The sequence below is a fragment of the Diadema antillarum genome, unplaced genomic scaffold, assembly GCF_040938485.1.
Source record: "Diadema antillarum isolate AM-2024a unplaced genomic scaffold, OU_Dant_1.0 scf00000104, whole genome shotgun sequence".
In the NCBI taxonomy this organism is placed as follows: domain Eukaryota; kingdom Metazoa; phylum Echinodermata; class Echinoidea; order Diadematoida; family Diadematidae; genus Diadema; species Diadema antillarum.
Window position 1 is genome coordinate 45,185 of NW_027270993.1, and position 110,408 is coordinate 155,592.

General features: G+C 38.5%; 4 protein-coding genes across 4 annotated transcripts; 3 read left to right on the forward strand and 1 right to left on the reverse strand.

Moving 5' to 3' along the window:
* The first annotated feature begins 27,965 nt into the window (after positions 1-27,965).
* LOC139719084 (phosphatidylinositol-3,5-bisphosphate 3-phosphatase MTMR14-like) lies at positions 27,966-65,475 on the forward strand. The gene is made up of 20 exons (XM_071630521.1): positions 27,966-28,315; positions 37,125-37,181; positions 38,110-38,219; positions 39,036-39,144; positions 41,229-41,304; positions 42,170-42,236; positions 43,508-43,627; positions 44,474-44,618; positions 44,942-45,016; positions 46,798-46,861; positions 47,997-48,082; positions 48,699-48,775; positions 49,592-49,628; positions 50,462-50,529; positions 51,402-51,463; positions 53,574-53,766; positions 54,088-54,211; positions 57,289-57,317; positions 57,989-58,111; positions 64,330-65,475. Exons 1-20 carry the CDS (start codon positions 28,199-28,201, stop codon positions 64,517-64,519), a joined length of 1,929 nt encoding a protein of 642 aa, XP_071486622.1. The 5' UTR covers positions 27,966-28,198; the 3' UTR covers positions 64,520-65,475.
* A 6,287-nt stretch (positions 65,476-71,762) lies between these two features.
* LOC139719085 (protein transport protein Sec61 subunit alpha-like 1) lies at positions 71,763-91,343 on the reverse strand. Its single transcript, XM_071630522.1, has 12 exons — positions 91,217-91,343; positions 89,509-89,576; positions 88,301-88,366; positions 87,550-87,760; positions 86,688-86,797; positions 85,936-86,089; positions 78,773-78,933; positions 78,287-78,427; positions 76,617-76,673; positions 75,329-75,520; positions 74,008-74,084; positions 71,763-72,111 (listed from the first exon to the last, which is right to left on the reverse strand). The coding sequence occupies exons 1-12, from the start codon at positions 91,218-91,220 to the stop codon at positions 71,925-71,927; spliced, it is 1,428 nt and encodes a 475-aa protein (XP_071486623.1). The 5' UTR covers positions 91,221-91,343; the 3' UTR covers positions 71,763-71,924.
* A 2,505-nt stretch (positions 91,344-93,848) lies between these two features.
* Positions 93,849-99,431, forward strand: LOC139719086 (synaptotagmin-1-like). Its single transcript, XM_071630523.1, has 7 exons — positions 93,849-94,091; positions 95,003-95,200; positions 95,657-95,911; positions 96,484-96,734; positions 97,454-97,583; positions 98,553-98,681; positions 99,360-99,431. Exons 1-7 carry the CDS (start codon positions 93,891-93,893, stop codon positions 99,429-99,431), a joined length of 1,236 nt encoding a protein of 411 aa, XP_071486624.1. The 5' UTR covers positions 93,849-93,890.
* An 8,572-nt stretch (positions 99,432-108,003) lies between these two features.
* LOC139719087 (EKC/KEOPS complex subunit LAGE3-like) lies at positions 108,004-109,861 on the forward strand. The gene is made up of 3 exons (XM_071630524.1): positions 108,004-108,104; positions 108,747-108,875; positions 109,589-109,861. Exons 1-3 carry the CDS (start codon positions 108,076-108,078, stop codon positions 109,716-109,718), a joined length of 288 nt encoding a protein of 95 aa, XP_071486625.1. The 5' UTR covers positions 108,004-108,075; the 3' UTR covers positions 109,719-109,861.
* Positions 109,862-110,408: the final 547 nt, after the last annotated feature.

Genomic DNA, 110,408 nt, shown 5'->3' on the forward strand with positions numbered 1-110,408 from the left:
ACACTAAGAAAGCCCTGCAGTTCGGCAAATTCTAAGCAAGTATAAATTGCTATTGAAAATTTTCCCCAAAATATAATATTTTTTTGAAATCAGGTAAATTAACCTGCTGTCTTTGTATTCATGATTTCAAGGGCACAATTTAAGCTGGTGGTGAGCCTAATTAATATGCAACTAATATAACTTGTTTTTGACAAATGCCTGCATGGTTACTGAGTAGTCCTACATATTTATGTAAATGTCATGTGAGGGACAGTTGGGACAACGTGTCCCATTTGTCCCTCATATCTATCTAAATTGTCAAAATACCATTACATGTATATGGAATTCATACAAAACAAACAGACATATTAAGATGAAAGTTGAATCAAACAATATTTATTACCCAAGTTCACAGTTGATGTACTCTGAAAAGAAAATGCAAAGACCAATAAAGATAATGGAGATACAGCAGGCCTAAGTTTATATTTATTAACTACTGGGCATAATTTGTTCAGGAAACAATTTAAGCAGTTCAGATTTTCAAACATGTTGTTCAAACTTGTTTTGTTGAAATAAAGATAATTTTAAAGCATGTTTGACTGTTTTCATTACCAATGACTGGCAATGTTTCATTACGCCTTCCAACTTTGACATTACTATAGGGGCAATTCCGCAGTTAGGTGGACATGACATGGATAAAAGAAATGTGCCTCTTTATCTTACTCTTTAATTTAGGTAACAACTAATGCCATGGATGTTCACCAATCATAAAGGGCTTTCAAATTCAGTAGATTGTATTTTTCGTATTTATTGGTTTTGCGAGATCTGAAACCATCATTTAAAATGTACATGTGGGACTGGGGATGCTGAAATTCGTTTAAATGTAAATTACAGTGGGTTCCTTTGAAAATTTTTCCTCAAAGTTCTGCTAAAGGGTAACAGATGAATACATTTGAATACTCCAGAAGTTATGTGACATTTCGTCAATTACAAAAGGGTGAAATGACGTGCGGAATTACTTCGGACAAATGTAACGTTACTAACCGTAACGTTACTAACCATGCTTTTGGGGGTCTAGCTAATAAATTATCGGTCAACTGCTAAAAAAATTTGCGTGAACATTTGTCATGATGCAATAATTGAAATTAATGCAACACTTTCTTTGAAGTACCTTGAATTTTAGCACACTTTTTGTTACAAGACATTGATTTTTTTGTCATGTCCTTTTTTCGTAACGTTACTAACCTGCCCTTTTAGTTGCCATAGCAATTCTAATATTTATTGGATTGTATTCATTCTTTTGTATATCATGAATATGGGAAGAATAAACATATTTTTAGTATGATTTTGACTTGAAATGAATAAATGGGGATTTAGTAGTAAAAATAAATATCTAAATTTGTTTAAATGTAACGTTACTGTGGCTGCCTCAGCTCACGAAGACCTCGTTTGCTGAGGAGTTTCGTTCTCTGTTATACGCCCTGTATTATTATTCGCCATAAGATTCAACAGACGACACTGGAAACACAGATATACGACTAAATCCTGTTTAATCCTTGATTCCAACTTGTCATCGACCTTGAGTGGAGATAATAATCTGAAATAGATGTGATACAGACTCGCATATTCATACTTGTTTACCCTCTTGTAACAAGGTAATAAAACTGTAATACTAAAATCTGCACATATCAGTCTATATTAAATGTTAACTTCATCATGTGTGAACGTACACTGATAATTCAAATTTAACTTTATATTTCCATAAAATAATAACCAAAATAAACTATCAAATAATTTCTCTTATTTATGTCACAGCTTTCTGGCTTTGTTATCATAAACAGCATTATTACCATGAATTTAACTTCACTGTACTTATTGAACATTATAACAACATGTGGATATATGCTATCAAATAACCATCTGAATGCACCCTAATCAAAATAACTCTGACTCTCCCAACTAATTTACTGAGATATAATATAATCATCCAAACTGTTTTGATTTCCCATTGGGATTTGAATACCCACTAATGCTGATGTATTATACATATGTATATATTCCTCTCATTTCTTGAACTAACTTCCTTCATCTGTTTGTGAGATAATGTGTTTATTTGTATATCAAATAATATCATTATATCACCTGTAAATACAGAATGTTACACCTTTCATCACATTATGTTTGTCACTCTCAATAACTAATAACCTGACTACACAGAGTGCATGTAACTATAATTACTCTCTCACATGCCACAAAGAATGAGTAACCTCTATGCACTTTTATATGTTACTAATATATTGTGGCATGTGAGAGAGTAATTATAGTTACATGCACTCTGTGTAGTCAGGTTATTAGTTATTGAGAGTGACAAACATAATGTGATGAAAGGTGTAACATTCTGTATTTACAGGTGATATAATGATATTATTTGATATACAAATAAACACATTATCTCACAAACAGATGAAGGAAGTTAGTTCAAGAAATGAGAGGAATATATACATATGTATAATACATCAGCATTAGTGGGTATTCAAATCCCAATGGGAAATCAAAACAGTTTGGATGATTATATTATATCTCAGTAAATTAGTTGGGAGAGTCAGAGTTATTTTGATTAGGGTGCATTCAGATGGTTATTTGATAGCATATATCCACATGTTGTTATAATGTTCAATAAGTACAGTGAAGTTAAATTCATGGTAATAATGCTGTTTATGATAACAAAGCCAGAAAGCTGTGACATAAATAAGAGAAATTATTTGATAGTTTATTTTGGTTATTATTTTATGGAAATATAAAGTTAAATTTGAATTATCAGTGTACGTTCACACATGATGAAGTTAACATTTAATATAGACTGATATGTGCAGATTTTAGTATTACAGTTTTATTACCTTGTTACAAGAGGGTAAACAAGTATGAATATGCGAGTCTGTATCACATCTATTTCAGATTATTATCTCCACTCAAGGTCGATGACAAGTTGGAATCAAGGATTAAACAGGATTTAGTCGTATATCTGTGTTTCCAGTGTCGTCTGTTGAATCTTATGGCGAATAATAATACAGGGCGTATAACAGAGAACGAAACTCCTCAGCAAACGAGGTCTTCGTGAGCTGAGGCAGCCACAATAATAATCGAATTCGGGCTTTGAAACACAGAGATCATCAAGTGAATGCTGTATAGAACTTTCTTATACGGTTTCCTCTGCTGCAATGCCTTTCTCTATAGAGAAAGTGATAGATACAGAAGTGCGCAGAAAAGGGGCTCCTCCCCAGTATACCAACCACCTTCACTGAGTTAAAACAAGGGGGTTATTATGGAATGTTTACATTAGCCGGGGAACGGAGGGCTTTATCTCCTCCTTGGGTTTGCCTAGACTGACCATTTCAGACCTGTTTACGATAGTTAGTCTTGGCCTGTAACTTCACACCAAAACAATGAAATTGCTAAGACCTCACTACACATAGCTGTAGTGACAGTTACTAACCGCGGAATTGCCCATAGGATGTCACACTCTACCCCCACCGTCCCATTTCCTCCTTGCCGTTGTCCACTTTACCCACGAGTGGGTCAACTTCTCCCCCAAAATAAGGGTTTTTTCTTTTCATTAACTGCAGAAAATTGAGAACAGTGCCACCCCCAGCTTATGGCTCTTTTATGTAACCTACCATATGAACCTTCATGCAAACCCAAAAGGAAATGTAATCATCTCTTCTATAAAAAGATATTTAAGAAGAAAATCTGCGAACTTGAAATTATGTCCCACTTCTCCCCGTTCTCCCCTATGCAAATAAAATGAGCAACATCTTTTTTATATACAAAAAAAAAGTGAACAAAAAGGCAAGTTTGAATTTGAATTTGACTGAGATCATTCAAGAAACACACCCTTTTAAAGTATACTTAAAGATATAGTCTTTAACACTAAAGAATTGATTGAAATCTGAATGTAAGGAGAGGGGCACTTCTTGCAATAAAATGTGGTTTGCTATGCGACAATAAAGAAATATTTGAGATTTTGACAGTGAACCCCCCCCCCCCCAAAAAAAAAAAAAAAAAATGGGGGGCGTGCGCCCCCTTAAATTTTGCAAATCAACAAAATGTGCCTCCCTTTTACAAAATTCCTTGATCTGCCCATGCAAGTGCAATTTGAAGAGTAAATTTAATGAAAATAAAAGTACAGACATAATTTGAACTTGAAAAATTAAAGGGGGTACGTGTGCACATGCCCATGGCATTGTCAGGAACGACCTTCTTCTTATAGATTCTAACATATAAATAGGTAAATAGCTTGTCTCATCCCATAGACCCTACGTAATTTACGTGCAGATAGATTAAAAACTTTCCAGCATTTAATTTTTGCCCCCAACATAACATAAATCAGCAAGTGTGGGACTGGTCCACTACACCAGTGCCAGTAAGCTGTAAATTACGTCTGCACACATTACAGGCTTAGCTCATCACATAATCTAGTTCCTACACATTTTCTTCCTTTTGGGGTGTGAGAGTTAAATGTCCCTACCTTTGATGTACTGTCCGCTCATGAATTGTGAGAAGACTTGCCTTGTTGACTCATTTCATGTCATGATCCCAGTACCCTGATCTCTTCCTTGGCCTTTCACATCACGGCATTTATGCATGCAGTTTCCTAGCTCGCTCCTCCTGCTATGTTGCGTAATGATCACTACAATTAAAAGTCTAAATATTCAGACCTCTTAATATGCCATTATTATGCTGGTATACTACAGTAGATTTTTCATGGTTAACACGGTGTCACAGACTGTCTGATCAAAGAAGACACGAGTGGAATTTTGATTTAGATAATTCAGGTTGTTGTATGAATTATAGGATATCTAAGGATGATATGTGCTAAGATCATATTTGAACATTTGTCTGCAAACCTTAGAATTACTTTCACTAGATTTAGATGCAGAAATTTTTGGCAGTAGGACATACCCCTTGAACTGAGAACTTGCGAAAAATGCAAGAAAAGTGTTGCATGAGATGAATTTGATTATACAGGATATGTTACCTATGAGAAAAGAAGAAATTACTAATTAAAAAGTATTATTCTTAAGATCCATCAACCGTCAGATTCAAGAGACTTTTTCAAGCAAGAGGTAAAGAATTGATGAATTCAAAGTTGTGTAGATTTATACTTTATGTATCTATTAATTCATAGATTCATCTTCCCATGACAAACAGGACATATGTTTCCCCTTTTTCATTTATTAATTTATTTTTGTTGTTGTTATAGTTATTGTTATTATTGTTATATATAAATGGAACCTCATTATCAGGAATTCCATGGGACCATGGAAATCACCTAGTGTCAGTTCTTCTGTGGTGCCTATTTATTGAAAGGCAAGTGAAAAGAAAGTCACAAATCAGCAGGGTCATCTCGGTGTCAACAGGCCTGAACACTTAATAACATGGTTTGATAATATTGTAGTAGTTTGATGCTGTTTATAAACTTCGAGATTGTTTCCATGTTCTTATGCCTTTGTATATAGCAAGGTTTTGAACAATAAAGAAACTTGAAACTTGCAGCGTTTCCGTGACCGCTGCTGTGACATGCCACGTGGATGTGGAACCCCTGTTAGACGACCAATCATTTAAATTTAAATTTGAAACTGCTTTTTCACTTCTTGTTCAATTCATTTTCCAAAAGCAGATCAAAAGAAATTTATTGTACGCCCCTTCATGCAAATAGGCCCTAGTACTGATTGTCCCACCTCTTAGCTCCCCCCCCCCAAAAAAAAATAATAATGGGCCGTAATATCGGCATATACAACAATCTCTGTTCTTTTACCAACTATAAACTCTCTTTTAATCCAAACATAGGCCGATGCAGTTTAATTACAGAACTTAATTTAAGAAATTTGAAAAAGCAAAAGAAATACTTGGAACATGGTTTGATTGCAATCGGGGCCTTTACGAGGAGCCCATGTTAGGCTGTCTCTTTTACCCCCCCCCTTTTTTTTTTTTTTTTTTGTTCGAATGTAAAAATGAGGCAATGTCAAGTTAGTTGTTGCATTCACGGTGATGAATTAAAAAAAAAAAACATTAATACATGTATTTGATGGCTGTGACATCTGAAAGGAGTATATATGCTCGAGTTTTGTTTGGGGAAAGCAAGGAGGTATAGTAATAGCTACACCAAGGTGAAAACTTGTCCCTATTGTAGGTTCTTTTGATCAGGCAATTGAAGTAAAATATGCATTTATAGAAAGATAAAGCATAACCTGGAGTCATTCACAAAAAAAAAGTGTCTCATGTTATATCTGCCGTTGCAAAGTAATACGAATCTAACCGACATCTACAAAACTGCAAATTTACACAGATATTGCGAATTATCCTCACAAAATATCCTGGTGAATGCAAATAAAAGAACAATAAATGCAGGGGCCACGGGACGTTTTTCAGTGTGTGTGTGTGTGTGTGTGTGTGTATGGGGGGGGGGGGGGAATGGTGTCAAGCCCCCCCCTTCCCCCCCCCCCCCCCTTAGACGCACCGGCGTAGCCAGGATACGATCTTGGGAGGCGGTTACTATGCGAAGCGACCGAGAGGGGAGGGTGCGGGAGAATGCGTGGGAGAGTGTATCGCCACCCTTCCCGGGAGCTTTTGCCTTTCTAAAGTTGAAATTGAGATATCTCGTATACGCATATTTGATAGAATATTTGGGAAATTATCCAAAAAAAAAAAAAAAATGATCGGGGGGACTGAGAGAGAAAAGGGTTGATTAAAAGGGGACATTCCCCTTGTACATGAGGGAACTATCGATCGGTGCTTAGACGGGAACTTTATGTAAGGGCGGAATCTTTGGAAATTCAAATTCATGGGTACATTGTATTATGATTTTTTCCCCCGATTTTTTCCCTTTTTTTCTATTTTTTTCATGAACCAAAGTGTGGGGGCTGCAGCCCCCCCCCCCCCTCCGGTTCCGCGGCCCCTGTAATGACCGGCAGTGCCGGGCACTGAGTTTTCATGTTATGCAAATGTTTGTGTGAGTTTGGGTGAGTTTTATCGATTTCCAGTAGGGCCTATTTTATATTGTAGGCCTACATTGGGAAAAGGAAAAGAAAACACAAATGATATGGCTTGGCAGCACCTACTGCGCCATGTAAATGAAACAAACAAACAAGCGAACAGGGTTCTACAACCTTGTACAGTAAACCCTACGTGTAAGTTTCTCGTCATTTTTTCTTTGGGTTGCAATGATTTTGATAAACAAAAATAATATTGGGGCAATCAAGTTCATGCAATGTCAGCGCTAAGACTATATCTATGAATATTCATATTATACTATAAGTAGTGCTTCTCTTATTGGCTAACACCAACCTAGAAAGTGCGTCGATGGCGCAGCGCGCCCCATACAAATTACTTCCCACATCATCACAGCCAGTCCTCTCGCGTGGCGATGATACGTCCGTACAGAAACCGGAAGAAGACGGCGCGCGGCGACATCGACGAGTCGACATCCGGATCCAGCCAGTGTATTGATGATGCATGCAGTTCGTGCACTGATCGATGTCGACTGACACCTGTACCTACCTGCACTCCTGCAGCTCCGTCGTCGATGCGTCACGTTTGGCACTTCTCAACAGCATCGTTACCTTGGCTTCCGGCTACCCCGTTTGATCTGTTGGGACTTCTGGCTGGCAGTGGTAATTTAGGGAAAGACAAGTTTGTGGTACCGTACTTGTATTGTATGTTGTGCCTAACTAGTAACTACACAGCCCAGTCGCTGTAAGTAACGACACAGCGTCTGGTCGGGCTTAACCGCAGCAGCGACCCCATACGGACAAATACGTACCGTAAAGGGGTCGCACAGCAAGGCCTATCCTGTCACGGAAGCACCTGATATGGCTTAGCATTTACGTGACCAGAGACCAAAATACAGGGTTTTATACTGAAATTAGTAGCCTTACTCTTAGATAAGATACTTACAATCACAGCAGGCGAAGTCGATTTACAATATGATCTGTTTTGAGAGCCCTGTGAAAGAGTTTATCCGAGGGTTTTAAAGTCCTACCGCATTTCGTATTGTGGTACGACTTACACAGCGCATGCGCGAATATGGATAAAACGTAGCACATACTATAATACGCAATGTATGCGTGTGGAAAATAACCCGGACGGCTCGCTGAGATCTGAAATGAATATTCATGAGATGTAACAAAAAAGAACGCATGCTGGGCGCTGATTTACTATCGGGCCTACCGGCACTTATTAATTTCGTTTTTAAAGCACATTTTGAATGTGTGGTTCATTATTTATTTGCAATAAAGGAAGTGCACACATAATGAACATCTGGAGATATGACGGATTAAGAAAATAACAGGTGATTTTCATGATAGAGGGTATGTTTGTTTCTTTGTTTGTTTCTTTATTTGTTTGTTTTTTAACAGTCTGCAGGGGCAATGTCCCAGATGTCTCATCTATAAATCAAGTTTCCTTTCACACTGTAAAATGTTGTACATTCACAATGGGCTCCACTCACAAGCTCTGCTTCTTGGGGACTCATATTCATTTTTGCTTCATGTTTATTATCTGCTGTGATTTGATTTGAATACACTTCTGTTACATACATGTCTTGTCTATTTTCAATGTTTCAGGATTGTTTGATTATTTATTAAAGAGACCTTTCTTTTTTCAAAGAATTCCACCGTATGGGAATCCTTTCCTGTCTTTTTCTTTCGGGCATGTCACTTGCTGTTTGATTGTGTGTGTGTGTCTGCACGCATGTGTGTTTAATGATTATTTGTGTGTAACAAGTTGGATGAACTGGAAGCTAAATTTCTATGTACTGTGATATACAGATCAATAAAGTTGACTCTGAGTAGTCCTTCATTTTCTTCATTCATTCATTCATTCATTCATAGCAATGGGACAAGAAGTGTCTTCCGAAATTTTTATATCAGAATGTCATTATTTCCTTTTTTTTAAAATCTGATTTTATCATTTTTGCAGTGTTCTCCTGGATTTTTTTTTTCATTCTCATGAAATATAGATAAAGTTTTAGACTGGCTTTCATCTTAAAGGTATGATGGATTGGTTAATGAAAAACTAGAAAGTAACCCTTTCAGATCCATCCATATGGTCATGGGGATTGTATTCCACTGCTCCCTATGTCATTTTCAAAACATTTAGTGTCTTTTTTTTTGCACTATTATCGACACTATATCTAATAACACTATACACTCAATTATAGCTTCATATTGATATTGTTATTTATACATACGAGTGTGTGATACACCTTTTATGTATTGGTGATGGTAATGTACAAGCATATTCATACACTTATTCTCTTCCTTCTCATTCGCATTAGGAATAAAATAAGCACTAAATTATTATGTCATGTCCCTAGTACTCATTCTCATGATCGTGATACTATATACCTGGGGAGGGAAGGTGACAATAATGCAAGCCTTTCTATTCGTGTTCAATCAATAATCATTTTTCCTTATCTCATAACCATGCTTGCTTTAATTGATCGATATTTTAATATTATTAATATGTCATCAGAACCTGCCTTGCTTGATAAATTATATAAGATTATGATAGTGATATAATGATTATCATTATCATGATTTGAAATATCTAATCATAACTAGTACCCTGTATGGCTTCAGTTTGCTACTTTCACTGTAGGCCTACTTATTGATGCCATTGCATACTCACTTTATCCAAGATTTGGTGATGGAAACCAAAACAAACGCTCTTGCCAAACCCAGTTGGCAATATCATTAAGGTGTCCTTCTGTTTCACTGTGCTTTCCATTATTTCTACCTGCTCCTCTTTAAACTTAATTCCAGCCTCCTCCTCTAATTCCTTGATAGCATCTTTGAACTCCATGATGATGATACTGATAGCTATGAATGGTCCGAGAACTACGAGCAACATTGTACATATGTACATATATGGCAGATGACGTAAACATGAATATTCATTTGCGCATGCCCAGATCAATTTACTTACGTGATATTTTCAAAATGGCGAGCGGCAGTGTCGATAGTGTCGAGTGGGGTTCCAGCAAAGATGATGGCGATTTCTCTTGTTTTCGGAGGTAATGGTGAGTAATACATAGTCGGCTAAAATATTCAACATTATGGTATTACAACATGTGGCTTTTTGTTGCGAATCCATGTGTCGTTTTGAACGGTGAGTTTGTGACAGAATTGTACGCGTCGCAGTACTTCCTAAAAATCGCATGGGATGCTTCGGGGCGCTGTTACTGTGTTACAGCGCCCCGCGACGGGGTTAGGTCGGGCTATGTTGTGCCTAAATTGTAATGTAGTCAACCACTAAAACTTGATAAGTTTATCCACATTTCTGATCCCGACAAGGCCAGCACAGAAGCAGGAATGGTTTATTGATGTTGATTAATATTATTAATGGTTTATTAATGTTCATGGTTTATTAATGTCAACGTGAGTTAAACAGGTAAAATTAGACCCCTGGCTGGGGCTGGGCCCTGTTGTTGGTGTTAGTGAATAGTGTTAATAAATTCTGCAGCGATCAACCAATAATGACGTTATTTATGAGGGGGAAAAACTTAGGGTCTAACACGTTACACATGCAAATGGGTTTATAGTCTAACCCCGGGTGGGGCACTCCTTCACACAGTTAGCGAACGCGAAACATTCTGGCTGGTCGCAGTTAGGGTTCAATAGTCTAATCTCACGGTATTAACTAGTATTAGCATTACATTAATTATATCGTGGATCAAGATGGTATAGGAGAGTGGATCGTATCATTGGACGTTGTTTTTTTTTTTTTTTTTGGTGTGTGTGTGTGTGTGTGTGTGTGGCTCTGTCCCCTCTGAATTCCGTACTCAGAGGATGAAATTTCAGTCAAAAATAACACCAGTTATCCACAAAGTCCTGAAAATTACAAATTTAGCACAGTGTTCCCCTCTAGTGTACCCCTCTACAAAAAGTTACCTTTTAGTGCGGTGTAGAATCGCATTATAAATCTGGACACGAATTTCATAATGGAATAATCGACGTCTTTCACATCGAATTGTCCTAGCACCAGAATCATAATTCATACCCACTATTCACCGGACGACAAGGAGAAAATCGGCAAATGAGGCTCAAATTTCGTATGTAGGGCCTACGTTAAAATGTCTAACATAACATTTCGAACAATTCACACTATAAAATCTGATGACAAATCGACATCTTCTAAATCTGAGATGAAATGTGCATTTCTAAGTGTGATTTCTACTTTTTTGTGTCACATTTTTTTTTGCGATTTCGGCCCATACAACGCTCTGTGAGACTAGTCTACGAAGTCCTGGGCACATTAAATGTCAGTAGTATGCTTGGGTGACCAGCACCTCACCATAGTTAATGTTTACGTATAGGTCCTATTTGAATCACATTTCGTCACTGAAATTCTATGAAATCCCATTTACATACTGGAAAAATTCTGAAGATTCCAATGGAACCACAAATTTACTGTTCGATACCGGAAATTTGCAGCTATCATCCTCAAACGCGAACGATGCGAAAAAGTTGTGCGCTCAGGAAGGGGCCCGCGACTCGCCACCCGCGCTCCCATAGACAAAGCACGTAAAAGACGTGTGCAGATGACCGTGATGCTCCCATAGACATACACGTAAAAGATGCGTGCGGGTGACTGTGATGATACTTATAACACGTATTCCTCATATAAATTTCAGATTTTCGCGAAAAACAGTTCGTTTTTCACCACACTTTGCTTGTTTGTGGCAACCCTGCCAAGTTTCAAGTTTTTAAGGGATACTGAACACAGTCCCGGGCATAATTTTGTGTTCAGTGCGCTTATAACAATTTTAAGCCGGGTGGCGGTATTCAGGCCCCTGGCGAGGTGCAGGCACCTCACTATACGCAGGTACGGTTGTATATACATGCGCATCCGTAGTTACCATGCTGTCCAGTAATACCATACCTGTATCATTAACAAGACTTCACTACGGTAACATGAGATAGATCGGTGTAGCCTACCTGATAAATTTACTATACAATGAGTACCTGGTACAACCACTTTCCATGACTACTTTACATCATCAGTACGTTTACAGTAAAGTAACACGCTGCAATGGAGATGCATGTCACATGTCTATCACTTTGTGTAACCTAACATGAATAGCCCATATTCAGCTGCAATAGCTGGTCTTTCATGAGGTCCAGTTAGAGGCGGGGCCACTTCACCAAGTTAAATACCCTGTTCTTTGCGATGAATAAACGAAGCAGGATCTTTTATGTGCATGAGTTGTGACTCTCTCACACAGGGGACCTCCATTTTTTGTCCAATCACCAAGGGGGGAAAAGAGTATTTTGCCTTGGAAGGGATGGTATGATTACACACTACATACCGCAGTGGGATTCAACTCGGGAATTGAACTGTGTGACTTTAGTCAGAGAGAACTTACAATGTAAGTAAGATCCTCTTCTCCTCCATTCACTTTAAGTGTGGTGTAGATTCTAGAGTGTCTAGTTTACACAGGAGAATGAACAATAACTTTCCTTTGATTGGTCAATGTTTTACTCATGGTTATTCCTCTTCTGTCATGAATAATGTTTGAGTCGTGTAACTTTGATGAGAATCAAACTTAAATTAGACCCAATAAAGTGAGTATTACTCATGACACAGTATCAGTGATAATGGAAGGAGGTGAATATTATTTTTGAATTCTTTGATCAGCAAGCTCACAAGCAATACGTATGCCTATGTCCTTTTCAAGCTGTCGAGCTAAAATTCAGTGCTAGATTTTCCTATATTTTTCATTCAGTCTATTCACATCATTCAGGTTGTCATGGCAACAGGAGACATCAAAGGCAATCTGCATCGCCTGCAGAGTGAGTTGAAGCATGCACGATATCCCAAGGACATTGATTACTCCAGGTCAGTATACTGTAAAACAAGGAAATTTCGCATGCACTTTAATTTTGCGAATTTTGCGAGCCCCAAGATTTGCGAAATTAAAATGCACGCAAAAGTCCATGTTTACATTATATGCATTGAACGCCAGTGGCACTTCGCGAAAATTTCATGCCACGAAAAAGGCTGTCGGCTCCAATTCGCGAAAAATTCATGCCGCGAATATATCATGTTTTACAGTACTTGGGTAAGCTATGCCCTTGGCCTCTCTGACAAGCAGGCTATGAATTTTTAATTTGAAACAACAGGTTTCCAAACTACCGTATATAAGCCAATGTTTTACTTTTACTGGTGTTACAAAGTCAGCTACTACCAACACTAGCTATCTATGCACTCAGCACATTAGGAGAGTTGACTTTTACTTGTATTCACCAAATGCATGTAGATGCAGACTCTTCAGGATTTTTGGTGTCATAAAAGATGTTTGTTTTTTGTAGAAGCACTTTTCAGAGCTTTTAAAAAAAAAAATCAAAATACACGTGTATGGTACACCTTCATAGAAAGCATTCAAAGAAAGCTATATGTCTGAAGGTAAAAGGCTGAGGTATAACAACTCAAATGGACCTGTACAACAAGGACTTGACTGCACGTATGTAGATTCATTGACTTTCTTCTTCTTTACATCGCCAGAATACAAAAGAAACCAATAATTTGGAAAAAGTATATAATTCTCCTTTTGAGCCAGTGGTCAAGTTTTCTGTGCTGTAGTATTGCAACCCTCCGCGTGGAGCTAATTTGTGCTTGTTCTTTTTTTCACTTTATTAATGCCTGGAGGGAAAGTAATGTTTGTTGATAGCATTTCTGTTATTACAAATACTGCATTACTGTGCAAAATAGGAAGTCCCTGTCTAATGTTGCTTAAAATTATTACCCATGATATAAATCTCAGTACTGTGTGCCTTCACCATTGTTTGAAAATATAATATGGGAGGTTGCAGAGAGCTGTACCTATTGGTCACCTCACTGATAATAACCGCCAGTATTGTAGAATTTGTGATATCCGTGCATGAGTTAGTTAAATATGCATAGCAGATTTATCTCACCCTGCTTGATTTGAGGTCATGTTGGTATGTTCTGTTGAGTAGGTCTGGAATGAGCCATACACATATACCAGAATAATCACATACGGGTATCAGTTTTGTATATTAAACTTGCGGTGACATTTGATTAAATTGCAAATGTATTGAGTGTTCCTAATATGGTGAGGGGAATTTTCTTGTTACTTCAGCCTTGCCCGGGGCTCTCCAGCCGATTTCCTCCCCATCCTGCACTATGTGATGTGCGACTTCTCAAGACCACTTTCAGAGCTCATTCTGGACAACAATATTGACATGGTTGGCAAGAGCGACCGGAAATTCCTGGAGGCAACATATAAGGTAACCCAATGCCAGTTGATAGAGTCATGTCACTGGTTACACTACAATGTATCCCTCAAACTGAAATGTTGTTGTTGTTGTGTGTGTGTGTGTGTGTTTTTTGTTTGTTTGTTTGGGGTTTTTTTTGGACAGTAAACCCTATAACTTCTGAGGTGTTTGCCATATTAGGCCTTCTTTTTGACAATACTTTACACAACATGGAGCCGTGGACTTGATGAAATAAAAAAAAAAACAGTGTAAAAGCAAACTGTGTAGAGCACGAGACTTCTGTTGATTTGTTTTTGTTGGAGCACAAATGAATGGATATTCTGTGGTCACGCACAGTGATGCTCAATATACAAATAATGAATGTTTATGAGTGCAATGGACAGAATATTTCATGAGGTGAACGATGAAATGATCCATTCAACTCAGCTGCGCCTCATTGAATGGATCAAAGATTTCATCTTTCACCGAATGAAATATTCTGTCCTTTGCACGAATGAAAAACATTTATTATTTGTTTAATGTCTAATATAAATCCTTGTCATTTGATGTTTTATTAATTTAGAAACACAAGAGAATCTGAGATTGAGAGAGTGCTCACTGAGTGCGTTAAGCTAGCGCGCTGTCGCATACACACACTGCAAACGCAAGCGTTTTACACGTGTGGTGTGCCGGGCTCTCGGGGTGTGTGCAATGGAGCAAATCGTATGGATCCAAAATTGCACTGTAAGTGGAGCACAATTGCATGGATGATGACGTCATAGTGAAATGGGACGAATGATCAATGTCAAACAACCAATCAAATGACAAGGATCTACAAATTGTATTTAGTCGTTATATAATATGTGACAGTCGTTGAGGTATCAGGTGATCATTTCGTTTGAGTCTTGGTACAGCTGTGCATAACAGAAAAATGAACAATACAGGCATGCAGTGGTTTTTATTTTTGAAGGGAAGACTTTGTCAACTCCTATATCACATACTGGGAGGACATAAGTCTTACCACATTGTCCTCTATATTTTTTGACAGTATGTAAAAAAAATTAGGATCTGCTCATAATTGAAGGAAACTTGGCAGTCTTGATGTCTTTGCTTTAAGCGGATTCCCCCATATTCTCCACTTGTCAGGCACTGAGAGATCTTTTCAGCTACAAGCCATGCATCACAGCTCAACAGTTCTTCAGCAAAGGCTTTGCCGAGAGGAAAATCCTGCTCATGATCGATGTGGTTGCCATGGTGAGGAAGAAGCACAAATCGCTGAGCGCCAAGAAGGGTCCCTCTGCCAGCCAATCACGTCTCGGTCAAGGCAAGAATGTTATTAGCCTACTCTCAAAGCCAAACTCCAATCAGAGTTGAAGTTGACTTGGAATAAGAGAGTGAAGTCAGACAAAGAAGGGTAAAAGGACTTGTGAAGCTGTAACATCATCACCTTATAAAGTCTAAATATTTGTGTCTATACCCCTGAAAGTAGTGTCATGGGAAAACATGAGTCATCTGAAAAAAAAAAACCAATTATTTCTTATTTATGTCCATTTGTGAACAAAAAACTTTTGCTGTTTTGCATTCTATTTTCTTCAGAGATGCCAACTTACTCATTTGCAGTGGTTTGAACTGCTCGACAGATGCATACCAAGGCTGCACACTGGCACCGGTCCGATGGTCCCTGACCAGTAAAAATCACTGTCGAACCAGTAACTTTTTCAGGAATGGACCATTATAAAAACAAATGAAACAAACGGAAAAACTAGGTACCTACTGGTCCATAAGACATGTTGGACCAGTAGAAAGAAATGGGTTAGTGTGCAGCCCTGTATATGCAAGGTAGGATTAAACTCTGTAATGAGAAGTCTGATTTACTTTTCAGGATACCACAGTGTTTCCACAAAGCCAATTTGTCCACTGAATGATGCATAAAGTGCGAGCTCATCCTTTGAAGTCTTTGCTCTGCCATCTAAATCCTGGTTTTTAGGTGATGCAGCCAAGTCAGGGAGGAAGTCACCATCTCCTGGTGCTGCATCTCTTCCTCAGCTCTCGGAGATTTCCGCCCCAGAAGAGTTCAGACCATCGTTGAACAGTACAACGAGCGAGTATCTGCCATCCACTCCAACCACCCAGACACCCACTGAAAATGGTCCGTCTGTCGAGATCGTTGTTGTGGGTGGGTATTTGTCTTCCTTTCTTTCTTTGCAACAGACTATTTATAGTTTTCATTCCGCTCCAGAAAATCCCAAAAGCAGAATATACAGTTTACAAACCTTAATATTAAAACAAAAAATACACCAAAACGCCAAGGAATTGTGCAAGTTTAGAATGGATGGACAGCTGCCAAGTCTCCCCAATTCCTCAGGAGGCATCCTGACATCTGAAATTGCTCTTTATATGTCGACAGCAAGATAGAAAAGCCTTCCTGATTCAGAAATGATATTTACCCGTCAAGATGTGTGTAATACACACATATCTCTCTGATTGCTCTTTGGCATGATTGGCTCCTTGGCAGCCCTTACTTCCGGAAAGTTGCCTGTTATTATTTGCATTATCTGCATGCAATGCAAAGATAAAGTGGAGTTACAAAATTGCGTGATCGAGGAGAGGGGGGGGGGGGGGGTAATTTTAACTATGCTGTTTGTAATGTGTCGTTTCTGGCAGGAATACTTACTGTAAAACAAGGAATGTTACGCGTGCATTTTGATATCCCAAATTTCGCAAGAGCCAAGATTTATGAAATTACAATGCATGTGAAAGTTCTCGTCTACACTTTACGCATTGAATTTTAGAGGCAACTCTCAAAAATTTCACGCCGCGAAAAAAGCCATCGGCTCCAATTCGCAAAAATTTCATGCCACAAAAATATTGTGTTTTACAGTATGACACAAAAGACTTGGAGACAGTCTTGGATTATATAGACAAAGAAGATGGATTATGTTCACCATAGGGATGGTGTCAATTGTAACAACAATGCTGGTTGTGATGGGTAGAGTGAAAGTACTCCTTGAAGTTGATACCATGCAGTAACACCAGTAATACCAAGCATACCAGTCATACCACTCATGCCATACAGGGTGGCAAAGTGGCTCATTCAGTAAGGCATTTGGCCTGCAATCAGTGGACGAGGGTTCAAGTCCCAGTGAGCACTAACTGGGCAATTTTTTGTACTATCATGCTGTCCCTTTAGTAGGTTGCAAAGCCAATGACAGACTCTTGCCCAACAGACATACGAGAAGGCGGGCAAATGATGCTGGCCCCTCACTGTTCACCCCCTGGTGACTATAGCAATAGTCTGCAAACAGTATCAACCCGTTGTGCTGTGCCATACAAATAGACGAATGAATCAATGTCAGTATTGTAGAACTAATATATAAGCAGGGCTCGACACTAACGGTGGCCCGGGGGCCCGGGGCCACCAAAAATGAAAGTCGGGCCACCAAATTTCAAAAAAGGGCAAATTTGGTGGCCCGCCTCGGGCCACCAAATTTTTTGAAAAGTATGTCAATAAATTCGTAACTTTTTGCGCCGGAAATTAGCAGTTAAATTTGTTTAAAGGATGGATGAAAAGGACTGAATGAGTGCCTGAGAGTGAGTGTTGCAAGTTTGTTGAAGTTTATTTATGAGTAGATATGTCCAACTTCCAATTCTTACCATCATAAAACTTAAATATTTGACTCATAAAAAAAAGCACTTTTAATGTTTTTTATTGTTTTTTTCGGGACACCAAATTTTTCTCTCGGGCCACCAAAAATTTGAAATTTAGGATTTTGGTGGCCCCATCGGGCCACCAAACAAAAAAGTTAGTGTCGAGCCATGATATAAGTATTCAATGCTTGATCCTTGTTTTCATCCATGCTGTTAGGCCACACACCTGCCCTTCCAGATGTGAAAGTTGTGAAGCAGAAGTCGCCTGATCAGGCACCAGAGGCTACTGCAAGATACAGAGCTGTGATCCATGATGTAGGTTACCTCATCATCCGCTCAAAAGTCTGACATTTTGCACTTTATTTGCTAGTGGAATGCTCATCCTCAGCACATTGTAAATGCTGTGACTGCCCAATTTATATCAGAATATTTGTTTTTCACAACTAAACATTCTGATTTGCCACAGAATCTTAATTTGAGTGAACGATATAGAATCATTTTCCAGTGACAAGAAAATACGCTGTGATGATGATAATAACTAGAAAAGCACTCTGAGAGCGCAGACCTCCGCCAAGCATGCAAATCATTTTCACTACTGATCTTGTTCTTCCATAGAGATATCAGTGATTTCCACCCATACGTACTAGTATAGCATTGTGTGCTGAAAGTTGCCTGATTTCCCAATATAGAAGCCTTTGTTACGTCATAAACCCTCAGCTGCACGCCGCGCCTCGCCCCAGCAGAAACTTGAGCACGCACTTTAGTGCGCGCAGGCAAACCTCAAATACGCGCAGCCTGAACTCCCAAGTTCATTGACCCTACCTGCCAAAATATCAAAAATCCGTCATAAATTCCCCAAAAATTCTCGGATCACTACCAAAAGTTAATCGTTTGTTACCTGTGTCATTCTAAACCTTTCCTGCAAGTTTCATCTCAATCCATTAACTACTTTTTGAGTTATTTTGCACACGGACAAACGAACAAACGAACGAACGAACGAATGAACCAACTAACTAACAAACAAACCAATGGTAACGAAAACATAACCTCCCCCCTTGGCGGAGGTAATAATTGTCAGTTCTTAATAGTGCATAACACAAAGAGATAATGTCCCTATGCACTCAAAAAAAGAAAAGATTATACAAAAACATACAATTCCAATTACAGTGATGGTACCGAGCTTCATGTTTGCTTACGCTGTGAACAAATGCATTTTCAAAGCAGACTTGAATCTATTTACATCAGTGATTTGTGTAGTCAGTTTGATCAGTGATTAATTTCTGAGGTAGATTATTCCATAAGGTAGGGACATTGAAAGCAAATGTTCGTTCTCCGTAAAATTTGGTTCGTCTGTTCGGAATAACAAGTAAATCTTTACTTTTTGAACGAAGGTTCCTCTCTGGTGTGTAGATTTGAAGTAGCTCCCTTAAATTATGTGGAGCAAACATATGGAAACATTCAAATGCTAATCGTCTCACATACTATGCACTATGACAAGTAGGCTATTATTGATAATACAGTCAATCTGGCCTAAGTCAACCCTGCACAAGTCAAAAAGTTAACTAAGTTGAAGAAAAATTAATACAGATGGGTATTACCAAGTGCATTATGTCATGTAGGTCAACATTCAAATAAATCAAAGAATTTTGTCTGTTCAATTGGATTTGACTTAGATGAGGTTGACTCGCTATATAATGGTATTTTATTCTAATTAGAAGTGAAGCTAGATACAGTGCTTACATTCAGCCTTGGCTGGAAATAAGACAACAGTAGCTAGAGGGTAATGACCAAGAAATACAAAGTTAGCATGAGATGGCAGTCAAACTGAAAGGAAGACTGCAAATTTGTCATCTTTCTAATTCCTGTATTCACCAGTAATATCCCAGTTAATACATGTCACCAGCACCAAATTATTGCACTTTGAGTGCCTTTTGAAATGGACATAATGAAAATGCTGTTCGTTTTTGTTTTTCCCCGCATAGCCTCACAATGGAATTGATGAATAAAAAAAGAAGAGGAAATAGCATACTTCAAATGACATTACTAACATGAAGATTCAAAATGATTTATTGTCATATAAGAATATACATTTGGACATCTAACGAGTGCAAGGTGTATAAATGAACATATTGACAAACTTTGTCATGATGTACCTTCAGTGAGTGAGTAGAATTTAACAAAATTATGTGTTCAAGTACTAGTATTATTCTGGGCAATTCTCCACCTCCATGGTCTCAGGATGAGCTGAAGACACACCCTGTCATCAGGGACCTAGCGGTGGTTGTCGGGGACCTCATGAACCGGGTCCAGGCTCTGGAGGAGCAGGTGACCAGACTGACCGTCTCCACCAAGAAGGAGGAGCAGAGGGGCAACGCCCGCTGGGTCCTCCTGGAAAACAACTTCAACATCTTGGAGGGTCAGGTGAGGGAGATTGAGAGCGTGTTACTCTTTGAGAGAGTGTTTGGGAGATTGAGAGAGTGTTACTCTTAGTGTTAGCATTACGGGTACTTTTTACTGAAGCACCTCAAGAATGACTGCTGTATAAGCTAGGCCAGCAAAACATCTCACACGTTTAAATGATCTTGCAAAAACAAGGAGAGAAAAAAACTGATCAAATTTATGAGGTTTAAATCAATGATCAAGAATAAAGGTCTTGCTCTGGAAATGATGAATTGTATAGAATATGCACCATATTTGTTCCCAGATTGATAATAAGAGGGCTTTCAAATGAATTATGCTCTCTACTGTGAACCAAAGAAATTGTTGGATACAGATCCTGTATACGCCTTATATTTAGTGAGTCTAAATTTTCGCGAATCAGGACTTTCCATTGATTTCACAAGTGGTTAAATTCGTGATCGTGGAATTCAGCACTGAACAAAGAAATGAATACGTGCATGTCACATTCATATCGTAATCAGAGTCAATATTTTCATGTATCTTTAAATTTGCGAATACCTGACTCGCGAAATTCTCGAAAAAATAAAAACGTCACGAAATATTTGGCTTATACAGTACGTGAAAATCTCTGTTTTATTTCCTCTTTTATACAGCTAGCAAACAAGGGTTTGCTCAACACCAAGCCACCAGAGAGCCAGCAAACTTTCCTGAAAGGTCAGAGATTCTGAGATTTTCTAGCATGTTTCATCAGATACAGTAGCATTTTGTCTGTAATCAGTAAGATTTGTTTCTCATTACCCAGCATGCAATATAGATGTCTTAGCTATGTTGTCATTTCATATGCTCTTTGAAACAGTGAGAATTATAATTGGTGTGAAGGCTAGGAGCCAAAATTTTGCAATCTCAGATTTCAACAGGGCAAGTGGACAAAATGATTCTTGTAGCACCCTTCATGTTATCAGCACAGATGCCAGCTCTTTCTTTTTTGTAGTATTTTGCGCTCTTTTTGTGCTCAAAATATTGCAGGTTTCATGACAAATACTGTTTTTCCCAAATGCATTACTACCCATGCCTGTTGGTGATGGAAAGGTCAATGTACTGTTTTCTGCCAAAAATATGCCTTTTTAGCCTTCAGAACACTGCAGTGCTGTTTACAACATTGGCATCCCTGTATCAGTGATTCCTAGCAATACCTTCACATTAAAGGACAAGTTCACCTTCATAAACACAAGGATTGAGAGAATGTAGCAATATTAGTAGAACACATCATTGAAAGTTTGAGGAAAATCAGACAATCCGTTCAAAAGTTATGAATTTTTGAAGTTTTTGTGCAGTACCCGCTGGATGAGAAGACTACTTCAGTGTATGAATAACTTAGATGTCACATGCGTACAACAATATAAGGAAAATATAAAGAGAATTTCACAAAATTCCATCTTTTGAAAAAAGTACACATTCCCCTGACTCGTTACCGACAAATGTTATGGGTAATATTATTCTCCCTGCCTTTAGAAAGAGGCAAGTCAAGTGCTCTTTTATTATGCGAAAAAACTGAAAATATGTTGAATTTTCTTTTACATTTTCTTTATACTGTTGTACGCATATGACTCACAAGCTGTAGTAGTCTCCTCATCCAGCGGTTCCAACACAAAAATTTAAAAAAATCATAACTTTTGCATCGATTGTCCAATTTTTCTCAAACTTTCACTGATGTGTTCTACTAATATTGTTGCATTTTCTCAATCCATATGTTTATGAAGGTGAACTTGTCCTTTAAACAATGAAGAGTAAAATCCAACACAAGCACACAGACATGCATAATCTTTGTATGAGGATCAAAGATGATTTTGATTTCAGTTGTTAATATGTTCATGTTCTAGACTGTCACAACCAAGTGGTCACCCACAATGGCAGCGATGAACGTCCATCATTGTCATCATCTTCCTCTGGGGAGGAAGGGATGGGGCACTCCCTGGAGACACTGGAGGAAGAGGAGGAGGAGGAGAGGGATGCCTCAGGTGCCTTGGTCATTGATGAGAAGGCTGGAGGACTCTCAAGTGGAGAGGAGAATGGTATGCCGCAGGACAGAGTGGAAGAAGACGAAAGTGATTTGGTTGCCAAGGACAACAGCGATCTTCAGGCACAGGCTGATCGCATCCAGGAAATGTGAGTTTAAGTCAGGAAGACCACCCTCCTGAAAAATATTAACTTTATGACTGGCAACTTTGATTACAGTGTTATGTGGTGATCAGCAGGGTACTTTTAAGAAGGCAATCATATGCTACAAATTATTTCTGACTCTGGCTGATTTCATAGAGAGCACTCTGTACTCTTCACTTTTCACAACATCTGTGCCCCTTGAGCCAGACTTTATGGAACTTCAGACTGAAATACATCCAAAAGGTTTCATAATTTACAACATTAAAAAAACACACCAAGAAAACAGGCTGCAATTCTAGATATTGTGCTAGAGCTACAAGGCCACTATGACCCTTCTCAAAGGGAGCGCATCATCAACCATATAAATCAGTATTGGTTAGTAGATGGTACTGAATGGCATTAAGATCTTTTCAATAACGAACTGGTATTTCTTTTTAACACACACAAATCAACTTTGTTGATTGCAATATACAGTAGAAGAACAAGACATATCCCTTAAATGATACCAAAGATTGTATTTGCAGTGAAAACAAAAACATTTCCAATTTCACTATATCCTCTTTAATTTATTGCCTATCTTGTTATCTCATGATAGACATATATGAACTCTATTGTAGGTGTGTTGTATTCATAATTTATCAGTCTTGTACTGTCTAGTTCCACTGCAATCATGGGCTTTTGTTGTTGTTTGTTTGTTTGTTTGTTCTTTCTTACCTTCAGAGAAATGATGCAAATAATAGGTGTGGCACGTAACACCTCGTGTGGTCCAGGGTGTTGCTGTTTTTGTTTCTATCTTTTCACAAGCACCTATCTCTCACATCTTTGTCGATCCACAGGATGGCTGATGCTCAGATGCGGCTCCAGATCAATTCCAGCCTTAGTGCGGATGCTTGATGCCAGAAATTAACTTTGTCGCCGATCATCACCCAATACTAGCAGTTCAGTCAGACGTTGTCTTGGCCGAGGAGATGGATGCAAGCAAAAACTGCATCGGTGCCCTTGCCATTTGGTTGGGCCAAACTCTGACATTTGCGCATTTACTGTGCTGATTTATAGTTGCATATGGTTTGTTATTCATATTTATCTTTGTTGTTTATGTGTCAATAATGTAGTTGCCCTTGCCATGTGGTTGCACCAAAATCTTACATTGGAGCATTTACTGTGTTGATTTGAAGTTGCATGGTTTGTTTCTTTATATTCATTTGTGTTGTTTATGTGTCAGTAATGGTCCTACAGATGAGTATGGAAGTTCAAAACATGTTTTATGAAAGGCCTGTTCAGTGTGGCTTTTTTGTTGTCTAAGTTATATTGGAGCTATATAAATATTGTGAATGGCCATGAAATAGATTTAAAAGAAAAAATCATCATGATCTCACCAAGTTCCTAAGTATGTCAAGCATTTCTTGCAGAAATAACTTGAATTTTAATCGTCAAGTCTATTTTCCGCAATGACCGTTGGTTTAAAGTACATACCCACTTGCTGTTTATTGCTCAAAGTGAACTACTGAATAATTCAGTAGGGATGGTGTGCAAGCTCATGAATAATAATCACATCAGTAGCTCTCATAAGGTTCTTGTGCTGACCAGCTCTACTTCAGATGTCTTTGCTCATGACTGTCAGTGCTGAAAACAGCATAGGGCCCTTTAAAAGGCATAATTTACCATTTGCAGATGAAACAAAAACCCAGGTTTAGTGCTTTAAAATACCATAGTTCTAAAATGTTAGTACAGTGTAGTAAGGGATAGAAACAACCACTGTGAAGATTTTAACCATTAAATCGATTTTAAGTATTGTTAAATTAAAAAAAAATGTGAACAATAGTTATGATAAAAATGGTTCTAGACTAAACCGTCTACAGTTATGGTTTATTCATCTCCTTATATATTTTAGGCTTTATCCCCAAACTTTTATATGATAGGACGTTTTGTGGTACAACAGACCTACACATTTGCATTAAATGTCACATCTTGACAAATTTTTTAAATCACCGTTCCCAAACGTAAACATGACCTTATAAAAGGTTATATTATGTTGTTGATGCCATCATAGAGTCAACTTATGTACATCATTTAACCAATTAAGATGGTGCTCTTGCCCAGAGTGAGCAGCTCGATTACTTGCTTCTCTCAGAGTTTAGTCAGCATCTGTCTGGTGACTCACTCCCAGCATGTACTGAATCACAGTACCATGTACTGAATCACATGCAGCTAACAAGCTGCCTCGGCGCAATATATTGTGATCAATGTAATCGAAAAGAAAATATCACATAGCAACCACAATCAGGTGTGCTCTGAGAATGTGTTACTTCGGTCAAAACTTTGGGTAATATTTCACACTTTCGTCATTACCCAGCTGTCACACATTTCTTATGCATTTACCTCTGTTTTAGAGCAAAAACTGACAGTTTCTGCAGGCATATGAAACTGCGTTTTACCTTTAAAGCTCTAAATATTGAATATGTTTGCTGTCAATCAATCAAGATAAGTAAGATCGCCATTGAAAAATAAAAGCAATGATGTCTACCTGTTGAGTAAAAATTAGATCAGGAAGATCCCACGTCATTTGAAACTGTGCAGATGATTGCTACTGTATGCTCATTGGATGTCTTATACTCTTATACTTCTTATACTTCACTAAAAAAAAAAAACTTCACACAAAGTTCAGCCCTTTCTTTGTAATGCCTTCAGCAGAATAAGTTGCAGGCACAATTCAATTGGGTACTCACATATCAATTTGTGCTCGGCTGCATAAAAGTTAGAATGGCTCATTCTGTACTGGGTTGACATATTGGTGCTCACTTCAGTTGAATACTGCAGAAGTGAAAACCTTTAATTTAGCCCCAGTGTGTGAATCAAGTCAGGTGTGCTGTACATTAAGTCTGACTTTAAAAAAGAAATCCTCTCCTGAATTTTAAAAAATTCCTAACAAAGAAAAAATTTCTCCACAGAACAGTGCAAAAATGACCAAAATCAGATAGGAAATGAGGAAGTTATGTCATTCTGAAATTTCACAGTTTTTCTGAAAATACTTCTTGACCAGTCATAAATAGTCAAATCAGCAAGTTGATGATGTCATGCCATCACATTCTTATTCATTTCATATACAGAAATCACAAAAATCTCATATTTCAGCTTTATAGATAAAGAACTTGCCTCAAAACCACCCAAAATAGATAAGAACAAATGTTAACTATGATCTATTTTAGTATGGGTTTTTCCTTTAACCTGTTTTAGCTATAAAAAAACCAACAATTTTTCCAAATTTCATCTATAATGTACATGAAACATTGTGAGAGCATGAAGTCATCAACTCGCTCATTTGAATATTTATAAGGACTGGTCAAGAAATGTTTTCCGGAAAAAAAAATGGGAATTTCAGATGTCATATCTTCTTTTTATTTCTTTTCTGATTTTTGTCATTTTTACAATGTTCTGTAGGGATTTTTTTTTTGTTCTTAAAGTTTATTCCTTTTTGGGGGCTGGATTTCATAATCTTCTTTAAATCTGAAGGGTAAACTTGACGGAGAGATCAGTCTGTGTTTTCTCTGTATCTTGAGTAGCAATGTGACAGAAACTGGTTGTTTGCGATGGCATAAGTTAACGTCAGGCCATAAAATGCAATTATTCTGTGCATGTACTGGTGTTGCTTGTAAGTGTGATTCCCAAGACTGGGTTTGTGTATTGTTTATTTATTGTACATTTGTTCAGAGTCTAATATATATTTCCTTTGTATAGAAAAAGCTCCAAAATATATCCCAAAGTGGACACGATTGGAAAAAACAACAAAAACAACACCTTATGTGTTTATCAAAGCTTTCGTTATATGCTTACTAAATATATTTTGATTTAGGAAAGAATAAATGAGAAATTTTGAAAATATATCTTTATCTCGTTTGATATTCCATATTTCCATATGTACCATTTGCTCCCTTTGGATTTTTACAGTACAATATGACCCATATTCATGTAATACTTTTGAAACCTTGGACTAACTCAGCAATGAGCATGCCATGTATTTTTCTGTTTTTTTTTTCATGACTATACATGTATTTAAAAAGCATATCCACAACACAGAACTATTGTAATATCTAGGGTATCTACACTTAAATAATCACTCCTGATGGGTAAATAAAGTAGTACAGTAAAACCTTGTTATAACGAAGTCAGATAGAGGGAGATACCTGATATAACAAAGTGATTTTGCTACTCCCATTCCTTTTATATTTTTTTTTTAATATTCCTGAATTTGACAAATTCTTCTTCTTCTTCTTTAATCTTCAAAGGGCTATATAATGCAGCCTATCACGAAGATGAATATGACTTGTGTGCACGATAAGAGGAGGGGTGTGGGCTTGATCACAAGGTGTGATTTTATGGTGGGTCATTAAAAGTTCCTTGTGGGAAGAATTTACACAGCTATCACTGAGTTACATCAAGTCTGTATACTAAAGTTTCTATTAAAAACACAAAAATCTTTAACATTGCCTTACATATGAAAGATATATGATATAAATACGTTAATGTGTCAAATTTTGATCAGTGCATTTACATAAAATATACCAGTAAGTCATGTAGGCCCTATATGTGTGTGTTGTGTTTGTGTGTGTGTGTTTACATCATCGCATATGAATGCACCAACATGGTAAACACAGCTGTGTCATATACATGTTCATGCATTTATTTGCGATACTTGTTTGGGTTTTTTTTTATGGTGTTGGTAGTGGCAGTTATAAGAAGAGTTCTTCGAACTGCAGTACATTTATCAACATTTGTTATAAGAAACCTTTTTGTCTTTTTTAATGTTTGTTCTTAATGCTCCAGACATATATCATGGGTGCAGGTATAGCGCGACCAGTGAGACGCCATGTGAAGATGGCTGTTTATTATAGTTAGGGTGTAGGTTCCCGTTGCATAAAAGTTACCATTATGGTATAATAACTTTGCCATCCAATGGTAATTTCCATGGAATTCTTGATTTTGATTGGCTGTTGAGTATTGTTGCCATGGTAGTTACCTTTGGATGGCAAAGTTACCAAAATGGTAACTTTTATGCAACAGGCCCCAGGTCTTCTTTTGCGGCATTGCTGTGCTTGCAGAAAACAATAATCAAATGTGGCTTGGCCTTTGACTAGTTATGGGATAGTATTGTGAATTCTTACTTTGCTGCTTTATCTTTTATCCTTTTTTCCTCTTTTTTCCCCGACAAGGCCCACGTGAGGAATGTGTGTGTGTGTGTGGGGGGGGGGGGGGGGAGGGAGGGGGAGAATTACAATTTAGCAGACGTTGCTGTCAAATACGTGCGGCTTGAAGAAGGCCATCAGTTACTGTTGTTGTTGTTGTTGTTATTATCGTATACTAATAGAAATTGACGCTGTTCTATCACTGTACGTCGATTCGCGTCGTGTTCTGTGTATCGCGGCTGCAAAAGCTGCGGTGTGTACAACATCAAGCAGCGAGCTATGCTTGGCTCTGTATAACGTATAGCGAGTAGACGATCTACGATTAAAGGAAGCAAGCTTATAGCGATTTTCATTGATGGCTTACTCAAGTTCACAGTTCAGACTCAACAACTCGATATGCTGTGCGCGTCAACAAAGCCAATGTCTGTCAACGTGTAAACGATCAACGGTTTGGATTGCAAGACGTAAGTGACACCCATCCCATTCGGGAAGATCCAAGACTTTCTCTTCCCTCAAGCCACGGCCCTGTAAGAAGGTGTCTCATCGGGCACTGCCATGGGAGAGAGCCATGCACATGATCCTATGAGCGTGAGTGATTCCAGTCTGCGGCAGCTGCTTGATCACTTTTCAAAGACTCCCTACAGAGCTCGGGATAATTCTAACAGCAGTAAGGTGAGTTAGCCAGACTGTCCACACGGACAGGGAAATAACATTTGATAAAATAGAAACCATAAAACTGACGAAATGAAAGAAGGGGGAATGAGGGTGTAAATAAACTACATGTGTAGGATTCTACTTGCTCGTAAATTTGCAGTAGCCTAGTAGTACAGTTCGGGAAACCCACTCACAAGGGGGGCCCCTCCTTATAAGTAACCCGTCCCCCTTATAAGTAACCCCCGGGGCACCCCTTATAAGGAGTCTCCACGCTTTTTTGCAATGCAACGCGAAAATGAAAGGACTGCGACAATTCGCTTGATTATGTCCATAAAGCTTCACAAGTTTCCTAGTTACTCACGAAATTTGAGCAAAATCGGTTCGAGGCTTCATATCTAAAATCATGGATTTAAATGCGATGTCAAACGACCCATGCGAATGCTGAAATGCGAGCGATTACTGGCGTGAGTGTCGCCAGGCGCGGCGGCGCGGCAATGCTTGAGTGCAGATGTGGCGACTGAGTACGAAAGTCTCCGTACTCAGTCGCCACGTCTGCACTCAAGCATTGCCGCGCCTGGCGACACTCACGCCAGTAATCGCTCGCATTTCAGCATTCGCATGGGTCGTTTGACATCGCATTTAAATCCATGATTTTAGATATGATGCCTCGAACCGATTTTGCTCAAATTATGTGAGTAACTAGGAAACTTGTGAAGCTTTATGGACATAATCAAGCGAATTGCCGCAGTCCTTTCATTTTCGCGTTGCATTGCAAAAAAGCGTGGAGACTCCTTATAAGGGGTGCCCCGGGGGTTACTTATAAGGGGGACGGGGTTACTTATAAGGGGGACGGGTTACTTATAAGGAGGGGCCCCCCTTGTGAGTGGGTTTCCCGAACTGAGTATAAGTAGTAATGTAGTAATAGGTCTACTGTATGTCGTATGTGATTCTGTGGAGTGTCCGTACAAATGTCATGAATTCAATTGACTGAAATGTCTTAACGATAGGTTTCTGTTCTTTCAGTTCAGGTGGAATCACTGCTGACTGCTTGATAGTCAATTGAATTGGTGTGTTTCAGCACTCTTATTATATTGTTAACGTACATTACATAGTTACAAAGTTAACATTTGATGTAACATTTAGTATCTAAAGTTTACCGTATTTATGGGTAAATTTGGCCTAACAGGTTAGCTGGATAACGCCCTCGTTACAAGTGGCAGAGTTTACCCGCTAGGCCGAATTCACCCATTTATGTTCTGTACCATAGGGTAACATCCCCAGTATTCGGTCACTTAAGCTTTTTTGCAATATTTTTCAAACTAAAAATACATACATAGATCTAGTAACTATCTACAGCAATGTATGTGAAATATATCAAATTTCTTTAATCTCAATTTTCATTTTGTTAAATATCACACAGAATTTCACAAAATTGCAAAATATATATCACCTTGAAAATTCCCCAGTATACGGTCACCGCCACCAGTATTCGGTCGCACGATATGCGTGTTCAAAGTCAATGCGTGTTCAAGGCAGCTGAAAAACGCGCGCACACGCTACCTTGTTGGCACAAAATTGCATCGGGGACGTTGCGGCGCCTGTTGGTGACCGAATACTGGGGACTCGGCACTTGCATTCAACCCTTGTACATTGAGACACTGTATCGGCACGTACAGTGTACAGAAATTTTGTTTTTCTTTTGCGTTTTTGAGGATACCATCACACTCCAAGCATGCGATAAGCAAAAAAAATCCCGCTAGAGAACAGCCCATTTCTCGATTTTTAGCGCTTTGTCAGCGACCCGTACTCTTGAAACTGGGCCTTATCCGCGCGCTTTTGGAAAGTAGCGCCGATTCTGCACTTTTGACGCTAAAATTGGGGATTTTGGATGGATTTTTGGAGGGGGCTAAGGGAGTTTCCTGTTGTGAATGAGTGTGAAAGTATGTGAATTGATGTGATTTGCGTGTGTTGTGACCAGTTGAACTTACTGGCTGGTGACTAGTGATAAGTGACCGAATACCGGTAGCTGACAGAATACTGGTGCTCTTACTGTGTCAGAGAGGACTCTGAGGAGTGCTCAAGTGCTCCCAAAGAGCTCTGTGTGATACAGAACTGTGCCAAAAGTGGACCGCCTCCTGATGTACCCCATAAGAATTTCATATCCTATACTGTAAAGTGCCAGAGAGCGCTCAAATTATGAAAGTGCATGCAAACAAAAACATTGTAGCGCTGTCGAAAGATATGTTGTGACTGTTAGTTTTATCCTTTGTATCAATCATACTCAACAGATCATCAGACAAACTAGATTGCATACTACTAGTACTACATACACTGAAGTACTGGTACATGACTTGAAAAACAATTATAATGTTTAGCTTAAAACAGCACATGCAGGTGTTCCCGGAATGAAGTACAGTCTCGTGTGTGTTTTTTCAGTGCACGTTTGTTTGTAATTGTTACCTCCGCCAAGGGAGGAGGTTATGTTTTCAGCATACATACGTATGGGTGGAAATCACTGATCTCTATGGAAGAGCAAGATCATCGGTGGAAAGTACAGTAACTGCTTGGGGGAGGTCTGCGCTCTGAGAGTGCTTTTCTTGTTGGACTTGCTATGCTGATAATTCATGCTAGGTTTTATTTTGCCCATCTACAGTGTAAGTTATATCCATTCTGCAGAAAAGAAAAAGATATTAGATAGTACTGCGAAGACAAGTACAGTCATGATCATTTCTTCTCCAATGACGTTGCGACAAAAGTGTCTTTACACTGTATATGTTATATCCAACATGTAGCTGCCATGCTACAGTGGCTGTTTACAATATGTTTTCTGCTCTCATTTTTGTAAAATGAAGGTCATTAGTATTTTCTTCATTAAAAAGACAATTAGGAAAATTTAGAAAATTACGTTGTAGGTTCTTCTTCCCCTCTTTGTAGGGGAAAATTCAAGAAAACAAAAATAATTTTCTAGACCAAACAAATGAGGAGTTTAAAAACAGCCAAAATGACACTGATTTAAATGATGCTGTCTTTGAAATAGGACTTTTTAAATGTCTGGTTTTGCTCATATTTTCTCCAGATCAACTGATTGAACTCTTTTACTCATGATAACTGTCTTGTATGCACGAAGGTGTTATTATTTTCTACTGTGAGCTGGATCAGTGCCAATCCCAGTGGTGTATTTCTAGATTATTATCAGTGGTATGACTGTTGTCATCATTTATATTAGATTTTAGCAAATTTAGTAGATGTTGAAGAAAATTGTTCAACTTGTAGGTATGCTTGTAAATACCACCAACTCACTGTAAGGATATGACATTACAATGTATGTCTTCTTAGCATTCTTTCCAACCTTATTTGTAGGCTGGACAAAGGAAATCCAGCTTTGGAATTGTTTTCATCATAATTTGTACCTGCAGTGGATAGCTTTTTCAATCCCTCTTCATCCCCAAACATTTTATTTTAATGGTTAGATATCATGTGTTTATAGTTGCTGCTACTTTTACGTCATGAGTAGATAGGGAGACTTACAGACCTTACCATGAATATGTAACAATTTTATGAATAGTATGGAATTCCTCAACAAAAATCATTACATACATTACATGTACTGGCAGTAAAGTGTGACTTAATAAACAACTGCTTAAACTTCTGTATTTTGAAATAAAACAAAGTTGATTGCATTAGTGCCTCTACTTTTCTTGAAATATCGAATTTGCAGCATCCGGGTGATAAATTATTTCAAGAGAGTGATTTCTGAGATGCTACTGGCTGTAAGACATCATATTAGGTGCAATATTGACCTTCATACGACAGTCTTGATAAGATTCTCTCTGCTTCAGTGAGCACCAGAGGGGAGATAGAGCTCTCCAGCTCTGAAAGTGACATTCATGTACAAGTAGGTCATGTGTTTCCTGTGGTGCTCGTCATGAATTAGACATCATGACCAGTCTCTTCAATATTAGACATTATATTCTACAGGATAAACAACTGAGAATGTCCTTCCTGAATTTAATACTATCTGCTGAATATCTGCTGAAATTCTAATATCATACATTCGTATGCCATAATGATTTGCATCTGGGTGATTTGATGTAAACATACATGATATTTCTCAACCCATCGTGACATTTCACTAATTTAATAGAGTGATTTCCCCCATTAACTGATACTTGCCATTGTAATGTGTGATGTAATAAAGTGCATTGAATGCAGGAAGTATAGGAAATGATTAGATGTTTTTAGTGGAGAGTGAATGCGGGCTGGAATATTTGTACAAGGTTTAATGGCATTATTCAACATTTGCAGATGAAACAAAACCCAGCTTAAGTGTTTTAAAATAGTTGATAAAATTTGAGTTAGGGATAGAATTAGCCAGTATAAAAATCTTGATCTGATCAGTATTTAAACAATTGTGAACAATTTACTTCGTCTACAGTTACAAATGGTTAAATTAATAAATCATCTACAGTTATGGTTTATTGAGAAAACAGTGATATCTGCATATGTTTTAGGCTTTATTGCAAAATTCTTATATGAGAGGATGTTTTGTGATACAACTGACCTTCACCATGCATCAAATGTGACTTTAAAGGTATCATTTACCATTGGGAGCAGTAAATGATTTAAAAAATGTTTGAGTTACCATATTGATGCATATGTGTAGGTCAGTTGTATAACAAAACATCCTACCATACACATTGTATAAAACTTTCACAATAAAGCTTAAAATAAGGAGATATCACTATTTTTTCTCAATAAACCTTAACTGTAGACAGTTTGTTCTAGAAATAACTTTATTTTTTATGCCTCCGCAACGAAGTGGCCGGAGGCATTATGTTTTCGGGTCGTCCGTCCGTCCGTCCGTCCGTCCGTCCGTCCGTCCGTACGTCCGTACGTCCGTCCGTACGTCCGTCCGTCCCATTTTGTTTTTGTCGATATCTCAAGAACCGTGTGGTGGTTTTACATCAAACTTGGTATGAGGGTATATCCTTGGGGGATAATACTTTGTGTGGATTTTAGGGTCACAGGGTCATAGGTCAAAGGTCACAGGTTATTTTGTGAAAAAAAAAATTGAAATTTCATGTTTTTCTCCATATCTCGCAAATGGTTCAAGGTATCTTCATGGAACTTAGTGTATATGCTTGTACCGATGGGCAGTGATTATCTAGGGAAGTTGGGGGTCATGGGTCAAAGGTCAGGGGGTCAAAGGTCAAGGTCAACTCCTCAAAATATCACTTCTTTCCTTAAAATGCAATATGTCTGAAGGTTTTTTTTTTTTTAACTTGATGTATGGCATGTATTACCCATTATATATTTTTGGGGAAGTTTCTTGCCAAAAGGTCAAAGGTCAAAAGGTCAAAGGTCAAGTGAAAGTGCTAAATTGCACTTTTTCCTCCATATCTCGAAAGTAACTCAAGGTATCATCATGAAACTTACATATTTATGCATGTTCAACCTAATAGTGATTCTGTTTGGAACTGAGGTCAAAGGTCAAAGGCGAGGTTTAGATAATGCTATTTTCCCATTTGATACTGAAATTATACATTTTCCCAATACCTTGAAAATTACTCAATGCATAAACTTATAAAAGGGTCAAAAGTCAAGTAAAAATCATCAGTTCGCCAAATACCTGCACTCTGACATTTTAATCATTCATCCAATTGAACCTAGTTCTAGGAAAGTGAACATTCATCACATTTGTGTCAAACCTGTCATTTTAATATTTTGCCAATTGTGTGAAACTGTCATCACACATTGTCAAGACATTGTACTATAGACCTATTAGGAGAACCTTGCATTATGGCGGAGGCATATCAGTAGCCATAGCGATATATCTAGTTATTATTTATTGTCCAAAGGGGATGGCTAGTAACTGATCAGTGGGAATGCTGGGGGATGATTGTTCCAATTCTTGTGGGATTCATTTAAGAGTACATTATATATCTATTGCTGGGTGAAAATTATTTGCTTCAGAATGGTCTCATATTCAAGTAATGTGCAGTTTAATGTTTCCAGGTTATCATGCCTGTACAGTGACGGGGCATTAAACTGCACATTACCTGAATATGAGACTGTTCTGAAGCAAATAATTTTCACACAATAATAGATACCGGTATACAATGTACTCTTAAATGAATCCCACAAGAATTGGAACAATCGTCCCTGATCATTTCCACTGATTCCCACTGATCAGTTACTAGCCATCCCCTTTAACACTGATTATATCAATGAACATTTTTACAATGGTTGCTTCTGTCCCTGACTCACATTTTAGAACTATTTTGAAGCACTAAAACTTGGTTTTTGTTTCATCTGCAAATGGCTGTATTTGCAATTTAGGACATTATACCCACATGAAGTAGAAACCAGACCAGAACTGCACACACAACCTATTAGTCAAGCTGTACTTATCTTCATACTTTACTTCAATGATTTCACACAAAGGGTATTTCTTACAAAGTACCTGTACTTTGTGTATTGATGATAGTACATTGTACACAGCTGTACATGCAACATATTACATACACGTAGCATGTATAGTTGTAGTTCATTCCATCCTTAGTCATAACCAATACTTTTGTCTGTGTACCTATTTGTGTGTCTTGCTTTGCTACATATTAAATTGTGTGCCCAATTATATATATATATATATATATATATATATATATATATAATATATATTAATTTCAATATTACATTATTAGTATGAATAATGAAATGATAAAGATTGGGATATTATTTGTATGCCTGTGACACTTGTGTTGACATTTTGAAGAGGGTAATTAAAAGAGTTATTTTGATGTCAACTTCCTAGGTACTAGGAAAGTGTTAATGATCAGGTAGAATGATCAGTTCAAGAGATTGATTGTTTTCTCTGTTGAAATGTGTACATGGTATGATATTGTGTCTTGAAGAAAGAGGAAGTATAAAGTTCCTTTTGTATCCAAATGTGACAACCGTGGGAAGGTTTGATTTATAAGCATTACCAAATCAATTGATTGTTCATACAAATAAAAAAAAAAAAAACCCAACAGATTAAATGGTGGTATATGGTGATAAGCACAATCAGGGTATGCAATCATGACTTTCTCACTTTAAAAAATCGTAACTTCTAAAAGAATGCACCAACTGACTTAAAAATTCACATGCAGCATGCTAAGACATTAGTAATCACATGTGTTTCTCACTTTAAAAAATTGTAACTTCTAAAAGAATGCACCAACTGACTTAAAAATTCACATGCAGCATGCTAAGACATTAGTAATCACATGTGGTAAGACAATAGCTAATTTCTTCTCATTTACTGTTAATTATTAAAGATTAATTACCAAAAAGTCCCCCAAAACCCACGTACTGCGTCAAAAAAAGTGTTTTACAACTTACGTAAAATCAAGATTTGAGGTCCATATTTTAAGTCTACCCCTATGTGTTTGGTATCAAATTAATGGATTTTTTCCTGGCATTGCTTGCATGCAATAAAAAACAGTGGTTCTTTCAGCTGGAGAAAGTTATAAGGTCTGAAGTCCCATCCTGGAAGGAGTGTAATGCTGGCTTATTTTTGTGACATTGTGACCTTTTAACCCATGCTGTACAGCTACTATACATGGAGAAACAGCTTATTTTACTGCTTTTCCTGAAAGTACTGAAGACACACTACAATATGGTGCGCTGTTTGCCAATAAATGTTCAGCCAGTTTTGAGTTTTGAGCCATATTCAAATGCTGAGGAAAATAAGTGCAGCCGTTTTTTCAGTATTTTCAGTGAGGTACATATCCTAATTTGACTACTTTAAAGAATCTTTTCCCCTTATTGAATATCCTTGTTTTTTTAACCATGAATTGTACATATGTAGAAATCTATTGTGTGAAAATTTTAGCAAATTTGAGCAATAGGAACTTATTTTTTTATATTTTTACAAATTGCTGAGCATAAAAAAGTGTGATACTGTACATGCCCATGTTATACTGCATGAAAGTCATATGATAAGTGTTCAGTGTTCATATTTCAATGCTTGTTCAATTTCTGAAGATATCATAAGCAAAAACATAGTATTTTGGCTTGATATGTCATTGTTTGAGTGTCACAGCTTGGATATCAACTCAAGTCATCATAAATCTCACATTCATTCTTCTATCTGTGTTTACAAATATGAGAATTGATCCAAACACTGTGCGCACATTTAAGGTCAAACTGTACAGATAATTTTTTGATGAAAAATATCATATCTTCCAAAGTACCAGCCCTAATTTCTTAAAAATTTGTAATAATGGCCACTATATGTCTGTTACCTATTCCTGAAAGCTTTGCCTCTTCACACTTTGGCAAAAGTGAAATATGATAAAATATGTAAAAGTAGTTTTATTTGAATTCAAAATAATGCCTACAAAATTGATCATCCATTTTGAGAAGTGAAAATATGAAATTTATTCATATTTTGTGATGTATGTCATGGCTATGTGCTGGTGGTGAATGAAAGGGATATCTATCAGGAATATCTAACAGCAATATCAGATGAAAAGAAATTCTCCTTTTTTTTAATGAATTTTTCCAATATATTAGTCATTTCAATGTAATTCGACACCCCTAATTTAAATGCTAATTTATGCGCAGTTTAATGCAAAATTTTGACTCTTTCTTTACATGTAATGAAAATTTGAACACTCAGCTACAACAAACAACAAAAAAAGCATTTTCACCAAGTTTTTTCATTTTTGCCCTGTTCCACAATTGCATACCCTGATTGTGCTATTGACCATTTTTGTTTAATTTATTGCAATACTTTGATATGTAAATTCTCATGTGTATTCATGTTTGCTTTCCATTTCAGATTGAAGGATTTGAGAGAAAATGTCTTGCACTGTTCGGAAAAGACTACAAGTATTCTGTGAGTATCTGAAAAATGTTGTACAGATATGTGATGGTATGAGCTAATGCTCTAAGCACTACAGACAAAATCAAGGATGATCAGTTTAGGGCAAAACTGTCTCTTTAGCATACAGCTTGGCTGTAATTTGAGCTGTGAAATGTTGATGAAAGCAGTGGTTGCATTTTAGATTAGTTCTGCTTTCCTTCATGTGCTTATGGAATTTCCATGAGTTCTGCTTTTACTGGCCATAGAGGTTGATGTCAACTTGGTAGTGATGAAATTTAGCATTTTGGTCATTGTCACAGTGGTGAGGATTGGAGAAAGATTGTCCAGAAAGAGGAATTGCACATGAAAATATTTGGATAATTTTGTTTCATTGCAAGCTAAAACTTGGAACTCAAGGTTCCCCAGTTCTTGAGGAAGTGTAGAACCATAGCAGAGTCAAATATCATCACTGGGGCGACAAGACCTCATATCTACAAAATTTCAAATGTTCAAGAGAGCCAAAACATGGCTGCCAAAGCACTCTACCCAATGGGATAGTCTTTCCTTTGACATGCCGTGGTGGCTTCTTTTTGGGGGTAAGACAGTTAGGATTTGGACAGGACATCACTTAACCAATCATCTGACCATTAATCTTAAAAAGTCATTTTCACCAAAATTTGAGATACAAGGTCTTGTCACCCCAGCGACGACATGTACGTTTGTATAATAGAGCATAAAGAATTTGAAATCAGGCAAGATGGCAGGACCATAAATGAGAGTGGCTGTGAACCACTAAAATACGTTTACCTGCTTTAAGATTTAACATTAACGTTAAGATTTATATGGTACCTTGAGAAAAGTGGGAGTGGGACATACATGCATATGTTTGCAAAACATGCATCATTTTTCACCCTTCATGGTCAACATGGATTATACCTATAGAATATATTATTTGCATCAGGTCATTCTCAACTCGAATGGGGAGCTGTGTGGTCACTACCCAGGGAAGCTGGTAATCATGGAGTACATGCTGGAGAATGACATTCTGATAGAAGAGAGGCAAGTATCAAAGTCTTATTCTTTGCAAAGAGATCAGAAAAATTTCATGTGTCTGTGAATTGATCACATCAGTATTTGGTCCAATGTTTCATCCAACCATGATATATTTCTAGTTATGATTTCATGTACTTTACTTTCGGTAAAGTGATATTGTTAAGATTAAGTATTGATAGTGACAAACTCACTCTACACAGTTTGGTAGTCTTGTAGACCTGTTCATAGAATTACAGTTTGTTTATTTAATCATAAATTTACTTTAGTCTTTAGAGCAATGCATTCAGTGTGTAGGCAAGAGATACGAAGGAACACAAAGCTTGTCTGGCTGTAAGATCTTCATATGGCTAGTCGTTGCATGGCTGTATTACATATACACGTAGGTGGATATCCACTTCTGTAATGACAAAAGAGATGCCAACAACATGTATCAGTGAGTCTCGGAACTGAACGAGACCAAATAAGAAAGGACATTTGTACTGTATGTGTGTGTTTGCCTGTTGGTCGGGATGTATTGGCACGTCAACCCAGCTGCACTTTTACATTCAGCACATTTTATTCTGACTGAAACATTGATGTTACACCTTCACTATCTACAATGTTGAGCAGGTACACATGTACATGTAACATTACTTTTAAAGAAATATCCTTAAACCAAGAGACTGCCATAGAATGTTTTAGCTGTGCTGCAGTTGTTGCTGTTTTATTTCCCCTTTGAAAATGCCTGTCAACATTGAGCGTTGTATTAACATGGTTTTCTCTTCAGGGCATAAAACATTAGTTTGGATGACTGCTGTGATGTTTAGAGTCTGGTGCTTTATATTTCCTCTGCAGAATGGAGAGTTTGTATGACATCAGCAAGCTGCGAGAGCTGATGTTTAGGTCAAGGTTTGCCCGATGTCGGGAACGCTTTGTCATGCCTGTAATCCTGTATGAAGGAAAGGTACATAATTGTTGCAGTCTATCCATCTTCAGTTTGTGCATGATCAGTATTAATAGCAAGCTTCTGTCATAGTATTGTTGATCATAGGATCAGCTGTCCTTACTCTATGCATAATTACCTCCAGTGTCTTATACGTCATCTGTGAATAATCCATGATACATAATTATATACAAGTGTAGCACCTGCTGAATATGTACCACGAGGCTGGATCCATGCTACAAATGTAGCTACTTTGAAAGTGTCGCACTAGAGTACCAGTGAACAGTCACCAACACTATTTTGTCAGAGAATTCTGTCTCCCTCATCACGGCAGCAATTCCATTTTTCAAGCGTGTATGTTTGACATTCTGATCTGTACATTTCAACAACGCTATATACAATTGTACTGTGCTTTGTGGTTTTATTCAGCATCCTTCAAATAAACATTTTGATCCTCCAAACAAATCCCACTGTGTAGATTGCTGCTAATCATCATGCCCAACAACTGATCATATTTCATTAAAGGACAAGTTCACCTTCATAAACATAAGGATTGAGAGAATGTAGCAATATTAGTAGAACATATCATTGAAAGTTTGAGGAAAATCAGACAATCCGTTCAAAAGTTATGAATTTTTGAAGTTTTTTTGCAGTACCCGCTGGATGAGAAGACTACTGCAGTGTATGAATAACTTAGATGTCACATGCGTGCAACAATATAAGGAAAATATAAAGAGAATTTCACAAAATTCCATTTTTTGAAAAAAGTACACATTCCCCTGACTCGTTACCGATAAATGTTATGGGTAATATTATTCCCCCTGCCTTTAGAAAGAGGCAAGTCAATTACTCTTTTATCATGCGAAAAAAGTGAAAATATGTTGAATTTTCTTTTATATTTTCTTTATACTGTTGTACGCATATGACTCACAAGCTGTAGTAGTCTCCTCATCCAGCGGTTCCAACACAAACATTTAAAAAATTCATAACTTTTGCATCGATTGTCCAATTTTCCTCAAACTTTCACTGATGTGTTCTACTAATATTGCTGCATTTTCTCAATCCTTATGTTTATGAAGGTGAACTTGTCCTTTAAATCATGGAATGTGGGTGACTCTATAGAAATGTAATACGTGAGATTCATTCCAACAAATATATTTTGTTGTATTTCATTATGATCTCATGCTGTTGATGACAGCAGAATTTATTTCACTTTCCATCCTACCTACACTGTACACACATTCACAAATGTTGTAGCATGTACAGTACATGTACAAGTTTGTATGTGTTGTGTGATATACATTACAGTTCAGTGAATACCAGACTATTGAAACCCATTATGCACAAAAGGTAATTGCCATAACTAATGTGTGCTTTCAATGTTGCCATGCCCCAGTGTGATGAATCATGCATGCTAATGCCCTAAAATTTTGATGTGCATGTTTTTAAAAAAAAAACACAGGAAGCATCTGAATTGTAAATATACTGTTAATAGATGTGCTAAAGTCCATATGGAATATCCTTTCCCAATGAAATTCTTCTGTAAAGGTTCCCTCCACTCCCCACCCCTGCCCCCCCCCCCCCCCGAAAAACAAAATAGGGATGTGATATGCAAGATCGAAGTGAACAGTCACTAAGTTGGGATTTTTTTTTTTTTTTCACTTTAGTGTTAGATGAACTGTGACTCCTGTACTGTTGGTCTCGTTAGCTGAGAATATCCGTGTGTCAACGAAACACTTCCTACAGACTGTATCATGGCTTGTGCTTTAAAATAGTCAGTATGATTGTCATCACTATCATTATCATTACTATGATGATAATGATGATGATGATGATGATGATGACGATGATGATAATGATTAGCCTGTTAAGTAAACGCTGTGTAGCTTCAGCATGCTTATACTGTGCTGTTTTCTTGAATTCTGAGCATGCTTGGCTGACGCGTAGTGGTTGGAAAGGTTCCATTCCAGTGTTTACATTAAGCCTTCAGTAAACACTTCGATGGAGACCAATATGTTAGCCATGACAATTCCACATACACATTTTATGCATATTGCGGTGTGAGATACATATTTCTACTTGCTTTGTCTTCTGCTCCTCTCTAGCACATCTGTCGATCAGCTACGTTATCAGGAGGTCCCGAAATCTATGGAAGATCCGGTCTCAACTACTTCTTTTCAGGTACCTATTATTCTTGTAGGGAACAATCAACTTTTATACTGAAAGGGGTTACAGTCAATTTCAAATTCTCTCAAGTCAGGACTATCAAAGTTTCCTGAAAGGATACTTGTTTTAGGATAGAGGTAAATACTTGATCATGTTCTTCATGTCATTACAAAATTAAGTGTGATATGGATAACGGTTTGTTTAGACTATAAACCAATTGCTCGATGAAGAGAGAGAGAGAGCAGATATGCAGAAATGTATCATAAAGATGAGTTTATATGTATGTATGTTTTCCCTCTTCACATCTCTTATTCCAAATGTCTTGAACCATGTTCAGAAGTTCAAACAAGTAGTACAGTACTTTACTGTGTGGTTATTGATAGATGATGACATGCATAATAGAGTGAAGTTGAGGCATCAACACTTAGCTCCTCTGGCAATACTTGAAATGTGTATCACTGTCTTAAAGAGTCCTGTTTACCTTTGGGAGCAGTGATTTAAAAAATGTTCAAGATATCACTTTTGATGCAATGTGTACAGCTGGAGGTCTGTTGTATCACAAAACATCCTACCATATAATATTTTTGCAATAAAGCCTAAAGTAGGAGATATCAGTATTTTTCTCAATAAACCATAAATGTAGACGGTTTAGTCTGGAAAAATTTTTATTATAACTATTGTTCACATTTTGTTTAACATCAATTATACGGATTCAAAATTTTACAGTGGTTGTGTCTATCCTTACCTCACATTTCAGAACTATTTTAAAGCACTAATGCTGGGTGTTTGTTTGGTTTTTTTTTGTTTATCTGCAAATGGTAAATTATGCCTTTAACTGACTATGTTAATTTACTTCCATTCCAATAAATGATACAACCAGGGGGTGAGAGTGCAGAGCCAGATGATGATGAGGCGATGACACACATGAGCAGGAGTACAGCAGCAAGGTACTAGAAACCTATTTTGTCTTAACCCGTTCCATACTGAATTCTGAAATCCCTGTAGACTTAATACACTGGCCACCAGGTTCACGTAGGGAACAGGTTGATAGTTCAAAAAAGGATTCCAGCAGTCTCTTAGTCTTCCAATGAGATAAACATCTTAATCTTGATGAAGAAGATTAGTTATAGGATTCATTTTCCAGAGACAGTAGGCCCATTCTCATAGCCACCAGTAGTTGCGATTATTTGCATCACAATGTGAATTGCAACACACACAAAAAAACTTATATTTTTTTAATGCGTGTGGACATGATAATTGCAAATATTGGTGGGATTCAAAAAGCATGTGCACCACTAAAAGTGTGGCATCTCCGCAATACTTTAGGCTTTTTTATAGATAGGTGCGATTCATTTGTTATGCCAAGTTTGTATGAACAGTGCATGAAATTGTACTGAGATTGTGTACATCCTATGATGTAAGGCATGTGCACCAGACAGTCAGATCAAAGTCAGGCCAAGCTCTCAGACTCACACATGCGCAGTTTGGTCTCTCTCAAACCCATGGGATTTGGGTTGCGATTTTTCTTCGTGAACTGGTGCAGTTTAGAACTTTTTCTTTTTTTCTTCTTTTTTTGCCTGTATATGTATGAACTAGGGGGCAAATGAGTTATTTGAATTGTTACTTGAATCACGCTTTTTCAGTGTGTGTGAATGGGCCCAATAAATACCTCTTTATGATCTCTTCAGGTACTCCAGAAAGTTTTACAGCTTAACTTTGTCTTGTGACATGGTAAATCCTCTCCATAGAGAATGAATTTCCCCACGTGATATTTACATTGTCCTATAGTTTGACATCCCTGAAGATGTCTTGGTACATGATGAATGCTCCCAAGAGGCAATAAATACATCCTTGATGACCATATCAATTGCCAATTAGAGTTTAACATCCAGATATTGCCTGGTAATGTAAGGAACCATTTAAAATATCAAGCATGACACCTTACAAGTTTGCCATGGACTTGCATGCATATCTTCACTGTATCTGTAAATCACATGAAATCATTCATGTTTAATATCCTGATGATATTCAAGTGTTCCTTATTTTGTGTATCTCATATCACTTGTGCAGTATTAACATTTTATAGTAGGTTCACTCTCCCACAACTTGTAAATGTCAGAGATATACTGCTTGCATGTCAACGATAAGACCACAGAATGGTGGAAAATCATTCTTTGAATCCATAATATAGATGAGATGTTTTCTTTCTCTTTTCCAGCAATGACTGGCCACTGTTTGACCGGGTCAGAGGTCAAGATATCAAGCTCATGAAGATGCTTTCTGTGAACTCTGTCTGTGACCTCATGCTTGAAAACAAAAAGGTCAAATTCGGGGTCAAGTAAGTGTAGAGCACCCAAACTAATGGTTCCACATTTGCATGTTATGTTGTCGTAGAAATGCATCAATTGTGCCATCTGTGATCATCTTGTGACATTTTATTGTACATTCTGCTTATTATTACTCCTGCCATATTGGAAGATGGCCACCATTCGGGAATGTGTTTCAGGTTTGCTGTGATGATACAGTGATATTTAGGAATAAGGAGAAGGTATTGTGAATGGAGTTTGCAGTTTCTGAAACCAATATCAGCAAGATAGAGATAGTGCTGTAATTAAGTATGGATATGTAAAATATGTGACCGTTCCGTGAAGTTTATGATTATACTGTATGTGATATTTTGTACCAAAAGTTGTTGCATTTCTTGCCATTTCACTCTTCATATCAAGGTTTGGTGCAAACTTCAGAGAGGATAACCGAGGAAAGATGCCAAAATCATTGCAGTAGAATGAATTAAAGATAGCAACTGGTAACAAGAATATGCATTTACAGTAAACATTTACCTTGAATGTAGCCTATGGCATATGGATGTACAGTTTTCAAGAGCAGATCTTTGAGATATATACGTCAAGGATATCAAAAGATGTTGGAGATTTCTGGATTAAGATGTTGATCAGGTGGTAGTTTTTATGTAACAAAATACTAAATTGTTGTAACATTTTTACCCTTCAGAAAGTAGTGCTGCTTTCTGTGTGCTGTACATGAGAAAAACTTCAAATCATACTGTAATCGGTTAGAATAAAAAAAAAAAATTATTAGCAAGGAGAAACATTATCAATGCATTCTTCAGTGATGATGATGGCAAATTGATGATGGAATGTACTTTTTGCATCTTGTGTCCTCATAGTGTGACATCGTCCGAGAAGGTTGACAAGGAACACAGGTATGCTGACTTCTGTCTGCTGTCACTCCCCTATCCTGGCTGTGAATTCTTCAAGGACTTCAGGGACAACGGCTTCAATGGAATCAATCTCTTTTTCGACTGGTCACAGGTAAGATGAAAAAAAAAAGGTGCTCTTCTTCATTATTTCTTGTTAGTTAGCCTTTGTATTTCCCTTTCCCCACCCCTCTCTTCCCAGAAAGCTGGTTATCACACATAAATTGCACAGAGATCGCATTCCTTTTGCCTAAACTTAAGCCTGTTGCCTAAGTTGTAGAAAACATGGACTCATGACTTCAGTCACAAAAACAAACGGAAAAGATTTGTTCTTCTGTGAATAATTTTATATTTTGACTGAGTTCAGAGGATTCCTGTATGGGATTTTGTTGGTGGGTTTCATGGAAAAAAGTCACAACTTTTGTCATTTATTTTCAGGATTTTGTTGACGCAGATCTCAGCATACCAGACAGAGTGGCCTCATCCACCGCCATAGACTGGCACATGTATCGGGTGAGTCTCACGTATGAAAACACTTCTGAGCTTATCTTCTATGACCCTGTTTGGAAAAAGAAGAAGAAAAAACCAAACAAAACAAACAAAATGGTTAATAGCATTTGATAGTTTGGTTTCAGTGTGCAAGGTTTTTATTTTCAGAAACTGTAGTATTGATTGGCGGACCGAAGGCCAAGACCCTGGTAGATCAGTATGAAAGAGAGGTGGTGTGTGCAGTCAGTTATTTCTATTCAAGGTTACAAAGTGTTTGATCTTTTGTCCATATCACCCTTTCTCTTTTCAGATTTTCATACATTTGTTAAGTCTCCTTCAGTTTTATGAATGTCTTTAAAGGGATGGTATAGAATTGATGGAGATGAGGATTGGGCTTTTAACTTTTTGTGAGATACCACGAAACCACTTACAAAACAATACAAAGCATACCATTCTACGAGGAATTCAAATTTTGTTTGATGAAAATCGGTTTTGGAATGGCTGAGACATCCAAAAACAAAATAAACCAAAGCGATCGTAATAAAAGATGGGTCCTTCCTTTTATTAGGATTGCACTGTTTTGGATATCTCAACCATTTCAAAACTAATTTTCATCAAATAAACATTGAATTCCTCTTGGAATTCCATGCTCTTTCATATTTCATAAGAGGTTTCTCATTATCTCACAAAAAAATGCTAGAAACCTGAAGTTTGGTCTCAACCAAAACTATACAATCCCTTTAAGCTGTCCTGCCATAAATGATGAGAGTCAAAGCTCCATTTAATTTTCATTGCTGCTTTGATAAAGGTTTTTTTTTTTAATGTACATCAAAAAATGTTTCCTTTGGATGCAGCAGATCCAAATGATACAAATTTAGTGTATTATATCTGGAATGAGCAATATGATTTTGTGTCAGTTTTGTTTGGAAGCATTGTAATTGTCATCTGTTGGCAAACTTGCCCAGTTTCATGTTGAAACAACTATATATATATATATATATATATATATATATATATATATATATATATATATATATATAATATATATATATATACTTGGTGTTCATATAGACATGGAGACCATATGTGACCCACTGCAACAAAAGGATCCTAAAGTCGCTGATGGCTGAGCCAAGAAAATCGAGTTTGAAGTCAGATCATGAAAATCGGTTTTCTGTTTTTCACTTCATTTTGTAGTCTAATGTGTCATCTATCATCTGCCGAAATTTCAAAGCTGAATGGTCAAAGGAAAGGCAAGAAAATAGCGTTTTTCTGAGCCATGATTTTCTGACTTTCAACGGAACAGAAATGTGTCCGAAGATTTGGATTTAACGCCGCAGCTAGACTCCGTCCCTAGCAACGAGGGAGTGATCTTATTGGTCAGTGCGTGGCATCCTGGTTACTGATTGGTCGTGCGTAGACCGCTGGTGCTAAGCTTGAATGAACATCGTGGAGGTTGTTAAGAGCAACCTTCTATTGTCAAGCGTTGAAAACTGTCTTGCCTCCCCTTGCTCCTTGCTCATGATAGTGTCGGAAGGAAAACTTTGAAGGCGGTTTTCTCGAATCGCTGATTTCCTGAACCCCTTCAAATGCGCTACTAAAATCATCGATATGTCCGCAACAGAGTACTTTCATGAAACGTGTTATATATCAAATTAAAGTGGGAAGAGCAAGGAAATAATATCATGTCATTTTCAGAAAATTGTCCTCCCGACTTTCGGATCCTTTTGTTGTAGCGGGTCACATATGTGAAGGCTGATTTTGCCCTTTTGATTCATTTGTATATTTGTTTGTTTGTTTTTCAGTCCTGGGACCTGGTGAAAATCACACAAAACTACTTGAAGCTCCTTCTTTACCTCATCAAGGATGGTATGTGGTGCATATGAGTCTCTTTTCAATCACTTTGTTTTATTCATGTCTTTGCTCAAGGCTAACAGTGAGCTATAAAGTTCATAATTATGTGATGCATTCCAGGAAAAAGTCTTTCATGCACACTTTCTTTTCAAACAAATATGCATGTCTCATTACTTATTGTTACACATAAGTATATCATATACTGTAATTAATTTGCCTGACCACTTGTAATTACATGTATAGTTTATTTGTCTGCTCAGTTACAATTCTGTGATATTCCAATAATTTTAATGAGATATTTATTATCTCATATATTATATATTAATGAGATATATTCCAATTCATTTTAATGAGATATTTACTGAGGACAAAGAAGTGCTCACACATATATGCATAGGTGGAACAGCATCAACAAATGTAGCATGTAGCCTTCAAATATAATTTTGTACATCCTTTTTTCTTATGTGCTAAACATTCCCTCTTACAACACTGAACCTGACACTGACATGAAACTTAAGTACAGTATGTACAGTTTGCGCAGTGATACGTTATGAATAGTGATACTGCAGTCAATTCACTTCCTCACTTGTGATCAACACAAGAATCATATTACTTTGTGTACTCAAAGGAATGTAGCTATCCCAACATACTGTACCTACCTGCAGAGCTTTGAATCCACCAAAAAGGATCATTCCATTGTCTTGTTTGATATATCAAAATGCCTTGATATCATGCATCACATGAACTGTTTCAGACTTCATGCCAGAGGTAAGACTATTTCCTTTTGATAGATGAAAAGTATGGACATTTTTTTCCCCTTTCAGATTAATATAACCAGTCACATGAAGTCTGGTGTGAATGTTGAACTGTCCTTCCATGAAACATAGAAGCCAGCAGTGTAGCAAGAGATTTATAAAATGCGGGAAGACATGCAAAATGATGCAGAGAATATGACTATCACTGAACAGAAAGTCAGGAAATGCTGAAAAACTTTCTAAATCAACATATTTATTTGATTTTCTATCCGTGAAGGAGATAGAAATTCAAATCATCTCTTCTTTCTAGACTGCATTACTGACACAAAAATAATGTTTCCTGTGTCATGTTATCAGACCCGTTTCCTGGGATGTTTTCGCCTTTCTTCTTGCAGGAGATTCCGGTCTGTTAGTGCACTGTATATCTGGCTGGGACAGGACTCCCCTCTACATCTCTCTTCTCAGGCTCTCTCTGTGGGCAGTAAGTCCTGAGATGTGTTCATTTACTAGTCAAGTAATATAGCTCCAGCTTAATCTTTTGTTTTGCCAAATTTTTCTCCCTCAATAAGGGGATGTGCAAAGTAAGTGAATGAATAGATGAATCAACCAATCAATTAATTTTCATGATATGAATACTTGCACAGGTTTTTGTCAGACACCTCATTATTAGTATTTCTATCCCATGACTTCTTTCATTTGCCTCGTTACATCTTGTATGTAAGTATTTTCCTTGTGTACTGTAAAAGTGGATATTTTCGCGCGACTAATTTTTTTCGCGCTCCGCTGGGTAAGAAGAGTTTCACTGGTTTTTAATTCTGCAGAATCAAGACATTATGGTAGTGTCCTGCATTTTGAGTGGACTTCTTGTCATCAGATCCACAAAACATCGTTCATTGAGGACAGACTGTTGATTTCAGAGAGGACTTTCATAACCCCTCCCCCCCCCCCCAACACACAACATCCCCTTGTTACCTGATGATATTGTGAATGTTGATATGGAGATTTGCAAAACAGAAAGAGTTATAGAAAGTTTTAAGCATGCTCTGGAGGGGAAGTTAAAAGATAATACAGTAATTCACAAATTGTGTCATCTACAGGATTGTAAAGCTCACGCAAGCCTCACTGCAGCTGAAATACTGTATCTTACCATCGCTTATGACTGGTTACTGTTTGGGTAAGCCTCTCGTCACTGTAATTATTCTCTGTAATCCTCATATACCTGCCCTCTGAAAGGAATTTTCTCTTTCCCCCATTCCAACTTCTCAATAGAAAAGCAAAATGTTTATGTTGACTAGAATCTAATATCTGCTGCAATCCACTTCCTCCTACATCAGCTGCTTTTAAGATTAGACAGGAGGGTTCTACGTCTCAGGTGCTGGCTGCTATTGATTTGCACAGAAACCGAAACTTTGGTCAACAGGCGCAAGTAGATTATATTTGTTGGCCAACACCTTTTAAATCCTGCAACTAAGTTTCACTATAGAATGTTCAGTCTGTCCTGTCATTGGGTGTTATTATGCAGTTGAAACAATGTTTGACAGCTGTTTGATTGCTCAACTTTCAAGTATTTTTGCAAATATGGATTGTGCTCTTATCTTTCTTGTTGGTGTATTATCTAGGCAGTCATAGGTTCCTTGTATACTGCTAGGGCTGAGCAACTTCATGTCTCTGTACTATTTTTTTTTTTTCATCGGAGATGTAGGTTGTGGTATTCGAGGATGATAGAGACTGTTTAGCATGACAGTTTCCTGAATTTGGTAGTCTTTTACAAAATGTGCCATTCAGAACACTTAACATGAAAAGGTTATCTATCTGAAGAGGGCAGAGGTGTTATGGTAACTGAAGATATTTTAATACATTTTTACAGCAGAGTCGTGATCTTTACTAGGAATTATTATCAAGTGTGGCATAGTTAAATAGACAGTTACCACTTGAAAAAAAATCCATAAATTGAGTATGAATTTGACATTTATTCTGTTTTCTCTGACAGGCACAACCTCAGTGACAGATTAAGCAAAGGAGAAGATGTGAGTACAAGTTGAAAATAAGTCTATATATTCAATTGTATTCCCCATATCGTCCCTGGGGTAACAACACCTTGCATATCAAAATTCATATATTTTCAGGAGAGCCAAAAAAAAAAATAATTTGCATGATGTGTGTAAGGATTATACTACGTGGCCACTTTAATGTTCATTAATTAGCAATCTACTAGGGGACTGACAGCTTTTAGCTGCCTGCAGAGGTCTAGGCAATGAGCTAATAAAGGGTCTTGCCTAATGGCACAACCGTTGCTGCCAGCAGCATTGAACCAAGGGCCTCAAGATTGAGTGTTCCTAGTCTCATCCACATAGCCACAGTGACATTACTCATATACATGACTTGAAAAAAAAAAGAAAAAAAAAGTAGTGAGATACCAATATTGCAAGAGTATTGACCGATTCGGGTTCGTTGAGGGCAGCAGACAATTTGTGGCACTTGGCGCAGCCATGAGCTCATTTTGAGGTGTCTTAGCCGACCCCCCCTCCTCTTCCCCACCCCACGGGCAACATGTTTATCGCGCACTTGTAACAAAGGTTCGCGCATTTAGCAAGCATTCGCGCACTCAGTACGAGACGCCTATTGGCTAAAGCAACCATGCATCAGTTTTTCATTCCGTGCACGGAAGGGGGTGGGGAGAGGAGAGGGGGGGTCGGCTAAGACACCGCGTAATGGCGCTGCCCATGCCAAAAATACACATAGCGCGTCACAGAATCGGTCTATAGAGGCAATGTGAGGTAATCTGTAATTTAAAACATTATATTTTCAAGTCAGGTGAATAAATGAAGATTAATGTTCAATGCTGTATCTTCTCTCCTAGGTCTTCTTTTTCTGCTTCAATTTTCTGAAGCACATCACATCAGATGAGTTCTCACTTGTGTCAAGAAGGTATGTTCTTCCTGCTGTGACATATCTAACCAAACCTATCGTATATCCCTCATTTATACACAAAGTTGGGCACAGGAGTGATCCTGAGCGCTCCTGAAGTACTTACAACTTATGCCCCTTTGAGTTTAATCATACGGAGAATCACTGCCTGCTGAGACATACAAAGTGGCTGAGAAGGGCCCTAACTGTCTCTGTAACCTTTGTGATCATGTGGAATTAAACATGTAAACTGTGTGCAGCATGCACTGCATGGCACTTCTGGAGCATTCTAAATGTTGGTAACCATTTATACAGAGTTTTGAGCACTTCAGAAGCGCTCCTGAGCCTAGCCTCAAGAGGTGCATGACTTTAGAGTGCTTGGGGGCCAAATTGTCTGTTTATACAGAGTTAAGGGCTCTTCAGGAACATTCCTAGAATGCTCTAAATGCCCTGTATGTAAATGGGATGCTACCTGCAACTTTTAGAATGATTTTGAAAAATGGACCATTACCGGACTGCAAGTTTCAGTGCTTACTGCTGTGTGTCAAGCTGCTGTAAGTAGGTATAGAGAGCCAAACATTTATCTAGGATTAAATCGCTGAACTTGTGTGACATATGTCGCATAATATTGGTCTTGAGTATATGGGTGTAATCAGGCAATATCAAAGTATCTCCATTCAAGCTGACAATTTAACTTACCGGTAGTTGTTGTCATGCTAGATGGTATACTGTAAAAGGGATGTCATACCTGACTCCTTTTGATGGATACTCTTTGAGACAAAACCGATAATAGTTCAAGCCAATAAAGAGCTCACCAAATGTTCTTTCACCTTTTTCCATTTCCTGTGTCACGAGATTACACCTGCATTTGTTTGATTGTTTGTGTGTTTCAGAAACCAAAGAGGTTCCATCCGGAATGATTCTGAGTCATACCTTGAACAGATGGTCTTATTAGGTGAGAGCCATGCACATTGGGTGTGATGTCAGTCACTCCATTTGAAGTTCCATGTTTGTAAAGAAGAGATATCAATTTCAGTGTATCACTTTTGAGGCAGAAATTGCACTGCGTGTGATACTAGTACTTATAAGCTCGTCACCTGAGCAGAAGGGTTTGTTTTAACAGTCATTTCTTTTCAAGGGAGTTGATTATTTAAGGGACAGATAGATTTAAGTATGATCATAGAAATCATTACCTATTCATAGAGGGGGAAAGGGCCATTACACTCATCACGCACTGTACAAAGGTTTATTTTCAGAAATGACAGTGAGCACAACACAGTGATCATTTGTATGTTTCTTTGGTGATAATGGCCTGGTATAGATAATAAATTACTTTGTTGTTTATAAGAGACCAGACAGATAGCTGAAAAATGCACTCTTGGTAGTAACTCCAAGCTTGCTTTGATGATGATGATAACGATGACAGTGCATGGACTATTAACCCTATTCTAACTGGGGGGGGGGGGGGTCAATTTGACCCCCCCCCCCCTCGACATTTCGCACCGCGATTCCGCAACGCACAAAGATTTTGCCGCGTCGATTCATGATTTTTTTCTTTGAAGTCTCCCGCATATTTTGAGACCAAATTTGCGATGTCCGGGTACACCATTCTGAAGTTACGTAATGTTTTGCGTATGCATGTCAACCCGAAAGTGGCTCAAATTCATGATATCGTGTGCAAATCCAATGCAAATTGTGTTTTTTGGTTGAATTGATGTAAATTAGATTATTTCAACTTTTAACCATTGAAATTAATCAATTTTGATGTAGATAAGCTTGAAAAAGTGCCTGCAACAAATTTGGGCCAAAAAACAATAGAAAACAAAAGGTAAAAAAAATAGTGAAATACATAAGAAATTAACAAAACAATAAAAAACAAAAGAAACTGATTTTGATTGTGCTATTTTTTTACAAGAAAATTGTTCAATGTGTCTTGAGGAACTCTTACACAAAAATTTAGCAATCATTCAGTCTTTTTAATGGAGTTATAGGTGAAAATATGATTTCATGCGTAAATTTGCATGATTACTTTACTAAAAATAGAAAATCACAATTTTTCTGTTGTAAGACCATGTAATCTTGTAGTTGACATCCAGCTCTATGTTCAGGCAAAATTTTGCAGCGATCGGCGGCCAAGATCTGAAGGGGGGGGGGTCATATTGACCCCCCCAGTAAAAACTTGGTCTCAAATAGCCCAGTTAGAATAGGGTTAATCAGCAGTGACCCCACCAGTACTGGCTTCAGTAATGATGATTGAGGTAGCGACCAAGCATTAGATCTGTGGAGAGGGGGCATTTCATCAAGTGTTTTGTCCATGTTTTGTCAGGAAAATTGGCACGCACATTGCCTATAATGTAATCTAAAGTACCATGAAGTTAATTTTTTTTAAAGTATTATTTATGCTAAATTATTCTAATTTATGCATAATAATGCATGAAATCAGACAATTTGGTGTAAATCACTAAATAAAGCTCAAAACAGGCACATTTTTTGTGTAAATATTCTTTTTAGTGTCCTTAGCAAATGTTAGAGAAAAAAATTGTGCAGTTAGAAAGAATTCCTTATGTATTTTATTATTTTCTTAAATTTCTTATGTATTTCTTTGTTTTTTCGACTTTATGTTTTCATTGTTTTTTCAATGAAATTTGTCCGCGACATTGTTCCAAACAAGAAAATATGTTATTAATTAATTTTAATCAATAAAACATCCAAATAATCATGCTTTTATGAAATTTGCCTGTAAACACAGTTTGCATTGAAATTGCACACAAATTCACGTTTTTGAGCAATTATTGGTCTGACATGCACATACATATTTATGGGCAACTTCGGAACTGCGCGCCCAGGCATCGCAAATTTGGTGTCAAAAGATGCAGGAGATTCGAAAGAAAATAGTCATGAAACGTCGCAGCGATAGCTTTTTGCGATAGCGATACATGGCGCGAAACGTCGAAGGGGGGGGGCCTCGGAGGCTTCCCCCGGCCTAGTTAGGGTTAAAACAGTTGTCGTTGACTGACAACTTTCATGATACAGTGCCCAGACACAATTTTTGTTGTTGATTGCAGACCTGGAGGAGAGCAAAAAGTACAAGCTTGGGAGTAACTCCAGCCTGAGCAGCAACATCAGTGTCACCAGCATCAGTAGCACCAGTTCCCCCATCATCTCCTCCATCCATGACTCCGCCTCCTCCAGCGCCAGGGAGGAGGGCAGGAATGGCGACGCCCACCAGGCTTCCAATGGCGCCCTCAAGTGCAATGGGTGAGCAAGACATTCATCTCATTCCCTCTGCCGAGTTCTATTGTTGTGATGATGATGCTGATGATGATGGTGATGATGATGATGGTGATGATGATGATAATGATAATGATGATGATACTGATCATGATCATGATCATGATGACGATGACAACGAGGAATAGTAATAATGGTAGTGTAATTATTGTCTTTTTTCCTTTTGCCATTTATGATCATTATTGTTACTCTTGTACAATCATTATCACAATGATTTCATCTACATGTATATCATTATTATCAACTTTATCATTTCACTAATTGGTTCCATGTGATTTCATTGGGAAGGTCTGACAGGACCAAGTCACCTGGTTATCGGTACGATAGCTCCAAGCAAGGCCTGGTCCAGCCCCAGTCAGCTACCAGTCCCGTTGCAGTACCCAGGCCATGTCGAAGGTCCTCAGCTGACCTGGTGAGCACGGTGACATCATACGATATGTTATAATGTGATATAATGACTAGATATGGTATTATGTGGTGTGATGGTGTGGCATGATCAATACTGTAGTGCATATTGATGTGGTTGGATGTATTGTTGTATGGTATATTACTGAGTATACATTATTTTGTATGGTGTGGTATGGTATGGTAAGGTTTGGAAGATATGGTATATGATGGTGTAGTGTTGTACAGTACGGCAAGTTATAGTTGTGTGTGGTATGGCATGGCATGGTATCATGCGTTGTTGTACAGTGTTGTATGTCAGATGTAACTTGCCTTTAGGGGGATGCAACATTTATTGCCTGAACTAGAATGATTTTGTCCGAGTCAAAGATGAAATACCAGGTAGTATGATTCTAGTGAGGGCAATCAATGTCGTATCCCCCGAAAGTAGCCAGCCCGTATCATTATTATTACCCATTTCAAGCATCTTGAGCAGTAACAGACATTGTAATTGAAACTTTTTACAACTTTTCAATAACAAAATTCCACGCAGTGCCAGCTTGAGCTCTACACCTCTTTGTTGTATGCACAGACAACTTTAGGTAAGCGGTGTGCATTTACAGCCAGTGCATGCAGTCACACACACGCTTTAGCATAATACCAGTAGCGATTGTCCTCTTAGGTGCTAGCTAGCGTAAGGGAATTTGCCCTCTGTCATTAAACTCTCAACAGTAAATTTTCATCACCAGTAGGTCTAGGTCTAGGCGTAAGAAGAGGAGAATATAAGAAATCGATGAAATTATCATGTAATTGATTTTACTCACCAAAGTACAGTGGCTACAACAGGGCTTGATGATTCCAATGGAAATTGTGGTGATTTCCCTTGTCAAGATGAATTTTCAACCACAGCTGAAAATTTCCCACAACTGCTTAATTATCAGTGACACCAGACACTCTCTTGACATCATATTTCTCATAGAAAAGTTGACAAGTGTCAATGAAATCTAAAGTTTCAACAGTCAGTGGAATCCAGAATTAGCTCCCGCTCTCCTAAAAACTGTACAAGTTTGATCACAGTATGAGTTGAAGTAGTTGCTTGTTACTGTACAATTATTGAACACAAATGGTGTTTGCTGCATTTGCATTGTTTGCCTAGTTGTGTTGGAGGTGGATGTGGTGTTTCTAATCACAGATCCAGAAGCACCATGGACATTGTTTTGATTTTCTACAACAGCTACTTTCTCAGAGATTTCTGATTGAGAATGAATCTCCACAACAGGCATCTGAAAATTTTGGAAGTTCTCATTGACAGTTTCACCAACATCATGTGGATCTACTTGTGGAATGAGAGGCTGAGTTTCATCCTGCTTTGGTGGAACACTTATAGTAGCAGCTGGCGCTGACCGAGCCACCTCCTGATGTCTAAACCTACCAAGAGCATGAGAAATTGTGTCAAACATTGCCATTTTGGTTTTATTGCACACTTGTCCTGTGTAGTATGAAAAACTTGATTCGCTGTTGTGACTGGACACCTGGCAGATCTCTGTTTGCAAAACCGGCTTTTATCAAGAATTCTGATGCACGTTGCCCTCACACAGTGGTTGGTATAAATTCTTGAAAGACCTGCATTCTTGGAAATTGTTGATGTCATGTCACCCAGAGTGTTTTTACCAACTGGACAGTTCTTGTACCATGGTCCATATTGTGGCATGGATGATTTGGGTGTTTGGAAGAGATTGTTATTATCTTTGTGCAATTTCTCGCAGTATCTTTTGTACGATGCAACGGGACATTGTGCATGACCCAAAGCATACATGTACGTCCCCCATCTGCTCTAAACGATAAACTATTCTTTCTTGTCTTCTTGGGGAGTTCATCAATAACTTGTGTCAAGTATTCGCGTCCATTGGTGACTTTCCTCACTTCAGAATGGCCTTTTGCTAGATGTCTCAGATTCTCGCGTCCTCTTCTACAAAGGTATGGACTAAGTTCGAACCATACCTTAGCTTGCAGACCAGATGGAGAAGTCGTGATCAGAAACTGAAAACTTGTAATATTTTTCAGTGTGTGCACGATCAGTAGGCTCATGGTGTTCAATGTCACCATTCCCAATTTTCTTCAGTTGTAGTGTTGCTGTCTTGAACATGACCTTTGCATTAGTGAATTCTATGTCCTTGGTGATATCGATAATTTCTGAACGAACCTACTTCAAATGCCTATTGATACCTGCACGTATGCTCTGAAGTGAAGATGTCTTGTAATAAGTCCCATCAACTTTCTGTACTTCTATGTAGAACTTTGCCAAAATCAAAACCAGTGTCCTCATGTCAACATCCATATCTTTTTTTCCACATGATACTCCGTAAATATCATCACTGCTTGTTTTGTTGCCTTCTTTGTGGTCTGCGCGTCTTTGTTTTGCAAAGTTTTATCGTATTCCTCATCGTCATAATTTGCAAATCTTCTTACTCTTGCTGCACCTGGAGGCTGTCATTTTGCTAACCTTTGTTGTGACCTGTGTTTTAGGTTTGTGTTAGTATACAACTTTCTATCTAACGTAGATCCCGCCCCAGCTATGGCTAGCTCTCCCCCTCACCACTACACTACACGTTTCATATGCCATGCATACATACACACATACACAGCTCAGGCAAGCGGCAAGCGTCCACAGAGTACGGTGCATCTAGAGTCGCACAACACACAGAACGCAGCAATCGCCTGCTATTTTTACGTGTTGACGTATGGGGGTTTGCCCTTGGTCGTGAAACCACTCCATGAGAAATTCTCGTCAACCGCATATTTTCATCACGGGAGCTCAAGTGCGTGGATGCTATATTCCCCTCGCTTTTAACGCACAAATCCTATAGGCATTTGCCAAAGAGGGAGACATGAGAGATTTACCCCTCTTCTCCCTGCTGTCACATAAAATCAAGGGGAATACAATTTCATAGAACCACAGCTCAGATGTCTGATATGGGTAATGATACATAATAGTTCATACATTTCATAGCACAGGAAGAGACAGAGTGATGTCTGCATTATTTTAACACTGAGGTATCTTTGAATGTACATCACTTTACACAATATTTGTATTTTTCCTTACAGGCTAAATCAACATCATCTGCCTGTGGAAGGTATGTAATGGATTTTGCCCTTACCTATGAATTGCTACAAGGGGTATTTTGTCATTCTTTCTTCATAAATGTTTGTTTATTGGGGCTGTGTGTTACGGTGTTGTTGTTGTTTTTTTTTCTCTCTCTCTTTCTTTTTTTTTTTCTCCTGACACTGTTTTCTTGTACCTATAGTCTGAAATCTTGATATCTTTACCTTCACCATTCCAATGCAAGTAGGTGTGTAGTACACCATGTCAAAATGTTTAGTTACATTTTTTGGGTACTTATGTATTATATAAAAATATACAAGTAATTCATGATATAGTTAAATTGTTCACATTGATCATCTATGGTATCATTGGTAGTAAAGGATGCCTGGGACCATGGAATTTATTACACAATAACTTCCAGGGTTTCTACATGCTTCTAATATCTGTCAAACAGTTTCTATTGAAAGTAGCTGTCTACACAGACCAATATTTTAAAATTTTGTAGAGTAATTTTCGTCAGTTCTTGTTGATTTGATTCATTGATTCTTCAGTTACTCTGCATTGTGTACATGTCTAGCAGAAAATCTAAGTATGTATTTTAAGCTGTCAATTTTGCATAGAATAAATCCTAAACCCCATCATTTCAATGCAATTTTGGCATTATCTGTTTCTAATGTACCATTGTCCGAATGATTTAATCAGCTGGCAGATTGTCTCGGGGACTGGCAGTGTGAAAGGTTACTTCTCGGCCCGAGACTCCCCCTTGACCATCAACTCCGATGTGTCCAGTGGGTCAGGCAGCTCAGCCACGAGTTCTGCTCCCATGTGAGTAGCCTAGATGTAGGAATTTGGTTCGATATTGATTATAATCATCTGGACAGCTTGTATGGTGTAGGTGTTCATGCCTTCCATTAAGAACAGTGAGCAGCACCACATTGCTGCTTGATATGTTCCAAAGCATACTGATCATTGTAGTGCATGTATACTGTAAAACCAGAAATGTTTGCGTTCATTTTAATTTTGCGAGAGCCAAGATTCGTGAAAGTTCTTGTGTACACTCTATTCACTGAATGCCAGTGGCAATTTGCGAAAATTTCATACCGCAAAAAGAGGCCATCAGCTCCGATTACAAAAATTTCATGCCACAAAAATATCTTGCTTTACAATAGTTTGAAGTGGCATCCAAGCATCCGTGAATCATCACATTAAATTTAAAGCAATTAACCTCAGCACACAATGGCCAACACAGATTTGTAGACTTCAAGTGCTGTTGATAAACTGAACAGTTCCTACTGTATATCAAATTCCTATCTTCCGGTTGATTTTGATCAGCAGCATACCTGATTTAAAATCATGATTTATATTTCACTATTAGCCACATAGTAGACAGGAAGTATACCTCAGTAAGTTCTCTGCAAGGAAGTGTGTGTAATCACTTTGTAAATCTTGCCTTGGATAAAAAAAAGATTGGTAGTAGATGGAGGTTGCCAATGATATGAATTTATTATTGTCATTTCATACTGACCACAACCAACTCCATTCACATGTTACACTGTATTCAAATTTATGAAGTTCTTCCGTCGTGATGTTTTCATTGCAACTGATTGACAAATTGCCCTACATCGACGTAAATAAGCACTGAATTGATCAGTGTTTTAGTAGTAGCCATGATAAAAAAAAAAAAAAAAATCATGGGCGTACATACTCGAGCAGGATTCGAACCCACGACCTCCTGATCACCGGACAGGCGTCATCTCCACTAGACCACCGAGCTTTCGCCCGACAGCAAGTGTTGGTTCTAATCCTTATAGCATGCAGCGGGTACTGCTTTTGTTATTCAAATTTATGAAGTTCTTCCGTCGTGATGTTTTCATTGCAACTGATTGACAAATTGCCCTACATCGACGTAAATAAGCACTGAATTGATCAGTGTTTTAGTAGTAGCCATGATAAAAAAATCATGGGCGTACATACTCGAGCAGGATTCGAACCCACGACCTCCTGATCACCGGACAGGCGTCATCTCCACTAGACCACCGAGCTTTCGCCCGACAGCAAGTGTTGGTTCTAATCCTTATAGCATGCAGCGGGTACTGCTTTTGTTATTCAAATTTATGAAGTTCTTCCGTCGTGATGTTTTCATTGCAACTGATTGACAAATTGCCCTACATCGACGTAAATAAGCACTGAATTGATCAGTGTTTTAGTAGTAGCCATGATAAAAAAATCATGGGCGTACATACTCGAGCAGGATTCGAACCCACGACCTCCTGATCACCGGACAGGCGTCATCTCCACTAGACCACCGAGCTTTCGCCCGACAGCAAGTGTTGGTTCTAATCCTTATAGCATGCAGCGGGTACTGCTTTTGTTATTCAAATTTATGAAGTTCTTCCGTCGTGATGTTTTCATTGCAACTGATTGACAAATTGCCCTACATCGACGTAAATAAGCACTGAATTGATCAGTGTTTTAGTAGTAGCCATGATAAAAAAATCATGGGCGTACATACTCGAGCAGGATTCGAACCCACGACCTCCTGATCACCGGACAGGCGTCATCTCCACTAGACCACCGAGCTTTCGCCCGACAGCAAGTGTTGGTTCTAATCCTTATAGCATGCAGCGGGTACTGCTTCATGGCTACTACTAAAACACTGATCAATTCATGATGAAAACATCACGACGGAAGAACTTCATAAATTTGAATAACAAAAGCAGTACCCGCTGCATGTTATAAGGATTAGAACCAACACTTGCTGTCGGGCGAAAGCTCGGTGGTCTAGTGGAGATGACGCCTGTCCGGTGATCAGGAGGTCGTGGGTTCGAATCCTGCTCGAGTATGTACGCCCATGATTTTTTTATCATGGCTACTACTAAAACACTGATCAATTCAGTGCTTATTTACGTCGATGTAGGGCAATTTGTCAATCAGTTGCAATGAAAACATCACGACGGAAGAACTTCATAAATTTGAATAACAAAAGCAGTACCCGCTGCATGCTATAAGGATTAGAACCAACACTTGCTGTCGGGCGAAAGCTCGGTGGTCTAGTGGAGATGACGCCTGTCCGGTGATCAGGAGGTCGTGGGTTCGAATCCTGCTCGAGTATGTACGCCCATGATTTTTTTATCATGGCTACTACTAAAACACTGATCAATTCAGTGCTTATTTACGTCGATGTAGGGCAATTTGTCAATCAGTTGCAATGAAAACATCACGACGGAAGAACTTCATAAATTTGAATAACAAAAGCAGTACCCGCTGCATGCTATAAGGATTAGAACCAACACTTGCTGTCGGGCGAAAGCTCGGTGGTCTAGTGGAGATGACGCCTGTCCGGTGATCAGGAGGTCGTGGGTTCGAATCCTGCTCGAGTATGTACGCCCATGATTTTTTTATCATGGCTACTACTAAAACACTGATCAATTCAGTGCTTATTTACGTCGATGTAGGGCAATTTGTCAATCAGTTGCAATGAAAACATCACGACGGAAGAACTTCATAAATTTGAATAACAAAAGCAGTACCCGCTGCATGCTATAAGGATTAGAACCAACACTTGCTGTCGGGCGAAAGCTCGGTGGTCTAGTGGAAATGACGCCTGTCCGGTGATCAGGAGGTCGTGGGTTCGAATCCTGCTCGAGTATGTACGCCCATGATTTTTTTATCATGGCTACTACTAAAACACTGATCAATTCAGTGCTTATTTACGTCGATGTAGGGCAATTTGTCAATCAGTTGCAATGAAAACATCACGACGGAAGAACTTCATAAATTTGAATAACAAAAGCAGTACCCGCTGCATGCTATAAGGATTAGAACCAACACTTGCTGTCGGGCGAAAGCTCGGTGGTCTAGTGGAGATGACGCCTGTCCGGTGATCAGGAGGTTGTGGGTTCGAATCCTGCTCGAGTATGTACGCCCATGATTTTTTTATCATGGCTACTACTAAAACACTGATCAATTCAGTGCTTATTTACGTCGATGTAGGGCAATTTGTCAATCAGTTGCAATGAAAACATCACGACGGAAGAACTTCATAAATTTGAATAACAAAAGCAGTACCCGCTGCATGCTATAAGGATTAGAACCAACACTTGCTGTCGGGCGAAAGCTCGGTGGTCTAGTGGAGATGACGCCTGTCCGGTGATCAGGAGGTCGTGGGTTCGAATCCTGCTCGAGTATGTACGCCCATGATTTTTTTATCATGGCTACTACTAAAACACTGATCAATTCAGTGCTTATTTACGTCGATGTAGGGCAATTTGTCAATCAGTTGCAATGAAAACATCACGACGGAAGAACTTCATAAATTTGAATAACAAAAGCAGTACCCGCTGCATGCTATAAGGATTAGAACCAACACTTGCTGTCGGGCGAAAGCTCGGTGGTCTAGTGGAGATGACGCCTGTCCGGTGATCATGAGGTCGTGGGTTCGAATCCTGCTCGAGTATGTACGCCCATGATTTTTTTATCATGGCTACTACTAAAACACTGATCAATTCAGTGCTTATTTACGTCGATGTAGGGCAATTTGTCAATCAGTTGCAATGAAAACATCACGACGGAAGAACTTCATAAATTTGAATAACAAAAGCAGTACCCGCTGCATGCTATAAGGATTAGAACCAACACTTGCTGTCGGGCGAAAGCTCGGTGGTCTAGTGGAGATGACGCCTGTCCGGTGATCAGGAGGTCGTGGGTTCGAATCCTGCTCGAGTATGTACGCCCATGATTTTTTTATCATGGCTACTACTAAAACACTGATCAATTCAGTGCTTATTTACGTCGATGTAGGGCAATTTGTCAATCAGTTGCAATGAAAACATCACGACGGAAGAACTTCATAAATTTGAATAACAAAAGCAGTACCCGCTGCATGCTATAAGGATTAGAACCAACACTTGCTGTCGGGCGAAAGCTCGGTGGTCTAGTGGAGATGACGCCTGTCCGGTGATCAGGAGGTCGTGGGTTCGAATCCTGCTCGAGTATGTACGCCCATGATTTTTTTATCATGGCTACTACTAAAACACCGATCAATTCAGTGCTTATTTACGTCGATGTAGGGCAATTTGTCAATCAGTTGCAATGAAAACATCACGACGGAAGAACTTCATAAATTTGAATAACAAAAGCAGTACCCGCTGCATGCTATAAGGATTAGAACCAACACTTGCTGTCGGGCGAAAGCTCGGTGGTCTAGTGGAGATGACGCCTGTCCGGTGATCAGGAGGTCGTGGGTTCGAATCCTGCTCGAGTATGTACGCCCATGATTTTTTTATCATGGCTACTACTAAAACACTGATCAATTCAGTGCTTATTTACGTCGATGTAGGGCAATTTGTCAATCAGTTGCAATGAAAACATCACGACGGAAGAACTTCATAAATTTGAATAACAAAAGCAGTACCCGCTGCATGTTATAAGGATTAGAACCAACACTTGCTGTCGGGCGAAAGCTCGGTGGTCTAGTGGAGATGACGCCTGTCCGGTGATCAGGAGGTCGTGGGTTCGAATCCTGCTCGAGTATGTACGCCCATGATTTTTTTATCATGGCTACTACTAAAACACTGATCAATTCAGTGCTTATTTACGTCGATGTAGGGCAATTTGTCAATCAGTTGCAATGAAAACATCACGACGGAAGAACTTCATAAATTTGAATAACAAAAGCAGTACCCGCTGCATGCTATAAGGATTAGAACCAACACTTGCTGTCGGGCGAAAGCTCGGTGGTCTAGTGGAGATGACGCCTGTCCGGTGATCAGGAGGTCGTGGGTTCGAATCCTGCTCGAGTATGTACGCCCATGATTTTTTTATCATGGCTACTACTAAAACACTGATCAATTCAGTGCTTATTTACGTCGATGTAGGGCAATTTGTCAATCAGTTGCAATGAAAACATCACGACGGAAGAACTTCATAAATTTGAATAACAAAAGCAGTACCCGCTGCATGCTATAAGGATTAGAACCAACACTTGCTGTCGGGCGAAAGCTCGGTGGTCTAGTGGAGATGACGCCTGTCCGGTGATCAGGAGGTCGTGGGTTCGAATCCTGCTCGAGTATGTACGCCCATGATTTTTTTATCATGGCTACTACTAAAACACTGATCAATTCAGTGCTTATTTACGTCGATGTAGGGCAATTTGTCAATCAGTTGCAATGAAAACATCACGACGGAAGAACTTCATAAATTTGAATAACAAAAGCAGTACCCGCTGCATGCTATAAGGATTAGAACCAACACTTGCTGTCGGGCGAAAGCTCGGTGGTCTAGTGGAGATGACGCCTGTCCGGTGATCAGGAGGTCGTGGGTTCGAATCCTGCTCGAGTATGTACGCCCATGATTTTTTTATCATGGCTACTACTAAAACACTGATCAATTCAGTGCTTATTTACGTCGATGTAGGGCAATTTGTCAATCAGTTACACTGTATTATATGAAACCCTGAAATAAAGTCAGTCCAGTATTTGCAGCCACTGATTAAATGTTTCCTGTCTTTTGCGTGCTCATAACTACAATATATACTGCATGTACTAAGGTTATAATACTAAAAATAATTCTGAGGGGCTCTAGATCCCATCCTTGTGGCGTGTATTGTAACCATAGTATATGAAGTATATTTTGTAGTTACAGTCGCACACACAAAAAAAGACAGGAGACGTTCATTCAGTGGCTGCAAACACTAGACTGACTTTATTCCAGTCTTTCATGTATTCTATGCAGTGTATCGTGGGACAGATTGGTTATGGTAAGTATGGAATGCAGTCTAGTATAATACTCTGGTGGTCTTGCATCATATATTAGAAAGAAAGAAGATAGATACTGTCGCATTGGAGGAACAGAGAGTTGCTGTTGTCAGAGGGGACAGATTATAAGGGCTGAAAGTAGAGAGGGCAAGAGCAAGAGCGGAAGTAATGAAAGTAGTCTCAGACCTCAGACCATACATAATATCAGTTTATCACACTCTGTATGTTTGTTGTTTCTCAAATGTTGATGTAAATGTCCTGATGCTCCCTCTTGCTCCCTCTCACTAGACATGAAAGCATACCCGAGGACAGTTTACGGAAACAGCGGCTGGATGAAGTCAGGATGCTTTTTAACAAGATCTATTCGGCTGTCATCGGACCAAGATACTCAATGGAGCCCCAGAGTGGCATCAGCAGTGTCATTGGTAACCTAGCAACCAAAGTTGGACTGAAAGGTGGGCGGGGGACGTATGTATAGCACACACAGGAGTGACAGTTGTAGCTAGATAGTTTTATCATGTGAAGGCAAGTCTCTACGATCATGATGATACTGACTATAGTAAGCTTTGAAGCCCACCACAGCAGTCTGAACTCTGAGATACCAGAGGAGTGATGTAATCGTCGTCATCAAGGAACTCGGAGAATCTGAGATGCCATCCGACCTTCAGTGATCTGATGCCATCTGATCTTCAGTGAAAGAAATCCTCACTGTAGATGCAAGCTGATGCATTGACAAATTTCCAGGCGCTCTTTGAAAAGACATCACTCTTTCTGTCATGGGACTCGACCAGGACTGAACCAGGACTGGACCAACCATGGCTTGGCAGACGATATCATCACAGACCAAACGGCGTAAAAGCGTGTCAAGCAACGATGGTCTCCTTCCTTCCTCCCTCACCAGCCCCCTCTAACCTCTTCTCATTTTGTTACCAAAATCTACAGCGCTATTTGATCTATGTGGTCATGTAACCCAGTAACTTGTACCATCATAGAGTACCAAAGTCATGATGATGTCACAGTCTTCTGTTATAGCTTGGGTTGGAACCAAGTGCGAGCATGGTTGGCAGCAATAGTCTTCACAGATATATGGGCCAGATGAGATTTGTTTAGATCCAGTTTCCATGGTGATGAATGGCCATGACATTACACTTTGGTACTCTATGTCTCTTTTTGCAATGCAAAAAAGTTGATAGAAATCTGAAAAATAGAGTTGATGCAGCATATGTGTGAGTTTGTAATATATGCAATTGCATTCCACCGCCTTTGATCTTCATAAGATTCCGAAGAAGGAAATTTACTGCAAAGCATTGATATTACTACACTCTAATCCAAACAGCTGTGATGTGTGCATGAGAGACTCCATGTATCTTATCTCTCAAGGCAAATATGTGGGATAGAATCTTGTAAGAGCCAGATGTTTAGGGGTAGGTCGACCTGTGCAGATTTTGAGAGACTTGTTACCTTTTTGTCCATACATGTTGTCATAATAGAGGTATATCATTTGCTCTGTATATAACATGCTGTCAGAGATACATTACTATTTCTTTTTTTATACTGTAAAGTAATATATTGCCATATAAAGTACATAGGGATTATTATACATATATTTCTATGAATGCTTTTAAGAAGGTGCATGCATGTAGTATAACATAAATGTACATTTGTAGATCAAGGGAACCTCATTACAGTGAGGTAAAAAAATAGCCCTTTACAGCAATTTTGTTAGCAAGGACCATTTTCACTACTCTATGCACAGATGACAAGAAAACAATTTAAACATGGGGTTGATAAGAAAATATATTCTGTATTAAGCCTGTTGCTGGCAACAGATGTTTGAGAAAAGAAAAATTCAATTGCCCACAGTGATGTGTAAGATCTGCTGCATTGCTTTTGTTCATCATTTTTTGTGCAAACCTACGCTCAATTTTTGGAGAATACACCAAATACACAATGCTTATGATTTTTCAGCCAGCCTCCCCCCTCCCCCCCCCCTTCAGTTACTGTTAATATGTTCTAAATATTGTACAGTTAGTCTGAGCATACAAAAACTGTGTCCATACAGGGGGTATCAGTTTCACCTCCTTGCACGGATGCATTTGTGTGATCCTAAATATTTTTTGCTTTGATAAAAGTAAAGAACTACAGGTGTCCATGTAATGTGTTTAATGGTTGTTATCGTTACATTGTCGTGTGCAATGTTAGATTGATGTGAAAAGTGGTATGTTTGTTGACAGCAAGCTACCTCTTACACAGAGAAATGGGTGTCCACCTCATTGTAATGCCGTTCCCTTGCTCTATGAAAATCCTGCATACAATGCACAGTATTTCTGCTTGCAGACCAGTTATGACTCTACTTTTTACAAGGCCCTCAAAGCAAGTACCTCAATACTGACTGGATCCCTTGTATAATTGTATGAAAATCACCATATGAAATCATTTAGATCTGTAATTTCAGAATTAGTCATATTGTTTCCTGTCCTTTCTTGCATCACTTCTCTTTGGCATTATTATTGTTTTATTTTGTTCACTTTTCTAAAATGACTATCTGGACCCCACAGTCCAATTTTGAATAAAATAAAATATGAAATCACTTGTGCAATAGATTTTGATTTTAATTGCAGGAACAAGATTCACTGTTGTCATGAATAATGCTGAGCATGTTGAAGATGTGCTCATGGTGATATATGTAGCATTATTCTAGAGACCAAAAGACAATTTATATGGAACTTTTTTATGCTCTTTGATTATCTTATTATTTGTTTATGTTCAACCCTTTGTGACCTGAAATGGTTTTGATTTTGAAAAAATTGTAAGTACACAAGGCAATTGTAGAAAAAAATGAGAGAAGCTATGTGAACCTCATTCTGGAAAAAGATCTGTGGAATGTTCATACCCATATTAACATGTGTTCAGAAGACAGATGCTAAAAATACAAATGTAGTCAGTGTGGTCAGTTACATAATGACCGATACCTCAGTGTTGAATAGACAGTTTATGTGATTGTCCAGACAAAACTTTGTCAGCACACGTGGACATTCCGATTTCATGCTCTTCATTTTTCGTTTCCACTTCCCCCTTTCCTTACTAGTCCCTCCATTTCCCATTTGTTAATTCAAGATGTCTTTACTTTTACTGACATTAATAAGCCTATACAGGGGGAAAAAAGTTAAATGGCCAATTATCATTGTGTGCATGTAAATCATTCCTCAGATCTTAAATCAAATTGTTCTCAATGCAAGCAGTCAAATGATATAAACAGACCGGTGATACTGGAGCCTTCTTATGGTTTGTGTGTTAGGTTATGTGATATGAAGTGGAACAAGCAATCTATCATTTGAAAGCTTAGAGCTTGGAGAATGTTGAACAGCTTGAATTAGGAAATTGATGTTTTACAACTTCATCAGGCTTTTTGGGAGGCTGGTCACAATGCCCCACTAGAAATGGTTATGTCATGATGCAGCTCAGAGTATTGACCAATTCGGGTTCGTTGAGGGCAGCAGACATTTTATGGCACTGGGCAGCCATGAGGTGTCTCAGCCGACCCCCCCCCCCCCCCCCCCTGCTCTCCCCCACCCCCCGGGCAACATGTTTATCGCGCACTTGTAACAAAGGTTCGCGCACTAAGTAAGCATTCGCGCACTCAGTACGAGACGCCCATTGGCTAAAACAACCATGCATCAGTTTTTCATTCTGCGCACGTGCTAATGTAGGGAGAGGGGTGGGGAGAGGGGAGGGGGGGTCAGCTGAAACACCACTTAATGGCGCTGCCCATGCCAAAAATACACATTGCGCGTCACAGAATCGGTCAATAGCATGAGAATGTACATACACAATACATTCCTCCTTGGCAAACATAGTTCACTCTTTGTTTCTTTTTTTTTCTAGCAGTTTTGTCGAGTGTGTATACAACATACACAACGAACTGAGACTGACCAAACCTGAAACTGACCAAGATCACTAGTCCAACTTGCTTGTAAGACACCACATTGGTGATGTTTTCATGGTCACAATTTTATTGTTCAAACTTTCGGGAGTTTCTTCAACACTCCATTTTAACTTCGGCCCATCCGAACAGCTGACCATGACACATTCACACACACACACACACAACACATAATGCATTCAACATGATCAAACATGCATACAGTGTACTCACAAACAACAAGTTGTTCCAGGGGCATCAGTTGTGGCAGCTCAGAACATTAAATCACAGTGCCAATCTTTCTTGTCACATCCATTAATTCATCAAAGTGAACGAATATGTCAGCTTGGACTTACTTCCTCAGCTGCGACTTAAATCATGTTTAAAAACATGATTTGTCGACTTCAGAATGTCAGTTTAATGATGATTCTTGGGAAGAGTGGCATATGCAACGGTGTGTAGTATGTAATAGACTTCATAGCATCAACCTAATGCAAGGTCAACTTATGAGGTCTGTTGTATGAAATCATGTATGTTTTTTCCAATGAAAAAGCATGTAAGCCAGAATTCAGCTCTGATATATATAATCCGTCAGTTTGCACATGTGGGCATTTCAATGATAAAATGGCCATGTTTGATCTCATAAAATGTATGCTTACCTTTCAAAATGCTTTTAGGTTCTGCAGTGACTTTCCAGAATTTTACTTTCTAAAACATTTCATTTCCCAAGAAGAGAATGTGTATCGTATGAAATAAACTGTTACTACTGTGAAATTTATCAACATGTTCCTGCATTTGATGAGGCTGAATATCAGACTACTGTGGAAAGCATGACTGAATCTTGAGAGGAGAGATGTGTTATAGGATGTGATATATGATTGTAGTGAATGTTTTCTGCATGTAATTCCCTCACCAAGAGATCCCCAAGTGTCTTAAAGGCACTGTTTTATTTGAAAACTTTACTAACCTCATGGTATGTTGATTTTCCCATGCATGAAAGACACCCCAGCATACAAGTTTTGAGAATTATGCTGTTCCTATCATGAGATCGATGAACTGATATCAATATGCTAATAAAGTATTCCCTGAACAGTTAATTGTAACACTACAATGGGAAATATCAAGTATGTACCAACTTGAGACATTGTAAAACAGAGTTTCTAACACAAGAAAGAGTGATGTGTAGCCAAGTGCACCCCCCCATCCCCTTCTTTAAATGTGTCTAGTCATAACAAAGTATGTCTGTTCTTTATTATAATAGGTCTGATCACTAATGTGTGTGTGTTCTTTTTTTATGTACGTTTTCCAATTTTTCGATCCCTGCCAACAACATCACAGAAAATGTGTCATTATCCATAAAGAGTATAACTCGTATTAACTTGTGTGTCAAATGTGCTCAATGCATTATTGTTTGTTTTTTTACCATGTTCCTCTAATCCATCAAGTCATTGGGGATATTGCAGCGAAAATTATTATACCGGTAATTAAATGGCAACTCTGAGTTACTATACTGCATATCGTACATTGGCAAGAGAAAAATTGGAACTCGTAAAGTTCATTCAATCTGCATAAAATAAACACAAAAACACAAACACACACACGCATACGCATCTATGGTGGAAACCGAGGACCTGTTTTACCCATAAGAATTTTACTACATAACCCAGGACCTGTGTGTAAATAGGACTCTCGTCAACCGAGGACTCATTCGTATATTACCATCCAACCGAGGACTTGTTACAATAATGCTAATCAAGGACCTACAAACATGTACCCCTACATGCAAAAGCAGACCGTTTGGAATGGTCAGCGTACCGAGGACATCCTCAGTTCTCTGTGTGTCCTCGGTATGTATATGTAAAGTTCGTATGTGTGTCCTTGTTTTACACCATGGGTAAGTGCATGCGTGCACGCACACACACACACACACACACACACACACAACTTTACCAATATGAGACAAAACATCTTTAATCTTGTAAAATGTAATACCAATTTCAAGATCACTTACAAATTTAGTAATTTAGAGGCTTTTGATAGGTCTGTATCTGACATGAATGATGGTATGTGACCAAACAGGGCTGAAATGTAAGGAGTTTTTATTACACTTTTTGACATACCAGCAATGAATCATAAAAATTATTTTAAGAAGATACTTGACCAAAGAGCAGAAATGCACTTTGTGGGACGAGGGCCCCGTTTTATCAAAAGATAAAATCAATTTTAAATTTCCTTGCCACACAGGCTGCCATAGACTTACAGTTGAAAGCAACTACACGTGTATATAATTTATTTTAACTCTTCATAAAACAGGGTCCAGATGGCTTAGAGAATACATCCAGGTAACCATCCTTACAATAGCCCCTATCCCACAGAGACAACAAAACAGTGTAGGCACTCCACAATCACAACTGACAACACATCTTTTTTTAAACTGTCCAAAAACATTTATTTTGTTGCAATAGAACGTGATTCTTCCAGACAGAATTTCTGAAAATTGACAAGATATTTGAACATGGAGATCATGATGAAAGGGGGAAAATAGAAGGGTCAAATGCTTGTACCAACATTCAGTACAAATTATGGATGAATTTAGAGAAAAAATGACTCGCATTTGTGACCGACACGTGCATCATAGGGAAGTCATATTCTCACACGCACACTCTGTTTACGGTAACTAAAGACTTAAATAAATCACTATAGCTCTTTCTTTTGTAATATACCAGAGATCTCAATGCATATTGGCAGGGCTGGAGGATATCACATGCATTAAGAACACTTCGAGAAATAGGCTTCTACCAAAGGAGTGTATGTATTAAGATGCTACCTAACATTACTATAAGACTAAGACTATAAAGCCTATCAAAATTGAGAATGAAATGGCAATAAAGGAAAGAAGGCTTCTTTTGTACAAACGGAACTTCAAGAGAAGACAGAAATATCCAGTGTCCCAATTATGCTGACATGAAATTTGTTTGTGCTTCCCGATGGAGTCATGGCACAGTACGGGAGGAAATCTGTATATATGCTATGTACCAACCATAAGCAATTAATGTCTTATGGAGATCCCACTTCAAAAGTGATCACATTCTTTTCCCTATTTTTGTTTTTGTTTGTTTCATGTGGAAGGCAAAAGAAAGAATCATTCTTGAAACAAGACCTGAACATTATACCACTACCCAATGAATTGATAATTAAAGCTTTCATATTTTTTTTTACAACATCACAAGCAATTTGCTGTTATACAGACATAGACAAAATCTCTTCTTGATTCTGTTTAATATATCAGTGCATATTCCACCTCCCAGTAAGTTTGTGTTACCATTGCATCAATACAAGTTGGTATCACGACTGGAGGTTTTATTCAGGATATTCCTGAGAGACCTTTGAACTAGGACTCGCATTATGTAGCTACAGTGACTTTGCAAGGGGCAAGTGACTGTACAGTGGGCTGTATAAATTGACTGTTTAGATAAGACATGGTACAATTTGTAGTTATCTCGTAGACTGATACCAGACCTCTCTGAAACCCAGCTGACCCATAAAAAAAGAGGATTGTTGTTCCCATCTATAGGCACTGTCTGACAAACTCAAGCATTCATATGATGGCTGACTCAAAAATATTCTGCTGGAATCAGTAGAAGACAGATGACAGATAACAAGCATGCTACATATTCACACCCAAAATGACTACATGGCATCAGAAATGCATTGTAACTCACAAAATACAATATTCATCTTGTATTTCTTTATCTAAGAAGACAACAAGAAAAAAAAAATATGTGTGCTCGATTTTTTTTCCCATAAGTGTACTCATTGAACAATAACTTTACAACTTGACTGGTCAGACCTTGCCTATAGAGGGGGTACATCAGCTGGATAAGCTTTTGCCTAGACTTGGTGAACACACATTTAAATATGCATCCAACAGCTAGCCTGCTGGCACTCTCTCTACCCTGGACTAGAATAATAGCGCCCCCATGCTGCCCATCTCGCTCTGCTCCTTGACAAAGATCTCAAAGTATTGGTAGATGATCGTGACGGCCAGAAGAATACCAGTCCCAGAGCCGATGGCTCCCAGGAGATCAGCAAGGACAGACAGGGCTCCAATGCACAGACCACCGAAGGCAGCTGCTGTCGGGATGTACCTAAGGCAGACCAGACCAAAGATACTTTTTAATAAAGGTGTTTGTTTTATTTAAAAAAAAATACAACAAATACAACAAATCCAGAATACTTGGTTTATTACACAGCTCTTAACTACAAAGGCTACAAAACTCCTGCCCAAAGTTAACTGCATGAATTTGGCAATCTTTCTTGAATTTTTGAAACTTTAACAATAAACTAGAAATGTCGCTATGGCGACTGTTATGCCTCCGCCATAATGCATGATTCTCCTAATAGGTCTAGATAGTACATGTGGACAATGTGTGATTACATTTTCACAAAACTGGCAAAATATTGAAATGACAAGTTTGTCACAAATGTGTTGAATGTTCACCTTCCTTGACCTTGGTTTAATTGGATGAATAGGAGAGCATGTATTTGGGGATTTAAGGACTTTAACTTGACTTTGACCCATTCATACATTTATGCATTGAGTAATTTTCATGGTACCGGTATGGAGAAAAAGTGCAATTTCTGTACTGAATAGTAAATTGTTACCATGTTCATCTGGCCTTTGACCCTAAAATTCATAAGATAATGACTTTCAGGTAGAACATGCATAGATATACAGTAAGTTTCCCGATAAATTGAGCCACTTCTGAGATATGGAGGAAAAAGTTAGTTCAGCACTTTCACTTGATCTTTGACCTTTTGACCTTTGAGGCAATAAAAAAGAAAAAGAAAAAAAAAACTCTCCAGAGAATTTCTATTAGGTTACACATGCATACACCAAGTGTAAAAAAAAAAAATACTAATCCTGCTGGCATTGCATGAACATGAGGGAAATAGTAAAATTTTGAAGTGTTGCACTTGACCTTTGACCCCTGACCTTTGACCCATGAACCCTACATTCTCTAGATAATCACTGCCAGTCAGTACATGTATATATACTATGTTCCATGAAGATACCTTGAACAATTTTCCAATTTACAGAGAAAAAAAAGAAGTTTTAATACTTTTACTCGACCTTTTGACCTTTGACCTTTGACCTCATGACCCAAACTTTCACCAGAGAATCTAAATTGGGTAATACATGCATACACTAAGTTACAAGAAAATATCTTCAGGCATTGCATAGATATGGTGGAAATAGTGAAATTTTATGTATTTGACCTTGACCTTTTGACCTTTGACCTTGAGCACGTGCACCCAAAAGTTGATAGGCACAATTTCACCCCCTAATACACATACATGCCAAGTTTCATTAGGATACCTCAACAGCTTTTGATAGTTACCTTGTCCACAAAATTCATTACGGACGGACGGAAAGACGGACGGACGGAAGGACGGACGGACGGACGGACGGACGGACGGACGGAAGGACGGACGGACGGACGGACGGACAACCCGAAAACATAATGCCTCCGGCACCACTTCGTGGCGGAGGCATAAAAAGCAGAAAATCCAAGGAGCATTTGATGTCAGGAAAGAATGCAGCTAAGATCAGCTAGAACTATCTCCAGGTTCACAGGTAACAAACATTTTCATTTATCCCTTTTTCTCACTTTACTTTACTCGCCTGCTACCAGCAACTTGCATTGGTCCATGAATAAAAGTCTCCCTTACCTCAGATACTAGTAATATGCAGCCATCACAGATTGAATATCGCGAAATGTGTACTCATATTGAATTGTCACTGGTACTGCAGTGAGATTACTCCTATTTGAGATCTCAGACATTTGGCGCAAGGCAGTTTCAGCTTTTGATATGGTTCAGCGATTCCCATCACGAGGGTAAAATCACATGTCGCACACAATGTGAACCCCTGTTAACCCGTTCTGTGCCAGGAACTTTGGACAGTGTGTACACAGCTATGGGGGTTTTCTGTGCCTATAGGCATTCAAAGCAGACAAAAGGGTTAAAGAGCCTATTCCTACCTGTTGAGCTCATGAATCATAGACTTCTCCCGATGGCCACGCATCACCATCTGCTGCTCCTTCAATTGCTTGGCAACCTGGAGATGACAGTCGAGATAAAAATGAGGAGTCAATACATAAATGCCAATATGAATGACCAATAAATATATGTCCAACAGCACGGGTCAAATTATATGTAAAATCCCCTTTCAGAAATTGGGTGAATGAATTCTCAACTACTGCTACAAGAAAGGCCAATAATTACATCTCACCAATTGAAGATTGAATATGATTTACTTTTTGGTTTTTACAACTCAAATCACTGGGAAAATGGAATTAAAGTGAAAAGGGTTGAATATGAGCAGTGAAAGGTGACGTAGATAGAGAGGCCATCTATCCAATTTTGGAAATAGAAATAATCATGGTATCTGATAAATGTTCCATTCCAATCAAATATAAACTCTGAACACACTTGCGCCATTTATGTGAATTGTTTCTAGCCGAAGGTGGTTGGAGAATGTTATGTACTGGAGAAGAGAGCAGAGGTTTTTTGCTACCATAGTGAATGATGGCATACAGTCATTCAGATGTATACTTTATCAGTACACACCCAAGACAAACACCCAACGTTTCAGTATTGCATAACGAGCAGTGTGCTATTATACAACGTCCAAGCAGATCCTTGTAATTTGATTGGAGGATTGTTGGTGACATGATATTCAATAAGTACTCCATTCAACGCTCCGTGTAATTTTGGTTCTATTTTTGCGTGCAACTTGGTTCGATTTTTTCGTTCTATTCCACGGTTCGAGAAATTGTGCGGTACTGCGAGTACTGTGTGTTGCATATTGAGGATCGCATACAGCTAGCGCAGTGTACGTGCGCGGTACATGCATGCGCGTACGTAGGCCTACGTAGTGCTAGTGTACGTGTGTATGAGCGCTAGTGTAGTGTATCTACACTGATTGCACAAGCCAGAAAGAGAATCGCAGTGGATCCACATGTAAGTATGGCTATATTTTTCATACATATATAGACTTCTAGGCCTACTTAGACCAAAAAGATCTACTTGGACGTTGTATAAATCAAATAGTGTATGGTCTTTACTCGTGCAATGGAACGAGATTTCGCACTCGCTGAAAGATGAGGCGCACTACTCAACTCGGCTTCGCCTCGTTGAATAGAGCGCCTCTATCTTTCACCTCGTGCGAAATCTCGTACCATTGCACTCGTGACCATTCACTATTTGTATATTATCCATCATGATGGTAACCAAGTCCATGTGACTACTGGTAACAAAACTACATTGTACAAGGAAAGTCGACGACTCCGCGCTACTTACATCTTTGGCAGAGGATCCCGAGACTTCGATCCAGGTCTTGGAGAAGAAAGCACAGGAGCCAAGCATAAAGACTATGTATGCAACCGCATGGATGGGGTCTGTCAAGATACGGGAGAAGTTTTCTGGGGGCGACATGTAGTAGCATAGACCCCCGACAGGGTAGGACCTAGCAGGGCCTCCATCACCAGCCTCCTGCAGGGAGAAGGGGGGGGGGGGGGTAGGAGCAAGACAGAAAAATGAAGTCAAATGTTGCCACGTAGGGTGAATTAATATGCCACCAACTTTGATGCATTTCTTTCAAACCTTTTTTTTTTTGGACAATTTACATAGAGGGCACAAGAATCAAGCAACAGAGAATTCATTCAACATTGGGCTGTGCATTATCCATCACTTTGTGTCATCCACAATACAGAAACAATATAAATCCACATAATTTATGCAAAACCCATCAGATGGAACAGAATATTGCTCCTACTACACATTATAGTACTGTATACGCCATATATTTAGTAAGTCTAAATTTTCGCAAATCGGGACTTCCTGACGATTTCGCGAGTGGACAAATTCGCGATTGTGGAGTACTGTACTGGACGGAGAAATGTATACGTGTGTGTCACATTCGGGATCAGAGTCATTATTTTCATGTGTCTTTCATTTCGCGAATAGCACCTGACTCGCGAAAATAAAAACCTCGCGAAATATTCGGCGTATACAGTAATCAATACAAGTCATATGATTTAAATATTGAATAGAAAATTGTACCATTTGTACCTTGGCTCAGTCACAATCTATCAACACATATTGAATATGTGCAGATAATGTAATGACCAAAACCAAGCAACATCAATTTTCCTGTGTTTTATTCTGCTTAGAGTGTAGGATTAAAGCACCCAAAGCAGCAGTAACACACAGAAACCATCAATCTTGGGCATCGGTACACGTGCAGAGGGCAGCCACTGACTAAAGTAGGACACTACCAGGATGCATTCCTTCCAAGTCGCCACACAGAAACAAGACAAGCAACCATCAAACATCATGGTTTCTTCAAAGTTTTAAAAGTTATCCTTTGGATACAAATACAAACAGAAATATATCTGGTTTTTCAGTATCATTCTTCATATTTTACTTCTTTTTTTCTCTCCTTCTTTGCACACAGATAACTTCAGCATGCATAAACACACGTAAAATATTGAACATTTTAAAATAAATGAAAGCTGCTGGTCACAACCACATAAAATCTAGTACTATGTTATGGGTAAGCAAACAACAACAAAGAGGTATTACTTACAGCCCAAACACCGAGTAAGTTCACAAAGAAGTTTCCACTGAATTTTACAGCCAGCATCTGAAACGCAAAGATAACACTGACATGAATATTATTCAACCAACATTCTACACTTGATGAAAATAACTCTACGTCCACATCCTTGTGAATCTCAAAGCTACATGACAAATTATTGCATAAGCAAGATCATCTTTTTACAATATTTTCTCTGGCATCTCTTTCCATCAATCTAAATAATGTTACCACCAAAATTTTGATACACACGAAAACAATTATCGATATCACAAATTCCTGTTCAATCATTGCACAATTCTAGAGTATAATACTATATCTATAACACCACTGATCTTTTAAAGATCTATAGGTATTGTTGCATTCTTCAGGAGTACAAGAAAGCTACGTACATGTAACACACTCTGCATACAAACTCTTCATGTCACAAGTTAATTTGACATCAAATTGCAATTTCAGACACTATGCGACTCCTGACGATTTAAAGGGGAAGGCTAGTAACTGATCAGTGGGAATCAGTGGGAATGCTGGAGGATGATTGTTCCAATCATTGTGGGGTTCATTTAAGAGTACATTATATATTGATTGTTGTGTGAAAATTATTTGCTTCAGAATGGTCTCATATTCAAGCAATGTGCACTTTAATGTTTCCAGGTTAGCGTCCCTGGTCAGTGACGGGGCATTAATCTGTACATTACTACTGTAGCAGTAGATATATAATGTACTCTTAACCCTAACTTACCTGGGGGGGGCCATAATGGCCCCCCCCTCGACAAATTCCGCGACCATTCCACCGCGCAAAATTTTTTGACCGCGCCGCTCGCTGACTTTTTACTTTCAAGTCTCGCGCAACTTTTGAGACCAAATTTGTCGCGACCGGGCATACCGTTCCGAAGCCACGCCCCTTCAAAAAATTTTCATTTACCCCAAAATTGCTCAAAAACGTGATTTTGTGTACAAAGTCAATACAAATTGTGTATTTTCAATTAATTCATATAAAGATTCATATTTTTAATTTTAATGGCTGAAATAAATTTATTTTAGTATAATTATGCTTCTAAAGATGTGTATGACAAATTCTGCTGAAAAAAACAACAAAAACAAAAGTTCGAAAAAACAAGGAAATACATAAAAAAATGATAAAACAATAAAAAACATAAGAAATTAATTTTGATACTGAATTTTTTTTAACGTACAAATGTTCGGAATGTCACTAGGAATATTTAAAACAAAAATCAGCATTCCATAAGCTTTTATAAGCCAATCACAGACGAAAATGAGGTTTTTTGCATATATTTGCATAATTAATTAATTTAAAATAAAAAATGCAAATTTTTTGAAAATTTAACTTAACAGTCTTGTAGATTACATCCGGCTTTATGTTCATGCAAAATTTTGCGGCGATCGCTCGATCAACGGCCGAGATCTGAAGGGGGGGCCATAATGCCCCCCCCCCCCCCCCCCCCCCCCCCCAGGAATTCAAGCTTGCTAAATAGCCCAGGTAAGTTAGGGTTAAATGAATCCCACAAGGATTGGAACAATCATCCCTCAGTATTCCCACTGATTCCCACTGATCGGTTACTAGCCATCCCCTTTAATTTCCATGCAAAATTGTCCCGGCTGTATTGTGAGTGACCGTGGGATTGTTAAGCCGTGCTCACCTGTGAAATGACATAGAGATTTGAGACAAGTGCACTCTGGAGAATGATGGGAATGTTGGAGGTGTAGAAGAGCTTGATGGGATAGCTGCTGTACTGGCCGCGGTACCGGGCAGACTTGATTGGCAGGTCGACACGGAAACCCTGGAATGAGAACAAATAGGAGCTTTCATAACAGGATAGATCCACAGCAACCTCTCCCCCACTGTGTAGTCATCATTCAAAGAGATGTATATATTATGTCGATGGAGATGATTCAGGTAAAACCGACATAAAATATCAATGACATAAAGAATCTACTTTGGACACTCTATGGACTTCAAACAATCTTTACTATGCAATCACTGCTGCTTCCTTAGAAAACCAAGTGTCCATATGAAGGTAAACTTTTGTCAAAATGCATGGACACACGTTGATATGACAAAATGCCTTGAATAAGTATAAAAGAGGAATAGATAGTAGCGACAAGGCGGAATATTATGGGCTGACCTGGAAGTAGATGACGATGGCGAAGACAAGAATGGTAGCCATGAGGTTCATGAGGTTGGGCAGGTTCTGGCGGTAGAAGGCCTCTCGCAGCCCACGCACCTTGTCTTGTCGTGTGGCCAGAAGGTGGAAGAGGGCTATAATGGCCCCCTCAAACTCCGTTCCTGAGAAAACACACAGAAGAGCATTCATATAACTTACAGTGCTAGAAATGTGTCTAACTAGGTGCGTGATACTGCTTTGATAAATACAAGTATACGAAGTACCCCACCAAACATGTCAAATGGAAAGATTATCACATGGAAAGATTTTCAAATGGAAAGATAGAAAGATGGAGAGATTATCAAATGGAAAGATTTTTGCTCATTAGCCTTTCAAAGAATTCTGCTCTCTTCTTTAAAAAAATCATCATTATCATAAAAGTTTCAAATTAACAGGAAAAGATAACCAATAATATCTACATGTTGTCTTACTGCCTGTTCTGAATAGCAATCTACAGTAAACTGAGTTACTGTGACACATCTTTTGAAGCAATGTGCACTTGCCTGTACACAAAATCACGTTCATGAAAATATCTATACAATTTTTCTTGTACGATGTATAGGGAGCAGTTGAAGTTCAAATATTTGCTGCCCATTCATAAAGTAAATATCTCTCTTTTTCTCGCTACACCTGTTGTGTTATATGAGCGCACTACATTTATCACAAGTGTACGCATATTCTATGTATTCTATATTTGAGTGATACGGTCAGAGCAGCAGTCATTACATGACGCTAGTTTGTGATAGTGGATTAAAGTTGTTCATTTTATCGTTAAACAACTATGTCCTCTGTTCATCATTGAATCCGGTCCACTATTACAACATGGTGGCAGCGGTGCCGACACGGATTTATGCCAAAACAGCACGGAACTAAAGTTTTCTTAGGGAAATTCATCATGAGTGACTTGTGCTGAAACCGCCCGAGAGGACACTGCGCACAACACGTCTACGTCTACTGCAGATACGTGCATGGACTAGCTGAACGACTCGTCTTGTGAGTAACACTGTGCGTGAATAAACCGATTATTTTATCATCCATGCTGCTCATCAACGAATAACGATACGAATACATATCATCGGATTGATGAACGCTTTGCAGAGCATTCTATATTGGTTTCTACATCGTTAGATATAGCTGTGTAGTTCGTACAAAATGTTGTCAGAATATCTTCGTCGCACGAATCACTGACATTCGCCACATTGGACAGTTGCAGTTCTGTAAACAAGCATTATCGACGCGCACTGTATCCAAGTACGCGCAATACCCGAGCGTTTCAACCAGGGACTTCTATTGTTGACGTAACAATAGACCAAGTTCGCATTACCTGAGCGCACCGTATCCATTGACATCCATTGTTAGACATAACAATAGAAGACGCAGATAGACGCGTATTATCCTGGACTGACCAGAAATGTGTTTATCTTATCGGCATAGCAACGTGTATTGCGACATCATTGCTTCTACCTGGACCATCACTCAGCGGAAGGATATTTCTGACAGAGCATACGCAGTTTCCCGTTATCGCAGTTCATCTACCCTGCAAGCTACATGTACAACGTAGCGAGGACGGACAATCAAGACACGGCACGATCCAGACTGAGAGTGAATCCATATGCAACCAGATAAAAGAGATGAGAATGAGTACAATTCATTAAACTATCTCAGACATTTGAACACTTGCGTGTGGACAATTACATACATTCGTTATTTGTGTACATGAATGTTTTGACATATTCATATGCATCTGTGTATTACTGTGGTAATCTTGACATCTAGACATGTTTCGATGTATTTTGGAGAGTGTACATTATTGATACATGTATATCAGTAGTGACTTTGTGTCATATATTTCTATGTTTGCAAACTATTCTTGATTTGTTTACTTTGTAAACTATATCTGTAACCTTTCAGCCGTAAGTTTGCAAAGTGTGACATTAATATCAAGCATTGTATCATTTGTATCTCCAACTCAATCTAAATCAAAACGCACGATGGCAAGGTATCCAGAAATGAATTGGAATAGTGCTGATGTGCCGGAAGAATTCAAGTTATTCAAACAACGCATGGAGTTATGCTTCCAAGACAACGATGTCCAAGACCCAAAGAAGCAAGCAATCAAAATCAAAATTGCAGTAGGAAATGAAGGTTTGCGTAGAATTAACGCATCCGGTTTATCCAGTGAGGATCAAGAAAAACCTGCAATGTTGTGGTCTACTCTTGAAGGTCAGCTGAAAGTCAAGCTGAATTTTCGCATCCACAGACTGGAGCTGATGCGATATCGTCAACACGCAAATGAAACTATCGACGAATTTGTAAATAGATGCCGGAGTAAAGCCAAAGAATGTGACTTTACCGAAAATGAGCTCTCAGAACGCGTGACAGAGCTAGTCATTGCGTCTACACCTATTGAGGCGTTCCAGAAAGATCTTCTAGACCAACCCAAAGGCTACAAGATAGCAAACCTCCTTGATGAAGGCAGGAAATACGAAGCCATAGCCGTAGGCAAACAGTGTCTTCGTTCGATCGAGTCCTCTGCAAGCAACGTAGATGCTCTATCACATAACCAAGATAGACGCAAGAAGTGTGGTAACTGTGATTTGAATCATCCACCACGAAAGTGTCCAGCCTACAGAGACATTTGCAAAGCATGTGGTTCCAAAGGACACTGGGCTAAATGCTGCAGAAAGACAAAACACAGAAAAGTGCTTCGAGGACGAAGTCCAAGCAGATGACGCCAAGGTGATAACCGCAGTTTTTCACCACGAAGACAGAAGACACCCACCAGGCAGCCAACCAAACAAAATGTAGCCGAATTCTCCAAAGAGCCAAAAGGAGAAACCCAGGAAGATTTTGAGGAATTTAACACTATCGTACTGGGAAACGACCTAGATGCATCTATCGATTCTGTGCATCAGAAAGAAGCATTCGTGAAGATTGGAATTATCTGTCCCAGCAAACGTGGACAACACATCTTACATGCAAAGGTCGATACCGGAGCGAGTGGAAATACACTCCCTCTACGGACAATCAAGGCCATGTATGGAAGCAGGTGGCAAGCAGTTGTACACCCGACTTCAGCACGTCTTACCGCATACAACGGTTCCCCGATACATTGTTTGGGCACCCTTCAGATCACGTGCAAGTACAAAGACTCCGAGTGGAGAGATCAACTTTTCTACGTGGTCGATGTCTCAGGACCAGTGATAATTGGACTACCTATGTGCAGTGAGTTACACGTGGTAACAATCCATGAGATGCACCCTCAGAGTCGTAGTCCAACTAACAGACCGTCTCCGTTGAAATCTGTCAAGGACCTGCAAGTGCTCTATCCGCAACAGTTTGATCGTATTGGTAACTTTCGTGGAGAAGCAACACTACATGTCAAAGAAGGAGCTGTCCCCACCATTGATGCTCCAAGAAAGTGCAGCGTCCACATCAAAGACAAACTCAAGGCTGAGCTTGACTCAATGGAGAAGCAAGGCATCATCAGACAAATTGACCAGCACACCGACTGGTGTAGTTCGATTACTACAGTTCTCAAGAAGGATGGATCCTTGAGAGTATGCCTAGATCCCAGGAGATTAAACCAGAATCTCAAACGATGTCCCCACAAGATTCCAACTCTTGAAGAGGTCAACCCAGCTTTCTCCGGAGCAAAGTATTTCTCTAAGCTCGACGCGAAATCCGGATATTGGTCTGTTCACCTATCCAAAGAATCCCAGGAGCTGACAACTTTTCGTACTCCATTTGGCAGATACTGCTACACACGCCTACCTTTCGGACTTTCTGTCAGCCAAGACTTGTTCCAGCAACACATGGACCGTATCGTTGGTCAAGTAGATGGATGCATCTGTATCGCTGATGATATTGCAGTTGTTGGACGTACCGAGGCAGAGCATGACAAAAACCTCCACAGACTGATGGAAGTTGCCCAAAGAGAAGGACTTGTCTTCAACAGTACGAAGTGTATCATCAAAACTGACAGCATCAACTTCTTCGGCTCTGTATATACCAGAGATGGCATCCGCCCTGATCCACAGAAGATTGAAGACATTCATGCCATGCCAACACCTCAAGACAAAGAAGATCTACAGAAGTGCCTTGGTCTTCTTAACTATCTCGCTCCACACATCGCCAACTTCTCTGAAAAGGCATCACCCTTACGTGAACTACTGAAGCGAGATGTGCCATTCACATGGCAAGACGATCATCAACATGCCTTCAACGAACTCAAGAAAGCGATCTCTGCAGAATCTTGTTTGCAGTACTATGATCCAAGGAAGACAACGATCCTAGAAGTCGACGCATCATCAAAAGGCCTAGGAGCTTGTTTGATGCAAGAAGGCAAACCTGTCGCATTTGCTTCAAAGTCTCTCTCATCGTCACAAGCTAACTACTCCAACATAGAGAGAGAAACGCTAGCCCTCGTGTTTGGAATACAACGTTTCCACACATACCTGTTCGGAAACCAGTTCACTGTCCAAACTGATCACAAACCCTTAGAGATGATCACCAGAAAGCCACTGAGATGTGCGCCACCACGTTTGCAGAGACTTCTCATCAAAATTCAAGGCTATGACTATGATGTCAAGTACAAGCCAGGCAAATCGATGATCATATCAGATGCTTTGAGCAGAATGCCTAATCCAAGCAAGAATCAAGACGTTCCCCTTGATGTCAATGTGGAAGAGATCTGTGAGGAAATCGACATATCACAGATTGACCTTATCTTCTTTGGACAAAAGAAGAGAAATGAGCTGCAACAAGAGACGTCGAGAGATCCGACCTTGCGAGCTCTGTGGCAAATCGTCACGAATGGTTGGCCAGACAAAATCAAGGGAGTACCTAGAGAGGTCAGAACATTTTGGCCATACCGCGATGAAATCGGAGTATCAGATGGTGTACTTTTCAAAGGCAATCAAGTCATCATTCCCACAGACCTCAGGCAAGACATCCTGAATCAACTTCATCAGGGTCATCAAGGTATTGAACGTACCCGCAGACTAGCAAGGGAAACCGTGTATTGGCCGAACATCAATAAAGACATTGAGCAAATCTCAAAGAATTGCTACGCCTGCCAAGAAAATCAGGTCAAGCAACAAAGAGAACCCTTGCAACCTCACGACATACCAACTTCGCCGTGGACGAAGCTTGGAACTGACTTGTTTACTTTCAACAAGGAAGAATACCTGTTGGTGACCGACTACCATTCAAAGTATCCAATCGTTCGCAAGTTGAAGGATACATCCAGTGCGGCAGTCGCAAACATACTGAGTGGTATCTTCAGTCTTTTCGGACCACCAGCAACTCTGATATCAGACAATGGTCCACAATTCGTTGGAAGACCATTCCAAGAGATGTGTGAGAAATGGTCAATTGATCACATTACATCGTCTCCGCGATATCCAAGATCCAACGGACTCGCTGAACGCATGGTACAAACTGTGAAAGGAATCATGACCAAGTGTACCAGAACTGGACAAGACATCCAGACAGCACTACTACATTTTCGTGCCACACCAATCGACTCCAACCCACCATCACCTGCTGAATTACTCTTTGGAAGACCAATCAGGACAACACTTCCAAGTCACCACCTGACCAGACAATCGTTTACGCCTGATTTGTTGTTTCAGAGACAGGAGAACATGAAACACAATCACGACTTGCGTGGAGGTACAGATTTACCACCTCTGCACGTTGGACAGAAAGTGAGAGTTCTGAATCCCAAAGACAACACTTGGCTTCCTGCCGAAGTGAGCAAAGTACGTCAGGAACCAAGATCCTATGAAGTAGCAACTCCCAACGGTAGCATTTTGAGGAGAAATAGATCTCACCTGAGAGAGATGCCAACTGGAACGAAACCAATAGTTCAAAAACGGGTTCATTTCGAAGACGACGGCAGGAGTGAGGAAAGGAGACAACATCCAGACAGAAGACAAGGACAATCTGACAGGAAGTCAGTCTCTACCCGGTACATAACGCGATATGGACGTGAAGTCAGACCCCCATCGCGGTACCAAGAGTAATGCAATGCTGGAAGATAAGCTAGCAGCATTGTCAGTGTAAATAGTATATTCATTCATTATGTTTAGTGTAGATTTATTTACAGCACATTTGTGTAACCAAGTGATACACATCATTTGATTTCACAAGACAATATTTGAAATTTAAGTCAGGAACCATAACAACTACGATATATGCTACATTTATCAAAATGTTTGTTGCATGCTATATCTGTGTATTACTGTTAATCACATTTGTGTATTGAAACTATGATGTAGCTGTTCACTAATTTCACATACAAAAGTTAATCTCAACTGAATGTTAAAAAAACAACAAACATACAAGCATATATAAATTATTTCCTGTGTTGATGATAATCTGAGTACAAACTCAAATGCTAAATCATTCTGTTTCTATTACATATACTATATACACATTCCATATGAATGTAATTGTTCCTGTCTTATACAATTAAAGATATCACGAAGATATACGTGAAATTATTTGTAAATATGCTGGTGTTAAACTGCATGCATTTTGTGACAATGAGTTTGAATAACGTTATCGTTTTATTCGTCTTATCTTTCGATACCAGATATGTCGAGATTTGTTCAGTATATATGAGAAATGTAAAAACTTATACTGATAAAAAGAATTTCTGGTACATTGCATTTGTGAGACCAGCTGTTTCAAGTAGAATAGATTTCATTTGCCTGCCTGATTGTAATTCAACGTATCTATGCAAATCTCAAACAAGCTTCCTCCATTTTTCAGCATTTTGTGTCAGAGATTCACATTTATAATACTTGGAAGATCAATGTGAATGTTTCCATATGTACAAGTGCAGTTTAAAAATATTCGTCATTGTATCTTTTCAGAAGGAGGGGGATGTTGTGTTATATGAGCGCACTACATTTATCACAAGTGTACGCATATTCTATGTATTCTATATTTGAGTGATACGGTCAGAGCAGCAGTCATTACATGACGCTAGTTTGTGATAGTGGATTAAAGTTGTTCATTTTATCGTTAAACAACTATGTCCTCTGTTCATCATTGAATCCGGTCCACTATTACAACAACACCCTTCTCAATATCTAAGTCTGTGATTTACGAACCTCGGCCTGTGTTGACTGTTGCAGGGCTGAAGGCTCTCCACACAATGGTCTCACAAATGTTGGTAGCAATGAAGAGAGAGATACCAGAACCAAGCCCATAGCCCTTCTGCAGAAGTTCGTCCAGCAGCAAGACGACCAGTCCGGCCACAAAGAGCTATGGAAGTGACACGTTCCAAGACGATGAAAATTTTAAGAGACATTTTATCGACAGAAAAACATTTCATGATCAGGTGGAGCATTACAACAAGACGAACAACAATGTTGGTAAAAATATACTACCCATCAGAAGGGGTTTCACATTCCTTCATGAACATATCCTCAAAAACTTGGTAATTATCTATACATGCAGCAAGAAGACCCAACATATCAGATAAATGAAAGCATTCTTCTCTTCACTGGGAACCACATGGTTATTGTGGTAACAAAACTATGTAACTTTTGGAGACATGCAATGCGGGAGAGTACATTCAGCATGACCACAACAGGTTTCACAGTCTGTGGTTACTTTCAGTTCTAAGTGATCAAGGCTAATTACAAGCGAGCTCAGCCCCATTATTGTATTCTGTTTTCAGTATCAGATCAAAGAAATGATGTCACCATAAGTTTGGTATTCATCTAGCACTGAGCTAGGATGGGTTATTTCAATGGTATCCTCTACCATGACAATGAAGCTTACGGGGGGAAAAAAAAGGTGGTATATAAAGCCAGTATCCATGGCAACCTGAGCTCTCTGCACAGAGCTACCAATTTACCTGGATGATGATGAGGAGACAGATACCGGCTCCAATCTTGTTGGGCTCTCCATACATTCCTGTCATGACATAGACAATGGCCTGACCCACAGTGATGATCATACCAAATACTGCCAGGAAAGAAATAAGTGGAGATTTGGGGATAACAAGTTAGAAGAACGTGTCAATCTGATCCTTACAAGCAGAGTCAAAGTGCCAAGTCAAATCAACTGCAAAACTACACACAGCTCTAGAGTGAAACTCTACTACTAAAAGTAAGAGACACTCCAGGATACCACAAGATTTCAATGACTCTCATCTTTCAATCCTTGCTGTCAACACTGAATGTTCACATATCATAAATGTGCCATTGCAAGAAAGCAATGCTGACACCGATTCTAAACAAATACATGAAACTCAGTCTTTGCAAGTAAAACTTCAAAACTATTTAACTAATTTACTGCAGAGCTGAAGGACACATATTCTTTTTCAGTTCAATATGTACAGTTCCCCCCCCCCCCACCACCACCCGAAGGGAAGATTACCACATTAAGTGACATCGAAAGTAACAAATTTCAGCAATTAGAAGATGCATGTATATACCATAAGGGCCATCTTCTACAGTGCTAGTTACATGATGCAATAGGATGCAAGAACCTTCCTGGCTGTGGAACAGAGTCTCACAATCAAAAGGGCAGAAAGGTCAATGCATTCAACTGACACATGACTTCCATTCCAATCAGCACTGTATAAAAAAATTCAACAAATCTGTGGTGTCAAAATCAACACCTTCTCACTAAATAAATCCTACTCCTACTAATAGGGTTGAACGAAGAATACATATGAAAGACTAATTGCTGTCCCCTCCCTCGGGCAGTCTTACGTTTCTGTGCGCCATTAAAGAGAGCCCGGTCCTTGGCGGTGTCTCCAACCTCAATGATCTTGGCTCCGGCCAGGAGCTGCATGATGAGGCCAGAGGTCACAATGGGGGAGATTCCCAGCTCCATGAGTGTTCCTCTGTTTGACGCCAAGATTACCCTCATCCAGTAAAAGGGATCAGCCGAGTCTGATGACATGATTCCAAACAATGGAATCTAAATGGGCGAAGAGTAAGATACTGATTATTCCTTCGTTAGTAACAATGCTGTCTACCTATCACCAGGGTAAGGACACCTTGACTTTTCTTTGTAGCACTTTACCTCTTGTTATAATGCATGGTTTGTAAGTTACAGTGCACCTTTCAAGTGGGGCGTTGAGATTTTTAACATGCGAATCTTCAAAGAAAAATGACAACTATATTTTTCCTTTCCTTGTAAGACTAAATCCGTTGCAATGCTGTATCCTTGGTAACATTGCATATCTTTATACTTTAAAAGCATGTCACCTCAAATAGGAGAATCCATGTGACAGTACTGCAAAAATGGAATTGTTTTATGTGAAAGCAGCAAATCTAGGAAATGAAATACATGTAACACAGTATTTACAGCCTGTTCTCATCAAATGAAACAAAAATGTTTAAATTGTATATATTTCTTTCATAGTACAGTTACAGACCAATACCAAAAGATATTGGACATGGCTGTTTTGTCTCCATCACTTTATCCCAGGAATGTTCCAGAAGAGGAAGCACTCACCTGACAGCATACCAAGAAGATGAAGAGTGTGATGGCTGTCCATAAGACCTTTTCCCTGAATTGGATCTGTTGAGAGATGTAGAAGTCAGTACAACATTAATACTCTTTTAAGGTCAGATGTCAATAATCACGGTTAAAGCCCAAACAAAGTTCTGGTACGACTGCAAAAGTTGTCAAATTTCGCTCCCAAATGTGAACGTATGCTTAGGAAATGTGCAGGATAACGATGTTATAACAAGATATTCGATGGGTAACGACGAAAATGCGAAATATTAACCAAAAAGGTTCAGTCAACCCTACTTACCCGAACGGGGTCAGGCTAAACTCGGACTCGAGGATAGCTCGGCTTCGCTTTGATGACGGCGGGATGAGTTGTAATGGTTGTCCCTCTGTGTACAGTGTTGTCCTATGGGAGCGCCCTGTATAAACTATCGCTTCGTGTTCTGGCAGTAATGGTCCGAGTTGTTACAACGCGCGCATCAAAAACCTCTTTTGCGCGCATGTAAAATTAGTGTGCGCCTATCAAGCACCTCTAAAACAATCAAAGGCGCTTGATAAACAACAGCAAAAACTCCAAAGACCGCGCGTCTCAGCAACTGAGGACCGCGCGCTGTCATTTTTGTTTTGTTTGTACAGGATTACATTACATTAGCACGCACTTTCCTGTCCATTCAGTTACTAGTAGGCCTCATTTGGTATTATGCAGTGGCCAGTAGAATGTGGCGATCACGAACTGCGTGTGAATTGTCTGAAGTAGGGTCGAATTTTTCCCGAGACCGAGTTAGTCTGGAGCCTTCTGGAATAAAAGTCGGTTTTCCTACTATTATTATTTTTCTCAAAATACTCCAAACCGACTCATCATTCGGGCAAACCGCGTCAGCCAGGTAAGTTTCTTAGTGGACTCTTTCGATATATTGCAAGCAAAAATGAAATGGTGCTAGACGGGTTCTCAAGCACTTACCGAAACTTAGTTTTCACTTTAAATGGGTATGACATTCATTACTATATTCTGAGACATCTATTGCGCTCTTGACATTACACTTCAGCTTTGCTCAAATAATGTCTCCCTTGGAAATATATCTTGTGTAGACATTAGCTTTTTTATCAGTTATGCATACTTACTTATTTCATAAGAGAGGGGTCATGTTTATTGCTACCTCATTCTTACAAAGTGAAAAGGCAAACCTTTAACTGAATAGTGCACTTACTTTTCGTTCTGGCTTGGAGATCTCTGGCAAAACTGCACAGAAGGGCTTCAAAACTTCTAGAAACTTCACTGAAATTATAAAATAACATGGTACATAATAAATACGATATTTCATCTTTTAATGTGACTGAATAAATTTCACATTCAAAATATGATGTAACTGCATAAAGTTATGTGGTGACTTTGAGACAAAAAAAAACCTTTTTTTTTCCTCTTGAAGCTTAATGATTCTCAGTCAAAAGATCTTGGTGTATCTGTGTCTGTTACTTTTTACCCTCTATCGGACAGGTTGTACATTGGTCTCTCTCCCTAGCCTTTCACTTCAGTTAGCCAGCTCATGTCAGGGTACTCTTTATACTACTATCTAGATAAAGTTTGGCAATGTTTTGTAATTTATCAGAATGGATGACTCAAAATATGCAATACTGAAGCAGGTCATCTTTCAATTCACCTCAAAATGAACATTGCATTAGAGTCAGGACATATGGTTCATTCTTTACATCAAGAGAGATGTAAATTGAAAATCATGAATTCTTTTAACACTAGATTTCCACAAATAAGGGATAATAAACATGTTTTTTGATGATCTCCTGCCCCCTCCACCCCCCCTCCCCCCCCCCCCCAAAAAAAAAAAATAGATCTACTGGTATATTCACACTGCTTTTACCCATTCCACAGCACATGTTGATATTACAACAATTAGCCATTGTTCTTTGTGTGCTGCTTGCATCAACATGAACTGTATGATATTTACAATCTTACATTTATGATAGCATACACACTGTACTAATTTTACTAGTAACCAGTGAGACCAACAGTCTCTATTGATGATACAGAATTCTATCAAGTATCAGTTCCAAATCATTTTTTTTTATTAAGACCAAATCCAAAATTTGACTCATAATGCTTATCAAAATCACGGTTTTGTGTGATATTTATGAGAATAATGAACAGTCTGACTCGATACACCTTGGCAAGTTGAACAAAAACATAAAATACAAGAACAGGGATCATGCTTCCAGAGACCAGAGTCCAGCTTGGAACTGCTAAAGAAGAAGTGTTGGCTAATCAAATAATGTATTTATGTGGGGGAATCATCCGACAGTGTAGCATTCCGACACTAACTTTTAGTAACAAACTGGTACACAGAGTGGTGTAGTGTCTAAAAGTAAAGGGACAAATTATTACACTCTTGACACTACAATGACAGACCATAACCAGTGTTCACCACTGTTCACAATATTTCTAGCTGATTCACAAGTCACACTCACAATCTTGTCTGGTCCATGTAGGAATATTAGGTTAGGATGTAAATGTAATTTATAGGGGCAGAGAGCTGAGAGAAAGGGTCATATACATTCTAAAACATCACAAGAACTGCAAATTGTAATGTTACATGGATCACAAAAGGGGTCTGAGTTGCATTGTTGTTTTCAGTTGGAAAGATGATCCACATTAAAACAAGATATTCAGGCTGCAACGTACACAATATGGTGACGTTGCAGCGACGGTCGGTAAAGGCTATATAGCTCTCATGCACGCGTCCCATTCATTTGCACACGATCACACTCGCTTACGGCGACTGCTCACACTCTGTACGCAAGGAACACATTGACCGCAGCCTTACGGAAACAACTGTCACACATTCTTATTGATTTTCTTGTTCGCTGTAGAAGTCAAGACAAAATAACCAAATGCTACAAACATACCCATGGTTGCTGCCTTCGTAGGAACTCTTCAGATACAATTTTGTTGAATTTAGTACTTCTTATTGCCCAAATGAAACCGGTGACACGGTGGCCGTCTTCTACACAATACGGCTCCACGCAAAAAGAGGATGCTGATTTATCACGTGACTAAACTTGTAGTACACGTCGGCATTTATAGTCTTATATCCAGCCGTTCACCTACATAGTTGCTAACTAGCTTTGCTACTTCGAAACCTGCAAAACAATAAAAGACATTAAAAAAAAACTGCGAAACAAGACAAAGGTGACTCAAAGCAAAATCGACACTATTGTGCCGTAAACTAAAGATCACATGTTCTCACACATGTGGATTACATTCCGGTGAAATATTATTTGTCTCACTAGGATGTTTATTCAAAAAATCCACCTTCATTACACGTGGATTGCGTGACATGCAGCAATATTAGTGGAACACATCAGTGAAAGTTTGGGGAAAATCTGACAATCCGTTCAAAAGTTATGAATTTTTAAAGCATCTGCGCAGTCACTGCTGGATGAGAAGACTGCTGCAGTGTATGATGTCACATGCGTAGAACATTATAAGGAAAATTGAGAGAAATTTTACAAAATTGTATTTCTTGAAAAACACGTGCACATAATTTCCTTAATTTGTCACTGACGTATGTTAAGGGTAATGTTATTCCCCCTATCTCCTGAAAGAGGCAAGTTACGTGCTCTTTCATTATGCGAGGAAAGTGAAAATATGTTGATTTTTCTTTATACTTTCTTTATATTGTTGTACAATGTGACATCACAAGCTGTAGTAGTCTTCTCATCCAGCAGTAACTGCATGAGCAGAAACTTTAAAAATATTCATTGCGTTTGAACGGATTGTCCGGTTTTCCTCAAACTCTCACTGATGTGTTCTACCATTATTGCTGCATTCACTCTGTCCACATGTCTGCAGGGATGCCAAGTTAAAAAAAAAAAAAATTATGAGTGAGAATTTCATGACTCGGCATTATCTTCTCTTCTGCGTTTGATGTTCAAAATTATTTTCCTATTTCCAAATAATTTGATCACGCTGATACACTGTCTTATACGGCACGGGCTATCAATTCTACGATGTGTACACTATCTTGCCAATCTTGCTTTTCTTCTGCTCATCAGTGCTATAGTGTCTGATGTGATAGACCTATCTGCCTATTGTAAATTTTAATCTAAACATTCAGATGATGAGCTGAAACTTCATTCATTCGTTTTGAACGAGCGATACATAGTACCCCTCCTTTTTTCTTTTTTTTTGTGCGAAAAGAAAAAAATGGGGGAAATCACAACATCCATCAATTCCGGGGGGGGGGGTTGTGCTCGCTCCCACCCCCTTTCTGGTTCCGCAGCCCGCCATGCAGAAAAGCACTTGGGCCGCCTACCGTTTCCACCCTTTAGGCCTACCAATCCTATACATTAATTTCATAAATATCATCTGATACGCCTATCCCAGATTCATTGACCATCAAAACGTATTACCCTCAATATTTCGAATCACACTGGTATTATTGTAAGTTAACCAGGCCTACTCACATATGGCCCATTTTTAATAATAAAGAATTCTTCAAAAATATCTTTAAAAAGGGTCCTAGATCCGGACGGTGATCCGGATCATTGCCAAAATTTAAAGTGTCATTATCAACTGTCCCTGAACGTTGGTAACTTTTTTGAGTTACAATGTAAGTTTTGTAAACAGATATCAAACAAACAAACAGACAAACAAACAAAAACCAACGTCGGCAAAAACACAACGAAGGTAGGTACGAGACTGTCAGACTCAGAGCGAGAAGTAGTAGTGACAATGGGCATGATTTACATATAAAATAAAGTCTCAGCATTAGTGCTTTAAAATAGTTATAAAATGTGAGTTATAGAAACGACCATTGTAAACATTTGAATCCGCATAATCGATGTGAAATATCATTAGATACACAAAATGTGAACGATTCCAGACTAAACCGTCTACAGTTATGGTTTATTGAGAAAAATACCGATTTCTCCTTGTATTTTATAGGTTTTATCGCGAAAATTTTGTGTGGTAGGATGTTTTGTGACACAACAGACCTGTAGAGACACATCATGCATCAAATGCAGGGCCGGCGGAGCGTATATTCAAAAGTGTGTGGGAGAACCCACGTACTTCCGGGTCCAAAAGTGGGCCCAAGTGATGACAACTTATGTATTCCTTTGTATGGTGCATGGTGCACAAAAATGGGGGCCCTAGCCCCCCCCCCCCCCCCCCCCCCCCCTCGAGGCCTCCCCCCGGTTCCACCGGCCATGAAATGTGATATCTGAGACTTGAACATTGCTCTTCGCCCGCTTGTGTGCCCTTGCTGGTGCATTGAGTGTTTGGTGTGCGATATCGCAGCGATTGCGATTCGATTCCGTCACGTTCGAAGTGTAGTGCGATCAGAAACCATGGCGCATTGACGTCATTCTATAAACAATATGGCGGACTGATGCTCATGCGATACTTCCTGATCGGCCGTCTCCGTATTGGGATTTGTTTTTTCAGTCTTCTGGCAATTAATATGCAATATATATTGGCCTCTATATTGAGGTCGTAGTGAGTAAGTTTTTCAGGCAATTTCATGAAACAATTTACTGCATGAATTTCTTCATTTTCATGTGATTAGTAAAGCTCGACATGGGAGCTTCGACGAGTGCTGATGGTAGCGCTCGAGAGAGTGCGCCCACAGCAGAAGCGGGGTCTGGTGTGAAGAATTTCCGCTCGGACAATGAGCGGGTTACCCAACTTGCACGGGCCATGACCACGGCCAAAAAGAGACGACATCAAACTCCAGCAACGTTGATTACAGACCAGAGCGATGATTTTGAAACTTACAATGTGAGTGAAAATGAAATGTTGTCACAGTATACAGAGTTGGGGATCCAGACTGGCAGAGAGGGGGGGGGGGGGGGGCTAACCCTGGTGCGCTCCTTGTGTGATCCCGCTCTTATTTTTTTGTTAAAACAAAACAGAAATAGATTCTTAAAAATAAAAAATAAAAAATAGGGAGGGGGGCGTGTGCTCCCCCTTTTATGTTATAAAAAGGCGCCTCCCCTTTGCGGAATTCCTGGATCTGCCCCCTGTATAATGCAATATGAACACAGAATCTGACATTAGCTTACTTTGTCTTGATGCGTGATGACAGTTGACAATGCGTGAAGACTGAAGTAAATTTTTCTAATGTAGATCAAGAACTCCTAGTGGTCACTAGTGGATTCTGTAGTATATCTAATGATCAGATAATGTTGCAAATGAAATAGAAGAATGACAATCATTGACATGGCATGGACTAGAGTGGTTTCTGTCTAAACCTAGATCTAATAGTAGTTAGTTGTTTAGACTCACAGTGGTGTTTTTGTACCTTTAGACTTTCTATTGCTGCCATGCTTCACTTCATCATTTAGTTTTACTAGCAGTTATTTTTAGGTGTAGTATTCCCAAGTTATCCTGGCACACTGTTAAATCACAAGAATTTTGGATGTAAATATGTTATGTGTACATTATCATGCATGGATCATGGACATTCCATTGGTCAAAAACAATCTTTTTTATTCTCTTTGTTTTCTACTCGTAGTACCGTAGGCTGGATCTGATCTACTTTCATTTAGAGAAAGCAAATGTGCTAACCCATTAATTCAAGATTCTTTGGTGTCTGATAATATTTATGCTGAGGCAATATCAAGACAAGTTTGAAGTTTTTGAGATTATTAATATCAGTCTTATGTATCGCTTTTCTTCCAAATTTCCAGGAAAGTATCTTTATTCTGAAGCAGCTATTCAAGCGCATGGATCCTGCTGTAACCAAGACCCTGGGTGATGCTAAGGGAGAGGTCAAACTCTCTCTGAAATATGACGGCAGGCGTAAGATGCTTTTGGTGAAAGTGGTTTCTGCAAGGGATCTCAGTGCAAAGGACATGAGGGGACGCTCTTCTGATCCATATGTTCAAGTACGAGTTCAAAAACTTATTTTCAGATTCTTTCTCATTTTCATTTGCATTAAATCAGGACGTTGATAACTTAATATGCACAGATGCCCACACAGGCAATAGGAGTAGGGCTGTCATTACAAGTATCAGCAACATGGGAGCTGGATGCATTCTTCGTGTAGGTTGTGTATCCTAGAATGTGAAGTCTATCTGTTGAGCAAGTTTTTTCTTACTTGCGTGTTTGTTTTGTCAAGGAGAACTTCAAAAGAGTGAATTGGACTTTCCGACCAACTAAGTTAAAGATTAAAATGTGACAGAAATATTGATTGATAATATTTTGACACAGATTTCCAGGTAGAGTTTTATGAATTGTTTCACATATGATCAAATATTCAGTAGATGAGGCTGGTACAGTGCTGTAATTGTGTAAGTTATTATGTTCTAGTGATCCCATTGTGCGATTTTATTATCTCTTAGCTGGAGATGATCCCTGACAAGCACAGCGAGGGAATCAAAGCCACCCAGTATGTCAAGAAATCCCTCAACCCAACCTTCAATGAGATCTTCACCTTCACTCTCAATGAGGATGAAATCCAAGAGGCCATGATGAGGGTGCGTGTGCTGAGCCATGACCCATTCGGTAAGGCAGACTTCATGGGAGAGAACATAGTGCGCCTGTCTGAGATGGATTTCAGCGACATCATCACCAAGTGGTTTGAACTCCAGCCTGAGGTACTCACACACTCCAGTCTCACTACTTGGCAACACTTTTGATAAAACTTTCTTGATGTAGAAACGTGGTGTAGGAATTACTTGTTCAATTAGATATTCTGAATGTATCTAGCATTCTATCTGCCTGGTTATCTGCCTATTCCTAATTTCAAACCCAAACTAAAAATTTTCTATATATTACTTTATTTACTTTATGCTCATTTTTATTTGTGTTTGTGTGGGAATGTATGTGGGTGAGTGTGTGTATGTGTGTGCATGTTGATTTTCTAAAAATGTTGACATGATATTAATTTGTGTACTCCGGAAACTAAGCTTAAAGAGTTATCTTCTCCCTTTAAGTGCAAAAGAGAGACAACAGTAGTTTTGAAGTTGGTCAATTATTATGTCAAAACACATGGGGTTGTCTTGGGTTACTTCAGTTTGATGCTACATGTATGTAATTTTACATTTACTTGGTTAACATTGTTCATAATTAAGTGTGAATGAATTCATTCCATGTGCGTCTGCATTTCTATCGGGAGAATAAGCATTCAATTATTGTGTTGTTTGTATTCGCTGTAATCATACTACAGACTGACCTGGATATTCAAGGTGAACTTGAAATCACACTGGGGTATCAGCTGCCAGATACACTGAAGATTACCATCCACAATGCTACTGGACTCGTCAGGCGTGATGCAAACAAAGAGCCCCACCCCTATGTGAAAGTCATCATCCCAGGCATCCACAAGATGGAAGAGACCAAGGTAGAGAAGAAGACACATGCTCCTGTCTGGGAAGAGACCTTCGACTTCACAGTCGCCCAGGAGGAGTTTGAAAACAGGTTGGATGATGACACCATTTTGTCTTCTCTCATGCAGTTGGTTCTCAAGGCTCTGTAGAATTACAGCATCATCGCACCTACACCTAAATGACATGCACACACACACACACACACACACACAAGACAAAATGACAACTTTATTGGCAGGAAACAAATATTTGTGTGTGTGTGTGTGTGTGTTATATTTGCATTTCACTTGGCCTCTTAGTTGAATAAAGTTTTTCTGAGTCAAAAACGATCATCTGCTAAATGCTTAAGCTTTGTTTGTGTGTGTGTGTGTGTGTTTTTTTTTAATGGGCTGCAACTGACAGAAATGTATATATTGTAATGACTGTGACCTTTGTATTTTCATTGTCTTTCCAAATTTACATGTGATGTTAAAGCATTACATTGATTTTCTTCAGCATGTAAAACTTTCTTTTGCTACTCTAGAGTACCCATGAATCGCATCAGTTTTGAACAGTATCTGCATTCATTTTGTTATTCAGTGTGCGCATATTTAGGAATATCTGTTCAGGCACATATATGTGCTTCGAATAAGTGTTCAAGCTGTTACAAAATTGCATGGTAGGTAAAAAACCTTTAAAGGATACCAAAATACATGTCAGTGTGTAAACTTGTGAAAATGTATGATTTTGTGATGAAAGTACAAGTTCAGAGTACATTTTCCCCTGCATTAGTTCTGAGTATTCTCTCCTGTCCTCCTTTGCCTACATTAGATACATAGTGTTGCACGTCTTAGACAAAGCACTCATCGGCGACACAGAGGACATGGGACAGGTTTTCATTGACCTCAACAACTTGGACATTGATCAGGGCTTCTCAGGGAAGTTCCCACTGGCAGACTTGGTATGTTGTCTTCTTTGGTTTCATAATCTAGCCAAAGGGAATAGTAGAGAAAGATCAGTTTTAATGATACTGTTTATTACCTACTATGTTGAAAGGTCTGTTTTTAGTATTGGTGGATAAAAGCCAGAGATTGTTGTTTATTTGTGTGTTTTTAAATAACAACAACAATCAAGCCAACCAAGAGTGTTGGCAGGTTTGAACAATTGTTCAGACTGTTGTGAAACTGAAATGTTAGTAAGTCATGTGTATAGTATAATCCTCAGTGGGATTTTCTGAATGAATTGACATAGTTTAATAACTGATGTCAAGATGTTTCTGTCTGGTTCATTAATCACTTTTTATTTTCTCAAAATAATGTTTTCCTCCATTGCTCCACAAGAGAGGACAGACAGACAGAGAATTTTACTTAATGCATGCAAAATCACAATCATTTGTAGTCTATTTCTTGTCATCTTTAGGTTGAAGGGTTAAGAGCAATGTTAGAGATATATTGATAATAGTACGAAGGGCTTTTCATGGGATTCCTCTAAGCTTATCTACCACCTTAGGTGGCCAAATAGCCTTCCCATTCACGTCTCAACTAATTTAAAGTATCATTTTGTGAAGTTGGTCATTAAAGCAAACTCACACATCTCTCAGATTTAAATGCTGCTTTTATGAAAACAATAACAACTGTTATGTGAAGGGAATTGGGGAGTTGGGCTCTGAATGCTTCATAGATGTATACTGGATGTAGGGATGAGATCCTACCTGGTTATGCTGAGACAATGTCGAAAAGAAGCTTTGTTATTATGCATGTAATTACTGTCTTTAAGTTGATTCATTACAGAAATATTTGAGGAAATAAATACATAGATGTTGATGTGTTTGTGTCTTTTTGTCTTTCTGTGCATATTTGAAATGGAGCATAGTCACATTATATCTTAGAACATAGATCAGTAGAATTGTGTTCACTTTCTCTGTCTGTAGAAAAACTCGGAGAGAGTGCGCACCAAGTGGTCCCAGACAGCCACTGTGCAAGAGTTCAGGGAGGCCATGTATGCACACTCTGTCTACCGCTACCCAGGCCTTGTGTTTCAGAAACACCGTGGCAACAAGGTAAGCACCCCAAATGTGAGGTCATGCCCATAAACTTCTTTGTATCAATGACAGGTGAAAATAATGATTCCTGCGAGGAGACTAAAATAAAGACAATGAGCACATCGACAAAGTTGGAAGTTAAGTTTGATTTTTTTTCATGTTATCTCTGCCCTCTGCATAACTGAAATGAGAGAGAAACTAAATATGATTCTTCCACTTCTAAACATTGATGCAGAAGATGCAAAGATTTGAGCAGCGCATATACCTTTTTCTGTTTAGTAATAAAGTATAAGTATTGTCTGTATGTTAAATGTTACCAAGATAGCCATCGAAGTGATTTTTGCACCAAATATATCAAATCAACTTCATTCATTCATCTTTATTGTGACTATGTGTAAGCCACATTCATGTTTCTGCTCCCAAGAGGTGCTATACCATCTTCCTGGATGTTGCTACACCTGAAATATTCAGGACCCTGTTTCATAAAACTTGTTATCAATAACAAGTACTGTTACAATAGTTGTTATAAGCTACTGAAATCCTTGCATCTGATTGGCTGAGAGCAAATTTGTCATAGAAATGTGGCAGTTGTTACTGATTACAAGTTTTATGAAACGAGACCCAGATGTCTGTTTATTAACTGTCTCACTTTAATCCCCTCCCCCTTTTCTAAACTACAATCGCTCTGAAATACAGGTGTTGACAGTCCACAGTCGAAAAGCAGGATCATCAGCAAAGGTTCGGATCGTCAACGGAGTTCCAACCTGATGTCTGGGTTCTTCCAGTTTAGAAGTCATGTGTCTAAAGCCCTTGTTTGTAATTTGTGATCATATTCCATCTATTTCTGTCTTCCCTTGTCTTTATCCCCTTCCCTGCAACAACCCATCTGTTGTCAGTCTGTACTGAAAGACCAGAAAGTTTCGCGTGCATGAAATTTTTGTGAATTTTGCAAGGAGCCAACATTTATGGAATTAAAATGCATACAAAAGTTCTTATCTACATCACTATGCATCGAATGCCAGTGGCAATTTGCGAAAATTTTATGTCGTAAAAAAGGTCATCGGCTCCAATTCAAGAAAAATTTCTCGCCACATATTTTTCACACCATTCATTCATCTGTTTATCTACCAATTTCTCTCTCGGTCTATCGTTTTTGTTCTATCTATTTAGATTTCTATCTGCCTAACTAGCTAGCTGTCCAGCTGGTTGTTATGTCATATATGTCTTTGTGATGCAAGTAACAGTAATATTCCAACAAATTTGTGTCTTGCAAAAAGCGAAATATTAATAGCATGAATATACTTCATGTACTGATGTCGTGATACACTGTAGTACTATATCTGTACGTTGATATCAAATTAAGTGTGATGTGATACAACCAACTATGACTATTTTCATGGGCTTTCATGTTGGAATATACTGATTTTGTACTGAAAATTGTTGTATATATATTTCAAATTAGTTCTAGGACTAGTGCAAGCTAGAGCAAACTCAAGTTGAAAATGCATATGTATATTTTTATAGACCATTAATTCTTTGTATTATATAAGGATGATTTTTATTCATTGTATATTGCCAATCATTTGTATATATATGCAATGCTTTATATATGATAAGCATTAATTTCCAGAGAATATGTATTTATCAATGTTAGAAGTCTTCACTGTTGGGGGATGGTGTTGAATGTTTGTAGGAATATCTGTCCCAGTGTTTGTGACACTGTATATCAATCAAGAGAAACAACTCGGAACATAAAACTTGCTGACAAGAAAAGAAGCCAACAGCATTTGTGGCAAATCTATATTAGTTACACACCAGGCGAGGTAAGATGGCACAAACAGATGATGGATAATTTCTGAATTCTGTTTACCCTTGTCTACCTCTTCGGTCAGAAATCAGTGGTTCAGGAACAGAGGTATCGTTCTGTACATGACGAGGCTTAATTACCTTTAAGCAATATGAGAGTTTGTTTGTGTTTTTGTTTGCTGTAATGCTATCCTGTGTAATGTTTGTGTCCCTCTTTGTTTGCATTACTGTTAGAATGGATGGCTGGAATGCATTTGAAGTGGTACATTAGTGTAATTTACTGAAGATTTCCTGTGTCATGTGAGGGTAGAATGTGTGCTATGTCTGTAGAAAAATAGATTTTTGCTCGTTTAAGGTACAATTCACATTCATTGCAGCAACCATAGTACATATGGTATGTAGAGATTGTGTGAAGTAATGGTCAAAATATATGATTTAAAAAAAAATCAAAAAACCACTGAAAATTAAATCAACCATAGTCCATGTGGTATGTAAGATCATGTGAAGTAATGGTCAAAATATACAAATACAATGTACTATACAACTACCACTGCATGCATGCATACATACATGGACATATTTATGCAAATCTTCCAGTAAAGAAAGAGACAACACCTTTATGCAAAGTCAAGAAAAATCAAATTTGGTAATATTTGTTAGAAAAAAAAAAGTTACAAGTTCTGTGCAAGAGACATCATCTGCTGCTGAACATAACTAGTTTGAACAGAAGATGATATGGCAGATAAAGCTGTCATTGTTTCTCATTCAATTTAACACAGATTTTCATTGATCTGCTTCATTTATCTTGAATTTCCCAAAGTTTTCAGCTTTCCAGTTAGTCATCAAACTCACATATGTTAAGAGTACATTGTGCATGCATGTATGACATTTTTTGTTAGATGTGCTGCAATCAGATTTGAAAGTTTTTATTTCAAAATACTTATTTGTGTTTGCTGTTTGTGTGAAGTTCATTGAAAATCTATTGTCCGTGTTATGGCTACATGTAATATGCAGTTATTTGATTATTGCTGTGTGTTGAGCATTGGAGACATCATAGTATGAAAAAGTAGAAGCAGTATATGTCTTTGTAGCAGAATGATATGATTCTCTTTGTAAGTATTTGTAAACCACTGTCAAATATCAACAGTGATAAGTTGTTCTCTTTGAGAATTGCTCTTATGAAGCTACATGTAGTACACGTACATGAAAAAAAAAAAGCCTGCTGTGCTGTAAACCTATTTAATTAACTTGTCATTCTTTAAAGGTAATGCATCAAAAATTTGTATACCTTATTTGTAGTAGGAAATGTGGATATATGATAGCACTTCCAATATGTGCTGTCAACGCTATCATTTCTCACAATTTGCAGACCTCTTTTGCAGATACCTGACTTTTTTCCATTTGTCATACAAATGTATGTGACATTGCATGCATCAAAACAGGACAAGGTTTGATCAAATTGCAGTATAGATTTGCAATTAAAGGCTACTTTACTTTTCCATGAAGTGAGACACTGTTATTACCTTTTTCAAGAGTTGATTTCCCCAAAAGAGGTGAAAGTTAGTAAGTACAGGAATGGTGAAACAGCTCTACTGGGAATGCATGACAATCGTACGTAACAGTTTTCATTTAACACAAATAGGTGTGTGTCCATTGCATGCTTGGTGGGAATTTATCTTATAAGTGATTTTAAGTTATTCTTGCAAGTTGCAAATGAAATGCAAACATGTCTGAAAATCTGGAGAAAGAGAGAGATAAAATAAGATTGTGGAAGATTCAGTAACAGAATAGATAAATGAAATGAGACATACAATGTCTTCAAGTCGAGTCTCAGACCGGTACTGAGTAGTGGGTGATACAAACACATCTTAATGAAAACTGAAACTGCAGCTGTATCCTACCTGTTTTTACAAGTTGAAACCTGTGCTTGAATATACAATGTACTTCTTCTTTCATATGTCAAAGACTGGTTATGCATGAAGGCAATATTCTGACAGCCCTGTATGTGGATATTCTCAATAATGCATCATTTTAGAAGAGTTGCATGCAGAACATGAGGGAATATTTCTGCTTTGCTGTTTCCAGAATGGTGATCTTGTTGCGGTAGGAACTTGTTATCCAGCACTTTTAGCAGAATGATATATTTTCACTCAGAAATTGCATACAGGTAGTTACTTTTGTTCAGGAAACAAATAGATAATATACAGTATAACGTATGCGAGATAATTGTCAACTCTGTGGTTTTATTCTACCTATGTATTGTCACTGCCTTTATGACTTAATAGAGAAGGTGACAAAATTCTAGATGTAAAATCCCCAACTTTGATTTGATTTTAGTATTTTGAGTCTGATTATTCTTTTCTTTAAAAAAAAAATGTATCTCAGCTTGTCAGAAGTTTTTGTTTTATCTCATTGTGTGTCTTTCATTGTTGAGATTTTCCGCTCCGTCCATCTGTGCCATATTCTGTAAACTTTTGAGTATAGTGCACATTACACAAGAATATTCTTGTAGAGACAAGTACTTGTACATCAAGTAAATAAACTATTCTTTTCCTTTTCTGAACTCTGCTGGCATCACAGGTCATCTTTGTAGAGTCATGCAGTGTGAGATCACCACTGCTTCCTTCTGTCAAATTTCAGTTACAAATCATTTTCACAGCTCTTTGAGTGTGTGTGTGTGTGTGTGTGTGTGGGATGGTAGGATCATGCCTGACTTCAGAGGAAAGGGGGAAAAAAAAGAAGTACATTTTATTTGCATGGTCTATGCCAAAGTGGTTTGTATCTGAAAAAAGTGTGACAAACGGTCACAGTGTTGTGGAATTTTGAGAATATGAACTTATCACTTCAAGGATTCAGAAAATACATTTTTAGGAGGAATGAGACATGATATTTCTATTGGGCACACATAAAGTGTCCCGAGTACTGTATTCAGATGAATGTATAGAGCCCATTTGTGTCTTGCCTTCCCACATTGTTGTTATTAGTGCATTTGCAATTCAGGTTCAAGAAGGGAAAAATTGTTTTTTACGTTTATACATGCAATACATATCAGTCCCTAATTATATTGGCATACACAGTACAGTTTATTGTTTTGTTATTTGATGGATTTTTATGCCTCCGCCACGAAGTGGTGCCGGAGGCATTATGTTTTCGGGTTGTCCGTCCGTCCGTCCGTCCGTCCGTCCGTCCGTCCTTCCGTCCGTCCGTCCGTCCGTCCGTCCGTCTTTCCGTCCGTCCGTCCTTCCGTCCGTAATGAATTTTGTGGACAGCGTAACTAAAAAACCTTTTGAGGTATCCTAATGAAACATGGCATGTGTATGTATTAGGGGGTGAAGTTGTGCCTATCAACTTTTGGGTGCACATGCTCAAGGTCAAAGGTCAAAAGGTCAAGGTCAAATACATAAAATTTCACTATTTCCACCATATCTATGCAATGCCTGAAGATATTTTCTTGAAACTTAGTGTATACATGTATTACCCAATTAAAATTCTCTGGTGTAAGTTTGGGGTCATGAGGTCAAAGGTCAAAAGGTCAAGTAAAAATATTAAAACTTCACTTTTTTCTCCGTATCTTGGAAATTGTTCAAGGTATCTTCATGGAACATAGTATATATATACATGTACTGACTGGCAGTGATTATCTAGAGAATTTAGGGTTCGTGGGTCAAAGGTCAGGGGTCAAAGGTCAAGGGCAACACTTCAAAATTTTACTATTTCCCTCATTTACGCAATGCCAGCAGGATTATTATTTTTTTACACTTGTTGTATGCATGTATAACCTAATAGAGATTCTCTGGATGCTTTCTTTTTTCTTCTTTTTTTTTTGTTTGCCTCAAAGGTCAAAAGGTCAAAGATCAAGGGAAAGTGCTGAACTAACTTTTTCCTCCATATCTCAGAAGTGGCTCAAGTTATCTTGAAACTTACTACATATTTATGCATGTTGTGCCTGACAGTGATTATCCTATGAATTTTAGGGTCAAAGGCCAGATGAAAATGGTAACAATGAACTTTTCAATACAGAAATTGCACTTTTTCTCCATACCTTGAAAATTACTCAATGCATAAACTTATGAATGGGTCAAAGTCAAGTTAAAGTCCTTAAATCTCCAAATACATGCTCTCCTATTCATCCAATTAAACCTAGGTCAAGGAAGATGAACATTCAACACATTTGTGACAACTTGTCATTTTAATATTTTGCCAATTTCGTGAAAATGTAATCACACATTGTCTACATGTACATGTACTATAGACCTATTGGGAGAATCATGCATTATGGCGGAGGCATACCAGTCGCCTTAGCGACATTTCTAGTTAAATATAGTTCTTTTATTTTGGGTCAATAAATTATCCTCTAGGGATTCGTTGAAAGAGCTTCACATGATTATGTGTATTTTCAGCTATATCAGAATGTTGGCATGTAGGACATTCCATTTAGTACTACATATTTGTCAAATGACGTCACTCCTATGACGACATTTTGCAAATAGTAGGCCTATGCTATTTGCAAAACTAGAAAAGCTCTCTTAGAGCGCAGACCTTCGCCCTGGCAGCTACTTTCAACCGATTGTCTTGTATTGCTCTTCCATAGAGATCAGTGATTTCCACCCATACATATAAATGCATGCTTTGTTACGTCATAAACCCTCAGCCGTGCGGCGCGCCTCGTTCTAGCAGTAACTAGAGCACGCACTTATTGTGCGTATGAAAACCTCAAAAATGCGCAGCTTGAAATCCCAAGTTAATTCATTGACCCTACCTGCCAAAATATCAAAAATCCTTTATGAAATCCATAAAAAAAATTCCGGATCACTGCCAAAATTTAGTCATCTGTTCCTTGTGTCATTCTCAACATTTCCTTCAAGTTTCATCCAAATCTGTGAGCAACTTTTTGAGTTATTTTGCACACAGACAAACAAACAAACCAACAACGGTAACGAAAACATTTAACTTCCTCCCTTGGCGGAGGTTATGACGTCACAAAGCATCAATGAGATTCACGCAGCTTTGCACCGTCATCTGTGAAATGTAACAATTTTTAACAAACAATTGTTACGTCACAAAGCAATTCTGACATCGCGCACTGCATGCGTCGTATCGTCACCAAAGATAGTAATCGTCACTCTCAAATGTAACAATTTCTAAAAACAAAACAAAACAAAAGTGACGTCACAAAGCAATTTTGACATCGCACACTGTTCGTGCTGTCATAGTCAGTGAAAATAATGTATCCATTTCTTATAAAGCAATTGTGACGTCACAAAGCAATTCTGACATCGCGCACTGCATGCGTCGTATCGTTTGTAGCATTTTTGAACAAAACAATAGTATGACATCACAAAGCAACCTGACATCTTGCGCTGCTTACTATAAGAGTCCCTTCACAACATCGCATCCACAACTACGAAACAACTTCTCGCTTCGCATTCTCCCCATTTCCCCCTTCTTTTGCCTAATTTTTTTATCCAAAATATAGAACAAATATACTTTGCCTAATTTCTAGTTCCTGGTTAAAACTATAGGCCTCGATGTCTCCAAAAGATCTACATGTATTCACTTCGGGGCTGCACCCCTCAGTGAATAGTTCTTTTGGAGTCACCTCTGCCCAAAGTTTTAACCTGAATCTCTCAAGGCAAAGTATATTTTTATGATATTTACAGGTGTGAGCCCTATATATATCATTCTAAGAACTAAATCTTCACGATCTGAAGTTACTGAAGCTCAACCAAAAATGACATGATTTTTTTTTTCATATCAGTCCTCTCCTCCTCTTAAATCGGAAAGTAGGAAATAAACTCTCCTTTCACACCATTAATAAAGGCACAATAATTATTAGGATGGTCAATCTTGAGAGAAATAGTGTAAAAAAGTCCCAAAGGCTTTTTATTCATTTGCTGTTTTATGGGTTCCAGGGTAAGTACATGTATGTCTGTGTGCTATATGTTTCTGTTACATAATATTCGACTTGTATATTTCTGCAGTATACTCTTTGCCATAATCATAGTATACAAATATACTTTGCCTTGAGAGTTTCTGGTTAAAACTATGGGCAGAGGTGAATCCAAAGGAACTATTCACTGAGGGGCGCCGAAGGGAATAGTTCTTTTGGAGACACCGAGGCCTATAGTTTTAACCAGGGGGTGTTTCGTCAATTTAGTCAGTGCTGACAAGTTGTCAGTCTCTGACAATAACCATAGTAACAGTCAGTGACCAGAGCATCTCAGCCAATCAAAACCAAGGATTTTGCTAAATTAATTGTCAGGGACTGACAACTAATCGTTAGCGCTGATTAAATTGATGAAACACTCCCCCCCCCCCCCCCCCGAAACTTGAAATTAGGCAAAGTATATTTGTCTTATTTTTTGGATCAAACATTTAAACAAAAGAAGGGGAAAGTGGGGAAAATGCGAAGCGAGAAATTCAGAAGTCGTGTCGTATAGTAGTGGATGCGATGTTGTGAAGGGACTCTCGTAAGCAGCGCAGGATGTCAGGCTGCTTTGTGCTTTGTTCAAAAATGTTACATTTCACAGTGACGGTACGAAGCAATGCGCAGTGTCAGAATTGCTTTATGACGTCACAATTGCTTTACAAGAAATTGATATATTTCACAGACTTACGATACGAGCAGCGCGCAATGTCAAAATTGCTTTGTGACGTCACTTTTGTTTTGGTTTGTTTTTGGTTTGTTTTTTTACATTTTTTGAGTGACGGTACGACGCATGCAGTGCGCGATGTCAGAATTGCTTTGTGACGTAACAATTGTTTGTTAAAAATATTGTTACATTTCACAGTGACGGTGCAAAGATGCTTTGTGACATCATTTTTCACAAATAATATACTCAGTAGGCCTACTACTGTATTTTGCAAAATGTCGTCATAGGAGTGACGCCATTTTGCAAATAGTAGTCTATGGAGTGTCAAACATGCCAACACTTTGATATAGCTGATAATACCCATAATCACGGGAAACTCTTTCAACCAGTCCTTAGAGGACAAATTTTTTATCCAAAATATAAGATGCAATATCCCTGACCGCATGACAAAATCGTGCAAAAGATACTAAAATAAATGAAGAAAAAAATAACTAAGAATCAGAAAAGGCAGTTTGGCAGAAACTGAACAGCTGCAGATATTGAGTATGAATTCCTTTACAAATTACATTTTGGTTTGAAGATGAAAGCTTTTCTCATGGAATTTGAAGGGACTATATTTGAGTGGGTGCATGTACAGAAAATATGATTTTTTTTTTAAATAAAAAGAACTCGTAGTCTGGCTTGCGAACCCTTGGACAGATCGAGTTTGAGCTCAAGAACCCCCCTTGGAAAATTGATGGATGAAAAGGTATACCTCGCTTTTTCTTTTTCAGGTTACCGAAGATGAAACACCTTATTTCTCCCAGCTATTTTTTTGCCCGTGTGTGTGAGCCCTATAGATAGGTCCTAGATTGGGACTCTGCTGCCATCTGTTGAGACAATTAGGTGATGTATGAAGTTACAGTGCCCATATCCACATGCACTAGCACACTAACTACAAACACGGAAAGAAACACAGGTCACTCGTAAAGTACACATAGAACCTGCTGCGTTAGAAGTAAGACATCGAAATCATGGAATCAGCGCAGGAGAGATTGAAATGGTAAAGTACTTTCATTGCCCAAATTGCATGGTTTATCTGTGAGTTTTCTGTAATAATGGATATAACGGTTGTTTAATTGCCTTCGCCTCGATAACTTGCTAAAATGTCAGTCACATTCACTTAGTCCCATGCCTGCAACATTTTGTAAGTGTTTGATTTTTCAATTAATGCGTTCAGTTTCAGCTTTAGAGCCTAACATTAAGAAATAAAAACTGTAGGAAAAGGAGAGAACAGCTTATATTCAAACTTTAATTTAATTTTTTAATTATGTGCCATATGATTATGGTAACTGCTGTGCTTGCTTGCTTTTTTCATTTGTAATTAAAAAGCACGGGATATCTTTTTCTTTCACTTTCTAATAGTCTTTACTTCACTTCTCTTTTCTTGACTTTTGTTGTTTTATTTTTAGTATGATTTGTTACCGCTTTGTTGTGATGACCTATGTCATCCCTCTATTGTGTAACACGTGTTAATTATGTTGCATTTCATCTTTTTTAATTGTATTTATTGTAAATGAAAGAAATAAAAGAATTTTATGCTCGTTCATACATGTTATAATGCTTGATGTAGCTGTAAAAATACTTTGGTAAGATATTCTTGTGCTATATGTAGTTTATGAATTTGTTGTCGATCATTTTAAAGTGAATTGAGGATACCGATGTGCTCCAAACGAGAGGCAGAGATTGCTTACAACAGTTTACGGGTCGACAAAGAACCAAGGGCGAAAGAAATCAGCAAGGAACTCAGAGTAGAAGAAATGACACTCATTGTGTAAGTTGTCAAAGTGCAGTCAACCATGCATTAGAGTTGCAAGCATTTGATTCTCTGGCTTGCAGTAAAGGTCTTTACTTTTAACTAGAAAAATTTTAGTTTGGACTTTGTATCAGTTTGATTGAAAAAAATAACAACTTTTTTCAGCTTAATTAATGTTTATAGGAAGATACATAAATTGGTGATTGCTTTTTCATTAAATGAGATAATTCTCTACTGTGTGAAAAAAAAAATGATGTAATTAGTGAGTATTTAATGACATCATGAAAAGGATGTTTCTGCCATGAAAATATGAAAGTGGAGACATTCTGTAAGCAAATCATGTGCACATAACCAAGCCAGCTGTTCCTCTGCTAGATATCTTCCTGATATTCAAATAGTCATAAATGTTAATTGATTGTTGTCACCCAAGTTTGCATTGATCAACTCATTATGTATTCTTTTCTTCTTCATGCTACATTCTTTAGTACATTGTAAATGATCTCAAAATGATAAAAGCAATAATGATATTCATTTCAAGAAGATATATGACACTTGCTGTAGCTAGGATTGAGACAGTTTCAAAGGCAGACAAAATATGTGAGAAGTAAACAATTATGACTGCATGCATGTGAATGAACATTTATGAATTCAAAGAAGCTATCAGATATCTGATGGAGATGTAATCGTATACATGTATTGTCTTTGTTTTTGTGTGTGCTTATATCAAACAGGAACTTCAGTGCAACACAAGCAAGATTGTTACGAGTGGCAGTTGGATCTTTCATGGATTTTCTTCTTCTCGTCACTCAGACCATGGAGGAATTTGGTCCTCCCGTCGAGAAAGATGCAGACAATACTTAAAAGTGTACAGTACTATAATTTATTTTTATTTTTCGTAACATCAAAGGACAGTGTGGAAGAGCAGACAGAACGGTGTTGCATTATCATTGTACAGGGTAGAAGAAAAGAGTAAGATACAGTAAGAAAAAGAGAAAAGTTGTAGACCAAGGCAGAGATAGAGAGCTGACAGTGCCTGAAACTAGGGCAGTGGAGGATGCATTAGAACTTCCCTTGGAGGTTGTCCTGCCATTGATGACACCACACCAGCCCAGTGGAGACAACGTGGCATGTCTGCAGCTGGTAGGCATTGCTGGAGAACAGAAGATGCTCAAGGTGTACCTACTTTGCAACACATGCTCTGAAATTTCCATTGCTAATACGATGCTGTGAAGGTAAAAATGGGTTTTGAGTATTATTTTGCATTTTATGATCTTACAGTTTTTTGTTACATTGGCACACATTGTAACTGTACTGTGTGTATAAAGAGAGTCCATACTCCTATGATGCAATTCAATGTGATGTGAGGAGGAACTTTGTTCAAAGTAAAGTCTTGTGATGATTAAATTAACGGTGTATCATAGTCCACCTGACATGATGATTGTAGGCTACAAGTGAATAACTTCATAAGAAAAAACACATAGAGGAGATTAATTGCTCTTACTGCCATTTTCTTTGTGGTTGTTACCAGTGCCTGCATTAGATTGATTTTGG

What these genes read in the sequence shown, in the direction of transcription:
- LOC139719084 (XM_071630521.1), top strand. Translation starts at nt 28,199, where the DNA reads ATGGGAGAGAGCCATGCACATGATCCTATGAGCGTGAGTGATTCCAGT. An exon ending in TCTTTACCTCATCAAGGATG is followed by an intron (nt 46,862 to 47,996) that starts GTATGTGGTGCA and finishes TTCTTCTTGCAG; the next exon opens with GAGATTCCGGTCTGTTAGTG. An exon ending in TCAGGCTCTCTCTGTGGGCA is followed by an intron (nt 48,083 to 48,698) that starts GTAAGTCCTGAG and finishes TGTCATCTACAG; the next exon opens with GATTGTAAAGCTCACGCAAG.
- LOC139719085 (XM_071630522.1), bottom strand. An exon ending in GTCTCCTCATCATCATCCAG is followed by an intron (nt 86,090 to 86,687) that starts GTAAATTGGTAG and finishes TCACTTCCATAG; the next exon opens with CTCTTTGTGGCCGGACTGGT. An exon ending in ACTTACTCGGTGTTTGGGCT is followed by an intron (nt 75,521 to 76,616) that starts GTAAGTAATACC and finishes TTCTCCCTGCAG; the next exon opens with GAGGCTGGTGATGGAGGCCC.
- LOC139719086 (XM_071630523.1), top strand. Translation starts at nt 93,891, where the DNA reads ATGGGAGCTTCGACGAGTGCTGATGGTAGCGCTCGAGAGAGTGCGCCC. An exon ending in AGTTCCCACTGGCAGACTTG is followed by an intron (nt 97,584 to 98,552) that starts GTATGTTGTCTT and finishes CTCTGTCTGTAG; the next exon opens with AAAAACTCGGAGAGAGTGCG. An exon ending in AGAAACACCGTGGCAACAAG is followed by an intron (nt 98,682 to 99,359) that starts GTAAGCACCCCA and finishes TCTGAAATACAG; the next exon opens with GTGTTGACAGTCCACAGTCG.
- LOC139719087 (XM_071630524.1), top strand. Translation starts at nt 108,076, where the DNA reads ATGGAATCAGCGCAGGAGAGATTGAAATG. An exon ending in GCGCAGGAGAGATTGAAATG is followed by an intron (nt 108,105 to 108,746) that starts GTAAAGTACTTT and finishes ATCATTTTAAAG; the next exon opens with TGAATTGAGGATACCGATGT. An exon ending in GAAGAAATGACACTCATTGT is followed by an intron (nt 108,876 to 109,588) that starts GTAAGTTGTCAA and finishes TATATCAAACAG; the next exon opens with GAACTTCAGTGCAACACAAG.